Source organism: Harpia harpyja, chromosome 4 (genome assembly GCF_026419915.1).
Source record: "Harpia harpyja isolate bHarHar1 chromosome 4, bHarHar1 primary haplotype, whole genome shotgun sequence".
In the NCBI taxonomy this organism is placed as follows: Eukaryota; Metazoa; Chordata; class Aves; order Accipitriformes; family Accipitridae; genus Harpia; species Harpia harpyja.
The window spans coordinates 72,205,982-72,327,877 of record NC_068943.1 but is presented as its reverse complement, the minus strand read 5'-3'; the positions used below and the strand labels follow the sequence as shown (position 1 = coordinate 72,327,877).

Here is a 121,896-nt window from a genome sequence, read left to right as displayed (position 1 = left end):
CGGAGCCGTGCCGCCCCGCCCCGCCCCGCGGCTGTCCCCGCCCCCCGCCGGTTTGGGCTCGGCCCTCCCGGCGGCGGGGCCGGCTGCGCCGCTCTGCCATGAGAGGCTTTAAACGGCAGGTGCGGGGGAGCGAGGCACACGCGCAACCGGCGGCTGCTGCGGCCCGGCGGTAGCGGCGGGCGCCTTTCGGCTCGGCTCGGCGGGAGCCGCGGCGGAGCGGAGCGGAGCAGAGCAGAGCATAGCATGTCGGTGGCGACCGGGGGCAGCGAGGCGGCGGCAGCGGGCGGCGGCGGCGGGAACCGCGTTTTCTTCCAGAGCCCCCCCCGCGGCGGCGGCGGCGGCTCCTCTGGCGGCGCCTCCCGGGAGGACCCGGTGTCGGCGGCGGCGGCGGTGGTGCAGGTCCAGCAGCGGCGTCACCAGCAAGGGAAAGTGACGGTGAAATACGATCGGAAGGAGCTGCGGAAGCGGCTGGTGCTGGAGGAGTGGATCGTGGAGCAGCTGGGGCAGCTCTACGGATGCGAGGTGCGGGGCCGGGGCCGGGGTGGCGGGGTCCCCCGGGGCGGCCGCCGCAGTGCCCCCGCCCGCCGCTGCCGCCCTCGCCCCCCCCCCCCCCCCCGGCATCTTCCTCCTCCCGCCCCGAGTCGCGTTTCGGCTGCGGGCAGGGGAGAGCTGTCACCGCCACCTCCAAATGACATTCCCGGCCCGCTGCCCCCTCTCCTGCCGCCGCCCCGCGCCTCTGCGGTGCCCCGCGGGGGGGGGAAGGTGTCCCCTGTCCCGCGGGGAAGGCGGGAAGGTGTTTCCTACCACCCCCCCCCCCCCCCCGCGAGGTGAACGGGAAGGGACCGCCCGTTGGGGACAGGCGGCGGCTGCCACACGGCCGTGCACGGAGCGGCCCCTCTCCCGGGGGGGCGGGGGCCGGCGGCTGCGGCAGGTCCGGGGGTACCGGGCGGCGCCGGGTTCCCGCGGCCGTGCGCCCCGGGGCGATGTTCGGCCGGGGGCCGCTGTCCCTGCAGACTTCCAGGGCAGGGCGGGCCGGGGCGCGGAGGCGCCCTCCCCGGGCCGGGGGGGTCGGTCCCCGTTAGAAGGGAGCCCGCCGGTGTGCTGCGGGGGGAGGGGGGGGGGGGAGCTGCGCAGGGGCGGCTGTTGTGGAGGAAGGGCGCCGGTGCGGGTACGGTCCCCGCGAGCCCATGGAGCGGGGTAGGTACCAGCCAGGAAATTTCAGTGAGCAGTTAGAAGGTCACTAGGATGAGGATAGAAAATACTGGGCAGGGGGGTACCTAGTTTGTAGATGCAAAACCTGTTTTTCTGTTGCTCTGGGCAAAAAGCGAGTGTTGCCAGAATGAATTTTCTTCTGTAGAGGACAAGTGAGCAGGAGGATTTTTCAGGATTATTCAGAGGAATAGTAACAACATGTTGTCTTCCATATAGAGATGAGAATGTCGTATGTAAAGGAAGTACCAGTACTTGGTTTTGTCAAAGCTTCCTCAGAAATGTACACCTTCTAGTGCCCAGGGGGTCCTACCTCCCTGCCACCTTGAGTATTTACTGTTACAAAGGATCAAAATGTTAAGTCTAAACTGCAGTTTGCACATACTTTTCCCATCAGTAGTCTAATTCACTTTTATTAGAGACTTTTGAAGTGAGATTTGTTGAAGCCAAACGTGAATTTTGCAGCTAGCATCTCTGGAGCCAACATCTCACCCCAGGGCTCCCGGGTATCCCAGAGCTAGGAAGGCAAGAGTTTGACAGTCCCTGAGGTGTGGATGTCTCAAGTGGATGTGAGGGCCTAAATAACCAGGCTTGAATATCTAGCACATACATACTACGAATGTTTAAAGAAACTTCCTTTCATCTCAAAACCAGTTTATCAGCAAATTTGTCAGAAGGACTTGCCCTCATAAAAAAATGTGCATGTGACAAGTTAAACCTTAACTATTCACATCCATGAACTAAGGGAAGGAAAGATATGAATGGAAACTGGTTAAAAATAAGCCGTTGTTAGTCTTCCATCTTGGTGTGACTTGCTTCTCCAACCTCATGATTTGTTAGGCCATGTAGCCTGTAGCCTGCAAGGATTTCTCTGAGGTCAGAAGTACTTGCAGCTGTTTGCATGAACTGATGATTTTGTGTCTGCATGAGCTGATAATGCACTGAGTAGCAGGCCTACTGGATCTATTGCCTCTGGTTTGACTCTCGTTGTTCAAAACCACCAGACCTGTTTGGGCTCTGTGCTGTGTGCTTTTGACATACAGGCATAGTTTTTCTGTGTGTAAGAAAGGGTGTGATACACGGGCCCAAACCAAGGTCCAGAGGAATTATTGCTGCTCTTCACAGTATTCAAATAACTGGCTTGCTGGAGGAAAAAAAAAAAAAATCTTTCATTCTTATTTTGGTTGCCACCTCTGACTGAAATAGGAGGCCTGCTTTAGAAGGAGGGCTCCCCATTAAAGTGGGCACCATATGTGGCTGCATTAAAACTGTTTTGACGATTTGGTTTCTAAGGTGACTTTTAGGGGAAAAGATGGTTTGACACAACAGATGAAAATGTTTTTAGATTGAAGGTTGAGGGCAAAATGTTTAAGTCTTCTTCTGCTCTTTCCTGTTATGCATGAACTCTACCCAGTGTCAGCACGGATGACAGTAGTGAAAAGGTCAAGCAATTAATGTGCTATCAGAATAAAGTTGAAGATGCATGATGAGTGTAGTGATTAAAGACAGTAGCCATTTAATGCAAGATGCTTTGCTTGAATCTGCTTGAATTACTCTTAGGCTTACAGATGTAGCTCTGGGCTGAAAATCACCTATGCAGACAGTTAAAAACCCTGTCTGAAGGCAGGTTGGGGTGGGGGGAGGTGGGAATTGCTCGCTTTAACTCCTGCGGAAGATCTACCATAACTTCCTGATGTGATGACGCTTAAGTTCTGAAACCGAGATCTTCCAGAATGTCAGAAATAGCCATCAAATTGCTAATCCTGGAAGAGCTACCCAGTGTCAGTGTTCCGTTGCTATTCTGATTCGGAGCTCTGTTTCTAAGGAGTAGTGCACTCCATTCCTCGGAAGAGCAGAAATAAGTAGAGGGTGCTTGCAGCGCGGTGCACTGAAAGTCTGCAAGAACACCTGGGTGTCTCTTTGTGGGACTGCGTACATGTAGTGCCTGCTCTCTATTTCCATTTAAATAATGTTTTCTATTAAATTATGCTGAGATTCATTAGTAAGTGGATACTTGCAGAAAGACTCCCTTTATTCAAAGCTAAACATGTATTCATTGTCTCTCAAGTACTTGCAAGTTAAGTCAGCTATAAGCCTGTCTTGGCTTGGTGAAAAAGTTTAGGAGACAAGGTTGAGAAATAAGGAGACAGGTTTGTTTCTGTTCTTTTTCTAGTGGATCTTGTCTTTAGTGGTACAGTTTTAGTTTTAAAAATTGGACAGGATAATGGAGTTGGGGGGAAGTAGTTTAGAAGGAGTTCTTTGAGACTATTTTTGACGTTGACCATGGATCCGTGATACAAAGATCAGCTTTAGAAGGGTTACTTCCACATGATGCGGACTTGAGGGATAAAAACCGGCCTGAATGGTAAAGGGTTACCTAGGTAGAAAAATTTAGCAGGGCCAGAGACTCTTAAGCAAGATTTGTTTGGCACCAAAACCTGTCAGGCTAATGTACTCAGGTCAAGTGCTTCAGGTGAGTGTCAGTCTGGCTGTTTGCTCCTGGAGCTGCTTCATTAAAAAAAAAAAGTTTTATAACTTGTTTGTTCTGGTTTCTACAAATGCTGAAACCGAGGTTGTGGTCACAGATTAGTATATTGAAAATGGAGTGCCTTAATTGCAGGGCTTGAACTGACTGCACTGTTGACCTTTACTAGGTATCTTGTTTCTAAAAATAGTTTCTCAACAGATGCTTCATGTTTTGGGCTCAGTCCATTATTGGTTAAGAATTGCTAAATAATGCTGCACAGAACAACTTACATCATCACTATTTATTCCCTAATGGTTTGCAACTTGTAGTTCAGCATGAAAGTGATGACAATCTAGTTTTCCAGTTGTATGATCTATGTTGTGTGCACCTGCCAAACTTGTACAAATTTATAAATGGAGAAGAAAAAAGGGCCACTGGATTTGTCCCCAGAAACCATTCAACTTTGCAGGTGAATTAGTGTGCTCAGGGGTCCTGTCTACCCAGAATTACAGCATTTGCTATAAATGGCAGAATGCTGGAATGAGCGCATTGAGGGCACGCAGATTTTGCACAGCATTAGTAAACAATGAAGATTTTGCTTGTGCTATAGGTTTGTTGCTGAGTGTTTTTTAATCTAGAGGCTTGCATGTACAAATCAAATGAGCCCTTAGATTTTCCACTCTAGAAGTTGAATATAAGACTTGCCTGCTAATATGAGGTAGAGCTGAGTTTAGCTGGATAATCAACTATTTTATTAGAGTATGTCTCCTCATGTACGGAAATCAGTGCTTGGCAAAGGATATGATGTTGGTCTGGAAGTAGTAGGGAATTATGTCCAAGCTTACCCCTTTTCTACTCCAGGGCAAAATACCCTGGAATTCTGTTTAAAAATTCAGCGTACAAGAAAATATAGCTGGAAGAGCTGCCCATAAAAGCCCCTCAAGCCTTTCCTTTAAGAGTACAAAGCCATGCTGGACTGAGAATTGTCATATGTAAGATTCTCTTCCACCTCCTGATATGGGTACTGCAATGACGAGAGTGGCATGAAGCTCTGCAATGGATAAGGGATTTCATGTTGGCAGGGCCAATCTGTGACTGTTAGTTTAAAAAAAAAAAAAAAGTACTGGTGGGGTATGGGAGGGAAGGGAGCAATTTAACTTGGTCTTGCATGGATTGAGCTCCCTTCCCCTGGGTCCTCTGTGACTGCAGTGCTGGAGAACACCCTCTTTGGCTGTCTTCCTGAAGCTGCTGGGATGTGCTAACAGTGACAGCTTGTCCCTCATATAGCATCAGAGAGTCTGTCGGTCTGTACCCGCTTCAATTTGAACTGGTTGGTGCTAGACAGGAGAAGACAAAAAGAAGGCCCTTATCTAGGCTGGAGAGAGTAAGTAAAAGTGAAAACTTCCTAGCCTTCCCTTTCCTCTCCTGCTACACAAATGTTTTGGCCACAGTGGAAAAACTAGTGGCAAGGTGTGAAAGGTGGACTGAGGGTTGTAGGGAAGGTGAGTTGTCTGTCTTGTGTCAGGCTTTCTGAAAAGGATGGATTTTTGCAAGAGGGATTCTAGTCACTTAACCTTGAGCTCTGAACAAATTAGTTGCCTTGACTATATTTTCAGAACATTTTTTCAATACTGAATCTACTTGCAGACTGATGGGTATTGGTGGTCTACCAAGAGCAGTGCTGCATATGCTGAATAACTGGATGGCTGTACAGGGTATCAGTTCGTTTGTGCATTTGCATCCAAATGGGCACATCCTGTGATTTGATGGACTCAGTTGTGGCTGTTTCTCTCCCTTCTATTTGGGACTGTATTTATATGGGGCACTGACCTTCTGCACAGTATGGACCATCTTCTCCAGCCCACTCACTCATGGGTCAGTGGCTCTGCACACCCCACAGATCCTGTGTGTCTGAGGCAGTTGACGTGGTTACCAGTGATCTCTTTTGCTTTGGATTTGGAAGAATGCCAAATAAAATGGTGCAAGGACTTCAGGGCCAAACACTTCCCCCCACACCCAAACATGCCATCCTTTCCAAAACAGCCTGGTCAGCATGCTGCTAAGGCTGCCATGTAGTGATGTGGACCTGATGGTATGATCAGGTACTACTTATTCCTCAGGCTATGGTGAGGTAATGTTTGAAATTTGTTATTCCTTTCTCAGAAAGGCGTTTGGTAAGGAAATCCACTGAATAAAACGCTACAGCAGCAAACATTTGCTGACTGACTGACTCTTTCAGTAGACTTCTAACTTGGACTAAGATCTCACAAATGGTAATTGTGTGTGGACTCCTTTCTAAACGGATCAAAAGTGGAGAGAGACTGAGAGGGGTCTCTGAATTAGAGTGTCACTCCTTGAAAGGATGCAAGTCAGTAGGAAGCGTAATAAAGGATTTCTTCAGGAAATCGAGTATTACAGTCTAGATTCATTGGACATAGGCAACACTGGTGTAGCAAAGGCTTCTTATATCATGTGGCAACCACAGAAAGGCATTTGAATCCCAAGAGTAGAAAGTAGGAAGCCCGAAATGGCCTATAAAATGCATGTAGCTGTAAAACAACCCTTGTAAAATGCATGCTGCTGCTTTCAGAGAAGGAATGGGCTTAAGTACCTGTGAGGGTGCCAAGCACCTGACGGCGATGAGGCCAGAGCCTTTTGTCCCTAAATGTGCTGCTTAAACTCTGACCTTAGGTTCTAAAGACCCTAATGTAGTAGGAAATGTACCACCATTCAGGTACTTTCCTTCTTCTTACATGCAAAATTTGCGCTACATCTCAAAGGAATTCAGGAAAATTATTTTTCTACTACTTGAACTTTGTATAGTCTGGATGTCATTTCTGCATTGGTCATGGTCCATTGTTTTATCTTAAGTAGCAGCAATATTCTTGACTTCTAATTTAGAAGCTTCGCAACATAAATCTTTATCTTCCATCAGCTATTCTGTAGTGAATCTTTTGTCCTTTCCCTCTCCGTTCAAGATTCAACTGGTCTTTTTGAAGCAGTAGGTGTGGTTGTTTTATAGCAGAGAAATAATTGATTGCTTACATCACTTAAATTTTTATAATTGTACTTGTTATAAACAGTAGCTTCCAACCGTTGTGGCTACAAATGCTCTGCTGCCTTTAGGCAAATTGCTTTATATAGTCAGTGCTTGATTATCCAGGGTAACAAGGGTGGGGAGTGGGGAGGGGGTGGAAGAGAGAACATGGATACAATGGAAAAACCATGGATTAAGAAAAAAAATCGTCAACTATGCTGCAAATCATGCAGTGAGCATACAGCTGAAGGGGGAAGAGGGGGAATCGGTCATTAATCTACCCCTTTCTCCCACTCAAGTTCATCACACAATCATCTATGTTGCTTTTGGACTTGAGCTTGGATGTGTCTGTACTTGTAGCATAATTAAACTACAACATGGATGATCTATCCACAGATAGCTGAGAGCTGGTTATGTTGCACTTTGTTGAAGATGCTGGGCTGACTTGTGCACTGTTGGTCCCTTGTACCTCTGTATTCTGACAGAGTGGGATCTTTCCCGTTATTCTCATAGCTTTGCATTAGCTGATCTAATCTGTGCAAATGCCTGAAACAAAAATAACCCTGTTTAAATGAGGAAAATATGTATTTTATGGCACATCTGCCTTGTCTTAAAAGGCATAGGGAATGTTTCTAAATAGGTGCTGTATCTAAATAAAAAGATGATGTTAAAATGAAGGCTTAGTTCAAGAACAAGTAGTGTGACAGTTTAGGGTTGTCACGAGACTAAACTAATTCTCTATTGATTCATGCCTTGCAAAGGCTGGCTGAACTCCTGTTTGCATTCTCGTAGTTCTCCCTTTAGATGAGCTTATGTCTAGCCACTTAAAAGACACTGTACTTGGCCCCAGATCCAACCAAAAAAACCTGAACAATTTTGTAGTTCATAGTACTGTGCATAATGTGTGAGGCAGTTTTCTGAGAGTACAGGAGATGCTGATGAAAAAAATATGCTATCCTGTCTCTAACCTGATTCAGTCTGAATTATGGTCACCTTGTCTCTTGTCACCACAGGTGATAAAGCAGCAGCAGTAATATCAATCTGTTCTTCCAGCAGCCTTGTGTCTTACCTGCAGTACAAGAAAGCCAAGTTATCATATTTCCATTCCTTTTTTATTTCCCTTCCCTACATCTAACTCTAGAAACTTCTGTTTGACAGCACATATTGAGTAGGTTAGACGTGGCCATCCATCTGTGTCACCGCAACTTTTGGCTGCCTGTGGTAAAACACTGGCAGTTTCTTTTGCTGTCCCCCTGTGTGACATGTGGAATGATCGAAGTCAAGATTTCTAGAAGCTACTAGTGTTGGAGAAGGGGGGATAAAAATCTTAATTGTATGCAGTCCGTACAGCAGCAGTATGACTATATTTCAAAGGTAGAATAAATTTAGCCTGTTAAAGATCTTGGAAGAAGGAAACATTTGGGCAGAGGTACACACTGAAACAAATCAAATCTTCTTTGAAGTGATAAGTATTTAATTCTGAGGACCACATTTGAATAGCAGAACTGTTAATTTTTTTTTTTTTCCCCCCCTAGGGAGCATGATATCTATTCTAGGAACCAGTTCAACATGGCATCTTTAAACTATTTTTTGGGGAACATGCAGATCATGGCCCCAGAAGGCATCTTGTATCTTTTCAATCCATGTGATATTTATCAGTAGCGCATATCTAGTGGATCTAAACCTGGAGAAAAATCATAACATGTACTATAGGTCTTTAATTATTAGAATGCTGGTAGCTTAATTCAATGCAATTCTGTTCAGCATGTGGAGCAAAGCTAGTACAAAAGATAGCATTGATTTAAAGTGGCCTAATGGTAAGCTAGCTTGTGCGGTGGTGCTAGTCTACAGGTGACACTTCCAGTGGTGACTAAGATGAATTCACCTTTCTGAGTGTGCTGCCAACAAGGGGTTCGCACACTTCAGTCCTGTGTGTTGGGCTTCATAAATGCAAATGATGGCACAATCAATGCCTAATGAAAATCCTTTTATCGGACTGTCTTAATAGGATTACTTTCCAGAACACAGAATTGGGAAGGATCTCCTAGGTCACAGGGTCTGCCTTCTCATTTGCAGATAAGCTCTTTGCATTTGGTATCACTTTTTAATAGAGTAACTCAGTTATATGGTGTTTCCACATTATTTCATAGATTTAAATATACCTTTTAAACCTTTTAGACACTAGGCTCTTTCCCACCCCCTTCATAAAATATAGGAAAACATACACACAAGACCAATGCTTGCTTGGGATGGACTTGCCTGGACTTTCACTCTGGGGTGAAGTTTAAATAGATTATAAATGCACTTTACTGTCTGTCCTTACTCTGAGCGTCATCAGGCTCAAGTCATGACCACAGTAGAGGGGCGTAAGTATCAAGACAGTGATTCTGCTGTGGGTCACTTACTACCTTATAACAAAATCTGTCTTTTGAGTAGATGTCTGCAGACTCTGGGAGAAATGCGCTCACTAATATTTCATGGAATTAATTTAGCTGTACTTGGAAAATATATGATGTTAGCTGCTCAAAATCCTAACTTATTTTAGCACATGAATGATAACTTCTTTGAAGTAGATACCTAAATTAACTCTAGCATGGTACAAATGATTTGTTCTACTTTAGGTGACTGATATATAACATTTTGACACATTTACTTTAAACACAAAGAATGCCTTGAGCTTTTACAATTGGTTGCTTTACATTTTAAAAGATAATACCTGAAGCACATTACAGGTTTTTTTGTCAGAAAAGAAGTCCAGATGTTCTAGAATGAATTCTTGGGTCTTTTTGGTTCTGTTATGCTGGTAGTAATCATGCCATTCTAGGCCTACTGTCAAACTCTGTATTCCTGTTTCAGGTGCACTGAGGCAAAACTGCTTAGTCTTCTTTCTAAGAAAGTTAAAAAAACTCCCTAAATTTGGATTATGGTTGAATTCCTCCTCTTAATATTGAAAACTGAATCCTCTCTGAGTGCTGAAACTAATGTGGGGAAGAGTGCTGGTGGGAACTAGCTCACTGGCAGCCAGAAGCACCTTGGCTCTTACTTCAGCTGTTACTGTAGTAGTAGTTTACTAGTCTATGTAGCTAAAGATTTAATTGACTTGCTTATAGGTGTCCAGCTGCTATTTGTTTATCAAAACCAAATTCTTGCACAGAAGATTTGCTTTAGTGTCTTGAAGTAATTCTGATAACCAAAGAATGCATTTCTATGAGGAAGCAAGATATCAATCCTTTACTTTATTAATCTGGAGGCTGTCTTGTCTCGGGTTGCCTGCAATGGAGGCTTCCGGGACTTCTTTTTTAAAAGCAAACACCTAAACAACCTTTCCCCTTTGTGTTCTTTTTCAGTAGGTCTCTGAACAATTTTTCCTGTTTGGGTTTTTTTTTTTAAGTTTATATCAGATTTCACCTTAAAATATGTAATGACTACATTTGATATTCAAATTGTTGGCTCTTATTCTGAGTTAGTAGTTTGCAGTGCATTGGATGTAGCAAGTAGGAGGAGGCAGGACTGTGTGCCGAAATACCTTTTTGGGAATCTGACAGTGAGAAGAAGCACTTGAATCAAAGAGGGGTCCATACAGTCTTTAGCTCCCTTCTCCCAGGGTTTGTTGTCCGTGGTGGGATAGTCACAGCAGATTATCCCACTTCCTAGATCTGGAGCTGTTTGAATTAATTTTAAAGATCCCTCAGGCACTCTTCACTCCCTGGGCAAGTCCCCAGACTGCAAGGTAGAAGTGGTGTCTCTTGCCTCTGGGAAAAAGGAGTGTCTGCTTTAAAGCGTGTTAGAACTCCTGCTGATATTTCTTGACACCAGTGGACCAGGGCCAAAACTGACTGCCAGTCTCTGGCCTGTCTGCTGCTCAAAATTAGTGTCTTGGGTGGAGGGAGAGGTCCAGCAGTCATCACTGTGTAGAGCATACCGCTATGCCCAGGCACCACTTGAAGGAATGACTTGCTACAAACCATGAGAAGCTCTTAACATCTCTTACAGACTAAATTTCTTCAAGAAAATTATGTTGCTCCTAGATTCTGTGGGATGCAAGAGCCCTTGTTTTGGTACCACTGAATAAAACATTCCTCCTGGCCTCAGAAGGCAGACTTGTCTCCAATGTCAAATCTGACAGGACCTAATACTTCTGACTAAAGAAATACTGACATTTGAAAACTGTCTCTTATTCCAACCAATAACACTTTAATTGGCTGGTAAGACAAAAATGTGGTGAGAACCATGAGTGTGTTTGTTGCTTGATGTACCCATACTGTATGACTTTTATTGCAGAAGTCAATTTACACACAGCTTCTCAGCGTAGAGAAAATCAATACTGGAGACTAACAGATTATTTTTATGGGGCTGCTGAAGCTGAGGTAAGGAGAGCCATTTAGAGGCCTCATCTTGCTTGCTTTTTCCTTGTATTCTTTCAAGCGATCTGATGGAGTAATTAATCCTTGAAGTGCCCCAAGAGGCAAACCTACTTAATTGCACTGGTGTTTAGCCTAATTTCCCATAGTGCAGAGGACCTGGTGTTGATCCTGCTTGGTCGAAATGTTTTCTTAAATTGTATTCCTTGTGTCTTTTTCACCTCCACTCTTAAAAGAAGGCAGTCAATCTGTCAAATTTGACCTAGTGTGGAGTGGTGCCAGTCATCAGGGGTCACACTAGGAGAGAGTGTGGCACCACCATGGTGTGAATGAAGGAGAAAACTGATGAATCTCAGGGCTCCTCTAAAGTGCTAGGCCAGCACTTGGGAAACTTAAGCTAGTGTTGTATGAGTTTTATTCCTTTCTGAAAGGAAAATGGATCTTTCCAGAGGCTAGAAAGTCTGTTCCAAGCACGGCACGTGCTTTCCAAGCAAAGCTGTATTAGTGTGGAAATGCAAGGATGAGGTGAGGTAGCCTGTAATGGTAGAAAACCTGCATGTTCCTCCTGTGTTGTCTAGCTGTGGAGCTTGGAGCACACTCAAACTTTGCTTCCATGTAGCGCAGCTTGCTCTCACAAGCACTTTTTCTCTTAGACAAGAAGTCCTTTCTTCAGCTTCTCTGGCTCACCATTGTTCTCCATGTGGTGCAACAATACAGTATGGGCTTAGCTGTTACCAAACTATTGCATTTTTCCCATACGCAGAATTATGTACAAATTGCAGAGAAGCAGTCAACTGGGCTTCTGTTATTTGGAGGTGGAGAGTGACCTGCTACTGTGAATCAGGCAGAGGGAGGGATGTCCTGTGACTGCAATGTGGAAAGTCATTCCACTGGCATAATCCTCAAAGTACCACTATTTAGAAAGCTCCTGATGGCTTAACTTCCTGTGCTTCTCAAGGATGACTATGTAACAGTGATTTAGAGTACAACATGTATTTGCTCATACCAAACTATTTCTGCCCTCTGTGAAAGTGGATGATGACAAAAACCATGATGCGTCCTTCCTATCTGCTTTGGAGTGTTTTGTTTAACAGAAGTGACAATGAACATAGACTTAGCAAGTCCTATTTATATATCAAGAACACAAGGCATTTGCTTTGGAGACAGCACTTGATTCTTAACAAATGTCTTGCTGAGATTGGATCCGTGTCATGGTTGTGGTTAGGAAGTGCTGAATGCTTCTCTCTTCCTCTGCTCAGTGTAGTTTGTGATCGATGCCTCTTCTTCATTTAGCAATTTTACATTCTAGTGATTCCTTTAGACTTCTGTAGAGATGCACAAATTAGACAACAATTCCTTAACCAGCATGTTATGGGTGTTTTTGGATAAGCTGAAGTTGTTTTGACAGTTCAGTTATGAAAACAGTAAAATACCAATGTTAGTACTAAAGAAGGCTAAATGAAGTCTAAACCTGACTGTGACTGAATGTCAGTTCCTTCTCTATGCTTACTAACGACACTGCAGTTGCAGAGTGCAATATTCTTTCTCTGCATAATGAGCAGAAGTGTTTTGTTTTTTTTTTTCTTAAATTAACCTTATGGGTGAATGGAATGCCTGATGTGATGTATTATTATTGGCAGTTTTTTGAGGGGAAATGGGTATTTTGGTGTCCTAAAGTATTTTCACTATAGTCACATCTTCCCAGCAATTGATTTTATTCTGTGTTGTGATAAAGACAATAGAGAGCTGCGGCCATTGTAACAGAGGATTGACTTTGATAATAAAAGTTATGGGCACCATGAGGTGTAGAGTTCTCAAAATTCAGAATCTCATGGCATTTGGTCTTGTATTTCTTGTGGTGCTTGTTTTCCATAATTGAGTAGCAATGGCATGAATCCCAGAGAACTTGCTGCTCCACCTTGTGTCTTGCCCACACCTCCACCTGCTGGCTACATCCCTGCTTTTACTGCCTGTGGCTCTTGGGTAATTTACTCTTAGGATACATACCACAAGGATGCATCTCCTGCCTTGAGAACTGCTCTGAAATTTAAGTGCTTGAGAGGATGGAGTGGTTGGGAACTCTTTTGGCAACCCTTGTCCTAGAAAGTGCAAAGGTTGCAGTTTTTGATAGGGCTCTGAGGAGATGGGGATTTTCCCACCCTTCCTCCACCTACTTCTCCACTGCCAGCAAGTGGGGATGAAGTTCTGTGCCAGCAAGTTCTGTGCTGTCCAGAACACCATGTCTTTGACTAGTGGAGAACAAATACTCCTCTCTCCTTTAGAGCTTGCTGCTGTCCATCTCTAATAGGTGGTAGAAGGATATCCACTGCTTCTCAACCAACGCTAAGTGTTGGGTTATCAGAGGCAGGTAGGAAAAGATTGGAGAAGTGAAGGAGAAAATGGAAAGTTGGGTGGACCTGGAGAGGCAGAAGTAAGGTAGAGATGGTAGAATGCATATAGAAAACATATGGTAGGCTGCCTGCCTTGTCTTTGTTTTTCCATGTTACTTTTTTCACTAGAGTGTACTTCTGATCCAGGTATGTGGGTATATGTCTCCTTGCCTAAACTCTGCTGGCTTGCTTCTAGCAGCAGGAGTATGGGCAATAGAAGGTGCCGATTTGATAAATATAAGTAATTATTCAGTAGCCTTTCTTCCTGTGCCCCCAAGTCCCTGATCCAGCTTGTCCCCTTCTGTCTTTCTCAAGACTCACAGAAATCTTCACTGTAGTAGTGGAAGAGAACTTCAGAAGTTGGGGGTTGCAGAGACAATGAGATTGACAGTTTGTTATAAGTTTGCTTCTCTTGCTCTAGAGGTTGCTTTTCAGACAAGTGGGTGTTGGAATTTTGTATTTTAGGAAAGCTTGTTTGAATAATGTTTAAAGCAATGCCAGTATTGGAGAGTCCACTGAAAGTGGATTGGAAGGAAGAGTAATATGATCACTATCAACAACTGCTGGCCTTTCTACAATTAAGTGAGGATGTCTGTACTTTTAACTCTGAAGGCACATGATGTATCCAAATGCTTCTAAAGAATTTGTCCAGTGTTTTTTGTAACTTCTGTATCATATCTGGGCAAGCGTCTTCAGGTACACTTGTGCATTTGCCACCTCACTCCAAGACTATCACCAACAGGTGAAATGGTCTTTGTAAATGGCTTTTCCTCAGACTTTTCTGGGCTGACAGATGTTCAGTAAGATAAATTGTTTACGGTCATAAGGAGTTTCTCATGGAACAGGAACCACCAGGTCCAAATGTCTGAGGTACAGGCTATAGCAAAAATGAAATAATAGACCGTTTTGAGCTGATGTTCTGCACTCTGTGCCTCTTAGAGGCATGTTACAAGGCAAATTTTTAATAGAAGCAATTTTCCACTCACCGAGCCCAGCTTAACACTTAATTTTCATACTCCAGCTATGGTACAGACAGTTAGTGTTAGAAAACGATGGTCTTTCAACATTAGTCTCAAAGTGACCTGTTTACCCTGTCACATCCTGGCATCTGCTGTTATTCCAGACTACTGCTATTTTCTCATGCTTTTGACTTTTTAAAAAAATCTTTACAAAAAGGCAAAACCTGAACTATGCATGCAATTATTTCTACAGTGCTGAACAGGAGCACTAGGGATGTGCTTCTGAAACACTGCAGCAGACTGGCTGGCTATGCCTTGAAAAAGCAGGTTTCTTCCCTTCTGATTTTCACAGCTGCAGTGTTAAGCATAAAAGCAGTGAAGTTAAGAGTATGTCTGACTGTCCTCCCACACTGGCTTGTTTTTCATGTTGACTCCATCCTGTATGATTGTTTCTTTTAGCAGTCATTCAGGTTTCTGATTTTTTTTTTTTTCTTTTCAAGCAGTCAGTAGCAAATCAACATGAAGAAAGTTGCATTAAAACCTACCCTGGGAATTTTTTTGCCCCAAAAGACAAAATACATAGACGAGGTAGAAAGAAGGGAAGCCATCTGTGAGTTAAAGACTGGCTCGCAGAGGAGCTGTGCGCAGGGGTAGTTGGCTTTCAGCTCAGCTGCTGTAGATGGAGTCTTTGCTTGCTGTAGGGTAAGGAGAAGGGGAAGAATAATAGCAAGTGGAGGGTGTGTGTTATAGGAGGGGAATTAATACATGCAAAGACATGCCTGCTTGGCATTGCTCTGACTTGGTGTCTGAGATGCTGCAGGAAATAAGACATGGAGTGGAAGCTGGGGGGAAAAGGAGCATGATCTCTTCTCTCCTCTCTCCTAATTTACGAACCCTCCCCTCTCAAATCTTGTAATGCTCAGGGTGGAGCAGCAGTGATGCTGAAGCCGATTTCTGGTCAAAACGTGGCTGCAGAGCAGCGGTACTGCTGACGAGGCTGGCTGGCAGCAAAGGAAGGAAAACCCGAGCACCCTTGAGAAAGGAGGAAGGTCAGCAGCAGCCCTGTGGCTGGTTCCCCAGTGTCGGGTGGGAGCCGTTTCTTGCTTGAGCTTAGCTGGGGATGTCTCTGCCTACAAAAACAGTGTTTGGTGAGCGATCTTGCTTCTCACTGTCTGTTTTGTGCAGTGGTCTCGCAGTGCTGTGTGGGGCGTGGGGGGCTCAGGCGCAGTGTGCGGCCCTGGGCCTTGCTGCCGGTCACCCAGTGTGCTCGTGTTGCACCTGCGCCATGCAGGTTGCCTGAGCAGGGCCTGGCAGGCAGGGCCTGTCCCACCCCTCAGCCAGGAGCAGGCAGCCAGGGACACTGGGACAGCCCCAGCCCCTGGCATCTCCCTGGGGATGGGCCGAGGCCAGGCTGGGATGTGGGCTTGGCTCAGGGTGGGCAGTGGCCGGGCAGGGCTGGGGAGAGCTGGAGGCCGGCCCTGCTGTGGTGTTGCACGGGCTGATGGCCCCCAGGGCTGACGTGGGGTCCCAGGCCATGGTGGAGCTCCACGGGGCCAGGCCCCCTGGGGCCCTGGCACTCAAGTGAGTTTGGCTTCTGGGACTGGCTCGCCCGTGAGCAGAGCTTGCTTTAGGATACATTCTTATAAAAGCCTTTAGTCCTGGGTGTGTCTTAAGGCTGTTGGGGGCAACTGTGAGAAGTTTGGCCTTGTGGGGAGAGCTCCACGTCTCAAAATAGGGCTGTAATGTAGGGGTGTGAGGTATGTTAACATGTGTGTTGGAGACTGAGTGTGTCAAGCTGCGTTATCATAACCAGAGCGGTTGCATGGACCCTGTTGAGAAGGTGTGTGTAGCACCATTAATTTCGTTTTTATGTAAAGACTTATTTTTTTGAAGTGCCTTTGTTCAGCCATGAAACCTATTTAAATGTCAATTTCTGGAACAATGTTTCTTATCTTAATTTCCTCCTATCACAACAGTTTGATATGCTGAAAGATTCTGCTTGCCACAGGCTCTCAGTGCTGAGGATGAAATAGGTGTCTAAGGCAGAGTAGGGGAAGGGAAGGGAGAGGACGGGGCAGGCTAAGCCCAGAGCCTGTGAATGCTGTGTGGAGGGACTGCAGTCCTGTTGGGGACTGGGGACTGGCTGGAGGTGTTAAAAGGAGGAAAAGATGGTAAGAGCCTGAGTCCTATTTCTAATCCAGTATTCCTCCAGAAGTCAGCTGTGCAACACCCTCCTATCACTTTGTCATGGAAGTGTAGTGGCAGATAACACATGATAAAAGGAAGTACAGGAGCTGATGACTCTTCTGTTTGTATCTTCATAACATTGAGTACTGCCTGACCTGCAAAGATTGCTGCAAAGATTTATGTAGGTAAGTGAAAAAGGAATTAAACTCATTGGATAAATGTTTGGTGGGGTTTTTTTGTTGTTTTTTTTTTTTTTCAGCAATGTAAGCCAGTCTTGGCTGCTGCTGTGTTAATGCCTTAAAGGAATCTATCAGCAGGCTAATGGCAGCTTTGAAAACAGAAACTTACCCCGCTCCATCCTATTTATCTCCAAAGAGATGAATATTTCCAATCCTAATGATCCATTTAACTGCCAGTATTAAACAGACATATCAAGAAAAATTATATGCAATTAAAAAGGAAGAAGCCTGTTAATGTAACATCGAGGCTCTGCTATTTGAGAACAGTCAAGCAACTGGAAGACGGGTTTTTAAAACTGAGGTTAGTTTTAATTTGACTCTTACTCACAGAATTTTATTCTTCCCGTTTCCCAGATAAATATTTACATCGCTTTAATTCTGAAGCACAGTCAGTCTCAAGTGCTCAAAGGTTAATGAACAGAGCTTCAGAACTAAGGGCTAGCTAAGTATTTCCTCCACGTCAGAGATGGAAATAATCACTTTATGACTTGCCCAATGTCACACACATACTTCATGGTAAGATCCTACTGTAAGGTTGTTGAACTCATTCATCTGGTATAATTGCAGGACTACCTTCATTCACTATCTGTAATTCCTGTTTCCTAAATGTGGAGCTCTTCACTCTTTTTGAGAACACACATCCTTGTGAATTGTAAACTTCTGTAAGCCCTGGGTAGCAGTCTTGTAGTGTATGAATGAGTTTGGTGTTCAGTTGGCATGTTTCTTCTGTGCACAAGTGGTGTATGTAAAACACAGCCAGATGCAGCCCAGATGGACTAACCTGGGCTCCCAGGCCCGGTGCACTCATAAGCTGCTTGGATCACTGTGTACCTAGGCACTTCAGTCCCATATGTCCGTTGCTAGGACTGCTGGTGTCTTATTCCCATAGCTTTTTTGCTGCAGTAAACTGAGCTGCTCTGTGTTTCCCAGTGAATTGTGGGAGCTTGTCTGCCCTTGGGGCATGTTTTGAGGGGGAAGGGAGGAAGATATTGTGGGAAAGCATCAAATGACTAAAATTGCTTTAGGGCTATAATCAAAGGACTATAATCATCAAAAGGTGGAAGAGTACCAGCCCACAAGTAAACAACAGTGGGGCTTTTGCCTGTAGCTCCAAATAGGCCGGGGCGGCTGGGAGTGGAATGCTGAGTGCATGGTGGACTACTCATGTGGGTAGGAGCTCATTAGGAACAAAGCATGAGTAAAGGCCAAAGCTGACTTGCTGTAAAACAAAGTGTTAAAAGAAGGCCAGAGTAATTTCTTATGAATAAAAAAAAAAAGTCAAACAAGTCAAATACCATTGCCTTGGCTGCTAGGGCAATGTGAAGATGCTTTGATGTAAAACTTTGGCCCAGTGCTCAAAACAACTCTTATCACCTGAGCCAGATTGCCAGGTTGAATGTGTATATAACATAAGCCACGGAGCTGTGCTTACCAAGTGATGAGTAATTTTTGACTGCAACTTTCATTTACCCTCACTTGTTCCTCTGTATATTTGGAATCTTCCTTGTAGATTGGAAGCTCAACCAGCTGTTACTTCTCCTTTGGCTCCATCTGAAGTATTTCAGGATTTCACATGAATATTCCCTATTTGAGTGCATACATCCTGGATTCTCATAAATTATAAAAAGTAGTTCTTTTCTCTGTGTGTACTTTTTCTTTATTTAAGAGCAACACCACGTAGGAACTTAAAAATTAACCTGCTTCCCTTACTGTCTTTGCATAAGTAGTCATCCAGAGCTACATCTGAAACCACAGGAGGAAATGAGTTCTGGTCTGCGTAGAAACAAGGTGAAACTGATGTCCTAATTTTTCTAATTAAGTATATAATTTTTTAATCCCTTTATATTGGAAAATGGTGTTGCAAGTTTGTGTATTTTGGTTTTGAATATTTTCGTGTTACAAAGTGTCCTATGACTTGGCATGTCTTTATTCAGTGGTAGATGCCAAAGGCATTATATGAAGGTTCTTCAGCATTTTTAAAGTGGAATACAACTAAAAGTATTCTTGGCACAGCTCATCTCCTACTTGTAGCTGTAGGTAATGGGGATTTTAAACAAAGGAATACTCGATATGTTTGATTTTAGTGAGTGGCAATGGATTCTGCCACCTTCTTTTAACTCTCTATTCCATCGGCCAGTTAAAAAGCTTGGGTTAGAGTCTTTCCTGGTCATAAAATGCTCCCTGGATGCCTGTGTTCTGCTGTGCTTAAATGACCAGGCAATGGCTGCTGCACCTGTTCCATATTCAGTAGATTTTATCCTGTGAATTCTTGTTATGGAAGGTAGCACTGCTTATTATGAATGTAGGATTTATTAGGGTCCTGACTCCTGTACTTGGAACCATGTGTGCAGAACTGGACCCTTTGTGCTTTATCTAAGCTGCCTGCCTGTGGGAGGAATATGGGTACAGTGTCCTTTACATGTACCTTCTACAAGCTGTGAAGATGGGTTTGAGGGGGTTGCTCCATCTTCTTTTTTCCAAACCATCTGGGTTTGGAAGAATTCGAGGAGGATTAAAAGTAGCTATTTGGTAGCTTTGGGCAATAATGAGAATGTGGGGTCCTCAAACAGTGTCCAGATGTAGCTACTTCAGAAACATCTTGACATTTTTCTCTTCTTTAGTTTCAGAAAACAGTTCTTCCTGCCCCAATCCTTTGTTGTCTTTGAGCCAGCAGCTAGAGACCTCTTAAATGGCCCAAGCTGTCCAAGACCTCTGTCACAGGAAGGAGTCAGACATTTCTGAAGCTGTTGCTCTGACAGTGAAGTTCAGTAAATGGGGGCATGCAGGGGTGGAAAGTGTGTTTGCTGCTGTTCATGCCGAATTTGTAATGTCTGACCACATGCTCATTCTGGAGAAATCCTGAAAGTGGTGAGGTGAACTTTAAACTCTGCTTTCACTGGTCATTTGAATGAATAAGGCGGCTAGCACCAAGTGAAGGCTGGTGGGAAGGAGCTGATGATACCACCTTGTACTGACTGGTATGACCCTATGCCAGCCAGTGCCTCGTCTGAGCTAGGTTTAGAATGTTTTGGCTTGATCTGCTGGAGCAAAGCTTGCCTTTGGAGGCTGCATATGTGTGCAGCCCAGCTCCCCTTAGTTGAAGGAAAAAGTCTATCCAGGAGGTTGGATTCAGGCCAATTACTGCATGAGAATTCTCATGCTGCTCCTGTATTTTGGCATGCTCGGTCTCCCTGACCAGCTCTTGGAAAAGCACTAATGTTTCTTTAGCATTTGAGGGTGTCAGACTACTCATCCAAACTTTTAATTTGAAACTGGGTATTCTATTATTAGCTGTAGCCTGAAGTGATTTTCAGAATCCACCTGTCACTTTGATTATGCTGACTCTTTCCTTGTTTTGTTTCCTTGCTCATTGATAAGAGAAAATACTAAAGAAATGTGCATCTCTTGCAGCTTGTGGCTAATGTGGTATGCTAACATGTTTTAGAATGCCTAAAAAGGGAGTTTTAAAGAAATCTGATAATGTAGGTTGGACAAAGAATGATCGTGTACAGTTGTGATGCTGCATGGGGAGTCCTCTAAAGCTCAGGCTTTTAACTTGGTATAAAAAGAGGTTTTGGGGCTACCTGAGCACTGATTTACCGCTACCAATTTTAAAAGGGTCCTCTTCTACTGCAGTAAGTCTTCTGAGCTGGTGCTACAAGGTACTTAAAAGCTGAGCAGGTTATTTTTATGGGCATAAACACTTTTTCCAAGCTCAGAACAGCTTGCCGAACCCGTTCAAATACAAATCCTGAAAGCTGCTTCTCTGGCCAATACCAGTTTGGACTCCCACTAGAACAGGGTTAGTTGTATTTTAAAGGCACCAAGTGTATTTGTTTCCATTATTAAGCTAAAATGGCAAGCTAAAAGTCGCAGAAAATCCGTGTGTGTGTCTTCTGCCATGCTAACTCTTACAATACTAGCTTGAAATTGGCCAGAGGGATAATGATATCATAGCATGATGATAACTGTAGAATTTAGCTGCCGATTTTCACAAAACTTAGAGACCCCCTGAGTATCTTCACTGAAAGGAAGATCTTCATCCTTTATTAGATGGTAGTGAATCCACACAGGTAAGCTAGCATAGCTTCCTGTATATTCTTAATAAGGGAAGAGCTGTATTTGGGCACCTGAGAATCAAGACATGAATTACAGGAAACCCATGCTTCCTTAGCTCTGGTGCTCCCTAACCCATGTCATTGTTTCTGCTCTGTGTAAGAACAGGCATGAGGAATTCAACAACAGATGTGTTACATAGACCTCTCTCAAGTAGCTCCTATGTTGGTCTCTGACAGACCAGACAAATCTGCTAGCAGATCATAGTGCCATATTTTTTTTTTTTTTTAGTTTATGGGATTCAATGTTCACTTTAAAGTGGATGTTGTCTTAAAGAAAATTACCTCTTAGTAACAAGTCAGACTCTGATGTAAAACTTATTTTCAAGCTACTAGTCATCCCCTGAATCTACTTTGTTGATGTGCCATTTCATTAGCAAAGGGAGTCATTGCTCTTTTTTGTGCTACAGTGTAAAGTAACAAAACAACAAAACAACCCACTTCAAAATATCCCCCCAGACCCCAGTGGCCCTGTGTGTTACCCTGGGAACTCTTGTTCCATCTACAAGAAGTCTTGTGGAAGTCAGCTGTTTTGGGATGTGTTGGATGTAGTTTGTGCTGAAAACTATTTTGATGACTGAAATCTTTTAAAGTGGGAAACAACAGAAATGAGACAGAAGCAGCATGGAGCTTCCTCTCTTATCTTTTTTTCCCAGGGAGGGAAAGGGAGTGCCTGACTTTGATCTTATTCCCTTCCTTTCACCTGCTTCTGCGTGCATGTTCATGCAGTTTCATGTCTGAAGACTTGATTATCGTCTCTGGTGTTCCTGGAATATCTCCCATTTGAGAAAATATGTAGATGGAAATAGAAACAGGCCTGTGAGAATCTGGAGGAGCAAAGATTATAGGAGTCTTCCTCATGAACATGTTTGTGTCCAGGCTGTTCTCTACAAGGGCCTCAAATCTTAGGCTTTGGATGTTTCTAAGAAAAGTAGCCAGTTTAAAAATAACTTGTTTAACACAATATTATACTTTGAATTCAAAGTTCCCTTGGACTGGCTGATCTGTATTAAATATGGACTAGCACACAACTGGTACTTAAAAAATGCACAGGAGTGCTTCTGGATGCCTTCTAATGGCTTTGGTTCTGTACTGTGGCTGTGAGGTCAGACTCAATGGGGTTTCTGTTTGCAGAAAGTTTGTGATTTACTTATGGCTATCACTTTGTCCCTAGAATGGAAATAGGCTGCTAAAGGTATTTGGTTTGTATGCAGGTGTTTTGCAAGACCTGGGTCATCTGAGAAGGAGCTCCACTGAAGGACTTTATTTTGGATTCCTTGGAGTTAGTTCCTTATCTATGTCCTATAGGATAATGACGTTACGTTTCTTATACATACTTCACTGCCACCCAAAGACTCTGAATTTGAATGTATATGCTAAGTACAGCATGTCAGTGAGAATGCTGCTGTCCTTTACATATGCCATTTTATTTTAAATTGTAATGTTTAACTGTTTGAAATTTTCTTCTCCTGCGTTTCCAATCCTATCTTTGATTTCAAAGGTGGAATAATGTGAGAAGAATGCAAAACAGTCAGCTCTCTGACTAAGGTCTACTAATGAGAAAAAGCTAAATTATGTTTAAGAACTGGAGCAGAAAGGATGATCAGACTGTATTACTTCCTTTTTTTTGGTATCTGGAAGTAGAAAATAATTTTCTACAGAAAAGACTACTGTACTATATTGAGTAAATTAATTAAAATCTGTCCAAGTTAAATGTTTAACTTGAGGCAGGCTAGGGTTTGTTTGGCTCTTTTTGGCACTGAAATTAACATTTGTTGGGTGGTCAAAGTAGCCAGCTGGTAGTGCCCATCTGTAGAACTTTTGATGGGTTTCATTTGATCTGGTAGTAAAAAGTTAAGTCTTAAAATACAGTGTAACAGATGGAAAAATGAAATTACATTAATTGTGATTTGTAACATGCCTCTTTTGGCAAAGCAGTATGAGTAACGCAATCAGCCAGACTTTAAGACAGTCTGTCCTTAGTCTCATGTCCTGACTCAACCTTTACCAAGGTACACTGGTTAACTTTTATCAATATCTGAAGAAGGGCACTGGCTCCAGCTGTAGGTTAGGATAATGCTGTATATTGCCTTCAGAATCAAAAATAGCAGCAGTGAACTTGAGCTACTCCCATAACAGGAGCATACAGGTCTTCCATGCAGGTATGAGAGATACCATTAGTAAGATTCATCTACTGTGAGACAGACCTCTATGCTGTAATTGCTTGATGCTCCCTTTATAGTCTCCTGTTGTTTACTGTAGATGGGTGGTAGACATAGCCAGGTGAGAGAAATCCCAACTTGTGAGTCCTGGGCCTTGGTAGCTTTGCTTTAAGATGTTGCCCAACACAAATGATTTTGATCAGATGAAGGTCTCATTCTGGAAGATGGCTGCTCTTGAGTTAGGTATGTCTGTTTACATACTAAGCAGCTTCATGTGTATGAATTTTGGTTGTCATGTGATCAATGTGTTTGAAAGCAGGGAAGATGAAGAAAGGAGAAGGCTAACCTCCAAGTGCTTCCAAGATGCAAGAGTGGAAGGAAAGTAAAACTCAGAAGAATGAGTAGCTGAAGTGTGAATCCAGGTGAATTCTTTGAATGGTTTCTTGAAAGTCTGCCAGAGGATAGAAACTAGCTAGTGTTGTCCAGAAGGAGGAAACCCATGCTGTTACAGCCTCACCTGATGCTTGCTCAAGCTGGTGTGGCTCCTTGCTGTAAATATATTGTATTGTCTGAGTTCAAGATACAGAAATTTTGAGCCCATATTACACAAATCATGAGTTAATTTAGACAAAGTTGATCTCTCTTGACTCCTTAATTACACTTGCCAACAGCTTCTGAATGATGCCAGCAAACTTATGATTAAAATTACTTTGGCAGCTGTTGCAGGAGCTTTTGCAAGACCAAGCAACTAAGATTAGAGCCCTGCTGTGATAGGTGCTTAGTTGCAAACACACATGAGATGTAGTACTGCCTGAAAAATGTGGTACTGAGGTGTCTAGTGATGGTGACTGTAATGCACCCAAGTGAGCTGGTGTAGGATCCATCCAAAAGCTGTTTGTAGTCTAAAGCTCTCATCTGAGGTGGCTGGCCTCAAAGTAGCGTGCTAAAAATGAGGGTCATCTTGGACCCTGAAAAGGCTCTGGGTGGCAGAATGTTTAACTGATAATATTTTGCATGTGAACACAAAGGTGGCTTTCTAGAAGGACACTTCAAGAACTTGCCTTTCATGAGTTTGCAGAGACAGGGGCATCAGCTCACTGGATGCCTTCTCAAGACGCCCTAGTAAAGTTTGCAGTTTGTCTGTTAAGGGAGACTTTCAATTACTGTAAATATAAATGATAAAATGCAGTAAGAAATGGCATCATCAAACCAACTTCTAGCTACAGTATTTTTGTGACACTATTCCATGTGTTCTGTGGCCTGAAAGACACGTTTAAGCTTCTAGCCTCTCCTCATGGGGTTTATAGAGAACTGGGCCCAAAACTTTTAAATCCTAAGCAAACTTTAGCTGCTTTAGCTAGATGTGCCTTTTGCTTTAGCACTATGTCTTGTGCTTAGCCATTATATGGCTGGGGAGCAGTACACATAGGTGTTGCCTGGGTTCCTTATGGCCCTGGGAGCAAAACATGCTTGCATTGTCATAGTCAATATGATACCCTACGTAAGTGTGACTGAAGCCTATGGATGTAGATGCATGAGCCTTTGAGTAGTCAAAGTTTTCCTTAAAATATGATAAAATTTCACTTTTACTTTGTGCTAAGCAAACACGTTCGTTATTTGGTTGGCTCTGTTTGAGATGTTGGTCTGTTGTACTAGAGACTAATAAAAGTTAGTTGTTCTTGGTCTCCTGGTGTAGAGGTGCAGCTGCTTTTGTTTGGGAAAGCAGAACTTCCCATCTTCTTGAGGTAAACTGCAACATACTTTGCTTGGGCACTGTAGAAATACCAGTCTCTTTATTTGATGCTTCATTTCAGAAGAGCTCTGTGGAGGCCTAGGGCTGCATGTGTGTCATGTTTTGCTGGACGAGCTTGCTGCAGCTGGGATTAGGGCTGTCATAACAGTGCTCTGCTCTAAAACTGCATGGTGTGCTTTTCCTCAGGGGAAACACAGAAGTTAAACTGTACCACCTGAAGGCCTTGAAGTAAAGCCTGTTGTCATGGGAGGTTGTAGGGGAGGCAGAGGCATGTTTTTGTCAAGATGAACACTTGTCTCCGGAGTTGCCTCAGAACAAGGCCCCTACATGAATGTCTCTTGGTGAGTAGACAGAGGGGCCACCGTAGCAGGAAGAGGTGAGCTTTAGTAGAACAAAGCAAGGTGTAGCTGTGTGCCCTGCCAGAAACCTTGTCTAACATGGCAAAACTCGTGCTGTTTGCTGAACTAGACTTCAATTCTGCTTGGTTATTTGTTCAGAGCGTCTGTCTTTTGTTGTGAGGATCAAAGTACTATCTGGAGGTACGTGTGAGGTAAAGTGTCTGAGATTGTTTCAGAGTTTAAGTGTGACAACAACTGTTTTGGTGAAGAGCAGAAAGTATTTTGAAATTTGACTTCTTACAGATTGATCCTTTTAAGTGAAACTTAAGCTGTGCTGGTTTCCCTGTTTGGAATTCAAAAGCTGAGGAGTTAATATTTGACTTGAATCCTAGCTCTCCTGACTTAAGTGCTACACTTTTTTATTATTTTTTTTAAGATGCAAACCAGCTGATTTCCCAGGTCAGTGGTTTCTTAGTGTAGTGCAGATGATACTGGCTATTCTCACATTTTTGTGCCTTTTAATGAACTTGAGCATCTCTTAGCACGGGGCCTGGTGTGCTCTAAACTTCAGGATTGGAGCCTTGGGAAAGTTATTAGTTTAACCTTGATTTTTTTTGATGCCAGCCTATCTAGGAGGAGGAACTGAACTGAGGCTGCTGAGACTTAGCTTAATTTTGGAACTAGCAGAGAGCTGGTTTGTGTCTTTTCATAATAGCTGGCCCTGACAGTTTAACAGAGCTTATTGACCATCTGCTTTGTCTAGTTTGCCACATGGCAGAGTAACAACTAAGCCAAAATACTGGCTGCACAGTGTATTAATTGACTTGCTTGTGAACACTATCAAGATACTAAATTGATTGATATTGTACATTTAACTTGAAGAGTTTTGTCCTTTCCTTTGCTGCAGTTGCTGGATATTGAGCCAAAGAACCTAAGATAGGTGGTGAGAAAGGAGCTGTTCAACTGTACATTGGAGTCTCTATTTGTCTCCTTGCCCTCTGTCTTCTGTCACCCATTCTCAACAGATGGGACCTGGAGTATATTACATTCTTGTTCCCCTGCTGCTACTTCTGACTGCTGTTCTTCGCCTCTCACAAAGCTGGCAAAAGCAACAGCTGTTTCATAACTTCTCTGTTTGAAGGGAGAAACATAGCAAGGGGGAACAGACTGAAAGACTAGTCATCTTGCTTGCAGAGGACTAGAGAGAAATGTTGGTTTTGTCTCTTTCAAGAACCAGTATCTCTTTTGAGAACAGATTCTTGTTCTTCAGTGCTTGTGTTCCTGGAAATACAGTGCGTCTTTCTCCAAGGTGAGAGCAGAAATTGAGAGCTTTAAGCAAATAGCATTGGTTATGTCTGCATATCTCTAGCTGGAGGAACCTGACTCTGGGCTGCCTGTTAGTGTGACTAATTCTGCTCAAAGGCACAGCCCCCTGGGAAAGCAGTTTTTAAATCCAGACTGTGCTGGTGGCAGAGACATATAACATGTTCTCTGAAAGGGATGTGGCAAGACTTTGGCAATATCCAACAATTGTCTGCTTGATCAAGGGACATGCTGTAGGTAGCATCTCTGCAGCTAGAAGCTGAATCCTGTTGAGCTTGTTATAATGAACAGATGGCTTGTTAATATGCTCTGCTGTGCTACGGCAAGCTGTGCTTCTTCAAGGCCTTGCTACCTATACTTTCATCGCAGAAATCTGCGTACAGATTTTTTCTTCTGGTAACTTTCTGTAACAACAGGTAACTGTTCATACATATGTGTATGTAGGTGCATATTTGTGGTCTATTAACATGCTTCTGAAGGGTTAGTGTGTATATATATGTATATACTGTGTATATAGTGTGCTGTTGGATGGTGTAACATGAAATAGTATTGCAGTTCAGTAGAACATCAATCTGAATGAAGCTACTGTTTGGCTATATTTTTAATATACCTAAACTGCTGGAAATGCTTTGCATAGTAGGTAAATAACTTCAGGAGAAAACTGAAAGACTGCTGTACTCATTTGGGTTCTGTCTGAAAAGCTGTTTCTAGCTGGCTGTAGACAAAGCCCGTGTTTAACACCTCCTTGTTTTGGCCTCTGGAAACTCAATGCTAACCAGAAGTGTTGCTCTGGTTGTGTTCTGGACTTCAAGAGTTGCAGAGGATTTCTGATTTACATCGAAGTGCTTTAGATCCCAGGTAGTCCTGGTGTGTGCTGTCCTACAGAATCAGGAAACTATTTAAGAAATGAGATCTTGACTATGCATGCAAGTTCTCTCCTTTCTGCAAAGCTTTGGTTTTCCTGATAATTGAAGGTGGCTCCTTCCGGCATTTAAGGGATACTTGAGAAAATTACACTCCCCTTAAAATCTTCTTCCCTTCCCCACCTTTTTTTTTTGCCTACTGTGTTAATTAGCATACTTAAGAGTAGTCTATCACTCTTCTGTTAACTTGAAAATGTGAGGATTATAGCCCTTCTGCTGGGGCTCCAACCCAGTAATGAAGGGCTAGGCTTGATACAGCTTTTAAAAAATAGTCCTTTCCCAGAGCTGTATTTCAGTCACAGGAAACAGTTTAAGCAGCTGTTTTCTTTAGCACGTACATAGGAGTTGTGCTGCTAAGAAAGGGACAAAAAAATTAGTGTTCATCCTTCAGCAGCCTGTTGGGGTTCTTTCCCTTCAGTTCAGCCCAATTGCAATTTCTCTGTTGTTGATATTGCCAGTCGTAAGTTCATCTCATGTAAGGGCCCTCATCAGTCCTGGACTTGCTCTGTTTGCCTGCATCATCTTTCAGCTACAGTGATTTGTGAGGGCTAGCAGCTGTTCCATAAGCATGTAGAATTTTTACAGTTGTGCTGGAAAATATTGCCTGTTTGTGTATCTGAGGAGCAGAGGGACACGTCAGCATTTTGGCCCCATTCTGTTTTGGGCTTGTTAACACTGTCATGGTCATGTAGCCCACCACGTTATTTTCATTATCCAATGTGAAAAGGTCTGCCACATGTTTGCTGCTGGCAAGATAGCATGTCCTGGAAGATGATGGGCTCCTTAGCATTTAAAAAGTAAAGTTGTTAGTAAATTAGATGCTTCAGAATGACTTTGGTTTTTTTTACTTTGATACCAAGTCAAAACAACAAATATTTTGTCTGATGTTATACTTTTTTTTCTTCAGTATGCCTTAAATGACTCTTCAGGCTATGGTTATGAAGCCACAAAGCTTTTATTCATTTAAAAAAAAAATCCATATAATCCATAACTCTTAATTCTACTGGAATGCCACTGGGAAGAGAAACACACATTTTTCTTCAGCCTGTGACCATTTCAACAATGCAGATGATTAGAGATTGCTGACAAGTCCTGACTTTGCATGTTTGCGTGTCTGTGAAAAATGGAGGAAAATATTTTAACATGTATTTATGACATCTGCTTAAGAAAGATAAATCTTGAAGTTGAAGCAGGAGAAGGAGAGCAAATTTTAGGCTGACCACAGCAAAGTGAGGATTCAGTTGGAAAAGTGCACTGTTTAAGGATCCTGGGAGAGGAAGTGGGAGGTCCTGATACTGCAGGCTACCTTGGAAGGCAGTTAGGCTGGTATCTATTCTTAAAACAGTTGTTGCAGATCATCTGCAGACTCTGTCAAATGATACTTTTTCAGTTTGCATTTTCCAGATGGCAACACCATTTATAAGGTTAGCTGGTTGTTTAGAGTGCAATCCTTTGGCAGTGAACAAAAGTTCGCCTCTCTTGGGATAGGTAAACATGCCTGTAGGGATGTAGGGGGCTTCATAGTGAAATGGGTAGAAGAATGCGGGAGGAGTTGGGACTCAGAAGGGTTTGCCAGAAGCTTTTCTTTTAGTGGTGCTTTGGACTTCTTTGCAATGAACTCTTCTCTTGCATCCAGTGCTCTGGTTGCAAGGATATGCTCTTAATGTGGAACTATAGTGCTGCCTTACAACCTGTTCTTCAGAGACTCTCAGGAAAGAGTGAATGTGTATACTTGAAACTAAATGAATGGGAAGACACTTTTGCCAGACTACTTAGAGCTTTGAAATGGAGGTATCCTAAAATGAAGGCTAAAGCCTAAATTCTTTTCAAATATGCTACATTTGGATATAATAAAAGAATTTTGGAAAAAAGAATGGGCTAAAACTTGCTGACAATTAGATGTTAACTAAAACGGGATGAGATGGCATACAGGACCTGTGAACCCGTATGTCAGGTAGTGAAATGGTGCTTTTGCAACTGTGAAGGAGGTGTGATGCTGCAAGACAGAAATGCTGGTTAACAAACCAGCTGGGAAGACACCACCTCAATGCAAGAAAGAACTGAATGCTTCCATTGAAAATCACCATTTTGAAAGGAATTAATATGCCCATACTAATGGCAGAGAATATAGTCTGAACTTGATGTTCAGCTTTCACCTTCCAGCACTTACTTGTTTGCTCTATCTTCTATGGATACAAACTTCTCAGATGAGACATTTATTAAATATTCAAGTGGTAGAGAAATGGAGCTTTCCTTGTATATTTCTTACTGGCTTGTACTATTTTGTCTGTAGGGAAAGGTTGAGGAAAGATGCCTTTTTCTAACTTCACAGCTGTGTCTGCATTGACATCATGGTGACTTTTCCTGGTAGACTAGGCAAGGATTTCCCAGCCAGGAGAGGAAAGCACAAAGAGGTATTCTGCCTATTCAGGAGAAGTGGCCATGTTTCTGTTGTACTGGGCAGCTGGATCAGTGTCATAGTTAAAGCCATCTGATTTTTAAGGGCAGTCACAATTTTTCTGAAGTTATTAAATACCCATATGGTAAAATAAGCGTAAATAACAAGTTGTATCTGACTCTCAACTTCCATTTCCCAAATGAACCAATGGAAGTATTAAAATGAATGATGGGGCCACGAACCAAGCAAGGCTTGCCAAACTGTGTTTTTTGGCTGGCATCAGATTCCTAGAAGCTGTTCTGTTCCAAGTCAGAGCCTAATTTGGTTTCGCACTGTTGGATGCTTTATGGCAGGAGATCTGAGCAAGTGCTTCCTAAACAGCTGCTCATAGAAGAACTACTGTGTATGGACAGACCAGAGTCAGCACTGCAAGTGTGTGACCCCTGACTAGTGTTTCAGTCACCCATTCAAGCAACAGATAAATACCGAACTAAAAATAGCAAGTCCAGAGCCCAGGATAAGTATTTTCAGTCACCTATATAACAGCCTCTTTTGAAACCTTGTTAAAACACAGGGTACCAAGAAATTAATTTGCTAAAAAAACCCAAACCTGAGTAGTGTGTGTATGCATTTTTTTTTTTTACTTTTTACAAAAGCCCATTTAGCAGCTAATAAGAGGAAAAGTTACTCCTGTTGATTCTTTGCAAATTACTTCCTTAGCTCTCATAATTAAAAAGAAAAAAGCTGAGAGGAAGAAAAATTCTTGAACAGAAGTGGGGAGAAGAAAAGTAAAAGGATCTGTTATTTATCTTTATTGGTTGAGGCGCCTGCACAAGCCTCCAGTGCTGTTTATGGAGTTGAAGCCTGCATCTGTACATACAGTTACCTCCCTGCTGCTGATGGGAGAATGCAGCCAGTGAAATGTGGCAGCCAGCCCATGCTGGCTCTGAGGGTGTCTAAGTAAAATGGCACAGCCTCCTGAAAGAGCACAGAAAGTCTTCCTTCCAGCTGAGAAAACTTGACAGGTGTGTTGGTGACCAACAGTAGGCAGCGTGTCTGCTAGGCAAGCCCAGCCTCAACTGAGTTGGCAGGGTTTGAAGTGCAATAAAACTCCAGTTTAGCTCTCGTAACACATTATTCTTTCAATAGCAGCTTTGTGGCCCTGCTAGCAAGCAGAACAGGGAACTGTGGAAAGAGAGGACCAAAGTTTCCTCTTCTGCAGAGACGGTTTTAGAGCATTTGACTGAGGTCACTGTGGCATTCTCACATGGTCTATATAAAAACAGAGGTGTCTCTGACAGTCGTGGTCACATTGATGCAGAAGTATACAGTGAATTTTAATGGCTGGTTAGCCTTTACTGATTAAAGAGATCTCCTGACCTCCATTTAAATATCCTGTTGCCATCACTCTTGTGTGTAGGTAGGCCAGAATCTACATTGAAACAGCTCATGGAAGTTTTGATGCTTTGTCTGTTACAAGCTACTAATGTTATAAAGTGCTAGCTTCAAGTAAATATGTCAACGGGTCTTCAACTACTTGCTCTTTTGTTGGATGCGAAGTGGTACCATGTTTTATTCCAAGCCTTGTGTTGGCATAACCATGTGGCACTAAGGCAGGTTAGATGTGATGTGCGGTATCTGTCTGTGGTGCAGCAGAACACAGTAGCAGGAGAGTGGTTCAGATTTTCTATTGCTCCAATTCCAAAAACCTTTAGTTGCATAGCCTCTATATATTGAGTTGTCCTCTGAAATTGGCCCTGCCTCCCTTTCCCTGAGTAACTTCACTTTAGTGAATGGTTTGGCAGTACTTCTACCTGTCTTACTGTGCTTTAACTTAACCTTCCCTTTCCCTTCTTCCAGCTGACTTTTGACACAGTTGGCTGTCTTACTTTTCCCCCACCCCTTAAATGGGGTAATATGTCATATGTGCTAACCATGTTCTGATGTAGGACCTAAGCAGCTGACTTAAATTCAGTGTTTGGGCAGCCTGTAGCTGTAAGGAGTTTGTCCAGAGGAAATCATGGTCTGTTGCCATTGTCTTTCTGCTCTCTAGCCTTCTAATTGAAGGAAAGGCAAAACTGCAGTGGCATCTGCAAAGACAGCAGCTGCCTCTGTGTTGAGTGTCAATGCAGGCAGACTTGTGTTCTGGGGGCAGGGGGGTGAAGATATTCAGGGAAGCTGGGTGGGGACCAATGCTCTGGATGTGGAGGTCCTTTCCCTATCCTCTTTCACAAAGGCTTGCCCATAAAGGGAGCTTTCACAGGAATTGCATTGAAGGATGATGTTCTTATCTCTGCCCGTAACCCTGATCCCTCCATGCTGACAGAGGTACCCCAACTGAAGTAAGGGCACAACAGAGTTGCTTCTTTCTGTATCACCGTAGTGCCGGGATTGTGCTGTTGCTATTTTGGTGGACTTGTGTGCTATTTTATAATAAAAATTCAGGCTGCGTATACTGCTTTAGAGGGGCTGACTCTTTGAATGGAACTTGTAATTGGAATAGCATCTGTCCACTTCATCTGCTCTACAGTCACTTGAGAGCCAAGAGAAGAGGCTGATCTGTGGCAGTGCCAGCTTGAAACAAACAACAACGGTTTACAGTGACTGAGGGAAGAGAAAGAGCCAGCTTGGGTAATGAGATGGAAGAACTTGGCTTGAGTGGGTGCTCCTCCCTTGCTTATTGAAAATATCAGTTGTTGTTAATTTCTTTAATGAGGTTCATAACTAGAATTTTAAGTGTTTTGTGTCCTGTATAGTCATTGCCCTGTTAGTGTATTTTTCATTTCTATTTGAATTCTGAAGCTACAGCTGTACCTAACTCCTGGCACATACATGGACATTAAGATGCCCATATACTTAAGTGATTCCCAGAAGTTGTTTTAAATTTGTTTTGCACTATGTTTTTTCTTTATAATTGTTTCTAAATAAGGAAGTTTGAGCTGTTCTTGGTATTGATAAGCAACACTAACATACAGGGTTACTGTCCCAGTTTGCCTAGGGTAATATACAGGGATTGTCCTGCTTGACACCATTCTCTCCTGAATTCCTTCCTCCCTCCCACCACCCAAAACCAAACCCCCAAACCTGTGACCTTTGTGATTATATGCTTTCCAGGCAGCTTGTAAGAGTACCAGCTGACAAGTTATGTTGTCAGATAATGTAACTCACAGAGGAAGCATGTCCCTGTTGTTTGACTGCATCCCTTTAAAATTTAAAAATCTTTAAACTTGTCATTGTGGAGGCTGGTTAAATCCAAACTTTGGGTCCCTCCCTTGCCTGTAAGGGACATATTGCTCAAACTGGTCTGTTACCTGTATAACAGGAAATGATAATGGAGATGGTGGTGGGTATGGAGGAGGCTAAGCTACTTAGAGGCTGCCCTTATGCTTCAGCTGTGTGCCTCTTCCTCTGTGAATGTTTTGGCTAACTTTACCCCCTTTCATAGCCTTCAAAAAGGAGTAAGTGATTCTGAATATTTACAACCAGCCATTAAGGAGACATTCTCACAGGATCCCTCTTCTCTGTCTGGTTTTTGCATTTTGGCCAAGGAAACTATTTGCTTCAGATGTACCATGGGCTAGTGTCTTTTTAACTAGGGCTAACTTTAGGACATCTTACCAAGCCTATAAAAAGGAACTGTATTTTTCACCAGAATGCTTGTAAATGGCTTATATGAAATGTGAGTAAAAGCCCTTCAGACCCCTAGTCTCATTTTCCCTTTGACTCCCTATTGCTGTCTATTGGAGAGCGTACCCTAGTTCGTTCATGTAGACGAGTGTGTTAGATCAACAGGTTATTGTCACCTTGTGACAGTATGGTTTTGCAGCCCTATGTGCTTTTTTCAAATATTTGCAGTTGACAATACTGTGAAAGCTATGTAGTTCTTCACCAGAAATAGTGAATGAGCTGTTGATCTAAAGCTAAAGAAGGAGCTTCAGTCTCCTCTCTTTTTTTCCTTGCTCATTGGTGGTCAAGAGTGAGCTCCCTGCTCTTTGAAGCTTCAGGTTGCAGGACTCATGTTTTCACAAGTGACTTGTTCACCAGCTGCTTAAAGTGATGTGTATGGACATCCTGATATATTAAAGGTATGTCTTATACAGAAAGTACTAGCCTGGAAACTCCAAAGGGATCTAGTCACTGTCATATCCTCCACCCAGTCAGTATTGTCCTTGCAGCCTTTACTGACTTAATTTAAATAAGGTTATTTCTGCAAATCTGTCTCTTTTGAAGTGGATGTGTTAGAAGAGTGTGTTTGCTTGTGCTGGGATAAGGGGAGGAAGGAGAAGGAAGAATTCCTAACCACATTGTTTCAGTGAAGGCTGGCTAGGTGGTGGGATGGGCATGCTCTTCCAATTGTCCAAGGAACATGGTGGTATCCTTTTTTTAACATGTAATCCTGTGCTTTTTCTCATAGTGTGTCTCTGGTTGGGGGCAGCACACACCTAAGTTGCATACTGACATGGACCTGGGATGCTGTTAAGTTACACTTTAGACCTGGGAGCTTGAGAGTGCTCCCTGTTCCCTGGGTTCAGACATGAATCTCCAACAGGTCTCCTCTTTGGGATTTCCTTGGAGTAAGATGTGTTCTTCCTAATACAAGCTTCAGGCTATTTGCCCACTTACCTACTAATCAACATAGGGTGAATTGGTAGATGCAGACAGGCTTTAGCTAGCTCTTTCTTCTCTGAGCCAGGTGGATGTGGGTAAGCTTTGGTCTGGAAATCTGATTGCTGTGTTAATAAACTATGGCACCTGAATGTAAATGCTCTGCCAACAGTGTTTATTCTCTTGGTCTGAAAGCTGCACTAATGCAGCTATAGTTTCTTGACCGTGCAGCTTGTGCACACTGGCTGAGTAAGCTAAGGTCCAGCTGTACCTGCCTGTGTAGACGCTATCGTGTGTGTGTCTGTCTGTCTTTCTCATCTAGCTTAATAACCTTTCCCCGCAGCTTTGTTACATCCTCTTTATTGCCAGGCACTGATGATTCCTAGGTAAGCTCCTCCTCTGCTTCACAGCAAGGTGTGTATTCTCCCATGCAGAGCCCCATAAGCATTCTTCTTAGCATTACCCTTGATTTAACAACTGGAAAACACACTTTAAAAATGTTAAACTTGTCCAAATTGAAATTATCTGAGCTGAAGAGATTCGCAGTAGGTGCCTGCCTCAGCTGGAGTATCTTGGAAAGGCTTTTAGGTAAGAGTTAGTTATTTCTGATGCTGAAACTAAAATCAGGAGGAAAAAAAGTGGTTTTTCTGCATTGCATGAGGACTTTCAACAGCTTAGTTGAAACACTAGTATGTCTGATCTTGGGAATTTAGGAGGGAGCGGACTTGCTTTGTGTCAGAGATGCCTGTGGCCAGTTTATGAAAGTGTTCTCAATTTAATCAAGCATCTTCCCTCCTCTTTCACTTGTGCTTGTCATGTGCCCAAACTTGTTAAAGTTTGGCAATAAGCTCAAAGATTGTCTTATGTGAACAAGCTTCCTCTATAGGGAACTAGGAGGGGCTGGGCTCTTGTTGTTGTTCTTGGCAGGGAGCCCTGGTCACAGTCCTCAGGGGCTGAGAGTTGCTGCTTTCTCTGCTTGCAGTGGTCCTTCCTCTGGCCCTCAGCTGAGGAGAAAGGACATGTAGGAGCAGAGGAGGTAGGATTTTGCAGGAACCAAGCTGTGAGTAAAAGCTGAGGACTAAATTTTTAAGGAGGAGCCAGAGAGAAGTGGGTACTTGAGGGCAGAAGTTAGACTGCTGTTCTGCAGACCTGAGAACTGAATCTAGGTCTCAAGACTCTTCCATGCTCTACCAGCAACTTCAGGGGCCCTTGCTGTGTTTGTAAAGTATTACCACCCTCTAGTGGTGTGTGTGCAAGGCTATGGGCACAGTCCCTTGCTAGCTCCAGTGGTGAGGGTAGATCAGATCTAGACCATATAGATAAAACACTGTGTCCTTGACTTTTATCCAGCCACTCATACCATGCTATAGATGCAGTTGGTGTTCCTGTGTGATACTGGGCAATTTGCGTAAGCCATTTGTTGAGAAGCGGACACTTAGTGTCCCTCCTTTCTAGGTATTTAACTGGATCCACATGAGGTCAAGGCTTTGACACACTCAGCACAGGAGAAGGTTTCTGTAAATAGCCACAGTGCTGCAGATAAATTATGATTATTCAGAAACAGTAGGATCATTGACTGAAAATGAGTGGACAAATCCGGTAACTTTGCCTTTATTGTCTCTGCACTTAATGAACAAGAGTGATGAAGAAAGGTAGACTTGGTGTTAGTGGAAGAGGCTGCTGCTCTGGTTAGAACAGCCCGGGTGTGACCCAGGCTTTTCTCCTAGTTGAAACCGAGACTGGATGGCGTGTGCTTAGGGGTGTGGAGCCTTGCACTCTGTGTTGCCTTTGAGATTTCACATTCAACTGACTGGTTGCTAATGAGATAGGTGTCTGATGGGGGAGAAAATAGGATGTAACTGCATAAGGATTGTATCATACTGGGAGCAGGATCCTAAATGTGTTCGCTGATAATCAACTGTGCAAACTAATATTCACTGTTGCATGAACCACTTCACATTGACCAACAGAAATGGGAGATAATTTGGTTTTTTTGCATGTCTAACATTAGATCATCATGGCTGCTATGGCATTACTGCTGTTAATTTTTTTTAGGATTGGAGAAAACATATGGTCATTTAGTAATTGGGTTGTACTACTGAGGATTCTTGTTCCTACTGCAAGTGTCCCCAACCCTGGCACTTCTGAGTCTCTTGCTGTCTTTAATGTCATTTCCTAATATTCTGTTCCTCATGCCAATCAATAGATACTAGCAGCTTTTTTGTGTTGCAGACAGCTTTATTTTAGCTGTTTATTTTGACTCTTCACTTAACTAGAATTAGCTTTAAGTCAAGAAGAACTTTCTTTGATTCTGGTTTCATAATTTTTGATCACTTAAACTATTCTTTTTATTCTCACTTTTATCTACTTTTGCTCTGACCCATAAGTCCCCCCAAACAACTGAATGCTTTGCAATGAGGAACACTTGGGATTTTTTTAGGGCAGTGCCATCCATATCTGCAGATGAACTTGTTTAAAGCTAGCTGTATTAGATGTCCAGCAAATGCCTCTATTTATAAATAAATAAATCTTTTCATATATTAAATGGATACTTCTGAAAGAACTGGTCCTATTTTCTAGTTTGGCTTTGATCACTTATGCTGGTCATCTTCCAGGACTTTGAGAGAAGTCCCTGATTCATGCGGTCTGAAACTTTCATACATCTGAATTGTATGGTCTTTTTTCCCTCCTTTTCCTTCATCTTTCTCTTGCTGTCCTTTCAGGTTGCTTCCAAACTCACTATACAAATGATGGCTTTAACTTTTCTTGCTGCACTTAACTTCTTCTTTCTCTCCCAAACTTAAAATCTAAAGTAAAAACCAAACCAACCTGTTTCATTATTTCCCAGCTCTGTGAATGAGATGATGCACAGTGAATGGGCAGTGAGGATGAGGGATAGCACGCTAATTTTAGGGTTGGGTTTATACTGTGAAGTTATTCACAGGACAACTATTGTCCTTTAAATTGTAAACCCTCAGATAAATGTTTAATTACTAAGTACTTGTAATGATGTCAGACCTGCTGTTGCTGTGCTGGAGGTGCTGTCCTCAGGGTCAGTAGACTAGAGTGTGCAAGTGTTGTTCAGCTGGCCCTGCAAAATCCAGTCCTTTGGCTTAAGCTGCTGTAGGTGGTGGTTTCAGAGGATGTCAGACCTTTTCCCTGTCTCACTAAGGGATGTTCACCTGTTTCTGTTCCATTCGCTGTTGGGGCTGTGATCATCTCTGCCAGAGGCTAAATAGCAAACAGTTGGAGATGTTGTAATGTCTTGAACTGTTACAGCTATTTACTACTTAATGCATGTCTGTGCCCCAAAGTCTTTTGCCAGTAGCCTGCAAAGAATTCATGCAACCTAAAATAACCACAGGGCTGTCTTCCAATGCAAGTTGCATTAAATAGCATGGAAGCTAACTTTGGTGATATTTTTTGACTTTTGAATACTCAAGCAGAAATTGGCTCATGTCCTGCCTACGTCCTTAATGCAAACTGGAGAGGGTGCTTAAAAGGAGAGTGTCCATCCTCTCCTCCCCCAACTGTTTCAGTTGATGGGTGTCTGCACCCGCAAACCCCACACCTCTTATTTTAGCTTTTCTGGGGGCTGTTCCCTGTCAGCCTGCTTCTTGTGGTTTCTTACCCCCCCTGCTCCCCCCCCCCCATCATCTGCTATTTGCAACACCTTGTTTCCCTCTCACTGGAGCAGAACATGGCAGTGCTTTGGTTTTCTTGCACAGCTTCATGGCACTAACAAGGCCCTTGAAATACCATCCTTTGGCTATGCACAGCCCCTTTCAGGCTTGCCCCAGCCTAATCTGGATCTAGCTACCTAATTGTAGTAGGATCAATGACACTTAACTGACCAATAAAATCAGGCAAACAGAAGACATGACTGTTTCTTCCTTCCCTTTGTCATTACAGCTGTTGTGGAGTGGTCAAGGCCCCTGACCTAAGTGCATGTTTTTCATGCCTAACATAAAACTCTTGAGATCATGCAGGCACAGTAGTTCAGATGGGGAAAAAATGCTTTGATTATGCTTGTTCATTCAGCCAAAAATAAGAGCAAGAGTTACCTTTTGGGTCTTCCCCCTCCATTTGTGTTGTGTATCAGAGTTCAAATCTGCTGTGAAGTGAGAAGATACATTTTCTGTAAAAGATTGTGTGTAACTTAATTGAATGCCAGTATGTCAGACGCAAGGTTTCTGAAGTATTCCTAATTTATTTTTTGTTATGGCTTTCCTTCATGTAGAGGAGCTGTGTTACCTCTTAAACCAAAGCTTCAGTGATTACTGGTACAGTTGCCCTCTTGACTGATGGCAGTGTGAACCTTGAAGATGTAGGACAAAGTTGATTTGAAGAAGATACGAGTGAAGAGGGATAGAAGCGAGGATTTCTCCCACATGACTGGTACCAATCAGAGTAAAACTAACCTTTCAGGAACGCTTGGCTTCAATGAAGCGTCATCACAAAAAAGCATTATATACCTTCTAGGGAATTCCCCCTCACTGCTGCCTTTCAACATCATTTCAGTTTGCCAGAATGCCACACTGACAGGCAAGAGTTCAAAATGTGTATCTGAAAAAATATTCAGTGTGCTGAACAGCACTTCTAAGCACAGACAGATGCATAATTGGCATTTATGCAGGTCCATGGGTGCATATTTTGTTAAGTTTACAGTATCAACGGTAGCTCCAGGCTTCCTATCTTAATAGTATTTATAATGAGCTGCTTAGATAAAATGTTCAGGAGGTTTACTGTATTTAGGGAATTTCTGGTTCTTAGTGTGATATGCGAATTAGTGTAGAGTTGGGATAGGAAGCTACTAAGTAAGTGTACCACCATTATGGATTAATCCTTATTTTTTCCAATATTGATGGCTTTTACTGAATATCTTTTTGGTCTGTGGAAGACTTCTCTCCTCTTCCCCTTGTATAAATTGCTAATGAGTCTATAGCGTTGGGTTAGAAACTCCCTTATTGCCAGATTGTGTTACAGTAACTAGTATTTCTATGATTAATCTCAGCAAATGCCCGCACTTCCTTTCTGACTAAAATATGTGCTGAAGGAGTGAACCTGCTAACTGGGCAAAGGATGTGCTTTCTGTTTTTTTTATTCATCGGGTCTAACAGCCTGCACGGCTACGCTATCATGTTCCTGCACATTTTCCTTCAAAGGTGGGGAATGAGGTACTTATCCTACTTGTGTCCTCCTTCCTCACACCCAAATAAACGTTGAACAGTTAGCATTTTAGGTGGAGCTTCTGATATAGGTAGTTGTTTAGCACTTTGGTACTTAACTTTTGGTAGATTAACTCGAGCTAATTTATCTTCCTTGCTAATGTTTGGACTCTTCATTTATCCAGTAGAAGAGTAATTTTGGTGTTACCTGTGGCAGTTGCTGTTGGAGCTGTTAAATTATTTCAGAATTGTTGAAACTTTTGCAAATCTCTGGAACCACCGCATTTTTGTCAAAATGCTTCTTTAAAGGATCTTGAAAAGTGTTGGTGGTGTACAAGACAGCTGCTGCTGGGTATAGTGGTCTTGTTGCTTCATCCTGACTTTCAAATCCACTCTCCCCTTTGGACACTTTCAGGTCCTTGCTTTAATTCAGGAGGTGCCAAGGTGATGCAGCACCAGTGACCCGATCAATGACAGTGTACTTGTGGGAGAGGACAGACTCGCAGTGCCCGTGCATGGCTCGGATGGAGCAGGGGCAACGGAGGAGCTGTGTGTCTGTGGCACTGAGGCCATTGCGAGGGTGGGACTTGGTGTGGGGGAGAGGCTGAGACCAGTGTTTGCTCTATGTGCAGTGAGGAGCTGCTTTACTATTTTGAAGTGCCTTTTATGATGAGAAGATGCAAAAAATGGCCAGCAGAATATTTTTTTTGCTTAATTGTAAATGCAATAAATGGTGGTATCTGTGGATGACGAATTCTCATTAGGATTCTAGAGCTCAGGGGTCCTTCAAAATGTGTGGACTGCTGTTCTGACTCAGGGAACAGTGTGTCTGATGTGCTGGTGATGCAAAAGCAGAAGTGTATGGGTGGAGGAGGTTTAAAAAAAAATTCTCTAAAATACTGTATGCCTTAGACTTAATGTGTCACTGCAGGCACTGGAAATCTGAGCTCTTCTGATGGGGTGTGTATGTCATCCTTGAAAGACAACTTTAAGCGAGGGAGATCTTCCATAGTGTAACAAAATAAGCAGTGCAATCAAGAATGTTTTCAAAGCAATTTCGTGGCTTGCTGCAGCTTTTATCTGCTGCTTCTTCCCTGACCTCTTCTTCATCCTCTTGCTCAGTACTGTGAGAATAGTATGAGTTATGCTGCTGGGCATGGGTTAGTAACATGACTCCCAGCTGTGAGGAAAGGGTTGCTTAAGGGCTGTAACCTCCTGTGTGGCTGGGGCTTGGCCTTCTGCTGGCCTGGGAGCAAGGAATCAGGCCACTGTCCTTTACTGATTTCCTCCTTGTCTGGCTCCAGGCGGATGGGGCTGTGTACTATCACTAGGCTGCTTTTGGGCTAGCTTAAAGGATATCTCTATAGACTAAGTGGGAATTCTTGCTTTTCAGGAAGAAGAGATGCCAGATGTAGAAATTGACATTGATGACCTTCTTGATGCAGCTAATGAAGAGGAGAGAGCTCTCAAATTACAGGTAATACTATTTTCTAATTTTAAATCAGAATGTGGCTGAATTAATGCATCTGGGTCCATATCTTGTGTTTGACTGAAACCACTGTAAGCATAGAATTAGAACTGAGAGGTTCCTAGGTCCAAGTTTAGCATAATCTACTGGACTGTACAAAGGTAATCAAAATCCTTTAGGATAAAAAAATTAATGGAAGGTAGGTGATAACAGGAGTAAATAAAAGTTCAAAGAATCCAGTAATATAGGGAGAGAGATATGCTGAGACAGATTAGACTCATTCTAATTTTTACAAGTATATAAAATAAAGAACAGAAGACACATACAAATAAACAGTCATGTAGGAAAACTATGTAGCTGAGAGTCAGTTAATGATGACCAGATAGTTTCTGTGACTCACTGCAGCAGCAGCAATATACATGCGTGCACATACAGACCAGAAATCCTCCCTTGTCCTTAGGATACTGGAAATTGTTTCTCTGTCTATACTAGCTAGAAATTGGAACCCATTGAGTTATCTTGGAGTAACTTGTCTAAAAGCTTCAGGAAAGGATAATATGATCAGCAACAGAAAATAGTAGGGAAATTCAGAAGCTGTCTGCTGAAATCATACAATTCAAACCAGCTCTCTAATTCTCTGAATCCTGCTTGAGGTAGAAGTTAATGAATGGAAGAATGAGGGGTAGAAGAAAAGAAACATTGTCTTCATAGAGATTCATATATCTAAATCAAGATATAAAACCAATATGAGGGTCCCTGTTTATAATCTTTTCAGATGCACTAAAGGAAGGAAAACTGTCCCAGAGCAGTGGTTTGCCCTCAGCTCACTTCTGGGGGGTGACTAATGTGGTGGTTACATGCACCACATCTGATTTGCAAGTGCCTTTTGGCACCCTTTTCTCAGTGCCCACTGTCCAGCCACGGAGATGTGGGGCATGGCCCCAGGCTGTTTACTCAGCATTCATAAATAGCTTTGCTGCTTCTGCCTAACCTAGCTGCTGCAGCTGCCCTGCTAGGAATGCCTGACCCAGTTAACATCTGTATTTCTGCATTACAAAGACTGTGGTGCCCTCACAGAAAGCTACTTTTCACATGTGTATTCCTGGGAGAAATGTTCTAGGATTCTCCTTCTTCCCAGTTTTTCTTGGAGAGGGATTTTGTAACCTCCAACCTGGAGTAAGAAGCCATAATTTTTCTCCTGTTGCAAATCATTCTGATCCACCTAGGGAGCAAAGGTGACTTGCTATAACGCTTGGTTTTCAGTAGCATCTTCATGCAGTGATTCCTGGTTCTTGCTCCTGTTCTTTCCCCACTCTTGCCGGGTTTCATACTGTAGACTTGTTTATGTTCACTGTTATACTGTATTGGAACTGATGCTTTCATATTTTGCTTCTAGGAAACTCTTGTAGATTGCTACAAACCAACAGAGGTAAAAAGACTTTTCTTAAATACTATTTATGTGTGGAAAGTGTAGCTATATTCAAGCTAAAGTAACTTTTGTTTATACTCATGATAAAGTAAATATAGGAATATTAGTGGGCAGCTGATGGGCTTGGGGCTTTATATCCTGGGAATGTTTGTGCCTGTCACTTGACTACAGTAAGAACAGGATTGGGCCTTGTAGAGGAATTGCTGATTATTCCAGCTGAAGTATCAATATTGTCCTCTTTAATGTCCTTATTGACTTTACTGATGCTTAAAGCTGTCATGTTGCAAGAGAACTAAACACAGTTCTCATCAGATGGTTAAAACACTACTATATTTGCATGAAATATCAACTTGAGAGATGGACTTGTGCTCTTCAATGTGAAGCCATTTATCTCTGACAGTAAAATTGTTTATTCTGGGAACTGTTATGTAGATATGCAGCTGAGCTAATTGTTTCTGTGAATGGACTTGAATACAATGGTGGAATAATCTGAACTAGCAGGATTTAAAAGAACTCAACTTTCAGCTTGAATATCCATTCATGTGTCCAGTGCCAATATAGTCTACTTCTCATAGTAATGAGTGCTTACTAGGAAGAGTAAATATTGTAACAAAAACTTGGACTTTTTGTAAAAAAAAAAAAAAAAAAAAAATAGTCTTGGTTGCAGGTCAGTTTCTTCATTCAATTTGGAGTCAGTGCTTTCCCACCAGTGGCTGCTGAGCAGTATTTAATAGAGTGTGTGGCTTTAGGATTCCCCTGGTCAGGGACCTTTCAGCTGTGCATGACTAGAGGCCAGGCATTTGGTTTTTGAAACAAGGCTGCATATAGCTTGGTTCCTCTGTAACATCTGCAGCTGTAGCTACTTAAACTACTGAGACTTAAGGATAGTCGGGCTGTCAGGAAGAACCACTGGTATGGTTAAATAGACACTTCCCTGTCCATCAGGTACTTTCTTCAGGGCTCTTCCATTTTTATTGATTCCTAGGGTAGATTGGGAGAATTCTCCAGAATTGCTATTACAGTTGCTGGTACTAACTTTTTGACAGTGTAGGGGATTGACCCAGAAAGACTCGCATAATAACACTTGTATAGCTTGGTCTGTGTTGTACCTTGGTTTCTTCACAGCAGATTACACACATGGCCCATTATGGGGATGCCAGGCCAAAAAATCAAGTCTTCAGATGTCGCACTGTAGTAATGATACACTACAGATGACCCCTGTCAGCCTCCTCCAGCTGTCTCTCAGCAAGTGCTGTTGAACCTTAGTTCTTCTTCATAAGATAGGTGTGAAGACTGATATGGCATGTGGAGCCTGACATGGTTCTTGTCACAGGCTAGCAAGAGAAAGTGGGGGTCATGAGTGGGTGGGAGGAACAGGTTACCAAGAGTTTAGCAGCCACTCATGTGCTGACCTCTTATCTCCATGTTTTCTGAAGGTGGATGAGCAAAGCAGAGAATCAAATAATTACCTTTCTTCCTCCTTCATTGAACATGTAATATGAATTATTTTTCTTACCTCTGAGGCTTGACACTTAATGCAAGGACAAATTTCAGAGGTCTGATAAGGGTACATGACAGATGTTAGTGAGTTTTCCACTGGAAACCTTGGTCACAGAACTGCAGGAAATATTTGTGCCGTGCCAGTAAATTAAGTTGGCATGGCAGTTTGCAGGAAACATCCTGGACATGTGTGCTTGACTGCCCTCAAGGCACTTGGATCAAGGTGAGATTTTAATACTGAAATTGTGACTTGTCTCTTCAGCCCTCTGCTGATGGGATGGAGGCAGCTCTTTTACCTGAGCAAATATCCATCTTCCTTGACAATCTTTTGAGATAGCCAAGTTGAGAGGAGTGCTTAATCTACTCTTCTGTAAGGATAGTTGCCAAAATGGGAGTCATCTCCCAGGACTGTTTTCACAACAGCAGCTTTTCTTCATCTGTAGCATAAGCCCAGTAATACTGCATGACTGTGAACTCAGGCCACTTAAAAATAGTGACTTTGAACTTGCCATGTGTGGACAAAGAAGAGCCTTTAAGTTGGCTTAAACTTGCTATACGAGGATCCACACCTCGTCTAGAAAATCTGCAATCCTTTTGTATTTGCAGACCATTCAAAACTATTGTGGTAATTGGTTTGTGAAAGGATTTCTAGAAGATTTGTGGAAATGGATGGGAGCTGATAGAATTTCTCCTGACCAATCAAATACAGTTAATCAAGTGCACTAGGAATTTTAGCATCAAGAGTTATACAGTTTGCAAAAGGCAGTAATCCCTAACTGGGGAAAAATTTATGTAATATGATATCTCCACTATTCAGAACATAAGGAAAAATAGTACAGGCAGAAAGCTTAATAACTTGAAGCTCTTATCCCATCTGTTTAAAAAAAACCCCCCAAACAACAAACTTAAGTCAGTTTTGCTTAGTGTCTTCCACTTAGACTAAAGGTTAAGGAAAGACTGAGGGATTTTTGCATGTATTCTGGATTGACTTTTCATCTGAAGAAGCAGAGTTATCCAGGTCACTTGACAGGTGGAAGGAATTCTCAGCCTCTTTATAAATTGGCCGAAGATAGTAGCTGACAGTAACTTATGAGGAACTGCTATGAAACCTTTCTTCTAAGGGAAATATAGCTTGACTGTTGAATGTGGTCTAAAATTTTAAAAGCTTTTCTAAGGTAGCAGTTAACAGCTGTTATTTTAATTTGTATGGAAATATGCTTAATGTGGGAACCTTGTTGTAAAGAGTCAGGTAGTTTACCCAAACAGGGCAACTAAAGGTTAATGAGGAAAGTGCGCACAGTCAGTATGATTTTTGGGTGCTATTTAAGTTTACGTTAATGATCCTTAAATTAAAATCTTGATTTGCTAATCAAGATTCGTATGCAGTGTGACTGTGTCATTCAGTCATTAAAAGTTAGTTTTGTAAAATGTGCCAGAAACTAAAAATAATTTCTGGGCACAACTTGCCAACTTGGCTGTTTCTACAAATGTGACAGTTAAAAAAAACAGTGGCTAAGAGATACATCTGGTAACTAACAAACTGTAAAGTATGTGTTTTTATTGGTGTTAATCACTGCAATATGTGACTTATATTTATACTTTACATCCTTTTACTTGAGCCACAATCTCTTTGCTCCGTGTAGTTAAGTTGCAAGCGTTGAAGAGAAGTTGAGTAGCTGCCTGACTCAGGGCATAGGTTTTGGGATCTCAAATGTGGACAGTGCTTTGAGACATGATGATGGTCTTCCCACTGTGCAAAATTAAACAATGCTAGAAGTATTCTTCAGATAGCTTACACTTTCTCTGCTTCCCCTTCTCTCTTCTGTTACTATCATACCTAGTTCAAAAGCAGTACATGTCATGCAGTCTTGACATAAGACAAGGCTTGATGTGAGAGACTAGCAATTCATTTTTAGGACTACACAGGCTTAAAGGGTATGCTATCTGCAAAATCAGTGCCATAACCAAATCTTGGATTTGCACTTTTATGGTTGAAAAGGAGCAGGGAGCAGCATCCTCCTCCTGCATCACCCATGTGCCAGAGCAGCCATTGCTTCACTCAGTGCCATGTGTCACCTGTGGAAAATCTCACTCAGACCTTTGTCAAGTTGCTGCCTTGGTTCTGTCTGTGATGGAGAATCTTAATGTAGGTCACAGGGAATTTTGAGTCTCATGTTAGCAGTGAATGTAACAAAGAAATTTAAATATAATCTGTAATCTCAATGATAGGGTTTTGATACTTGACAATAGGCTCTTATTTAGAATAGGAAGACAGTTGTGGGCATGAAATCAATAAGGTTTTGTCAAGACATAGTCTTAGAATGATGCTGGCTAAATCTGTGTTATTGTATCTCTGCTATTGGTAGCAGCAAGACCACTCATTTAGACTGGGCTTTGGAGAAAATCTGAAATATTTGTGGCTGATGTGAATTAGAGCTTCCACTGGTGGGACTGCCAAAGTGATGACAGGAGAAATAATGATGAGACTCTTAAACTACTATGGGAGAGAAATCCAATGAGTGGGCAATTTTTATGTTTACTGACTCTGAAAGATACAGTTGAGCTACACAATGTCTGCAGATAACTAATCCTTGAAGAGAACTAGATAAATTAGGCTTGGGGTTTCTTTGCTGCTTTCTTTTCTCAGAAATATACAAAACTTCAGGCAAATGAACTGGAGATCTCTCCCATTTAGGCAGGATTGAATCTATCCAGACCATCTTGTTAGTATAATTCTTCACCCAGTGCAAAATGGGAGAAAAAGGAGATGAAGTTGCATCATAAAAAAGTTGTTTTGCTGGGAATTTTTAATTAATAACAATTTTCAATATGATTTCCAAAGAAACCATATTAAATTGTTGTGCATATTCTCCGGAGAATTTGGGCAGAGATTTAAGTTGCGGACTGCTCAGTTACTTCAGTGGCTGGACTATTTCAGCAGCTTTAAACACTTAATTTTGAGAAAGGTAGAGATGTATTTGCTTAACTATATGTTTCCCCAAGTTTAATTTGTAGCTGTAGCAAATGACAGGCTTGTGATGCAGCTTTTTAGAGTGGTCCAGGAACTGAGGTTTTTAAAACTAAAAACTATTTTGGGTATGTCTTCAGATAATGTATGTATTCAGTATGCGGACATGAATAGAAAGCTCAACCTTTCTGAAATGGAACCTCTAAACTTTTGAAGGATCATATGGTTTTTTGGTCCTACTATGTTATGAATTATTTCAAGTTAATGTTACTATTTGGTTTTTTTAGTGTAATTGCAAGGCAGCATATGTAGGAAACCTACTCGAAGCAATAGTAACTAAAGATGTGTCCTAAAGCCTCAGTGCAGTGTACTGCCTTACATTTGGGTGAGCCTAGGAGCTCATAGACATTTATTGCAGTTCAGCTGATGGCTGGTGAATTATTAAGCCACAGTTAACTGTAATATGTGTCCATATTACTTGAAATCAAATTGGACACTTTGTAGGGTAAAAAGTGAAGAAACATGCTTGTTTTAAAGCAATGCAGATAGAGGCGTTTCTAGAAAAACATGATACCTTGTTCATCCATTTGACCACTGAATTCAGTGAACTAAAACTGTTTATGTGCCTGCTGAGATCTGCCCTATATTTTACTACAGTGTTGGAGGGAATTAAGCTTGCACGTTTTCATTTCTGCAAGTACTCCTGAATACAACTTAGAAGTACCTATAGCAATATTTTAAGAATAGAGGGTTAAATGGTGATTTGACAAGAATATGCTGTGCTTGTTTACATGCTGCCTAATTGGAGAATAACTTAACTGCATGTCTTGATGATAGCTAAGCTTTGTGGTATGTAGTCAATGCCTTGTACAGGCCTCACTGAGAAGCTAAATTGCTGTGTATTGTCTTCCTCTGGGCACCGATGGTGCCATGGCCTCACTGAAGAGGCTGTGCCGATGGCATTGTTCAGTGAGGCTACAGAGATGCTGTACCAGTTCTTGCTAATAGAAGGCAGCTTCTGGCCCCATTCTCCCAAAGCATGTGTGCCTTGTCAGTTCCCTTCTTCCTGTACAATTGGCTTCAGGTTTGAGCCTGTGTGGAAGGGAAGGTGTTTGGCAGTAGGCTTCCCTCTTTCTTTTTATCTTTTTTTCCTCCCCATTCAGATGTCACTTTTGAGCTATCATTTAGTTGCTTCCCCAAGTAGTTGTGGGGATTGCTCTCCAGGCTGACTTTACTTTTTTACATCCAACCAGTCGGGGTCCCTCTAGGAAATAGCCTTGGGCAAACTGTCAAGGAAATCTTGATGGGTTTTTTGTTGGTTTTTTTTTTTTTTTTGACTTGGCTGCAGGGAAGTAAAGCTGTGGAGGAAAGCTGGTTTAGGATTCATTTCATGCTCTAGTAAAGCAGGGGGACTAAAGCCCCTAAATTTTTCTTTAAGAACTAGTCCTACTACATGGGTACTGTTTGTGGAAGAGAAATCTGGAGAGACAAGAGTCTAGTCTCCAGAATTAATTGGAAGACTTGAATAGGAAGTCTTGAATTCCTTGCCTGTCAAATGACCTCATTAAAACAATGAATCACACCTCCAAAGCAGAGAGGTGATTTCTTCCCCTTTCCTGAATTATCATTTCACCTTTGTTTGTCATCTTTATTTTTTTATTCTGCATTAGATGAATGCTTTTGCTGAACTGAATGCCTTTGATTCAAGGGAAGGTGTTAGAGAAGGGAGAAGACAAATGCCTAAGGCTGAGTATAGATGAGTTCAAATGAACTATAGATTTAGTCTCTGTCTCATTTTAAATTTGCCTTTAGTATTAGAAAGACGTCTTCTAGAAACAATGATTTTGTATTATAAATTAACAGGGCTCTCAATATTTGTAATAAAACTGTATTTAAAGGTGGTGGTCTTGCAGAAAATCTGTAACAAGAATTTAAACTGAGTTTGTGTACACTTTTGCTTTTTTTTTTTTTAATTTACCAAGGCCTGAAGTTCTGGTACCAGATTTTTCTTCTATTAAAAGTAGATGTGGCCTGTGTATTTCTTGCTGTAGCCCTCTAAGGAATAATTTATAAGTTCTTAGGTCTTTAGCTGAATTATTGTTAAATGTTTTCCAACTCTAAATTAAGTATTATATAAGTAGATAATCCAACCTGTGTTACAGAACTACTTTTAACAGAGATTGATACATGATCAGCTTTCAAATGCATGATGCCAAACTTTAGCATATCTCCTAGAGGGGATTTCAATAAAATGCTCTGTGTAAAATGATTTTTGTATATGAGGTTGAGATAGATGTGGATATTAAGCCTCGACTCAAATGTCCACAAGGAATAAAACTGCAATTTTTGAGTGATGTTTAAAGAAAACAAATGGGTATTACTGTCATAAAGCTGAGTTGGTTAGTTATAAAGTGAAGGCTTATTGAAGTGCTGTGAAGTCTCCTTTCCCGCCTCCAAGAGGGAAAATGCACATCTTTTCTAGAAATGCTGCCTTTCCTTGATGGGGAGCTGTGAAACAAAGGCAGAAGCACTGGAGCACAGCTGTGTTAATGACAGCTGGCTCCATATAAGTGTCAGATGCAAAATGATACTTGAATCAGAAATGTACTGAACCAATGCTGTGGTTTGCACACCCATGGGATGTACACAACAGCCCTACTGCGTTATGTAAAATGTCTGCCACATATAAAACTTTCCTTGCGTTTTACTGTTTGGTACTGCAGACCCTTATTTCAAGAAAAATAGTTCCTGGGGTAAAGCATTTTCAATTACTATTTGTACTTCTTTAAATGAATACAGCTCCCCTCTTCTGTAAGAATAGACTCAATTACCTCAGGTCTGCTTAGGGGGTTGCCCTTACAGTTTGGTTTCTTTTGGCAGCACTAAGAAGTTTCTATGTGGTGTGAAACTTGCTTGAAAACTTCAAGCAAATATCTTGTTTTGCAAAATAAGGTGCTTGCAGTACTGCTTCAGAGTATAAGGGCAGAACTCCCCGCCCTTGCTGTAATGTCATATTGAAAGGCAACTGACCCCTGGCTGCCTTTCATATCCAAGGGAAACATGCTCCAAACTCTTCCAAGTTTTGGGAGAAAATGGACAGAGAAATGGCAGAGGTGTCTCTCAAACAGGGATATCCCAAATGGGTACAGAGTATCATAGATTTCCCTGTCCACTCTGCAGATGCCCCTTCCTGTAATGTTCTTGCTTTCAACTTCTGTGAAGGAGTTGGACAGTTTCCAGCTGCAGTGTCTTGTTGCTGCCTTCATGGTGAGTGAAGGTGGTGTAGAGTATTTGTGGCTTTAACAGATGACTAATAAAGTCTTTCAAAGGGAAGAACTGAACTTCAGCCCATTCCTTCCCAAAGCTGTCTTAATCTGATGTTTTGGCATGGGAGTATAGCTTTTTATGGAAAGAGCTGCTGAAAGGCAATGCTAATTGCATTAATCCCAAGTAAAAATCTTTTAAGATCACTTTAGAGAGTTTATTTCTGTAATGATTTCACTGCAGGGCTTCATTTAAATTTGATAGTAAAAAATCCTAAAGTGTGCTTGTATGTTTCAAACAGCACCATGCCGCATTAGTTTTGAATTATCTAGCAGGTCTTTACAATGATGAAAGGATAATACAGAACCAATGCATAGTGCATTGCAAGCTGTGAATTTTTACAGTAAACCTGTCTCCCTCCTTTTTCTGACCTCTGAATGGATAAGTACTGTACTCTGACAAGTTTAGAGTAGATATTGTTGCAGTGGCTTGTGCCTATGTGGAAAAAGACAGCTTCTAGAGAATGGAGGGGGAGGATTTGGGGTCTTAACAAATCTGCTTTTCTGATCATATCTTTGGGCTACCTGTCATTCCAGATGGGAAACGCAATATTGATATACATAGATGTATTCCTGTACTGGCCTTGATCTAGTTAGTTCAGGGGTGGAAGCCAGAATATAAAAAGTTCTCGGTGAGCATTTGTAGCCCACACTGACGTGTATGCTGCTCTGCCTTTGCTGTTGTTAGTTGAAGCCACAGCTAGCATTGGTGCAACAATAACTGTGGTGCAACAGTACATGCAGTACAGTATAGATGTGCATGAACTGTCAGGGAAGGAAATTGCTCTGTTGGGGTGATACCTGCTGGGATTGTGGTCCCACCAGAGAAACATGACATATTTCTCAAGTTAAAATGCACACTTACAGAGACGTTCCTTATGCACAGTGTAGCACCTGTGACTTTTTTTGAAAGGTACTGTGTTGTCATTTAGGTGGTGACCTTGTTCACTGAAATCTTTAGCCTCAAGCATTCAGCTAGGAAGTCATGCTTTTTGTCCTTTCATAGAATCATAGAATGGTTTGGGTTGGAAGGGACCTTAAAGATCATCTAGTTCCAACCCCCCTGCCATGGGCAGGGACACCTCCCACTAGACCAGGCTGCTCAAAGCCCCATCCAGCCTGGCCTTTCACATCAACTTGACTGACTAAATCCATAATTACATTCCATGTTTATATTACTAAATCATTTAGCCAAGAACCTTTTTGTAGGTGTATACATAGTACTGTGGGTAAACATTATTGTCCTAGTGTGACAGTAAGGGGATGATCCAGCTTTTAATACATCTGCAGTTATAAGAAATTGTACACCAAAAGGATTTCAGAAAATTGTGCAACTCTCCAAGCTTCTGTTCTCCCACAATTTAAAAAGAGAAAATCTGCTGAAACTGGGGAAAATATCACTGTGAATAAAGACTTGGTCCATGAGGGTTTTTTAAATTTTTTTTTAGAATAGTGTCATTCACTGAGCTCCACAACCAGAATAAGCCAGTGGTGCTACCTCTGGCTCCTTGTTCCTGCCTTGCCTCAGACTGGCATGAGTGTTGGTGTGGGGCTGAGTGGTGAGCCTGGTCAGAGAGCTGAGCCAGCTTGGGAAAGTAGCAGAGCAAGAGGAAAAACGGCTGAGTCTTTAGCCAGATCAGCTTTCTGTTCCAGCTGAGTATGCAGCCAACCAAAATGCTAGTGCCGGCATGGAGAGTGGTGAGAGAAACACCTTTTGGCAGGAGTGCTGATTTCTGTGCAGGCTTAAACTGTGAACGTTTGCTTTGACTATTTGCATTGTATCTAGCCATAGATTTTGCTTGATTCAACAGTTGGTAGAAGGCCCTGTGTAATAAAAGCCTGAAAGATAGCTAGCAGCTGAGCCTGAGCACTCATGCAGAGGAAAAGGTAGTTGTTCACACCTCTACTGTGCAATGAGAGTATGCATATAAGGTTCCTGGAGATCAGGCTGGAGAAACTCCAGCTTAGCAATAAAAGCTTAAATAAAAATGTGTAGTTTGCTTTGATTTTTTTTTTTTAAACTCAAAATCATGGTCTTCTGGTATCATAAAAATTACTTAAATTTTCTAATCTTTTTTCCTAGGAATTTATCAAAGAGCTGCTAACTCGGATAAGAGGAATGAGGAAACTCAGTCCCCCTCAAAAGAAGAGTATATAAATAACTTGAAGCAGTAGCACTCTGTAAAAGACATGGCAAGGGAAATGGGACTTTGAATACAAGACCTTTATTAAAATAGTTGTCTTTCTCCACAACTTTTTTGATTTCATTGTTTTGACTCAAGGAATTTCTTTTGTGTGTTTAAAGGTTCTTTTTTAAGTGTCAATTTTTTTTATCAAGAATATCAACAATTTGGATGCTGCTCAACTTTCACTTGAGGATTACTGAAGCAAGTGAAGAATCCAAGAGTTAGTGATGAGGGGCAGCAAGCCTATGTGGTGAACCAGAAGATCTTGTAAATTTACAGAGCTAGGAGACTTCTCCTTGCAACTAGTTGGATAACATTTTTTTTAAGTTGGCTGTACATTTAACTCATGGATGTCAAGTTTCTTGTGCTTGTCTGTACATAAATTATGGAGTGGATTGTGAATACTGTTTCACATGGATGGAAGGAAAAGTTTGTTACAGTAAATTATTTAAATGGTGGTTATAGCAAAATTGCTACCAGAAGGTACCAATTTAGATTACTAAAATGAGTGCTGCCATTTTTCTAAATACCCTTAAAGCAGCCCAGTGAAGAATTTCATCATATCCCTTGTTTAGACTGCAGCATATGAGAATTGGGAGTTTTAAGGGCTTAATTTGTAGACTTAAAAGTTATTTGATTGACTTTGATGCTTTGCCAGATCATTTCCTCTCCACCTCATGATGTCTTGGAACTGTGCTAACCTATACTGAATAAGAGCCTGCAGTGATATCTAGAGAAATGTCCATCACCATTTAAAAGCTGCTTCACAGTGGAAGAAAGACAGTGCTACCAAAATGAATTACAAGCACTGCTCTTGCATTTAGTGATGTGGTCTTAATCGAATGCAGATTCCTCTCCTATTAAGGTAGGCAAAGAATATTATAGTTTTTGTTTATGGCTGTGCCCTGAGAAGTGGGGAGACTTCTTAACTTGGGCTCTCTTACTTGTAAAAGCAAGAACAGAAGAGAGATCCCTGCTCCCTCCTGGAAAATGTCCTAACTGAAATGTTCAATAAGCTACCATATGCTGGTAGGTGACACTAGTCAGGCATTTTATATCAAGGGTGCTCTGAACATATTTTATTTTTCAAAAGAAGTACATGTTTGTGAATTTTATGTATACTGGCAAGCTTTTTTAATGTATTTAATTTTGTAATGTTTACCGATGATTTTATTTACCAGATATTTACTCAAATAAATGGAACAACTTGTGACTTGTTACATGTACACTTTACAAGACTACTGTTGCTGAGTAAGTTGGTAAATGGACTTGCTTGTCAAAAAGAGAAGCCTGTGAGGTGGTAAGTATATGGGAACACAGCTGTATAGACCCTAATTGGCTTTTAAGGTGCCCAGTATCACTCAGCCCTTGCCCAGTATCGCTCAAACTCCTGTAACCTGGTGCACAGCTTCCCTTTTGAAAGTCTTCTGCAGATGAGGCCTTCCTTCCCTGTGCCCTGGGGGATTTAAAAAGTATGGGGGGAGGAAGCCTGGAAATTCTTTGATAAATGCTGCTGCTTCCTTTTTTCCTTCCACCAGAGGTGAGTGTAGAGGAGGGCTTGTACTGGGTGACTGTCAGTTCTCTACTGAAGGTGTGGCAGAAAGGCGTATTTCAGCAGAAGGCACCCTGCCTTTCTTCCCCTACCCTTCCCTTCCCTGTACCTCTGAATTCTCAAGAAATTCCAGCAGCTGTAAGAAAAGACTTAGTTGGTTTGCCTGCAGCATCTTAAATTTAAATCTTGTGCCTTGTTGAAGTTGCAATTCAGCTCTGGTTTCCTAAGGAGTCTTCCAGCAAAACTTTTTAAAATTGTGAAGTGAAATCTGTGCTCCAGGGAAATTGGTAAGGAGCTTGTGATTTCATCTGTTTTGGTGTTGGAATCTCCCACTATCGTTGTCAGCATTATCAGTGTGATGTCTTTGGTTCTGAAACAGGCCCATGTGAGTGACCTGTCTTGCCACAGAGATTGTCTGTCCTTGGTCTGTGCTCCTTGCAGAGGATCTGATGTAGCTAGATGTAGCTTGTTCATTACCAAGTTTGTATGAACATCACCCTTTGAAGAAGAGAGAATTACAGGAAAAGCTTCCTTAAATTCCTGAGGTAAGAGGCCTTTCGTTAAATTTTTTTTTTTTTTTCCCCACTCAGCTCTGGTGGCAGAAATCGGTGGTCTTAGTAAAGACGTCTTATTTACTAGTCTGATGTTTGACTGGGCAGGTGCTTTCACAGGCCTCTTTCTGGAAAGCCTGCTGGTTTGTAAACCACTGAGGGCCTTTTGTGAACACCAAGTTTATTATGTCCACAATGGGAAAAAAACCCGCCCAACCTTTTGATTTGAGACTTATTAGTGATGTTTAGAGTTTTGAGCTGGTGTCTGAAATGCTGTCTGCTCATGCATACTGTTCCCAGATTCAGATTTATTCATGTGCATTTAACATATGGGCTGAAACAACTGAGAGCATGCAATACACCTTTTCAACTTCTGAGGTGGTTACAGCTGCCTACTTTTTGCAGGTGGTTTTTAGAAACAATCCCAAGTCTGAATATTATAGGTTCTAGTAATTTCCACATCCACAGATGCATTTTGTGACTTCACTTATGATTTCAAACATAATTTTTTTTCTTCCTTTGATAATGGTGTGGAGAATCAGAAATGTCAAGTAATGGCAACTGTACCAGTTCTCTCACCTCCTACAGCAAAATGCTACTCAACAAATATTTTTTTTCCCTCATGTTACTTGGCTAAAAAATGCCCCCTCAACTGTGTGCATCAGACATCTGCATCTTTTGTCCTATTTGTTGTGCACTGAAGTAGCTGCAGAGAATAGTACTCTATCCCTTCTAAAACCAATTGGTTTGGTGATACACTTAGAAACAATGAAGACTGGGACAGTCCTTACTATTTTCTTGTCTTATGTGGATGGGACAGTCGCTTCTGTGAAGGGCTTCCTCTCCTCCAGCTCTACATGTTCTGTTCTCTTACAAGTGTCAGTGAGCAAAAAAAAAAAAAAAAATCTAAATAGCTTTTGTTTGCAGCTGGCCTGATTTTACTGGAGACTTACAGGGTCTCATTCTTGCTACTTTTTACTTAATGGAGATACTCTTGGCCTTGGTATAAGTGAGGGGAGAATCAACCCATTCACTTAAGATTTCATTGTGCTTTGTCTTTATACTGTGTGGGTGTTCTTGGCTCTGGGCAATATTCAAGGGGCATATCAATAGCACACTGTTACTGAAACAACTTGGAATTAAATCTTTACTTCAGGCTCTTCACTGCCTTGGCTGGACAGCTTTCATGAGAAGGGCCAAGTCTGGCTGCAATGAGAGCTTCCTCTGGGCTTTTTAAGTGGCTAATGAAAGGAACTGAAGTTCCTTCTTATAAATATGTAGAGAAGCTGAGGTTTTTGTTTTGGTTATTGAAGTGCCTCTCCCGTGTACAAAGATTGCCTGCAAGAGTGTGTCTTTCTGGGATCTGCTTCATGGCATAATTAGCCTTTGCATGTTTTACAGCAGGAGCTGACAGTGTGATGTCTTCCATGGTTGCTCCTCCAGTTGGCTTAGAAAGAGGAAGAAAGTGTTTGTAATCATATCTAGTGTGCCTTGGGAGGCTGAAGTGACAGGATAGTATATTCCTGTGGCACAGAAGAAAGGAGATGAGCCATTCTTCTGCCAGCCTTGTTTTTGCCCCTTCCCCCCATTATTGCTATAGTGTGTTTTACTCCTACAGTTGCCATTCATGCAGGGACCATCTGGGGAAAATGTGGGAGGGAAGCTTTCCCTATTATCAGAGAACATGACCAGGAAAAGCAGGAACAAAGTATCTGCCTCTTTTGTGCACTTCAAACTCTGAGACTTGGTAAGAGTCTTTAGCACTTTACCCTGGTAAGTATAATAGTGTATGTGAAATTGGAATTTCTCAGCAATCTATTTCTAGGATGTTTGCTGATTCAAGACAGCCTTAATGTGAACATGCACCTCCAGGTAAAAAAAAAAAAAAAAAAAAAATCATGTGGGCTACATCAACAGAGAGCCTGTTGCTTGGAAACTAAAAGATACAGGTCTCATTCTGAACAAACAGTTGAACTTAAAACTCCTGGTGAAGTGCTGTAACAAAAGGATTAATTGCTTCTCGGCTGCATAAGGTTTGTCATTGCCAGCATCTTGCACAGATGTTAAGCAGTTACTGAATAACTGCATGCAATGCTTTTTAAAGGATGTTGAGATTTAGGGAGTTGGAAAAGAAATCAAGTGCTGGGAAGTCTAGGAAAAAAATCACTAAGAAATTTACCTGTTACATGTTTAGCTATTAAGGAAGCTGAGAAGAGTCTTGCTTTGCTGCATTTATTTCGGTATGGGAAGAAAAAGAGATGTAAGGGTTTTCATGTATTGGAGAAAAGCTTAAGGAGGAGGAATGCCTGGAAGAATCTTGAAGTGTGGAAGAAGATAGAGCACCTTGATGGTGAGGTTCAGGAGCCCTTTGAGCCCACTACTGAGGGAGTAGGTGAGATGACCGTCTATTAGTATCCCCAAAATGAAATTGGATGCTTTTCTAGATAAAATATCATTAGATGAGTTAGTTCAGTCAAGATAATCAAAGGCTTTAAAACTCTAGACATTAGCTTCAGGTTGGTTTGGTGTAGTGTGTTTTTGTGCGTGTGTTTTGGTTTTTTTGTTGTTGTTTTTTTGGTTTTGGGGTTGTTTTTTTTTTTTTAGCATTTTGTAAAGCAGAGGAAACAAGTAGGAAACTGATTTGTATATTTGTATTGTGGCCATGTCACTACATGCTTATGTAGTGGTCGAATCAGATTGCCAGTACCAGCTACATATATACACCTCTACTACTTCTTACTTGACTTCTTTTTTTACTTTACTTCTCCTTTTTTTCTGGTAGTAAGCAAATAGTAAGTGTGAATGTAATTAAAGTTGCTATTGAAACCTAGAGAGAAATTGAAGTGAAGAAGAGAAAATGTGCCTAGAAAGTACCTAGCACTGCAAAATTTATTCTTGCCACTGTAGGATTCTGCCATCAGTGTAAATACAGAATGTTTCTGAAGTTTTGAAATTGCTATTTATAATAATCTTACCTAGTGCTGATGGGATTTTATTTGCTTTATTTTTTTAGTAGAACTAATGTCCAAATACTGAGCTATTAGCTTACATTACTTACAGACTTCTCTGTTTTCCAACAAAAATTGTCATTAGCTCTTTAAAATTAAAGAAACCGAGCTATTTGAAAACTTATTTTTTAACATGCATATGAGACTGAAGCTTCTTTTGGAGGTGCAGTTAACAGGTTTTGTTCAGCAGTAAACTCAAATGTCTTCTCTCACTGCATTTGTATTTTAGTTGAACTTTTCTTCTAAGTCTAAAGTAAAAAATATTGTGGGATAGCCCTTAGCAGAGGTTTCAGTCTGGCTAACTATAATACTGGGTTGGACTTGAAGCACATAACTAATTACCAAAAAATGTAGGAGCCGATCGACTTCAAGGACAGACTTGTCTGACCACCACTTCTAGGGGGCAGAGGGGGACAAAAGCACAAGAAGCTTTCCTACATCTGTGTCAGCAAGGCTTTGACTCTTGCCCTGGCTTTGTGGATGGGTCTGTGGCCCCTCATGTAGCCCATAGTCATATTGGGGCTTGTGGGAATTGGAGCGGTGACTACCATCAGATATATGAAGAATTTGAGCATGTAGTTCTATGACAGGATTGTGCTTATCCAGGATCAGTGTTTCCTTTCATGTTGCTTGACCTGAGGCAAAACCAGGTTGGAGTAACCTTTATTTAATATACTCATCTACAACAAAGAGGGAATCCCAGTAGGGTTAACATGTTGAAACTCCCATCCATATCTGCTGTCTCCTAGTAAGAGAAGGCCATTTGTGACAGGGGTGGCTGTGCAGAGCCTGCGGACAGGTCTCCCCAGAGCTCTGTCTGAACCTGGCTTTGGGTCAGGGCCTGCCTTTCTATTTGGTTGTGCAGCCTCTACTACTGCAGTAAGTAGCAGGAAGCCTCAAAAAGCCAATGAAAAGGCTTCAATGGATGCCTCAGACTTGTCCAGCAACCAGTATTGAGTCAGAGCTGTGTCAAGACTACAGACAGTGTGTTGTGATGGTGCCTGAGACAAAGGCACTAGAATCGACTTGGTGGACTACTGCTGTGGTAGGCTAGATAGGTAGGCTTCAGGTGTGTTCTATGAGTTGCCACCACAGAGAGGATTTCTGGGTGCTGCTTGTGGGTTGCTTTCAGTGTACCTGGATAACACTGTGGGCAGAGGGGGACAATGCACTTGCCTAATGCCTGTAGAAATGTAAAGGATCACAAGTCTTGTTTGTGACTTTGTGGTTTGACTACCACACCATACCAAAAATGGAGTTGAACTCAGCCTGTGCTAAAGTGGGCTGCCAGGCAGTTTTGTACCTAGTTCTTGCAAGTAATGATCCTCAATGAACTGTGCGTTTTCTGTTGTCTCTCCAGTCTTAATTTCAAGCCTACCAAAGCAGTAGTTACTACACCAGTTTTAGCATCCATTGCCTCCAGTACTGTCATGGTGCATTTGTCTACAGTCTGCATTCATTTTCACCATTCCTTCAAGTTTAACAGCTTGATTATTTCTCTTAAGGACCTTTTGCTATTCAGTGGAAATGGGAGTGTGTCATCTGGTGCTATTTCTGCCACAGAGGCTCTGCTGCCGATACCAAACCAATCCAAAAGACTAGAAAGGATGCTGTAAATTTTACTGTCTTCTGAATTACAGCCTCATACTGCTGGAGCTTACTCACTTTTTGCCCTATTTCTTTACTTCACTTTCCCAAATAAGTCTTCATCAATGTGTGAATGCAACTCAGCCACATACTGTAAGGAGAGAACAAAGCTCCTGGAGCTAATCACACAATTTCTCTTACTTTTGGGGGGGGGAGAAAATTGTGTCCTTGAGTTTTTTTTCCCAAATATCTGGAAGACACTCCAGTAGCATTTGCAGGGTCACAGAAATGTTCTTGTTTAGAAACCTGAGGGTGTAGTGCAAGTAACAAAAACAAGAAATAACTGGTGGCAGACACACAAACTTGCCAAATGGTGACCTTCTTTGTGTCCTTCAGAAAAAAAAAATCTGTCTCCTGAGCTCAGTGCTTGTCAGAGATTAACTTCCTTCCATCAGGCTCCACTGGGCTTTGCACTGGGTCCAGGCAGTGGCCCTGCAGAGGTGAGTACTGGTTCTTCTGAAGTAATGCAGATATAAGCACACTTGTGTAATCATGTACCAGCTAACTTGCTCAACCCTGAACCCAATGTTTGGGCTGCTAATAAGCCAGTGTGTCAGGCAGAGCATTGGTAGGTTGTGTCACCACCCTTTTCCATTTTGCAGTGGCTGTGATGTGTGTAGTCCTTTGCTGCCACTGCCAGTAAGGAATACTGCAGCTTTTCAGCCTTAAAATTAGGCAAAAGCATGTTCTTTGTTTGGGAGGGACAGGAGTTTGTCACCAACCCAAACATAAAAACTCTGCTTCTCTGATATATGTACCTAAAAAGCAAGTCTTTCAAATAGGTATAGCTCTACATATGCTATTACCAATGGACGTCTGTTTTTGAGAGAAAATGAAGCTGTTTCATGTTCTTTTATCTGGACCCATTTAATTCATGCTTCCTAAACTCCAGCTGTCCTTTTAATATACCTTTCACAGTCATCAGCAATGCTTTAACGTATTTCTTTGGGGAATTCTTCTTGTGCTGGTTTAGACTTAAAACAAGCACAAAATGATGCCATATTGGAAAAAGGCTGTGTAAGCTAAAACTTGTTTGCAAGATTCCCCTCTTTATACTTGCCTCAAAGGTATTTCTTTTTCCATATCAACAATGTACCACAGTAGTGCATGTTTTATAATGGTAAATCCTTGGAATTTTAACAGTCTACCACAAGTGCCTGCTCTTTTTTTTGTCCTCTGATGTGCCTTGATCAAGAGCTGCTACATAACATATTGTATTGATTATTTCTTCATCTATGAAGCTGTACATTCAGCTCAGCACTTAATCATTCTGAGGCTGGGTTTTCTGTCCTTGACACAAGGACAATGTGTTTAAAACTTCAAAAATTAGAAGTTTTAATGCCAGGGTTGAGTGAAGTGATAATAGTTTAACTTTTCCCCTTCTGGTTACCTTTCAAATCTGAAAATCTGAGTGCTTCCTGAAATTAGTATGACTTTTTCAGCTCTGATCTTGTTAGCTGCTTCCTATTTTATTTAGTACTTGTATTTCTTACAGTTTTTATTTATGGTTGCAGTTGGTATCTGCTCTAACAACTGTTCCCCCTCCTTCAGAATTCCTCTAGTGCTCTTATCCCTTTTGCAACAGAAATTCAAGTATGTAAAAATTATGCCACCTCTGCAGCACCAGCAAAGATAACTAGGCAGGGATTCAAGAGACATCAAATAAATCAGATTAACCTACAGTATTCCTGTGGTGTTTTTGCTGAAGTAAGTTAGGCTATCATGCCCATCCCTGAGTTTCACATTTTCTCTTGTTCATAAAAGCAGAATTTTTCCCTAGGAGAGTGGCTTTATTTTTCTAGGCAGGAAGCACCTGAAAGAAAGTGCTTAAAACTGTGGGAGTTGGTTCAAGTATCACAGGTGAGGCTCATGTATGAGTTTGGCTTTAAAAAAAAAAAAAAAAAATTTTTCTGTTCAGAGCTTTTGTATCCAACCACTGACTCTTATTAACTAGAAATTGAGGAGCAGCTGTCAAATATGCATCAGGGCTGGGAACCCAGATTAAACAGCAAGTATGGTACAGGAATATGCTGACCTTCCACTTCTTTCAAAGTTTCTTCCCTGTCTGAACCTTGCTAGTCTGAAATGCTCAAAAATCATGAGGTAAGTAATGTAGGCACTCTGAGGCTACGGAGTCCTGAATCTTTTATAATGCATATTGGATTACTTGGTTGTTTCCTGATATGCTTTCTCAGGGGCCACTTATAAGTTGTTCACTGTGTTGATGGAGGACTGAAACTTCCTTTCCCATCTCCAGCAATTTCAGGAACAGAAATTCTAGGAAGAATGCTGGGCTTGTGATAAAACATTAAGGTCAGGGACAACCAGGAAAATAACATTTGTAGATGCTGGAGCTGACCATGCTCCTGTTCTGCTGCAGTGCCCTTCTTGGTGTATCCCATGTAGCCTGTGGAGCTCCCCCTGTGCTGGTAGGACCCCAGGTCTGCTTGTGTACAGAAACCCACAAGGTAGACAAGCTAAATAAAATTAAAATATGCTGGCATCAGTTGGGTTTAGAGCAATGTAGTTTACCCTCTATCCAGTTAAATGCAGGCTACTCATTTCATTAACTACAAAGAAACCTTCCTTTAAATTGGGTTAGTGATAGGGGGCTTTCATATATCACTTCCATGTTTTGCTGCAGTACATAGGGACCCTGGTGGAAAGAACATTTCTTGGGTGGGTGCTAGAGACAAACAGCACTTTTTTTTTTTTCCTTTGGTATAAATAGTTGAGGACAGAGAGAAGCAAGCTGGTTTTTTAAAATGTGTTTAGATTGAAAGTGTGTTGCACCACAACCAATTATACTTCCAATTATACCCGCCTTTGGGGACAGGAAAAGGCTGTCAAATGCTGGGCTGTCTGCAAATCATGGAAGTCTTTGAGTTCTTCTCATTGTTAAAAGGGTCACTTACTGAGAGCAAACAACTCTAATAAATGAATGGTAGTTGATGCTCAAAATTTGGCAGAAAGTTTCAGAGCTGGGTAATGGCATTTGGGAGATGGATCCACAGCTTTCTATGCCACATGTTTGTAGGTTTGGGGGAGCAAACTAACATAACATTTTCATGATATCCTTTTTCTGTAAATGACAGATTAGGTATATGGGTCAGTTACCCACACATCTTTCCCATACAATCTGGGACTGTTACACTGCTGAGAGGAAAGACAGATAACCAGTGGTTGCTTTCTGTACAGAGCTTTGGACACGGATTATCTTATAAAAGAAGTGTATGAGTGCTGCTGGGAGTTACTCAAAATAAACTCTTACCTTATTTTCCAGTTCATGGGAACCCCCCCTGCTCCCCTTAGGGTAACACAGGGAATCAGAAGGGTTCCTGGAGAAAGGAACAGGGCTGCATGGAAGGGCAGGTGATCCTGCTTGTTTGTCATGTGTTGAGCAACTCGCAGCTGAGCAGAGGTAAGTGCTTGTAACTCATTTCCATGAGAGTGTGCAGAAGACTTGAAGTTATTTATTTAGGGATAGCAAATGAGTGAACCCTTATATTCAAAGTAAATACCACAAAATATTTTTTCCCCTATTTGTTGGCATTATTGAAACAGTATTGAGTTTTCTGCTTTGTCTGTTGTTCTGGTGCCCAGTCAGCTTGTCGCAGCCTGAGGTTTCTGTCACATCCATCCTCTTCTGACCTAAATATCTCTTGCTGTCTGCCATTTTGTTGTCTGTCTTCTGCTTTGCAGATCTTGGAGAAATGTTTTCCATAAGAGGGTATAAGACAGCACTTTTCATTAACCCACTTCCATGACAGAAACTGGCTGTCAATTCCTACTGATTGCACTATCCCTACGTGGATCATGACAGTGTACTAGCCATCACTGCTTAGGGAAAGAGAAGGGCTCCAGTGAGCACAACCTGTCTACTTGTTCCTGTTGGGACTCAGGTAAAACATTCAGATCCTCACACACTCATGCAGAGGCTGCCTAAAGTGGCATCAGCAAGTCCCACGACTGAAAGCCCAGACATGGGTACTGCTCCCTCCTTGTACATGTCTCAGATGGGCATGTCACCGGTGCTTAGTCAACAGCAGTGTCAAAAAGCAAGGAGCTGCACTTCCTCTCCTCTTCACAGAGCTCTTGACAGTCAATGTACCAAAAGCTTTGTGTACTAGACAGTCTGTTGCCAGTAGGAAAACAAACATGAATTCTCCTGCATCTAATATTAGGTCACGTTGTCAAAACAGATTGTGGTGATCCTCTCTGAAGAAGGAAAGGAAAAGTCTTTATCTCAAGTCCTGGTGCCCTTTATAGCTTTGACAGCAGAGCTTCTCTGGACAGCAGTTGTTTCCTAAACAAGATGCTGCTAGTATTTAATGGTATATCAGTATTCTTCCTTCCTTATTTCTTGATTTCTAGTTTCCTAAAGGAGTGGAGTCAGTCCTTTTAGCAGCTGACATGTCAAAAGCATCCAGGAGGAGACTGCAGGAAGCTGGCAGTGACTTGGAAAAATGAAGCAAATCTGCAGGGAGTCTCTTGGCTGATTCAGTGGCTTTCTAACATCTTTCCCTCCCAGCTGGACCTGCCTCCTGGCAGCAAAGGTCCTGTCTACGCTGAACGCATCAGAAGCAGAAGCTGCACACTGACCTCTTTAATTTCTGAGGATTAATGCCTTTTACTGTTTAAGGCAAACATGTAAATGAATGCTGAGGAGCCTTGCTTGTGTTTCTCTGTCTTTTTCTCTCCTCCATAACCTCTCACTTGCTCACTGGCAGGAGTCATAAATAATGTAGTCTTTTTAAAATACCTTTGAAAAAATTAAAATTGATGTGAACTGTATAGTATAAGATCACTTGTGAGGGGGGCTATGGCAGATGTAACAAGTGGGAATCCTGCTGAGGGACTGTTGTTGTTTGGGTATGTTTCAAAGGTTTAGATAGGATTAAGGTATTTATTATTAGTAATGGGAAAATAATATTTATTCCTCCAGAACATTAGACATACACTATTTTTTATGCCACAGAGGAATACTCTAAGGGAAAATATAGAATACCTATAGTCTAAATAGTCTAGCTTGAAGCTCGCCAGCCTAACTGAGGGTTTTCTCTTACTAACAACACACTGCTTATTCTGCTGTAAGCTTAAGGCCAATGGCTGAGACATTTGTAATTAAGTAGTGGTTTGCAGGGCCCTGATTTACCAGTGTTCCAGCATGGGGCACTTTAAAAGGACCTTTATTTAAAAAATAATGACTCTCTTCACAGTGTTTCTCACCTGGACCACTATGACTTTGAGGCTCCCAACTTACTGGCCATTCTTGAAAATCTTCTGGATATTGACAAGATGAATGAATAGTGTACACCTATTTAGGCACTGCCTGTGACTTCTTGGTGCTATAGCAGTAAATAAAAAAATAATAAAAAGCCAGGCATTATGGTTACATAAACTGCCTTTTTCTGACAGGGTAATGTTAACATCTGATTTGTATAGCAGGCAGTGGGCTTTTTTGTCCTATAAAATTAATGGGTTAAATTAAAAAAAACCCTCCCAAACCACCTTCTGTAACCCCCACAACTCTCTTTAAAATGCAGCAGGTAACATTATGTAAAATGTTTGTTTAACACTGAACACTGCTTCCTCCTTTGTCCCTAAGGTGTCTGCAGCACTTTCTGCTACTTGAAGGGGGGGAGAGGCATTTCGGTGTGTTTGCATGCCTCAGTTCAGGGCATATGAAACTCTTTGCTGCAGAGTGTGGCCTTCCTGGCGTGTGGAGCAGAGCAAGGTCATCAGCAGCAGGCTAAGGAAGGGAATAAATCAATGAACCAAGCAGAGGCAGTCACTGGTAACTAGCTATGAATAAAGAGAAGGGCTTAGGTATGCAATGTTCACAGTCAGCAAACAGAGCTTGAAATCCTCAAGCCAAATGGTGCATTTCTGAGCTCGGGGTGAGGCTTGGAAGAAGCCCGAGTTGTTATCGGATCTCAGGATGCTGTGGCCTGAGTGAAGGTCAGCTTCAGACAATGTTTGCTGACAAGTGCAATAGATGAGTTGCTGTGTGAGCTGGCTTTAATGGACTTGAATGAAATAAGAAACATTGGACCCTGAGTGTGAGACAAGGGGACCCCTTGTCTCAAGTGTTGTTAAGGGGGTTAGTGTATGAAGCCATTAACTGTTGGTTTTGTAGCCCTGCTGGTTTTGCCTGGCTGGGAGATGGCAGAAAACCTCGGAGGGGCCCTTTCTGACCCAGCTGGGAGGGAAAAGAACCGGAGTGCCTGACTACAAGGTTTCCAGCCCAGTGGGCAACTTGAAAAGAGCTCGATTCAAATGCACTATTAAAATACTACAGCTGCTCTGGGAAGGAAGTAGCATGTGTGGGGTTTCTTGGGTGCTTAATCTGTTTTTAGTTTCATGTATTGTTCTTTTTTTAAACTGGCTGCTCTGGCTACATAACACTGCCTTGGCATGCCTCCTTTCAGATGTTGCCAGCCTATGCTGGACTAAGGCTTGACCCAGCGCAGCAGAAAGGCCAAATAAAATAGTTCTGACCTGGTACAGAGCAAGCCCCACATTGCTCCTGCCGTGCTTGCCCCGTGGGGCACTCCACTATGCCTGTCCCCATGGGTCTGGTGGCTGTCTTTGCCTTCCCTTACCCACACACTGACCCCTCATGCTTTGGCAGCCTTTCTTTGCCCCACAGGGGAGGGCAGCTTGACCTGCCTCCTGCCACCGAACCCCCTCCTCCTCCCCAGGTCTCTGTTCAGCTGTAGCATCTCAGCACCGTTCAGCAGCGCGAGGAAGGCGTGCACGTCTTGGGTTGAGCTGAGGGCTGGTGCTCACAGCCAAGAGACTGTGCAGCATCACCCTGCGTGAAATTACAGGGATTTCCCAAGCTATTACTTCTGTGATGTACCTGGGTGTCGTTCTGGGGATTTCATCTGTTTGGAAGGGAGGCAGTCGCAATACAAATGAGGTTGGCTGCAATGAAGAAAAAGTGCAGTCGATAAGGGATCTTCTCAGCTCTGGAAACTGGGATTTAAGCTTGCTGTTCTGCTAGCAGCCTCCTGTGTGGCCTTAAAGTTGCTTCTGCGCATCAGCCCCCCTTGCAGTAATGGTCCAGGACTGGTTGTGTCACAGGGGTATTGTCAGGATAAATGTAGCTGAGGCAGGAAAGCATTGTGGAGACACGAGCCTCTTGACCGTCTTGGATCGAGTGCAATAAACAGGATATGTAACTCACCCACACAGTTTCACCTTGGTGAAGTAAATTGTTTTAGCATGCCTCAAAACTCTATTGATATTTTAAAGCAGAAAACAAAACCAACCCTGAAGTCCAGTGTATAGAGACAAGAAAGGTTATTTTTAACCGTGTGGGAAGTGCTGTACTTACAAGGCTAATGCTACCCACAGTGTGTGCCTTGCATTGTGCTTAACAGAAGCAGAGCCCTCTTGGGTTATGGAGCTGAAGGGGAATAGCAAGCTGGTGTGCTAATAATTCCCGTGTTACTATTTTTAAAGTTCTGCCTGTGTTGTCTGTAGTGTTGTTACCCAGCAGTGTCTCATGATGCCAGGTTACCTAAGGCAAAGTTGGTGTTTCCACTTATGGCTGTATTAATTTTCTGGCTTTTTGTTTGCTTTTTTTTTCTCCCCTCTTTTGCTTACATTATAGTCTTATGCTCTTGTATGTAAAAAAAAAAATAGTAATAATCTTGTAGCCAGAAACTTGAATTTGACAAAGCTTTTGTTGTCTGGTTCAAATACTTGGAGTTGTACTGACAGAGTCCCAGCACCCTCCAGCTGCATTTTGTGACCTTAGTTGTTGTGGGTACACAAAATGACTTCTGTGAATTTTTTTTTTTGGCTTGGTGCTTTCCTAATCGGTTTCTATGTGCAAACACCACTGAACCTGTACAGGCAAGCTGACGGGTCAAATAATTATAGGCACAAAGGTCCTTTTTTGTACGCCTGCCCCAGTCTGTGGCAGAAGCTCGCAGGGAGGCACAGTCTGCTGCTGTGGGGCTTGGTGAAGCCTCTGAACTGCTGGTGGGACTGCCTGGGAAGTCTAGCTCCCTTGCAAGGGCTCTGGCAATACATATTGACTACCGTGAGGATGCCTGTGGAAGGAGAGCTGCTGAACAAGCAAACAAGACAGTAATAAAAGCTGAAACATTTGTCAGAATTCCCCTGAAAGAAAGGGAATTTTCTGCAGGAGTGGGGAAGTTTGATCTACAGCTTGTCCTCTGCAGTAACTCTGTCTCTTACCCCTTTGACGTGCAGGGAGATGTCAGCATGTCCAATGCTGGTCAGCCTGTGGCACCAAGATAAAGCATCACTTACCCAGAGGTGGCACGACTGCCTGTCTGCCGCTGTGTTCCCAGAGTGACAAGCAGCCTTCCCAGGTGCGTGGAGCAAATAGGGAAGGGGGAGAGCTGAAGGGGACAGCTCATTTTTGGAGTCATAGGGGCAGAAGGTGTGAGAGGGAGAGGAGGGAGGTGTGAACGGGGAGGTCCTTATGTGTTGAGCTGTATCACCGCAGTCTCAGAAGCCCCTTGCTGTAGTCTCCCGTGTGCCTGCACACAGAAGTGTAATATAAAGGTTATACTAATGTGCTATTCCAGGGTTTTTTTTAAATTATTAAGACAACTGAACCTGCACAACAACAACTGAACTTGCTGTTAGATGGTACCTCATAAGACCTTTTTAAATATTTAGTACTTGCTAACAGAATGAAGCAAACAAACAAGAGTTGCTAAAGGGTTGAGGATACACTTAATTTTTAAACAGTTAAAAACAAATCAGGCAATATTTCAGAAGACAAGTGCACAAAGGCTGTTTGCCTCATACCGGGTGGTCTGCATGGCGATAGGAGACCATCTGGCTGGTCTGGATTTCTGTGTGGGGCTGACTGATCAGTTCAATGGATGGTGCTATCAGAACGACAATCCTGTAGACTCAGCTGCTCAGCAGCTCCTGGATTTATCTTTTTGGTTGGCCACCCTGGGAACCAGGCACTTTCCTTTCTAAAGATGCATCTGCTGTGGGCAAATCTCGCTGTGGTATGTCCTTGTAGACCTGAGCTGGAGCTCTCGCTCTGCCAGCTTCCCTCTATTTTCCCTTCTGCGTGGGTGGATGTTGCCAAAGCGAATGGATAGTGATCGCACTTCCTCCAGGCAAAGAAAATAGAAAACATTCCCTAGCAGCTTTCTTAATGCCTTATTCCAAAGTCCTGTTTATCTTATCAATATTCATGGTACTCTATATATTTTTCAGGGTATCTCACAGGCCAGCGGGAGACTAAGTAGGTTCAGGAAAGCACTGTTCTCATTAGGGATTGCGAAGCAACCGAACAACTTGCCCAAGATCATGCAGAAAGCACAGGGCAGGGTCTTTGCCTCCGAGCTTGCTGGATTTATTGTTCTCCCTGGCTGCTGACACAGGAGCTCGGCACGGTGTCCCTCCGGCTGTCGCCGGTGGCATCCAGAAACAGCGAGGGGCAGATGTCCGCGCCGCTTTACAGCAGCTGGGTGGGAGGAGCAAGTATGACTTAAGGATCTCAATCCTCCAGGAAAGGCTGGTGACTTTTGTAGCAGGTAAAAGAGTAATCTTGGGTCCCTGCTGAGAAGAAGCAACAAACCCAACACCCAGCTCAGGCCTGGATGCAGGAGCAGATCTGCTTAGAGCATGTCCTGTCTGTCCACTGAAGCCAAGGGGCAGGAGTAGCTCTCCCAGAGCCCCAGAAGGCTGGTGGCTCTGTGGGTGGACTGAGGACATGCCTGCACGTGGGGCTGGACTGCCAAACACGGGCTGCCCAGGACAGCTGCTGGCCGTGGGGACAAGGGGTGAGGTTAGCGCAGAGGGTGAGGGAGTCAGCGGGCCCAAGGGAAATGCTGCACTTGAGCCTGGTGTCTCCCCGTGGCAGGAGGAAAGATAACGTGTGACACTGAATTGTGCTGGAATAACGTGGGTATGGATGAGAGCTTATGTCAAGCCAGAAGAGCTGTGTCTGAGAAGAAAGATGAAGATAAGAACTGATTGCGTGTGAGAGAGATGCAGGGGAGCAGCATGTCTGCAAGGTAGAGGAGGGGAAATAAAGGAAGAAGGAGCTTGAGAGGCAGGGAACAGCTTGAGGTCAAATGAGAAAAAGTGGAGCAGCATACAGGCAAGTGATATTAGATATAATAAAAATCCAAATAGAAAACTCAGCAAGGGCTAGAGAGCATAAAATGAGGTGTGGTAGGGGGAAAAGAAGATTAAGGTCATGGAAATAAAGTAAAAATGACTAGGGCTGCAGAAATAGTGGAAGAAAATACAATAACAAACAGAGCAAGTATGCACTCATTTACTTGGATAGATCAATGTTATATTTATTTGGGCAACACAAATACACTTCAGATTGCTTAAAAGGATTATACGGCTCTGGCCAGAGCATAGTGAGTGCTGGCTGTAATAGGTGACAGTAAATAATTGTAATTGGGAAGGCTAGAGTTACTAATTATTAAAATTTCCTGACCCTGCTCATTATAAGATCCTCATTTCAGTTACTTATAACTCTAAGAACCTGTGACTGGGCTGTAATTTTCCATACCAGCTGTCTGCCTCAGGCTGAATGTCTTTGAAAAACAGCATTTCAAGACAACTGGGGTGAGACTGGGAGCATGCAGGAGGTGGAAGTGGGGACAGACAATAGAAGAGGAGTATAAAAGCTCGTGTGCCTGAGGACAAAATCAAGACAAAAGCCCAACTGGAGCTAAGACTCGAGAGAGACATTAAGGGTAACAAGGAGGAATCCTGCAGGTATGCTAGCTGCTAAAAGAAATCCAGGGTAAATATGGATCTGCTCACAGATGGGGGAGGCAGCCTAGCAATGGTTGACACAGAAAAGGCTGAGGTGCTCAAGTACTTGAAAAATAGTCAAGAAGATGAAGGACCCAAACCTCTCCCAGTAGTGCCAGGCAGTATATCAAGGGGCAATGCCCATGGACTGCACCATGGGCTGTTCGGGTCGGACCTGAGGAAAAAGGAGAGTGGTGCTGCATAGGAAAAGGTACCCAGAGAACATTTGGAAGTTTTTGGGACTGAGTTAGACAAAGCTGCAAGTGACTTGATGTGGCTTTGGTGATAGCCCTGCTGTGAGTGGGGGACGGACTGCCTCCCAGCCAGCATCTCCTTCGTGCTGCGATGCAGCAATGGAAAACATTGCTGTGACTATGCTGGAAAAAGGTCTAGTGACTCTTTATTTGAGAAGTTTTAGTATCTCTATCTTAGCTCTGAGAGGAAAAAGAGGTCAGGTTTTAGGTCATGAGTAGAAGACCCAAAGCACTGTCCACCAAAGCAGTTTTTACTTTTAAGCCCATAATGATAACCCAAGTTTTTATCTTTTACAATTCCTCTGCTGTCAGGAGGCATGTGGGAAAGCCTTGGGCAAAATGTCCCATCTTCCCTGGTGTGGCAGATGTTAAAAGAAGCAAACCAGGTTTGGCGCTCAGTTGTGCTTCTCTTTTGAGTGGCAGCAGTCAGCTGCATGTCTAAATTCTGGCACGGTTTGTACATATTTTTCCCCATTTGACATCTGAATGTTTGACATGCTCAGAGATCTGATAAGGATGACAGCCTTGAAAAACACTGGAGGAAGTGACTAATTCTTTTCCCAGAGCAGGGATTAAATTGTGCCTCATGCGTAAAAATAAAGGGAAAAACAATATATTGAATAACTGCAAAGTGAAACCCAACTATTCTGTGCAGTAAATAAGGGAAGAGTCTTGTGGAAAAAAAAATGTGGTCACATCATAAAGACTGTTTAGTAAATGAAAACAACTGGCAGAAGTTATGTCTTTTTTTTTTTTTTTTTCTCCTCAGGTTTCAATCACCAGTGTAGTGCTTGGTGTCAGGCATGCAGGAAAGATCTCTGCAGCAGTCTTTTGCGCCAGGCTCTAGTTTGCCCCAAAACCAGGAGAAGAGCATCTTGCTAAAACTGGGCTGGTGTATTTGTAGATCCCCTTTTAATTTAGCAGGCACTTGAGGAATGGGTGTAGACAAACAGGCAGTGTATCTGTATATCTCCTGTCCGTGGGGCAGAAACATTGCTGATGTAGTTACAGGAATTCAGAGAAGTGGTTTCGAATGTAATATGAGAGAGACACAGAGCCCAGCCGAACAAGATGAAGATCTGACGCTTAGCACAGAGTTGCTGCCTCCCAGAATATCACTCTTGGCCATCCCACAGGAGGGAAAATCCTTATGTGGGTTTAAAGTTGGGAACCAGGGCAGGAGAAAATGTGGTGTTCTTGCAGCGGAGAAAAATCACCAGAGGAGCTCCTGGGGGTCTGTGCAGTTCAGCAGATTTATATGTGACCTGGAAAAGGGGGTCAGCAGTGAGCTGCCAAAATTTGCTGATGGCATTAAATTGTTTGTATTAGTAAGGAGCAGGACCAGCTGTGAAGACGTGTAGAAGAACCTCATAAGATTGTGTGACAGAGCAAAAAAATTACACAGGAAATTCAGTACAGGTGAATGTTAAGGGATGCACATAAGAACAAAACAATTATAACTCCACATATAAAATAATAGCCCAGATAAAAGCTGAGGGAGCAGGACAATATAATTCAGGAGCTTGATCTAGGGTTATATCAAATACCTGAAAACACTGGTTGTGATGAGTAATCTGTGATGGTTAAAAAGAACAACATATCAAATGTTAGCACTATTGACACGATGGGGAACAAAACAGAACATTGTGCCGCTGTATACTTTTTGTACTTCCTCCTTGAATTTTCTGTACAGTTCTGATCCTCTCATCTCAAACAGGTTATGGTAGACCTGGAAAAGGTTCAAAAAAGGGTAACAAGGATGATCCAAGGTGTGGTAAGCCTTTTGTACAGGAAGGAAGATGCTAGACTAGAGAAAAGGTATGTAAGGGTGGATAGGCTAGACGCTTACAAAATCATGGGAATGGTAGATAGGGACAGAACTCAGCTAATATGAGAACTGAGAGGCATCAAGTGAAGATAATCAACCCAGATTCAGAACAAACGAAAACATGGGTTTCTCTAAACAACAAGTGGCTGACCTGAAGAGCCAAGTCTTTACCACAGAATGTTGTGGGTGCCAAAAGTTCAAGGGAGACTGAATGATTAGGAGGAAGAGAGAGTCATTGGTTACTGCAAAAAGATAAACTGTCATACATATCTGGTTCAGGACAAGCCTGAGCTGGAACTAGGGAAAAGGTGGGACAGTCTTATGGAGAGAAGGATCATACAAGCTTGTCTTGTTCCTATTTTTTCCCTAGACACTTGCTTATGGTGACTGCTTAGTGAGCAGTTCCTGGGCCCAGGTGGCTGTTGGTCTGATGCAGTTGGTCTGATCTTATCTCCTGGAGAGAGCGGTTCAAGGAGCAGACGCTAGACCTGTTGCCCCTTGCCATCTCAGTAGAGTGTACGAGTTTCTCATGCAAACTGACAAACTGGTTAAAGAATTATACCAAGAAATTTTATAATTATATTTTAAATTGCTATTTTGAAATGTCTTAACTAGTTCTAAATGTTCCTGACTTATAAAAGCACATCTGCGTCAAACACTCATTTCATGACAAATCAAGCTGCATGGCCCTCATTCCCGTGTTATGTAGGCAGCAAATATGGTACTTTCACAGCAAATAATAGTTTTGGTAAAACAGCACTTTCTGCTTTGACCTTCACTAGACTGGTTTCCAAGGCTGCTTCCTGGGGGCTGGATGATGAGTCTGGACAGCCTTTTTGTCATTCCCTCGTTTGAGAGTGAGAAGGGGGAGGGCTAATAAAGCAGGGGTTTCTTTCCCCAGTGTGTTCTGTCAGTTTTCCTTTGATATGGTGTCATGGTTTAACCCCAGCCAGCAACTAAACACCACGCAGTGGGATGGGGGAGAAAATCGGGAAAAGAAGCAAAACCCGTGGGTTGAGATAAGAACGGTTTAATAGAACAGAAAAGAAGAAGCTAATAATGATAACGATAACACTAATAAAATGACAACAGCAATAATGAAAGGATTGGAATGTACAAATGATGCGCAGTGCAATTGCTCACCACCCGCTGACCGACACCCAGCCAGTCCCCCGAGCGGCGAATCCCTGCCCCCCACTTCCCCGTTCCTATACTGGATGGGACGTCCCATGGTATAGAATACCCCGTTGGCCCGTTTGGGTCAGGTGCCCTGGCTGTGTCCTGTGCCAACTTCTTGTGCCCCTCCAGCTTTCTCGCTGGCTGGGCATGAGAAGCTGAAAAATCCTTGACATTAGTCTAAACACTACTGAGCAACAACTGAAGACATCAGTGTTATCAACATTCTTCTTATACTGAACTCAAAACATAGCACTGTACCAGCTACTAGGAAGACAGTTAACTCTATCCCAGCTGAAACCAGGACATATGGAGAAGAACTTGTTCCTCTGTCAAGGGAGGCCAATTTTGCACTGTGTGAAGGAACGATATGAGCCCTCCAATAACCCCTGTGGCGGGGAACTCAACAGTCCCTACTCTAGTTAGTCTCACCCCAAAGACTGTCAGGATTTCTGTTAATTGCAGTAAGGTCAATAGAGGTGAGAACTGACCTTAGGGTGAGGTTATAGCTCAGGATGAGCTTAGAAAAGAGTGACAATCTTCAGTAAGTTTTTTGTGATGGACGTACAGCTCATGCAGGACAGCTAGAAATAGTCAGATGCAATAAGGAGTTATTGGAAGAATAGAGTTGAATAGCTGTATTGGAAGGAAGACTGGGAGGTCATTTAATCTAACCACTTGCCAAAAGCAGAGTTAACCTCAATGTCAGGTTGGTCAGGGCCTGTTTGTGATTCAGCAACTGCTTTGTGCAGTTTCTCTTTTGGTGCTCAGCCGTAAGCAAGTCCCAGTGCAGTGGTCACTATGTGGACCACTGTCTTGGTCAAGGTTGTGAAGAAGTAATGAATCTTGCAAGGTTGGATTTTTTTCTTCTTGTATCCACTCACATTACCTGCTTTCCACTGGGGTTGTGACATTGGCAGTTCATGCAAAACATTGGGATAAAAGGACAGTTAAGCTGCCTGCCTGAGCTGGGAGAGTCAGTGGCAAATACGTGCTACAAGCAGAGCATTTCTGACACTTGAGCCTGTCCTGCTGGAGAAGCGATTGGGTAAGACTGACCCCCAAGTGTACTGGATGGGGCTGAGGAAAATTAGCAGCTTTTCCTGTCCTTCAGAGCTAGTCCTTGCCCAGCTGTTGGGCGGAACAAGGACCCTGACTGGATCCCAACTGATTGTCTTGAATGTTTTCTCTGGTTGCCTTGAGAGTATCTTCCCTAAAAGACGTAACCTTTGGGCCTTGCTGTCTCCCAAAGAAGCTGATCAGTATGTGGGCTGTAGGTGAATCTTCTACTGGGTTGGAAAAGCCAGCTTTTGCCCCCTATGGGTCATTTATTATCAGCCTCCATTGCTGTTGTGGTGGCCACGGCTTCCAAGGGTAGGTTTGTCTTGGGAGTGAGCGATAGTGTATGGGGGGGGGGATCGAGTGGGTGTTCAAAGGCAGTAGACACAATTGTATCTTAACTACTTCTTTTGGCTGCTTTCTGCATGGTGTGTTGAACAGGATGAAGAAGCACAAATGAAATCCCAGTACCCTGTTTGTGATGCATCCCTTGCTAGTTCCCTAGCTCAGCCTCCTAGCCGTGTTCCTGCAGCTTCTTACTGGTGAGCCCTGGTCTTCTGGTCCTGAGTGTTAGCAGGCCAGTGAGCTTGTATGGCAAGGTCACGACTGTGGGTGACCTGTGGCTGAGGGTTGTGGCAGGACAGTGTCCTGGGGAGCTGGGCACGGGGGATAGCCTGCTGCTCCCCAGCTTTGTTCTCTGCTGTGGCTCAAACAAGAGCTCACAGGCTGGTGTTAATATCTGCAAGCTTTCTGCCACCTGCTCGCAGAATGAAAAATTAATATGCTTATGTGCTAAGTTATGCTGTACTCTAATTCCTGAAGAAAATGTTGATAAGAGTGCTTTTGAGAAAGGCTTTTTAATATCCTTTCCAAGTGACTAAAGGAATTCCAATTAGACCTTACATGCCATTTTCATTTCCCTTGTCATTGCTGTCTAATTCTGAAAAATGCTTCCATCTCTACTGCTTTCATGTATCATCTGCTCTTCTTATTTGTCCACCTGGCTATAATCCTGGTGGGTGACATGACAGCTATTTCCATGGCATGAGCATTACAAATTCTAATAATATCTTTCACTGAAGTAGCACTTTTATCCCTGGTGGAGCTGTGCAAAATGAAGTTTTATATACATACTTTCACCACTTTATAAGGCTTTCTAATCTCACATTGTGCAGCTCCTGGTTACTACATTTCATGTAACTTGGAGAAAAAAACCCCTACAATCCTCTTTTTTTTCCTTTGTACTTTTGATTAAAAAAAAAAATCTCTTTGGCTTGAAAGTAGGATTTATTTAGGTTTTGGATTGGAAACAAGGCTATTCAGCATTTAAAAATAGTAAGAATGTGTCCCTGTGTGCTAAAATAGGCTTATTTTGGTTTGTGTAACAAAAAGTAAAACCCAGTCCAACCCCTCTGAGTTTTAGCCAGTCAGCTTTGCATTTCATTACTGCTGTCCCGTGCATCTTTACTCTGAAAAGGTCAAAAATATATTTTTCTGCTGAAGCTTTTATATTAAATAATTGTTTCATCTGCCGCTGAAATACAACTGTTTTTTGAAAGGGATGTGGCCAGTGCTGAACGCTATGCTGCAACATTGCACAGTAGTTTATGGGATGCAGTGAAGGGAGTACAATGCCCAAGCGTAACAACAGCGAAGATTTGTGTGGACTGAATGTTAATGACTCAAAATGCAGTTTTGCCAAGGCACTAGGGTTAACTTCTCTCAGCATGGAGGACAACAAACAAGAGATCTTCCTGGCCAAGTGTCATGGCTTTAGTTCAGATGTGGAGGAAAGGTTGCTGCCGAACCACTAGTACTAGTTTTCTTTGCAGTACCTGCAATTTCTTTGTCCTTGCTAATGAAAAATATGTCTGTGAAATGAAGGACTGATGAAAAAACATCCAATGACTTCTTTGGGTGTTGGCTTAAGGCAAAAATTATATTTCCTAGACTTCTCTAATTTTTCTGCTTAGTGCATGAATATATGTTGTTTAAATTGGGTAACTACTGCTGCAGCCTTCTATCAAGGCTTGAGCTCATTTGTTGAAACTATTTTCTGCTACATTTGTTCTCGTACAATACAGGGCCCACCCTTGGCTGGATTCTTATTTAATTGATGTTGATCAGGAATAATTTTACAGAAGGCGAAAGACTGACACTGCAAAATAGTCTCAAGGAGAACTTAGTCTCCTTGTGCATTACTTTATTAATTATAGAACTAAGAATACAATTTGCGACAATAAAATGTGCAGTGAGTCATTGCTTCATAGCCCCATCAACTTTTCAGGGGTGGCTGTGCAATTTATGTTTTGTCCCTGGAGAACCTGTGAGCTCAGTCATGTCCAAATCAGAAGTACTTGCGTACTTAGTACATATTTAAGTTCATTTTTATTAATCTGTACTTAAGTATGGATTGCCCTGTACTCTGTGGTATTACATCATTTGAAGGAAAACTTTTACTTTTAGTTGTCCTATATTTTGCAATGTGTAGCTCTGAACATCCCATAACAGGGCTATTTCACAAGAAATGAGTACATGCTTCTTTGTAAAGACACCCACAAAAGACATCAGTGAATGATGTCTTAAACCACTGAAATGTAAAGTGAATGCTCCATGAAATTCTGGGAGAAATCCCAGCAGGACCTGTCCACTGCTCTTGCTGGTCTTGGAGCTAGACTCTGAAGAAAAAACACGTATAATAGTTTAACGGAACAGGAATTACACAATATACAAGAGTGGCACAATGTACTGTGGCACTAGACAATGTCCTTGGTCATGCAGAAGAGCATTTTAGTAGGGGGAAAAAAATCCATTTTCAAATTTATGTTGTATTGGGAAGGGACGTGCAGAAACTGTGGCTGCGTGAAAAAGCAAAGCAAATTAGATTACACGTTCTTGAGCAAGATTACCTTCTTTTGATGCTTTTGCATAGATGTTGAATGCCTCCAAAAGCACAGAAGTTGTCCTACAAAGCCCTCAATCAGTATACTGAAGGTTAAGGCTTTGAAGGACACTTAGTTATGGGTTTGGAAATAGTTATTTCTGATAATGTGTTTGCGATCCCTTATTTCATGCTTAAACCAACATATAATGCAAAAGTGACGGATCATCAAAACTCTGATGTCAAACCCCATAGCATTCTAGGATTCACCTAGAGTTTGGGGACTTTTTCCCCCTCCTTGCCTTGCTTAGAAAAGCTGATTCCTGCCAGGAGGTGTGTACCGAAAAGAAAAGGAAGTGTCAAGCCCAGAACCTCTGGCTGCTTTTTCACTGCTACTTTAATTTTCATTGCTGTTGTAGGACGTTTTGTTTTGTTTTGTTTTATTTTAAGCAGCCATGTCTAGAATAAAATTGGTCAAGATTTATATCTCTGCTCTGAAAAAAAAGCATCTTTAATTCTTCCTTGTTCTTCCTTACTTTCCTCAAAGGAAGTACCATCTATTGTATACTATAACTAGCTGTGCCAAAGCATCTCTGTGTTTCCAGTTTGAGATCCTTTCTCTGCTGTTCCAGGGCAAATCTCACATTCCTAAGGAGCTCAGTTCAGTTACCTAAACAGCAGCCATCTAGCGCTGTTTGAGTGCTTTAGGGTTTGACAGGTCTTGCAGCATTGGCAGATGTGACACGGAGTGTACCAGGGGCCCATGCCCTACAGAGGAACAGCTGGAGTGGGGTGAGATAAACATGGGTATCTTAGGGGCCTGAGGCTCCTATGTTTAGATGGGAGTACTGGACCCACCCTATCCTGGTATATCCAACTGTGCAGGTGTCAAAATGAAGACTGTATAGATTGATAAAGCTTAGGCAACTATCAGGATGCTTGCCTTGCAATTTCCATAGGCAAGAGGTCTCCCTGCCCTTCCCTCCCTGGGTAATGAACAGAGGAGAGCAAACAGGGACCTTTGTGGGGCAGTTTTGCTCTGGAAGGGAGGAGGAAGAAGAAAAAAAGGGCGTGGAGTCCTGGAAAGCAAACAAGCTTGTTGAATTTCTGGCTCATGTGAGCAGTGGGTGTCCTTTGGGGGGTGGCTGTGAGCTTTGGGGTGGGTATGTGTGTGGGTGCTGTGCCATTGGGGGCTGTGCTGGTTGGCTGCTGCTTGGGAGTGTAAGCAGGTCTGGAAAGTGGTCCCCTGGGTGTTGAAAAAGGGAGGCAGCACCTGGAGAGGGTAAAAACAGTAGCTAAGCAGCTGGGGAGTGCTGTAAGGCAGTTGATGCTGGTGAGGACTCAGTTTTGCATTTCTCAGGTTAGTGTGGCCCTTCATACTTGGTTGGGTCTATTTTGCCTGTTGCTACCTCTCTTACTCTGGGCATAGTAAGGTACAGGGAGAGTGCATTAATCAAGGGAGAGAAGCTAAATTTCTATAAGCATTCAAAGCCAAACAGACCTTCCTGCTCAAGGTGCAGGAAGAAGGCCAGAAAGAGAGTGGTGGCTTCCTGTGAGATTGCACTGGCTGCACTATGGGTGATCACCTTCTGGGGCAGGTTTTGGCAGCGTGGGGAGGCTGTGGCCTTGGGAGAGCAGCTTTCTTCTAAGTCTGGGCTGGAGCGGCTGGGAGCAATGGGGAGCTTCTTAGGTGATGTCTAACCCTGTGGAGGAGACCAGCCCTCTGGCTGGCATCACAACGTGCTCCTGTACCAAGGGTGCTCCTTCAACCCAGGAGGCCTTCAAGGCTAGGAAGAGGCAGGCGATGGAAAGGGAGACTCTAATATTTGGCAAAGTGACAACTGGATCAGTGATGTCTGACTGAACTATGTTGTAACGCGCCTGCTGTGCACAAAGGTAGGGGACCTCATGAGAGGCTTGAATTGTTCACGAGGGGTTGGTGGCAGAAGCTAGTGTTTGTCATCCCTGTTGGTACCGCCAATGGGTTCTGCGGGCTGTCTTCAGGTTGAGAGGCAGGAGACTGGTATCCCAGACCTCTGCAGCAGCACTGTCTGAAATACTGCCAGGGCCATAAATAGGGCATAGGAGGCAGGCAAAGGGCTTGCCCAGAGGAGGTGATGGGGCAGAAAGGTAGGATTAAAGCATTTTGGGAAATGAGGAAGCTACTGGGACAAGAGGGACTTGTGCAGCCTGTAAGGCTATGCCATCTACGCCATGGTTAAAATGAGGCCAGGCTGCACACCTCTGAAAAGGTTGGGAGGAAAATAAACAGTCCACTTGTAATGAACAAGAAAAATGAGACTGCCTGCGATCGCCCTTGGCCAGCGATGCTCAGTGACGAAGCTAGGGCAAAACATGCCCGTGCTTTTACAGCAGCGCTTGGTGTTTAAAAAATAGGGTGAAAGAATGAGAATTCCTGGGCTCAAATGGTAACCCTGATGGAGCAGTCATCCCAGGGACGTGGTGGGAGGAGGATAATCAGTGGGATGCAGTGTTGCCAGGCTACCAACCTTGCAGGAAGAGAAAGCAGGACATATTGGTGGGGGAGTGATGCTGTATTTGAAGGATAATGTGAAGTGTAATGGCATAAAAATGTTCCAAGGAAAAGAGGTGTGTAGTGGAACCCCTAGTCCCAAGGTGTTGTGGTAGGATCATACTGACGATCCGCTGCTTGGGACGGTGACTGATCATTGTAACGTGACCTGAAAATGTTAGGTGAGGTGAGAGGAGCTGCAGTTGTAAGACAGTACAGCAGGTAGCTGTAACGTCCCTCTATAGACTGGATGGATACCTTGCCATGTCAAGGTGTAGAGGTAAAAAATTTTGACATGCTGTTTGACTGCTTCCTAGAACAACCTCCAAGAGAAGATGCTGATCTGTGTTTTGTCCTAAGTGGTACATGAGACCTACTTCAAGAGGTAGCTGTCTCAAGATGATTAGATTTCAGCAAAAGCAAGCCAAATGAATTCAGAACATGAATATTCAATTTCAAGAAGGGAAACTCTGTAAAAACAAGGCAATTTGTCAAAAAAGAAAATAAAACAACCTTGAAAACAGTAGTTTAGGAAGTGAGAAAACTGGTGGCTTCTCAAAACTACTGTATTAGAAGTTTGGGTAAATTTTGCGTTGCAATTAAAGAAAACATAAATCCAGTAAAATCCCTTCAAGGCTTAATAGAGAAGTCGAGGCTATCACAAGGAGACGATCAATATTAAAAAATGGGAAAATTGCCCAAATGAAGAGAGCCCATAAATTGACAGACAATTAGGAGGACTAAAAAGCTTGAAGAGAGCCTTGCAAAGGATGCTTGAGCTGCTAGCGATGAGTTCTTCAAATGCATCAGAACTGGGAAGCCAGACATGGAATCAGTGGGACCACTTGCTGGCCAAAGGTGAAAGATGCTCTCAGTGCAACTGTGCACCCAGTGCATCATACCCAAGAAGCTCACTGTATTCGTGTTGGTCTTTGCTGCTGGGGAGATTCCTACACCCAACATTTTCTCCACAGCAGGAAGGTTATAGGAGCCAGATCAGGTTTGACCAAGCAGGTTAATAAGTCCCTGGGACTAGATGACATCTAGCCTGGACTTCTGAAGGATCTCCAAGGTGAAGTTACTGAACTTCTGCCTGTGCAACACATTGTTTCAAGTAGCTACTGTGGCAGCAGACTGGTGGATCACCCATGTAATTCCTACCTATGAAATGGGGCTGGGGAGGATCCAGGGATGTACAGAGCAGTGAGTCTGACTTCCACCCTTGGCCAGTTAGTGTAAGAAAGAACAAGGTCACTGGAAGTGTAAACACAGCTGGCTTGGAAAGTCTCCATCACTGCAGTGAGATCCTGCCTTGCTCTCCTGCTCAAATTTTATACATGCATCAAAGAACATGGATGAGGAAGCTCTAGTTGGCACACTGTAGCTTGGATCTTCCAGGTTCAGCATGCCAACCTAGATGGACCATTGCTCTAACCCAACAGGGCATTCCTTATGCTCTCAGACACAAGATTTAAACTGTTGTGAATCTTTGCAAACAGAATGAATTCTATGATTTAAGGCACTGTGCAAAGTGAAGAGCTGCTGTGGGTTGGTGACATGACAAGGCAGTCTTTCTCCTCATAATGCAGATAAATGTTTATTCTTCCTTTCTCCCATTTTGTCTGGACGCCAGACGGAGGAAAAACTAGATCTGATCCCTGAGAACTTACAGCTAATTTCCCCACACTGACAAATCACCAAATGTAACTTGCTTGCTGCTAAGGATTGGCAGAGATGTCCCAGCAAAAATGAACTCTCAGAATCCTTCAGAGCAGGATGTATTGTTAATGGGGGTTTAATTACCAAGACATTTGTTGAAAACAAAAGATAACAGGACACAGAGCGTTCATCCAGTTTTTACTGTGCTGGTGAACAGGGTGGCGAAAGCAACCGGGAGGGAAAGTCCTTAAAGGTTTATTTCTTACTAGTAGGAAGAGTTGAGAAGTCTATGTTGGAGAGCAATTTAAATGATGGTGATCATGAAATGACAGGCCATGGTCCTCTGGAAGAGAGGAAGAGGTGACAGGACAGTCAGGGTCCTGAACAACTAGAAAAATGACAAGTGTGATACTGAAAATTAAAAAGGGGGGAAGCAGGAAAACTATTTTTAACCAATCACTTGAATTCTCAAAAAAATTCTGGAAAAAATAGTTATGTGGTATTTTGTAGGCACCCTTGAGACAACAAAGTAAGTAGTATCCATTATGAATTTGTCAAGAACAAAGTGTGTTAAGCCAGTCTAAATTATTTTTACAAAATGGTAACACGCCTTACAGGTAGGAAGGAATCAGCAGGAGCTGGCATTTGACATTATTTCACGTGTACTTATAAGTAAGCTACAGAAAAATGGTCAAAATGAAATTGTTGTAGCGTAGGGTCAAAACTGATTGAGTACCCATTTTCTTAGGTGTTGTCAAAGGTTTGTAGTCAAAGTAAAAGAACAGATTGAGTGGGGATTTGGGTAGTATATATTGGGTTTTCTTCCTTTTAGGATCCAAAACCATTTTGATGAAGTTGCTGGGAAATAAAAGGAGACAGTTTGATAGGAACAAGAGCAAGGTATGACCCAGAGGTAGTTAATAAGTGGAAGCAGTCAATATTTGCCCTGAGGCAGTCAGTCAACATGTGCAGTAGTTGGTGCAGGGATGAGAAGGGAGGCAAGTGCCAAGGTAGCAGCCTGACAGAAGAGGGTCTGGGGCTTACAGAGAAGCACAAGCTGAACAGGATCAGCAGCTCCATGTGAAGGCGGCCAACCTTGCAGCTGGTTGGGGGAAGAAGAAGGTGAAACACCAGGACTCAACCAGATACCTGCTGCTTTTTCTGAATAGGCCAGGCCAGGGCTAGAGCTTTGCACCTCATTTTGGGCAGTAGGCTTAAAGAAAAAGGAGGACTGCCTGGGAGGATGAATGTGAAGAAGCTGTGAGAATGATCAGAGGGCTAGAAAACATCACCTGCTGGGATGAAAGAATGAGGTCGGTTAATCTGAAGCAGGGGGATGGAGGGGAGCAAGGGAGCAGTCTGAATATGTGAAAGGTTCTTACAAGGAGGAGGAGAATACAGTTATTTCCATAGTTATGGTAGCTAGGGCAAGAGGTAGTGGTTCTGGCTCTATTGGAAGTGCAGCAGAGATTATTCAAATTAGACATTAGGAAAATCTTTCTAAATGAAGTGTAGCAAAGGACTGGAATAGATTCTAGAGTAGCAGTGTTGGCGATGCTTCATCACTGGAAGTGTTTAGGACAGGTTAGCCAAATCTGTCCTGGAAAAAATAGAGGTACAAGGTGATTCTGCTGTGGGACAAAATTATTCTGAGGCTCCATTTTCTTTCTGTCCTACATTGTTCTGATTTAGTATTTTTAAACTCAAATCCTTTTCTGAACTGCTTTCCCTTCTTCTGTGCTCTATGTTGTGTTCTCTTTGTGATACTTTCTTTGAATAGTGCCACTGATTCTCTTCTGCTCATCTGTTTTACCCAATTCAAAGTCTTAGAAATTGTTTGCATGAGACTTTTATTCCTAGTCTGCAAAAACAATCTGATACTTGACTCAATAATCACTGAGGAGTACAATTGCTTTGATGAAAAGCTCAGCAAATAGTTAAGGAATTTGGAATACTTTTCAGTGTTTGTTTTCTGAATACATCTTGGCATTTTTAGGATTCTACCCTTCGTGTATTTTATTCTTCATCTCTTCTACTCCTGTTGTATTCTGTTCTCCAAAGCTGGTAAGTTTATTAGCAAGGCATTTCTTGTTTCCTGTACTTGCGCCGTCCTGTTACCTCTCTGTAGGCATACTGCTTCCCTCAGTGTTCCCTGGGCTAAGTAGTGGAGGAACCCTAAGTAACTAGTTAGTGAAGTTGGAGAGATCTTTATGTCATTGGTAACTGGGACTAACTTAGGTGCTTGCCATATTTGTGTCTGAGCAGAAGGAAAGTTAGATGGATAAAAGGCTGCTGCCTGGTCTTCTCTGTGTATTGTTTTACTCCCAAGGTAATATTTTTCCTTTGTTAACCAGCATGTGCCCACCTACCCTTCCTGTCCCTCTTATTAGGAGCCGACAGAGCAGTAAGTCAACATGTTTCTGTCTTCTGTGTGTAAGTATTGAGCTTTCCACAAGGCTTCCTGTCATGAGATAGTGTGGTGAAGCATCTGTAGCTCCTTCCGTTGCAATAACCTGAAAGTTTTGCCTGGAAAAATTGCTTCCAAATCTGTTCAGCCATTTGGTTCTGCTTACAAAAGAAGTTTTCAGCTGTGAGACACAGGGAGCTTGTGTTAGAGCCACCTGTTTAAAGTGGACTATCAAAAAGCCATAGGAGGGTGCCTCACCACTCAGATGGTGTGTTTCCAATTAAAGGATGAAATATGAGTGGGACTGCCTGTGAGCAGAAAGCACAGGCAGTTGGTACCCTGCAACAGGCAGCAAAAGCACACCCACACCTCAGCCACCGCAGCTACATTCCTGGATGGCTTGTGCAGGTGTTGCAGAGTGTGGGTGAGAAGATTTGAGACGCTGGCATCTCTGGTCACCTCAGCAGCCCTGGGGGTGGCTGAATGCAGCTGCACCTCTGTGCTGATGAAGACTGCAGAAGACAAAATAAGTTTGCTGAAGGGCCGTAGGCTTAATAAGATGAAGAGACTATAGTCCTAAAATGTTTGCTTTGCCCGTCTGTTGGGGTTTCTGGCCTCTGGAAGTGAGCAGGATATCCTTGTGAGATTTGACATAGCTTGTTTGTGAGAGCAAGTGAGGGTTAAGTCACTTCATGCTCTCTGCAGTCTCCAGTGCGGGGGTGGCAGCTCCAGGGGAGGACAAGCAGACAGCTGGGCATAGTATAGCCAGAAGCAATTTCTGAACGGCTGAAGGCCATGAAAAATTTTGCCTCTGTCCCGAATGTTAAATTCGCCAGAAAGTTGCCTGATCACTGGTAAATCCCTATGGGGCCATTGCAGACAGCCTTTGTCCTTTGGTTTGAAGTGGCTGGTCAGACTTGCCACCTTTGTCCTGGTAAGACAGCTTTTTATAAAGGTGCACCTCAGCTGGAAAGGGTTTTTTTTATTCTCTGCTCGGTCCGTTTGTTTCACAACTACACAGAATGCAGGCCAACAAAAGATTCAGCAGAGTGGCTTTGAATGGAGAAAGGGCTCTGATGTAGATATATGGTTGCATCTGTTTAGTCTTCATGCTGCAGTGGTAATGTTCATCAGGGAGTATGAACCAGCTCAGCAGATGCTGTTGTCTTGGAGAGAGCGTTAACGTTGATGCCTTCCTTATTGCTAGTTTTCATCAATGATTTCAGTAATAAAGGAGGAATCAGTGCTTACCTATTAAGATTCTGCTGTAGAGCGAAGTATGAAAGATAGATAATAGACCTTGATGGGTAATGACCTTTAGTTTCCTTAATAAATGCAAATCAAGTGTATTCCTTGCTCAAAGGCAAACTAACAGATAGCTACCAAAGGAAAGGACTCTTATCCTTGCACCCCAGGGTGTGCAGCAAACAGGTTGTAGAGAGAACATGAGCATCCAGGTTGCTGCTGATGCGAATGGGGAACCGTGGTGTGGGGCCAGGATGGGGTGAGCACATTGATTGTACCGGCAAGATGGGAACATAGAGGCCAAATTGGTACGATCTCTTCTGGAGGGAGGGGGATTTCTGAGCACCTCTTTTCCATGAGTCGGCTCTTCTGATTGTTTCTGGCTTGGGGGGGTGGGGATGGCAGTCAGAGGCAGCAGAGATTAAATTACAGCAACTTGGGATAGTGAAGTAGCATTTGACATTAATTCTGAGGCTGAAATTCTTATAGAGATCACAGCTGGCATCAAAACGTCTGAGCTTGGGGAAATGAAAATTATTTCTGTGTTGCTTAGTTCTTTGCGACAGGGAGTTTACTTCCTTACATCCTAAAAATAGACAAGACCTCCCCCCCACTTTGAACAGCATCATTTTAACATAACATATTTCCCTCCACACAACCCTGTTTCTCAAGGAATGGGTCGTCTTTTATCGATGGCATTTTAAGTTTACCATACAAGAGGCATATCAAGGCATTTTCCCTTCTAACATCCATTATTAAATATGATTTAAATTGACCTGAGAAACGATTCTGTGAGCTCTTTAGCACTGAAGCCTCCTGTTTCTCAGGTTTGGTTTGGGGTTTTTTTGGGGGGGGGGTTGGTTTTTGGGGTTTTTTTTTGAGAGGGGAAATACCCCAGGTCATTCATGTGTTATAACAAGATGTTCATTCAATGGTTTCAGGCAAGCAAGTGCCCCCATTCTGTGGTTTTGCTTTGATTAGCACCCATTACAATACTTCTGTGCATGAATGCATTATATCTTCCTTTAGCCCTTGGGAGTCTCATGCTGTTCAGGCAGTGCTGTAAGAAAGAAATGGACCTTTTTTTTCAGTGTGTGCATTGAACTAGATGGCAGTGATTTACAGCATGCTTTAGAAAAAGCAAGAAGTGGGGGGACTCTGTGGATTGCATTCATAAAACCCCTGGACTGGCACTTTGTGATGCTCTTCTGGGTGATCCATTGCAATTCCAGGCATAATCTCTTCTGCTACCGATGCCATCCTGTGTGATTTAACCAGATCTGCTCCTATGCAAGGCTTGCTTCTGTCTCTGTTAGAAAGGAACCAGGTGTCAGGGTTCAGATTTCCATCTCAAGAGAGAAGGGGGCTGGTGCAGAGTATGGGGCTCAGCCTGTGCTGTAAGGCAGAGCTCTGGGACAAGAAGCAAGCCACTGCTGGGATCCAGGAGAGATGGGGAGGGGGAGTGTGTGTGCGCGCATGTGGGTGGATGTGTAGGAAATGGAGACAGCCAGTGATTTTGTATGAGGACAGATGCATGTTCAGAACTCACTGTACATTGACCTTGAGATGCGCAGAAGAGTCTGGAGGCTTTTCCTCCAGAAGAGATAACACAGCCAAATAAAGGAACAGTATGCTTTCTGTATATATTTTATCACATTCAGACAGATGAACAGGTGAGGTGCGCTCAAAGCTCTGCAGCAGCTTCTGCCAGCTTAATCCACAAGAAATGATACAGAGCTTGTATCACCTTGTTAGCGGCCTTTAGCTTCTCCTGTTTAAGTTCCTTTATCTTACTTGTTTCTGTATTAAATGTGGTGCTGCATTTTGCAAACACGTTTTTGGCCTGTTCAGTGCATTTTTCTTGACCACAAAACCAGTACTTTAGACTTAAATATCTGCACTGAAGTAATGCGAGCTATATATCGAGTCAATGACTGCTAAATAATTGAGGCTGTAGTAGTAAGTGTGAGTTGTTCCAAATTCTGCAAGACCATCTGTATGCTGGGCTGCAAGCTGAACATAGTGCAGAATATGTTTGATAGACAATAGTATTATTAGATAAATTAAATGCTAGCAATAGGCTGTCAGCTTAATTATGGTAGCTGGCTGCTCTTAAAAAAAACAGTGAATTATTTTGGATGGAAATGTCTATGTGATAACCTTTTCTAACTTCTTGCGGTTCTTGAAGTCAGTGCTGCAGGGCAGGAAAACGCCTGTGGCAGAACCCGCTCAGATGCCTTATTTATAGGTTCCTATTAGCACTTTCTGTTTTGACATGTGGAACAACCATTGACTGGAGCCACGGGATGAGCTCCACAGCTACTGTGCCACAGGTCTCTGAGAGGGCACCTGGAGATGCTCTGCTATTCAGTTTGCTTGGCTGTTAGGTTTTTATTTTCTTTTTGTCACCCAGTTTGTATCAGATGGTCTGTGTGTGAGCATGAGGCTTAAGTGGAAAGGAAGCAAGACTTGCATGAAGCTTCCTGGAGATGGCTTGTGCTGTCTGTGGGTACTTGAAAAATATACCTGTTCAAAAGCGAGTGTGTGTTTTTTTTCATGGACCTGTGCGCTGGGATTCACCAGCTCCTACATTTAGTTGCATTCCAGTCAAATCCTCTGTCTGCTTCTGCATGGTCTCTTTCCTTACCTGCTTCAAGGACCTGAGATGGAGATTAGCTTTCTGATAGGAATAACTAGGTTCTGCAGTGAAGGCTATCAACAACAGTATGGCTAGTAGTAGAAGCGTATTACCCAAGTTATTACATTCTAAAGCAATTATTATCACTCTATTTTTAAATGATGCTTGCATAAGGTCATCTATTGGATTTCAAGACTAGAGTTAAAGCAATAGTCAACAGTCACAAAACCTGCCTGGAATAGGGTGCTGCACCCTGTGGGGTGGGAAAGGCACTAGAGGCTCCTTCAGGCAAAGCTCTGCCAAGTCTGCTTGGGGAGAAACCCTGTGCTGGCTGCTGGACTGGCCGTGCAACTACGGGACCAGGCTTTTTCCCCTGCTAAACATTCCTGACAAAATTTCTTCACTGACAGTGAGCTATGCGGTCTGTCCCAAACAGCTCTGAATGAAACCTCTCTGCCTTTGCCTCCTCTTCACCCCTTTTGCCCGTTTATGTGAAAACATTGGGTTCCTATGGCATTGGATTTCTCCCTCCTTGACTAACATTAGTTACTATGGGAACTGCTAATGGGAGCAAAATCGGTGCTTTCCTCAAATACAATATGAAGTCATTTCAAATGTTATGTTCGTGTTATCTGAATATCTAGGCTCCTGAAGAATAGATATATGTGAGGATTGTTGTGTGAACAGCTTGTAAACACGAAGTATGCCGAGTGTTGTTCTTGCCTTCAGTATATCTGACTGGCATCATAAAAATTGTTCTAGTACTTCTGTTTCTACATGCTGTGTGCCCTATAGTAGAGGAGTTTCTATACGAAATCACATTTTACCTCAGATTCAAATACTTGTAAAATGCATATATATTGCTTAATTAGCTGTGACTGGCATTTTTAGGGTCCTACTAAGTTTCAAAGAGATTTGGTCAACTGAACCTCCTCAAACATCATAGTATTTTAAGAAAGTTTCTCCCATCATGAACTGAAAACAGCCCACTATTAGACATCTCCTTTCCCCTCCTAAGACCAATGACTTGTTTTGACCTGCAGCGAGGCAAGAGACAGACTCCCAATGCATCCTTTGAATGTGGTGCCAACTGCTTTTATGTGGAAGACACTCACTGAACAGCACCAGGCAGCCATTTGGAAATCTGAAATGACTTTTTTTTTTTTAAGTAGAAGTTGCAGATGATTGAAAGAGTTTTCAAGTGTGAAATTTCCACTTTTGATCAGTGCATAAGGTTTTCTTCCCAGGCGGCTGTTTTACTGTAGAGGGCAAATAAATAGAGTGAAGAAACTACTAGGACAAGTTTTCAGAACAGCCCAGCATTGAAGTCTTGGTATTTGGCTGGGACTGCTGGTAACGCTCCTAAGGACTCTGGCTTCCAGGTAGCCACCAGCTGGGTCACCCCTTGTGATGTGCTGAAGAGGAGTGGATGCAGCTCTGCCGCTTGCCACCTGCCTCCTGCAGACATCTGCCACGCTGCCATGAAGCATGGTTGAGTACCACCCTCTGTCTTTGGTGCCAAGTTTGTTCAGGTTCAGGCATTAATTTTGAATATGGTACAGGTTTGGTGCATGCAGAGGGATTTGAAGAGGAAAAGGGGCACATTTTGAAGTATTCTGGTTCAACCTTCAGCTTGCTCTTGGGATGCCTTAGATGTGGGTTTCTGGTCTAAGTTCAGCAAATGCTACTTACATGGCTAAAAAAAATCCCCCCCCCCCCCAACATCTCCCAGAAAATACACACAGAGAAAGGGGGGTGGAGTGAAGGAATTTGTACAAAAAGCTTTTTTCCCCCAGTACAATACCTATATAAAAAATGTGGTTTGGAGCTCTGTTCTTTTCCAGCCAAGCAGAAAATGTATGTAAGCTTTACCTGCTCAGCCTTGTTTCAGTTCTACGTAGGATTTCTTCCAGCTGACCTTTCCCAAGTTGGCATTTAGGTTTTAGGAGGGGTTTTATATCTCCTGTCCTGGTGTCTGGGCCAAAGAGCATGGCATTGAGTGAGCGGCTGCGTGGTGTTTAGTTGCTGGCTGGGGTTAAACCACGACATCTCCTTAAATCCCTCACCTTTATCCTGCCTCCTTTGGTCACTTGTATCATATGGAGATGGTTAAGCCAACAGGGAGAGATTTTTCCTCCTCAGACTAATGCAGAAGGAAGAGTTGGAAGTCATGCAAAATGCTGTTGCCCAGTTTGAAATTAGTGAAGACAAGGCCCCACAGGCCAGACTGAGGCAGGGAATGATGACTACCTTGAAGGCTAGGAGATGGGCAGGCTTTCCAGGTGGAAAACCCTGTTCTCAGTCTGCCTGCTTTTTCATGGGGCCTGGCAGCTGAGGTTGCAGCATTACTGCTGTGGCTGTCTTTACTAGGGCCTCTCAGTGTTTTGGTGACTGCAGAGATCCAGATCTTCAGGTATAAAAGCCTGCTCTGTTTATGCAGAGTGAGTGTAGCCTAGACCTTGTATCTCATTTTCTACTAATAAAAAGAAATCTGGCTTTTGTGATAGCTAACCCAAATCACTGTTGTATTATACACAGAATCATAGACTGGTTTGGGTTGGAAGGCACCTTAAATATTGCCTAGTTCCAACCCCCCTGCCATGGGCAGGGACACCTCCCACTAGACCAGGCTGCTCAAAGCCCCATCCAGCCTGGCCTTGAACACTGCCATGGATGGGGCATCCACAGCCTCTCTGGGCAACCTGTTCCACCACCTCACTGCCCTCACAGTGAAGAACTTCCTTACACCTAATCTAAATCTACCCTCTTTCAGTTTAAAGCCATCACCCCTTGTCCTATCACTACATGTCCTGGTAAAAAGTCCCTCCCCATCTTTCCTGTAGGCCCCCTTTGGGTACTGGCAGACTGCTGTAAGGTATCCCTGGAGCCTTCTCTTCTCCAGGCTGAACAACCCCAATTCTTTCAGCCTGTCTTCATAGGAGAGGTGCTCCAGCCCTCTGATCATCTTTGTGGCCCTCCTCTGGACTCACTCCAACAGGTCCATGCCCTTCTTATGTTGGGGCCCCCAGAGCTGAATGCAGTACTCCAGGTGGGGTCTCACGAGAGCAGAGTAGAGGGGCAGAGTCACCTCCCTCGACCTGCCGGTTGCACTACTTTTGATGCAGACAGGGATATGGCTGGCTTTCTGGGCTGCAAACGCACATTGCCGGGTCATGTTGAACTTCTCATCAATGCCACCAGCTTGGTGTCATTGGCAAACTTACTAAGGGTGCACTCAGTCCCACTGTCCATGTTGCTGACAAAGATGTTAAACGGTGCTGGTCCCAGTACTGACCCCTAAGGAATGCCATGTATGCAATTCCCTTTCCCCAATCCTTTGGTGAATGTTTCCAACTGCAGTTCAGCACGGGGAATTTTCACATCCAAAGGAAGTCATCCCAAAGCACTAAAACCTTGAAGAAATATTTCATTTGCCCCTTGTAGAGTAGGAAGAGAAAAGGTGCTCTCTGGGGGGGTTTTCTCAGTGTGGGTGGCAATGGAGCATATTCTGAGCCAAGAGCACTTCTATGACCCCAATTTTGCCCAAATGTAGCTAGTTTGAAGAGCTCTTTCAAAAGAACTGAGAGAGATGTTTGTGGGTTTTGTTGTTTGTTTTGTTTTGTTTTGTTTTTTTAATTGTATCTAATGCAGAGAAACTTCCTGTTGCCTGCCTCTGGTATTGATACAAAGCTCTGCTAAGGTTTTCTAAATGTACAGTCTTTCACTTTTTATATATTGAATACTTTGCTTCACTGAACTGCAGATAAGATGAATGGGGAACTGCTGGCTAAGAAAAGGCTCTCACAATGTGTTTTAGACCTCTATGTCCCTGAGCACTTGATCTATTGATGGGTTTTATAATGCTGTTATCCTGCTGATCTAGTTGCAGGATTTTACCTCATGCTGCAGAGCGCCTGCAGAAGAAAAGAGGGAGGAAGGAGTAGTGGTGACCCAGTTTTTTCTCGTGTGTGCGCACACGGTATGTCCTGGATGCCCTCCAAGTCATTTTGGTGGACAGTGTTCTTCACGCTGGGGCTGGTCTCAAAGTTTGTTACTCCTACTGATGTCCATGAGGAGAAAGCAGAAGGAGAGAGTGGATGGTATGCTCTGTGTTTGAAGCATATCCCAAAAAATTGTATTTGGAAATGTCTATAGCTGTAGCCTTTGTACTACCTTGTAGTAGCTGAAGCTGGGTTTCCAGCACCGTTTTAGGAACATCCTCAGACATGTCTCTTGAGGCTTAATGCCCCTTGGTGGGAGCTGTGCAGAGTAAGGGAGAGAATCAATTTTAACAGTCCTCTTTCTTTAAAGAATATGTGGTGGTTAACCCTCAAAATCCTCATGCTGGAACTGCATTTAGCTGCTTCCAAATGCTTTCTTAAAGCATAAGCTTAATATTTGCTTGGAGGGAAACCAGAGATATTTTTAACTGGAAGAGACCAGGCTGCAGGGAAAGGGGCATTTAGGCCGGGACTATGAGCACTTGGTGCTACTTCTTCCAGCACCCCTGAAGGGAATAGAAGGCAAGTTACTTGCCTTATGCTTGTCCGATTGCAGCAACACAGTACCAGTAATAACCCCATTACCTCCTAGAGTTCTCCCAGCCTAAATATTTCTTTAAAAGAGAGACCTACAGGGCCACATTCCAAGTAATGTACCACTTCTCATTAGATATACACCCATATGGATCATTTACATTTCAGGCACTCTTATACATTTCTATTATATGCTATTCTTCATTAAACAACTGAGAGAAAAATCCAGAACTTTAACTGCTAGCGTGATATGCAAAATCTGTACAAATAATGAATGTTTTGGTCTTCAGAAAAATCTGGCCTCATTTCACAGGCAGGGGCTATACTGAGTCTGACCCTACTGTGCAACATGTGTGGAAAGTTACACATGACTGGCCCAAAGTAAAATCCTGTTCAGGTTCATGGCAATCTTGCCATTGATGCCAGTGGGGACAAAGTTGCAGGGCTGAGGTGTAGCTTTCAACATCTGTTAAAATTATTGAGGTGGTGGTTTTTCTTTTTTTTTTTTGTCAGTTATAAAATGCAGTTGATACCTACCCAATGCCTTCAACAAGTTTTCACAGCTGGCATGTGAGTACATGTATATCAATTCTTTCTGGTAACTGGCTGGCTGCCAAAATCGCTGAATACAGCTACAGCCCTGTTTGAATTTAAACACACATCTCGACTCCTCTGAGATGCTGCTAAATAAGTCACGAGCAATTGCAATAGTCAAACTGGTATTTATCCACGCTCTTGAAAGCAGTGCTTGGATTTCTTCAAGACTTCCCAGCACTCTGCTTGTGGGTTTTCTGTAGGGCTTCTTGGTGAAATGTTTTTGCAGGGGGCAGAAAATCTCTACACAGTATAATTCTGAGGTAGTGCTGTGAGACACAAGTATCTTTGCAAAACATTTTCTAGTAGGAGCCCTGCTTTGGTTGCAAAGCTGCACTTCATTGTTTTGGTTTTTTTACTGCCATAGTAAATTGATGTTATCTGGACTTAAGGTAGATGGCCAACAAGAGAGACTTATCGGGGGGTCATTGGCCTTCCCTTCAGCAGCAGTTGCCTGGGACATCCAGCTTTAGTGGGTCAGGACATGGGAGGAATGATATCAACTGCCTGACTGGTGGCTCTGCATTTTAGACAGAAATACTTGCAATCAGAGGGGGAGGATCACTAGGATAAGTATCCGCCATTGGCATTACCTTTGCATGTAGTAGCTTGCCTTATTCCAGGCAACATGGATATATTGTTGCACAAAACCAGATGTTTGTGAATATATTTCAAAGTTGATGCTTGCCAATATACATGTTCCTTTCTGATGTAGACAACAGCTTTTGAAATTAAAAAGACAGCTGAATGAGCTTTTCTTGTAAGTCGGGCATTTTTTAGCTCCCTTCCATAGGGCTTCCCTAGTTTCTAATTGAATGCATATTCAGCTAGAGCAAGAAAACACCTCGTTTCTTTGTGGCTATTTATTATGGCTATCTATTTTCAAGCAACTTAAAACAGCTGAAAATTACCAAGCCTGCTTAAGGGCATTTTGCTCTTTTGTCAAATTTGGTTGAATTTGGCCTGTGGGTTTAAGAAACCCCTAGCACATAAGCACTCACACACAGATTGTGATTGCACTAGCTGTGTTTCCACAAAAAATTGGGCTAAGAAGGTCAAACTGTGTTTAGCCCTGAGGTCAAACATCACAGATTGGAAAATGAGCCTCTGTTCTTGGTTTAGTTCTAAATGAAAAATATTTGTTTCTAACTTCTAACAATTGCTAGCACTGCAGTGTTTCCCTGCTTTATTTAAGAATTTCTGCAATTAGAAGAAAATGAATAATGCAAAAATGGATTTGCAAATTAATGGGCTGACTTTATGGTGCTAAAAATGAGGCTGCATTATGAATTATTCATGTATACCTGAATGAACACTAACTTTTCTTAAAATGTTTGTGAGGTCCAGAAGATTCAGAGTTTCTTACCTTACCAAAATAGTCTTGTTTGGTAGTCAAAAATAACAACAGCAAAATCACATGAGAATAAAAGAAAAAAAACCAACAGATGAAATAGGTTATATGAGTCACAGTCATTAAATATGTAGACACACAATGATCTGTTTTAAATACAAACTAAATTTGAAGAGAAAAAAATAGTCTAAATATTATACAAATCAGCATGAATGTTAGTCTTTTGTAGAAAGGAAAGGTTGTGAGATGGTGTCATGAGTTATTTGTTCAGAAACTTATGTTAGGAGATGTTTAAAAAGATTCAGCATATTTTATAAAAGGGCAGAAACCATATTCCTGACTGAAGTGGCAAAGGACTTGCCACTGAGAAATTTAAAGTAGGTTATTAAACTTGGTGAACAGGCCCCATGCTGAAGAAATATTTGCCTGAAGAGGGCGGCCAATATGAAGCGTGACAATTTTCAGGAAATTAAGGATTGTTTGGGAATAACTAAGGTGTAGAAAGGAATACCATATGACCTGTAATACATAACTATGCCATAACAAAGAGCAGAACTAGTTGAATGAAACAGCCAGGTTTGGGATTCAAGCACCCTGTGGACATCTACTCAGTACTCAGCTTCTGTAGCTCTTCACGTGGTTGTCATTGGCTGGAGGCTCCACAACCATGGCAAGACCTGGCAGGTGACATACTGAGTCTTGACTTCTATCCTTCAAATTTGAAACAGGAAATATTTTTCACCACAGGAATGTGACACATGAATGTAGATTTACTGACAGACCATCTTTATGTTTATATGTACCAGGAACACCCTGTTAATTAGTCGTCAGCCTATCCAGAGGTCCCTACCTGACGTGCTGCCCTAGTTAGTGCTCTGTTTCAGGGCTCTGGACCTGAATGGCATGGTGATACTATCTCTGTGAACTGCTGGAGGAGGCAACAGGCCTAGAAGTTTCTTCTGTTTTGCTTTGCACATGTGTGGAGGATTCTTGAGTTTATTTGTAGAGAGGAAAGTGAGCTCAAATCCTATTGTCTTTCAAATCACCCTTTAGGTTGCACCTAGTTAAAGCCAGATTAGCCTTACAGTCCTTTGGGTAGCCTCTGTGGATGGTGGGCTTGTTCAAACCAGCTTCCTGAGAAGTGGAAACCCCCCAAATTTACTATGAGTTTTCTTTCCAGTAAGTAAGTGTCCCCACCTTCAACTCATGTGATCTCTTCCTCTGGGGCAAAGTGACTCGCAGCTGCTACTGCTAGTGGTAATGAGGAGACCGTTTTGACTGATAAGCTCTTCACACTGATTTGATGCTGGGATAAAGAGCGCAGACAACTCTCAGGGTGCAGACTAAAAATGTGCTTCACTCAAGCTTCTTTCTTCATGCTGATAAAGGGAAAGGAAAAAGAAAAGGTGTGGTGTTAAATGCTGTTCTACTTTCAGGTTCTATATTTTAAATACTGGCTGGATGGCCGAGCCCAGAGGGTTGTGGTGAATGGGGTGAAATCCCGTTGGCGGCGGGTCACAAGTGGTGTTTCCCAGAGCTTGGTGTTGGGCCCTGTTCTATTTAATATCTTTATTGATGATTTGGATGAGGGGATTGAGTGCACGCTCAGCAAGTTTGCAGACGACACCAAGTTGGGAGGCAGGGTCGATCTGCTTGAGGGTAGGGAGGCTCTACAGAGAGATCTGGACAGGCTGGATCGATGGACTGAGGCCAATCGTATGAAGTTTAACAAGGCCAAGTGCCAGGTCCTGCACTTCGGTCACGGCAACCCCATGCAGCGCTACAGGCTTGGGGAAGAGTGGCTGGAAAGCTGCCCGGCAGAGAAAGACCTGGGGGTGCTGGTTGACAGCTGGCTGAATATGAGCCAGCAGTGTGCCCAGGTGGCCAAGAAGGCCAATCGCATCCTGGCCTGTATCAGGAACAGTGTGGCCAGCAGGAGCAGGGAGGTGGTTGTTCCCCTGTACTCGGCGCTGGTGAGGCCACACCTCGAGTACTGTGTTCCGTTTTGGGCCCCTCACTACAGGAAAGACATTGAGGTGCTGGAACGTGTTCAGAGGTGGGCAACCAAGTTGGTGAGGGGCCTGGAGCACAAGTCTTATGAGGAGCGGCTGAGGGATCTGGGGTTGTTCAGTCTAGAAAAGAGGAGGCTGAGGGGAGACCTTATCGCTCTCTACAACTACCTGAAAGGGGGTTGTAGTGAGGTGGGTGTTGGTCTCTTCTGTCAGGTGTCTGGAGATAGGACAAGAGGAAATGGCCTCCAGTTGAGGCAAGGGAGATTTAGGTTAGATATTAGGAAAAATTTTTTTACTGAGAGGGTTGTCAAACATTGGAATGGGCTGCCCAGGGAAGTGGTTGAGTCACCATCCCTGGAGGTATTAAAAAAGCGAGTGGACAGGGTACTCCAGGGCATGGTTTAGGGGGCATGGTTAATGGTTGGACTCGATGATCTTGAAGGTCTTTTCCAACCGAAATGATTCTATGATTCTATGAAATACATCTTTTTGATTAGTAGCTGTCGTACTATTTCACCAGTTATCTATACAGTTATAGCACCCCAGGCTTCTGTCAGTGCTGAAGTCCCAGTTTGCCAGGTGCTGGGCAGCAGACGCCAAGTTGTTTATAGCCTAATGAAGCCAAGATACTATGAACGGACAGAGCAAACTACTGAGAAGAAAGGAGAAGCACGAATGGAGAAAGTAGCCATGGGAACAGATGTATGCTTGCAGGCCAGAAGCAAATGTAAGAGGCTTTGAATGATTTGTAGTACTTGCATACAAATACCATCTCTCTAACTTGCTTTACTCACTTTCTCCCTGGATGTCAGTATGTGGCACATTAGATGGACACTTAAGTGGAATTTTGTATAAAAGGACTTAGAGGGAGTTAAATATTATAATTTGGTTACCTCTGGGAGACTCTTTACATCTGTTTTCGCAAATGCTTATTGACAGAAGGGTGTATTCCAAGTGGAGAGAATTTGGTTGATGCCAAATTCTTGCTCTGTCAACATCCTGGGGATTTGAACATCATGCGCTGGTTGTATTTGTGGCTGGAAGGAGGGGAGAGGAGCAGTGTTAGCTCTGGACTGGGAACTGCTGAGAAAAGCAATAATTTCTAAATCAGTCTTTTTCTAAAATGCGATGGCTTTGCATTAGAGAGACTAACTCTTTCTGAAACATCTCTGTGCCTTTTTTCCCTTTTGTAATACTGACCCATTTCTGAGGCACTGGGCATGGCTTCCTCCTCTTTCTCCCCCCTATGATGTTTGTCAGTGCTTTTGCAGCCTTTGGCAGCTTCCCAGCCAGAGCAGATTCCCTGCCAACAGATTCCCCTCATGTCTCATTTTATAAAGGGCTGATTGCTTTGATGGATGATAAGGCTAAGGAGAATGAAGGAACAAGGGATTTCATTTTTTTTTTTTTTTTAAAGAAAAAAAAGCCCTCTCCCTTGCTTCCGAAAGACACATTGTAAATAGAGTCAGTCCAAACCTTGCAAGTTTTTATCATGAGGGAGCCTGTGGTGCTCTGTGTGTGATACTGGGGGTGGGAGGTGGAAACATTAAGGCAGGAAAGGTTAAGAAATTAAAAGGAAGACAAATTAAAATCTTAGGCTATGAGAGAAAAATATAGTGAGTGGAGAGAAGAGGAAAATAGTCAAGAGAGAGGACTGGAACAGAGAAGCAAAGAAGTTGGAAAGAAGAGATGGAGTGGGAGAGAGAAACAAAAATGGACTGAAAGCAGAAGAGAGAAGCTGAAGAGAAGTGCTGGAGGAAAGCAAGGCTGGTAGATATGCAGCCGTGTGTGCACACTTGATAGAGGAAGGGGGAAGAGCTAAAACAAGGCTGAAAAAAGTCATTAGAAAAGATAACAAATCTTAAAATCATGCAATAAAAGAGTGAATTCAATATGAAATGAAACACCAGCTAAGACAGGAAACGTCAAAAAAGTAGCAAAGTACTAACTCCCTCCTTTCTACACCTGCCCCCCCTGAAAAATTTACTTACAACAGTAACTCGTGGACATCTCCACAGCACCCACCTTTCCCTGCCAAATTTTCTGTGGGTTTCTGCGAGATGGTTTGCTGCTTCGTCAATGCTACTAGGGCTGGCTGGGCAGCAGCAATTAGTTTCACAGCAACTTTTGAAACCTGTTTTCATTCTGTATCAATTTGGAAACAAAATGTTTTGACTGTGTTTGAAAATTCATAATTGTCCTAACTGCATATGGTTTTATGCCAAAATTCCAGCTTTTGGCTGCAAGAGTGTATTTATCCAGTTAGGGATGAAGGAGACTCAGGTACCAGTCTTTGCTCACTGATACCATTTTGAGCTTTTAAAATTCTTTATTCATCAGAGCAGGGGTGTGCTAAACCCCTATGGGTGGGAAACTGTTTCTCTTTTCCTTTACCCCAGCTTTGATGAAATCAACAGGTTTCTGAACCTTGTTCAGTGAAACTTTTCTCTTTTTTTTTTTTTTTTCTTCAAGAATGCTCTGACTACATCTGATGATGATTTGCATGTGCCTCTCAAAATATCTGCTACAGAGAACCTGTGCTGTTTGCTGACCTCCCTTCTTATCACTCCAGCTTGTACCCTAGGAATGGAGCTGGTACCTCTCAACACTGAATTTAATATTGATGTTTAGCTCTGTGCAGATATCTGGTTGAGCCTTAAAGGCCATGATTATATCCATCTTGTGGAGATTTGCCTCAGTGCTCATAATTATTGCAGACACAGAAGGAAATACATATTTTGAATCAGTCCAGCGTTGCCTTCATTTTGTGTGTCCTGGCTGGACTCTGATGTCGGCAACTAGTTAAGTTTTGTTTACCGTAACAGTTATCTTGTTTATCAGCTATTCACATCTTAAGAACTCCAGTGCAATGTGAACATCTCCTGTCAATTGTTCTTCACATCCTCTGGCTGTATAGGGTAGAAACATAAAATGACATGTTCCCTCAATGTACATATCATTCAGCAGTATGGATGTGTCACCTCATTTCCTTGTTCATTCCAGCAAAACCACCTGTATGAGCGTGATTACTCAGGAGCATGCAAATGGCAACTTATGGGAGAGAGCTCTACAGATGTCTGGGCAGGAGCAAACCTGTCCTGTATGCTTGTGTGGAGCTCTCTTGGGTCCCAGTCTAGACTAGCTCATTACATACACTGCATTCACGTTGCCTTTTCCAGAGGCAATGTACAGCATACAGCATATTAATGGTTACTTTGTTGAGCTTTTTTTTTTTTTTTTTCCTTCAGTGGATGAGGACTGTAGGACTGTCATTAGTTCAGGGTAACTCCAAGTGTCTAGTGATAGAGGTAATTCTGCCTTCTCGACACCTTTTCCCTCTCTGCCTGCAGCTTTTGGTGGCATTCCCATCCCATTCACATCTACTGCAATAGCACAGACAAGAGCTCTCAAAATGATGCATAAAGTCTTCTCTATTTCACGGTAAATGTTCTCTCTTACTTTGATACTGCTTGTCGCATTCTCTATTTCCACACAGAGTCAGTGGCATTGCCTATCTGCCTGCTGCAGGCTGTGCTGAAGAGGTTGGTGCTGGCTCTGCTGCTTGTCTGCAGCCAGCAGGAACGGCTGTGGGCCCTGCTCCGCTGGAGATGGCTGCAGCACCAGAAGGGAGCAATTTCAGGAGAGGCATGTGGACAGGGATACACTCTGGGTGACTGGAGGCTAGCCTGGAAAAGAAGGTTTCTACAAAAGAGAGAAACGCAAGGTGTTGTCTCTCCCTCTCCAAAACTGGGTTGAAGCAAGCCTTGCTTTTAATGTACAGTGACATTCTGACTTCTTGTGCTGAATCTGGAAAAAGCTCCCATTTGGGTTTTTTTCTTGGCTACTGGTTGCAGTATCTGCTACAGTAATTAGATAATGTGTTTATACCTCAGCCTGGTTTGACTCTGTTTACCCCCTACGCCCAGGGTTTTGTCCCTGCTTTTGATGTTGATCTACCCAAGTTTACAAACCAATTTCTTTAGGATATAGAGGGGACCTTTGAGGTTTAAGAGGAATTTATCTGCTTAGCCGCCATTGACGTTTTGTGGGACACGGGCACTGACCTGGGCTCTGGGCTTTTCAAAACAAGCCCCAGGTTTCTGGTGAAGGTGGCAGGAGCTCACACTTTTACACTGGAGGGTAGGCATTCCAGCCTGTTGTCTGAACTGCATATGCATGCAAATCCTTCCCACCACTGCCTGGGTGTGGTAAGAAACGTGTCTTCTGGGATTATGCAGACTTCGATTTCAAAAGGGCTTGATGTGACCATCTAGTCTGACCTCCTATACTTCAGGCTTACTCTATAGGAGTAAGCCTGAAGGTAGTGAAAATAGTATGTGTGAGTTTAAAAGAAACCAAGAGTAAAAGTGAAATTAATTGCATTTTGCCTGTGCTTATTTTGTGGATCTTTGCGTCCTCTATCAATCAAAAAGAGATTAAACTTCCTCACTTGCTTAATACTTGGTTAAACATTATACAGTCCACTGGCTCTAGCTAAATGTGTCCTCAATTACATGGGACTTCTACTAATACAACTCAAGCAGTAGTCATTGCAGTAGATCAGACATCCCAGTAAAGTGGCCTTCAGCTGAAGTTAGGTGCAGTGTAATCATGGCCTTAAGGGCATGTGGCTTGATTGCTTACAGCTTTGCATGTTTCTTTCTATAAGTGTAATTTTTCTAAAGGAAAAATGTGTTTCTTCTTTTCTGTAGGTCCTTTCAATTAATAATAAAGGACCTCAAGTATTTCTTGAAGCCTGCTTGAGGGAATTCTATTTTTGCTGGGATTTTTAAAAGGGAAATAAATGGGAAAACAGGGAGAATTATTGTATTTTTTTCCTCTTGCTCACCAAAATCTAACCTTGTCTGAACTCAGCCATCAGAGTCTATTCAAGCATCAGGGAAGCAGAAAGTATTCAAGTTTGTGGAATAATAGCCTTAAAAAATTCAGAGTGTGCTAAATATTGGAAGATTAGCTGAATGAAATCTCCAGACCTAGAGTGGGAGAAGTGGGAACAGTAGCCAAACTTCCCGAAGGAAATGAAGCTTGTGCAGCTACTCTGTCTTTCTGGGCTGCCTATTCCTCCTCCTGCAGGTGTAATTTTTGAGCCTGCTGGTCACTTGAGCAAATCCAACAGAGGCACAGTGTTTCAAAAGACATGGAGTTGTTCCAAGTTTTGTGAAGGTGGTCGGTCAGAGGGGAGGAGCAAAGAGGCTCTGCACAAGCACAGCAGCTTCCCCGTGCAGCGTACGGGGCTCAAACACCTCGCAGCAGGTGCTGCCCTTGGTTCAGCTGCCAGAGGGGAGCAGGATGAGGTGGGTGGGTGTGGGGAGGCTCCAGGGGGTCACTGTGGCAGGGGGACCACAGGGTGGAGGTGGTGCGATGGGACCAGGAGGTCACTAGGGCTGTAGGACACCAACCAGCAGGAAACCAGCTTCGTTAATCTTGATGGGAATGGGACAACTTGTCAATGCTGCGTGAAGGAAGGGAGATGGGGAATGAATCTCTGTGCACTGATGTGGACAATTTTGATGTGCGGTTCAACACTCAGAAATGCAAAATAATTCTTCAATCCCTGTCAGCCCCTTCCCCTGGTTCCACAAATAAAGTGCATGAGGAGGGAAGAGGGCTGTTGGAGCAGAGCAGGCAGGGCTGGGAAGGCATGACCGAGACTGCACAGGGGGCACCCCGAAAAGGCCTGGGCGCTGTGGCCCTCCTGCATCTCAGTGCGATGCTCCTCAGACACTGTGCCTGCACCGTGCTGGCCCTGTGGCTGCCGCCAGGGTTGCCATCTGCTTACAGGGGCCTCCTGGTCCCACGATCGTGACCTGTAACTGCCTCAGGATTTTTTAAAATACCTTTTTTTTTTCTTTTCTTTTTTTATTTTTCTTCAGAGGAAGAAGGGGGGATGCTGCTGCTCAGCAGGGACAAGATGTCTTCCAGTTACAGCTGCTCCTGCAGAAGCTCCGCCCGGTGCGGTTTTGTTTATTATCTTCCCTGTGAAAGTTTTGAGAAGGGAACCAAAAATACCAAGTGAGCTCTGCTTTAAGGGATAAACTCTATGGTGTCTCTCCTTTTGCATCAGAAATGTGCAAATAGAAAATGACAGCTGCCTTTTCCTTTTCTTCTTTTCTTGCTGTAGTACAGTTTTTCCCCTGCCTGGCATACTGATTTGCTGGAGAATCCAGGCAGCAATTCAGTGGAAAAAATCATCAAGATTAAGTAGAAGCAGGTCTTGCTCAGCACTAGATCATGACTGGACTCCTACTACCACTTCATTTCTTTTTTTTTTTTTTTTTTTTTTCTTTCAGATCTCAAAATGCTTCTTGTGTAAAATAGTGCTGCATTTCAACAGTGTTTCTTCCTCTTTTCAACCTTTAGCCAAGGAGAATGACTGAAATAGAGCTCATAAATCATCTCTTGGGCATCTTAGAGATCTTCCTTGTCCTTATGTGTGTCACAGTTCTTTTTCAGAGCATTTTTGCATCCTTGAGACAGCATATTGCAGTGCCAGGGTTTTCCAGTTATAAGGCCTTTTTTTGTTTAAACTGAACTGTGCATAAAGCTTTATTGCTCCTGCCAAGCCTTAAAATCATCAGCAGAGTGGCCTAGAAGTTGTGAGTTAAAATTGTGCTTGTGCTCTTTTGCGTTTTTGCTCTTATTTCTGAACCTGGGAGGTGCAGCCAAGCTTGCCACTGCTATGAAGAGAGCTATGAACTTTTTAAAAATGTGCAGTTCAGACAGAATTATAAAATGATTGGGGAAGGAGCTAAGGAAAATGGCAGATTTAACACAGAACCCCAGAGGTGAGTTAATCCATAAAGATGTAGAAAGCTCATTCTAGGAGAGAGTTTAGTGCTTTTAGAAGATAACATTGGTGATGCAGAGCCTGACCCAAGGTTCACCTAGCCCAGAGTGCTGTTTCTAACAGCACCCATAGGTGAAGACCTACGGAAAAGTCTGAGCAAGACAAGTATACATAATACTCAATGCTCTCCCAGCCTTCACCTTTTTGAGCACAGAGACTTTATGGCTAGATGTGGTCCCTGGGCAGTTCCCCTCCGTGAGAATATGTCCAGCCTTCCCTTGAAGCCACAGAAACTTGTATCATCTGCAGTGCCCTTTGTCGAGGCATTCCTGCTGCCCTTCTTTTTGTTGTTTTGAACTTGGCTCCTACAAGCTTCAGTTGGTGCCCCTCTAGTGCTTGTACGGTTAGAAAAGCAGACAACCAATCTTTACCCACCCTCCCTACACTTGGTCACAGTTCTGCAGGCTTTTTTGTATACCAAAAAGTCACCTCTTTCACAGACTGCTGTGTCCTGCCTCACTGATTTGTTCCATGTACAGCAGCTTCCTCTACCTTTGATCTTCTGTCCTGCCTTTCCCTGAACATTTGCCAGTTCTGCTGTAAACCTTCTGAGGGATTTTCTTGCTCAGTCGCATATGATTCCTCTGCAATTCTTCATGGTTGGTGCTAGTCCTTACTACCCTGAATAACTTTGTATTCTTGGTAAGCTTTCTCACTTCACCCTTTTCTAAACTGCCTGCAAATACACTGAACAGCACAGGTCCCAGCACAGACCCCTCTTGAACTGTTGCTTACTTTTCATTGAGAAAATGCTGCTACTGTATTTCCCAACTGTGCCAGAACCTTCTATGGATGCTTGGTTTCTTCTAACCCTTTGGCAGACATTTTTGAAAATCAAGGCAGTCTGTGTCAACCACATCACCCTTATCCACAGGTTTGTTGATCCCTTTGCAGTTCTCCAGGGAGAGCAAGGCAGACCTTCTAATTACAAAAGCCATACTAACTCTTCCTGGTGTGATCATCCCAAGTAGATTGCACTTCTCTAGGTGCCCACTAATTTTAGTCTTTATCACATCTTCCACTAATTGTCCTGGTTCAAAGGTCAGGCTGCCTTTCCTGTATCTCTTCTGGTGCTTTTCTAAAAATTGGTGTCACTTGCACCCATAGCCATGACTGAATGTTGCAATGCATCCTGAAGCTGAAGAGACGGTCTCCAGGAGCTCAGCACCCTGCCGGTGTCCTGGCCCCTTCTCTGGCCAGTCTGTGGGGACACATCACACCGTTCTCAAGTAAAAAACTGTGTGCTTGGAGGGAAGGGCTTTACAGGCACATTGTGCAGCATCTTTTTTCTTAAAGCGTAGAGAGGGAATGTAGGCTGTGTGCTCACATGGGAGGGGAGGTGTTCAGTCCCTACTGAAGTCTGTCTCTGCCTCTCTCCCCTGCATGTGCTGTGGGCGTAGTGGTATTTTCCTAGCTCACAGGGTTAGATAAATACACTGCAAACAGTGAGGACCTTATTTACTACTGGAACTGGTGCCATAGTGGAGCCAAAAATAGGTGGGAGAGTGTACATACAGCACCAGTGAAGCATCGCTAACCTTGTTTGATGGAGCGAGGGCTAACATGCAGGGAATGTGTTGTGGGGAGGGAGCTGGAAAGCCCTGGCTGAACACAGGAGGGTTGGCCTCTCCTCACTGAAGAGGAAAAGGCGCCGGTTTCCCTTGAGAAAACATTGCCTTAGGCAGTGCTTTTCAAACAGGGTGATTTTTTGTCTGACTTGACCCCTTGTATGTGAACTTTTGGGCCCTGCTTAGGACCGTAAGCCCGTACCTTCAGACATGTCGGTGATCAGAAGGAAGATCTTCGTGGTCTGGATGTGAAACTGGGGTGGCAGAAAGGTCCAGGCCTTGTGAAACGCAGGCCAGCAGGCCTCGGCTGTCACAGGGGTGCATGCTGGCTGCAAGTCTGTAAGGAGTAGTTAAAACTGGCTGGAGTACAGTTATTCCTTACGTTGAACTACACCTCTAATTTAAACTTCCACAGGGAACTTACTTTTGGCAGGTAGTGATTTGCAGAAAAAAAAGAATTGTTTTACTCAGTATTGTGAAAGATATCACAGACTGTCTGAGGTACGTGGAAGTGTGCGCCCTTGCCTACTGCGTGGAGTGTGCATTAGTCCAGTCACATCTAACAGAGGCATTTGCATGAATAATTAACTGCCATTTCCTGCAAATCAAATTACTTTGAATTAGAATTTAAAATGACTTTACAATTACTGAACCATACTTGTTAGTGAGAGAGTGAGCAATGTTTTTGCTGTGCTGCATTTAGAAAGGGGCAGAGACTCTTAACTCTTTCAAGAGAGCAATTATTTCTGAAATGCATATTCTGAGACGCACAGTGTGTGCTGGGATCCTAACCTTATTTGCTTTACACTGCTAACTACCACTGGAGCTGGTGACACTACCCTCACAAGTGAGATTAATTTGCTTCTTAAACTTTATGAGTAGAAGAACATAAAATGTCCTATATTAGTGTCACATTTCAATGACAGTTGTATAGGCTTCTGTGCAGAGTTGGGTTTTGTTTTTAAAGTATCCAGTGAGGTTGTTCAGGGCTTTTCATGGTAGGCTGTACAACTGTATGTGCAACTGTGCATATAACTGTAAATGAAGATGTCCCTATTATCACTTATACAATCTGTTTAAATTGCCAATGGGAATGTTCCACTTATAGAGAATTGTATTTCCTAAAATTGTTCTTGGAAAACTTACAGACCCGGAATTTCCTCCTGTCTTGTGTCAGAGGATGATCAGAGAGATTGTCTGTCTTTCTATCTACCTGAAACAACCAAATAATAAAAGGGATTATATGAAAGTGATGAAGCTAGGACATCATATTTTAAAGTTATGCTATGGGGACTTTGGCTGGTATTCCACATCAATGCATTGAAGAAAATAAGTGCCTTTATGTTTCTTAGTTCCTGCAAACCAGATCTTGCATGTAACTTTAATGACTTCCTAGCTATCTAGCATGATTTCACAGAGTTAAAGCCTTACTATGAATGTCTGCTTGAACAACACAGTGCCCTGTTAACTGTTAATAGGAGTCAATGAATCCTGATTGATTCAGCAACCAGGGAATATTTGATGTTCAAGATCATAAAATAGTATGAGAACAGACATTAATTTTACTGTCTGCTGCCTAGAAAAGGAATGGATTTAGTTAAAAGGAATAAGAAAAGAACAACTTGTTTTTCTGTATTATATAAAAACATAATGACATTGTGTAGCTAACTTGAACTGACAAGGGCAATGAAATGTAAGGTTAAGATTCTTACTACCTTTAATCTTGCTGTGCCTGGAAGTAGTGCAATACACTAAGCAATAATACTATGGAAATAATGAGACCAATATAATTGTAAACTAGGGGACTGGAAAAAGGAGAGCGTGACACATTTCTTGTCAGATTTATTGGCAGAATGTTAGAATAATCCCTCCTGAAACCAATAGAGGTCCCCAAATTAACAGCCACAAGAGAATTTGTCTTAAGTTTGCCTCATCTCACCCCAAATGTCACTGTTAATTTACCCTATCAAGTTACAGGATGGGTTTAACGGGGGACTGATGACAGGAGAGGCATTTCATTAGTGCTGTCTTCCTTCTTTTGCTCAGAGGAGGTCTCCTGCCAGACGATGCAGCCCTGGGGAGCCTGCAGTGCTTCCTGGAGGGCATCCATGATACGAGTGGTGACTGCTGAAGGTGAGCTCCTCTGCTAGTACCCAGACAGCTCAGGTTAGGATTTCACTGACTCTTATGTCCTAATTGGAAGGGAAGGCAATATTTGTGCTGTTAAAGAGTGCTGTATTTGGATGTGTGATGGAGGCTGAAAAGGAAAATGTGTTATGGAGTTGGATAGCAGAGAATAAAAGGAGAGGGGAGAAGCGGGGGTTTGAAGCAAGAGGAAGATGGAGAAGCAGGATAGCATGGGGGGACGAGCAGATGAGCAGGCAGTAAATGAGCAGAGCTGCTTGCTGCCAAGCAGCTCTCAGAAGATGACACTGGGGAAGAGAAACTTGTCTCTGGGAGGCCTGAACTTACTGCCTTCCCCGGGGCTATGACTGCTGTTGTCAGCTTGTGTCAGCATGTTGTCAGTGTATCCCCAGGAGGATTTGATACAAGTGTAATGAACAGTGTGGAAAAGAAACCTTTTCTTATGCCACCTACTAGCACAAGAAGCTCATCAACGAAAGGGTCATGGTAATTCAAGCCTTTACCTTCTGAAGGGAAGACTGACATATTTTCAGAGATCACAGTTATCTGCAGGAAACATTGCCACGGAAGGACCTGGTTTTGAAGGAGATGAGGATTTAGCATCATCTGAGGCATTTTGTGCCACTGTTGCCAGGATGCTGGAACAGCTGGACCATTGCTTGGATCTTTCAATCTGGTGTCTGTTCGAAGGCTCAGTTTTGCTGGAGAACTAGCTCCCTGAACCTCTAATAGGAATAGTGCTGGGCAGAAACCAGACAGGACAGTGCCGTACAATATGTTTAGACAGTTAAATGGTTAACATCAGAGCTCTTGTTGTGATTCAGTCATGCCAGTAGCATAATGCCAGCTTCTGTCCTCATCTGACACTTTTGTGCTGCTCAGAAGGAACCGCTGGGGAAATATGCTTTCACAGACTGTTAGTTGTACAACCACATCCCTCAGAGCCTTGTATAATAAGGCATCAGCTGAGGAAGGGGAAATAACCAGGTGCTGGTCATACCAGCTTTATTTTTGCTGTCAGCACGACCTCAAAGACAGCTGACACTGGGTGTGAGGTAAAGATATTCAGGGGTCACCTCAATTAACAACAGGGCTAGGACAGGGCCCCTGCCTGGTTTCATAGATAAAGCTTTGCTACTTTTTCATTTACTGAGAAGAACCTGACTAAAATGAGCAACTGGGTTCTTAAGCTACAAAAAAATCTCCCGGCAAACCACTAAAGCAGGATCCTCTGTGTGTGTGTGTGTACCTGATGGCAAAGCATGTTACACGATGACAGACTACCTCACAGGTAGCAGGGGCAGGGGAAATCCGTAGCACAGAGAAAGCAGTATGTAGGTCCTAATTATTTTTTTAGTTTTGGAGTGAAATCACGCTGAAAAGCAAACAGTTGCAGTCAATATTGAAAAATGAGCTTATGTATCTTTTTGGACGCAGAAGATGCTCCAGCATTGATTAACTCTAATGGACTGCAGTGCACTGATTGCAAGGTAAGATATGATTGATCAATGGTGGGAAGACACTCGGTCTTGGGGCAGCACCTTGGCAATCTTTAAAAGAGCGTCAGCCATACATGCAGAGCATTCCCAAACTGAACTTAATGTGCAGTAAACAGGGACGCTGTTGTTGCTGGAAGATAATCTGGGAGCATCAGGGAGGGCAGCAGCCTGTTCTGTCACTATATCGGCGACATGGCAAGGTGAGGGCAAGGATGCTGGCAGAATGCCTGGATCTCTGAGTTTACTCAGTCATGGTGCGCATCATATTTTTTTTAGAAATACCCATTCATAAATTTTTAAGTAAAATAACCTCTGTGGAGTCTGAGCTTCCTCTTCCTCGTACCAGTGGCTACAGAAATAATATATCTCTGGTGGGGCAACATGAGATCCTCCAGATCATTCAGATAACACTGATCATTATTTCCCTTTGTGAACTTTTCCTCTGGTGTCAAGGACCATGTTCCTATTTTAGAAGAAATGAGACAATATTTTTTCAGTCAGAAAATGCATCTTTTCAAATGGCTGTCATGGCCTGAGCTTTTATATTGTTTTAATGAGACAACAAAGGGAAGAATTTCACAGCGGGATGCAGAGTGGATTTTGCCTATGTAATTAGTCTGAGCTTTTCAAAGAATTTAGATCCCCCAAATCCTAAGGAAAAACTTCAAGCCGAGCCCATTTCCAAGCTCTGTATGCTTAAATCAGATCTAAGCCCACTGGAGAAACCACATGTAAAGTCCACTGGCTGGTAGAGTAGCAAACCTCGAACAGTTTAATTGTGCCACATAATTGTGTTTTTCAGTCAGTCCACTGATACCCAGTTTCATTTCAGGGAGTGACTGACTGTAAGGAAGTGTTAGCTGAGTAAAGTGAATTGTTTGAACAGTGTTGGGATTTTGAACTAAGTGTGATTGTGAGAAATGCTGCCTTTTTGCAGACCAGCCAGGGAAAGCTGCAGCTTCTTTCTCTAGGAGGAAAGACGGTAAATGTTAATCACCCCTTGGCAACCTGTCAAGTGGGGGACTGCAACCTGAGAGGAGCAATTTGCTGATTAGCTGATGTGACAGGTTATGAAATAAATATTTACACACAGGGTAAAAGTAACAGTAGAGTTGGGCAAGAGATCTGTATCTCCTGAAGTCTGAGGTCAGTGATTTGGGGGGGGGGGGGAAGAAATGTTTTCCTTTCTGGCCTTAGGGAAAAGGATGAAAATATCTTTGTCAGATTTGCTGTGGTGGTCCTTTAAATTCTGTGTGTGCTTGGGATTGCTCTTTAAAAGGGTGACTTGACATGGGAAGGAGATCTGTAATCCTGGGTCACTTGGCACGTGGCTTTCCAGCCTCAGGGCCCCTGTGGAGCATGCCGACCTGACCATCCACCTATCCCACCCTCACTGGACACCAAGACATTTCACATTATCAGACACTCTAAAAATGTCTCCCACAGTGTCTGATGCCTCTGTGGTTTACCTGAGAGCTGGGTCAGCGTATGTGCTGATCTGGACTCTGTATGCATGAGCATGGCCATTTTCACTTCCCAGCTTCCCTTTGCAAGCAACAAATGTTGGAGCAAGGCAGAGGGAAATACTGGAACAGCATCATCCTTGATGCAGCCAAACCAGAGTCACAGTGACAATTAATGCCTGGCCACTGATGCTACTGATCAGAAGGGAGGAAGGGTTTTGCTTGGAGGCATTTCCAGGGGCTGCAAAGGCTGTTTAGGGAGAGCAAAGAAGGGGAGGTGCTCGCTGTTAGGCTGGGCAAGGAGGCTGTGTGGCCAATCCACTGTCCAAGCAATACTGTAGACAGCAAGGTAGCCCCTGTGAAGGAGAGAAGCTGGAGGGTGATTGGAGCTAGGGATGGGCAGACCCACCCCATGGAAGAGAGGAGGCTGTGGATGCCCTTGGTGGTAAGGACAGGGCTTCAGCCTTGTGATGGATTCCCTCAGGAGGCTGGAAGATGAAATTCATTCAAAGCATGTAGAGAAGGAGAAGGAAAAAAAAAAAACCAAACACAAACCAACCCCCCCAACCCACCCCCCAAAACCATACCCTTTGAACATTGCTGCTTATGATTACATAGGTATTCAAGGCTTCCTTCACATTCATAGCTAGAAACTGTTTTCCTAGATGAAGTTTTCAGAGGCTCAGATGTAATCAGCTAAGAAACTCTTCAAATAAGCTAGCCGTGTTTTGATTTGGTGCAAATAAGAAGTGAAGTAATATGAATAGCTATTCCAGGAATAGCTGAGGCTTTGAAATGCTGATTTTAAATGCTGCATGCTGCTGTTCAGCTGTCCTGTCATAACAGTATGGAATGAAAGACAATTTCCCTCTCTGTAAGCACACACAAAACAGTATATTAGCAATTGGAAATAAAAATCCACCTCTGAAAAGTGGGGTTTTAAATTTTTTTCTTTTTTTTAACCTTTTGTTTTATTTTTTAATTCTTTTTTTTCCTCTGTATTTCTTCTTTGCATCAAAAAGACAATAGCAATGCTTCTTAAATCAACTACAAAGGATATCCAGTTACCATTTCTCTACTGCTGTTACCTGACTTCACATCATGATTTGAAAAGTCTTATCATATGGGGCACTGCTATAAATTCACTGTAAACACTCATTCTCCTGCACTGCGAACTGATGGGGAAGAGAGATCAGACATGATGCCTGTGCTGCAATCAGAAGCCCAGGCAGAGCACATATAGGCTCTGTGTACTTGGGGATGAAGGCTGGAGAGCTGCAGCTGCAGGGGTGCTGGCATGGAGAGCTGCTTGAGTACTTGCCTAAGGTCATGGGTAGGCTGGTACCCATGCCTTTGGCACCATGATAACTATGTAGCTCTGATAATGGAGCTGGTTCAGGTCTACCTATACACATACTTTGGCCCCACACCTTGGGCCGTGTGGACATACAGAATCTGCCTTTTGAATTTCTGTCTCTGCCTTTTGCCCTTGCCATCCCCTCTTTGGCCCGACATGCAGAGAATTAATTTGCTGTGATATTTTACCTGAAAGAGGCTACTCTCAGCTTGCTGGCTATTGGGAGGGGGCCACTGCTACCCCTCCTTCCTCTTCCCTAAACACCCCTTCTCTGAAGAGGTTATACCAGCCTCTATTAGGCTGTGCTCTCCCACCTACCATGTGGCTATTCAGAAATGGCCTTTTATTTTTTTCTTACTTTTCCCCATGGGCTTGTATCAAAGGTAACTCACAGAATAAAACAGAATTTAACATAGCCTATTATGAGTCTATGCCTAAAAGTGATTATGGAAAAATAATATTTTGTCTTTATGTATCCCCATAGCTGGGGCAAATAACTTTCAAGGTCTGTGTTATCTGCAGACCCTTGGTGGTTTTTCATGTAAGTTCGGTGATGTTTTCAGGATGTCTGTTTAGAAAGCTAAAAGTTTTAGTGAGTTCCCGAAAACTCACCCATGCAGCTTTACTTCAATGAGTAGCACTGTTAACGTCTACCAGACTCCTGCCATGGGTAAATGCAGTCCTACATGTTCATGGTGGTAACATTGGTACAGCAGTAGCAAATTGCTCCTTCTGGTATGAATCTGAGGGTAAATTAGTCTCTGGGTTAAAATTTAAGTTATTTTCTCAAATCAGAAAAATTTTTAGGACTGGTATTGTCCGATTGAGCATGAGTAATGGTTTATCTGGTACCACAGATCCTAATAAATGGGTTATTCTATTTAGAAAGATATTAATGAATCATGTTGTCTATTGCTAGGTTATTTCTTCTGCCCTGTAATATATAAATACAGGGAGCTTGCAACTGAAGTGCGGTATACTGAGGACAAATGGAAAGAATTACTCTATTGCATTGTGCGTTGTTGTCTCGTGCTTTCTTTGCTATGGGATGTAATTGTATTACCCACTGTACTGTTAGATTTCAAAAGGCTAGTTCATAAGCAGTAATAACATTTGTGGCAATCTGAGCTAAGTTAATGAAAAAGATAATCAAATCTAATGCTACAGGGCAAGAGATCTGATATCTCTAGGGGTCACAAAGAGATCGTACAGCTGACTCGGGGGAAGACAAGGAGCGGTTGTATGTGTGGAGCGCAGAAGAGGCAAGATATGGCAGAAAAGTGAGGGTCACCTTGCTCAGAAGCACTGCGGGCTGGTCACTGGCAGAGGCAGGAGTGTATGTGCTAGATGTATCACAGATGAAGATGCTTATCAAGCTAAAGGTATTTTTAGTAATGCCAATACCTGATGATGTATACGTTTCAGCTGATCCCAGACATTTGTCTCTATGTGTTGACTGGGAAACTGGATTAAGTAGTTCATGTGTGCTTCTGCCTTGCCCGTAGCAGACATATACTGAGTTGGGGGCTGATCATAGATGGCATTGGAATAGCCTTTTTTTTTTTTTTCAGTAAACACCAACTCCAGTCTGAAACTCACTTCTGTCCCTGATGCCAATGTAATATTTAATTGCATCTCTAGACAATACCCAGTAGTGACTTTTTCCTGCTTCTAACTGTAAACACAGCAAGTTTTCTGTGTGGACACTTTCACCACCACATATTGGTATATCACTTGAGGGTCCTGACAGTGGCTTATGCCCTGACAAGCAGCAGAAATAGTGCACGTGTTCCTGTAGGTGTGTAACTGATAATGTTCAGCAAGAGACATGTGCAATGGTAACTGTAGTCAGCACCCAAAAATGTGTTTTCTCTCACAGACTTGTGCTATATTTACTGCAATTACCTCCTTCATCCTACTCTGCCCTTTTGTACATTCCTTATTAGCATTCTTGTTTTTCTACTACTGCTCTCCTTTACACAGATCTGCTTTTGACTAGAGTAAGAATTCTTATACTAAGTCCTAGCCATCTGAGGCCATCTAGTGCTATAGCCTGTGTCATGCCTGTACATGGCCAAGGGTAGATGATTGGGAAAAATGAGAATGCTCAGGACTGCATGAAAGGGTCCCTCCTTCCATATATCTTCCCAAGTCTCAGACTTCCTACATTAGGTGTTTTAACTACCATACGGTACATTTGAGAATTTATCCTATCTAAATAGATGTACTGAATCCCCTTTTGAATGTCTAGACATTATTGGTTTCCTATAGCATCCAGTAAGAAGTCTTAAGAGTTCTTCAATAAAGTACTGTTAGAAAAACATAGGAAAGACTGTTGGGGCTGATGGTTTTGGTTCTGCCTAGCCATTCACAGTCTCTTTCCCTTCTACCTCTGTGTGTTTATGTAGCTCAGATTCACCCTATACAGATAATATTTTCATTGATAATTTATGCATTTGGAGGCTCTCCTATCATTTACATCTTTTGCGTAACTCTTCTGTTAGACCCCATATGCATGTAAGAACTCATCAGTAGACTTGCTTCAGCCTAGCCATGAGACAATCACATAGTAATGCCATAAGACTCCTCCAAGCAGGATGAGAGGAATATGCTGAGGTCATGGGGATGATGGGAAGAACCAGTGGGGAATATCCAAAGCAGAAATTGAGCTGCATAACTTAGAGCTCACAGCTGGGTGCTGAAAGGCAGGTTTGGTTCCATGCAGTGCATCTACAGTAGGATGGTAAAACTGGAGAGGTAATAAGTTGATCCCACTGCATGGTACCATCTAGACCTGTCCTTGTAGCCTATAAATGTCACTTGCTCATCACACATTTTTGCTTTGAGAAAAATAAAGGGCTATATTTGATACCTGAGTACATTTTTTTTCTTCTTCACAACAACAACAATTACACACAGAATTTAATGGAAAATATTAAAGAAAGAACTTTTGTCCAAAAGCTTTTTAGTATGATGGTCTGTATCTTTTAAGAGTGTTTACTTGGATTTCATGCAGTAATTCTTGAATACTTTGGTGTTCTCAATACCTGTATTTCTATCAAAATTTTCTAGCTTCTTTCCACATCTGTCAGAAAAAGCTTCATTAATTCCTAGGAGTAAGGTTATTTGTAATGTTTCTCCTGACTTTTTTGAAACTCAAAAACCCAGCTGCTAGGCTTTAGGGCTTACAGTAGAACAGAAGAAGTAATGGTAATAATGTGCTTGAACTTGTCATGATAATAATAATTACATTTCTATAAAGCTTGGATTGAAATAAATCCAACAGAAAAACTGATTAAAATCTACCATACAAAAGCTGACTGCTTCCACCCACCCCTTCCCACAGTTCCTCAGAGCATCACTGTGTTTATATTTTGAATGTCTACAGTATGGAGTTATTGAAACTAAATCAGGTTTTAATAAAACAAGGGATTTCTGAGGGACTGAAGTTCAAGCTAACAATGCAGAATATACAACACCAAATATAGATTTTGCTTAAGTTAATACCAAAGGGACTTTTATTTAGCTTGCTTGCTTTCTCTGCTCTACAAGAGAAAAATTAATATCTCATCATCTCTAAGAAAGTCAAAGTTATTCCAGGAGAGTGAGAGATTACAAAGTTCCCAGCATTGCAAATAGAGGTAGTTATTTTAAACAATAGCATTCAACTTTCTATATTGCCTCTCTTGCTCTTTCAGCACAGACCTATCTCTCCGCAGGATGGATTCTCAGCTGCAAAGCATCCAGATCCTAATTTATGTGTAGGTGAATATTCAAGGTTAACAAGAATATATTCCCTGTGGGAGAAACAGTCAGTGCCATTTAGACCGCATTTCTTTTTCCTTCCTTGCCATAGAGTAGGTTGTTGAAAATGTGTCTGATGAAACCGTGGGTTCCTGTTCTACTCACATGAACAAATTTAATGTTTCTATTTGGGATTAGGTGAAGTATCTCCCCCCATGACTGGATGGCCAGCAGGCAGGACAAATACATTTAAATATCTGCTCTAAATCAAGGAGAGAGAGGATAAATTTAACTCTTTTTCCCACAATATAATTGTTGTTCTTTCTATTCCTGTACAGTGTATGGGTTTTGGGGCTTTTTTTACACACAGCCCAAGATCAATGACCCAAGCAGGTGTCCCAGGTCACAACTTGACTGGAGAGTAGGGAAGAGAAGATTCATGGCTCGGGTTTTCAAGCAGGTTGCCCTCTTAGCCAGAGGTAGGTGCCTGTCTATTGCCAGCTTTATTGGATTAGAGTAGAAACCTAAGCACAAATTTTACATGTCCTCTTTATTTCACCTCTCATGGGTTTATGCAGGCACTTGGCTGGTTCTGAGGGTACCCTTCTTACACAGATCCCATACATTGCCTGGAAGGACCCAGGACCTGTGGGGACCCGGGCACTGTGTGTTGGAGTAGGTTGTGCTGCAACAGCAGTGAAGTATTTATTCTGTATCTGAGCTGGGCAGCTGAGAAAGCCCAGCCTGGGTACAAGTTGTGAGGCAGTTTAATTTTGCCTCTAAGCACATCTAGACAATATGGGCACAGCTGAGCAATTTGCTTGGCCTTGCCCCTTTTAACACAAGGAGCTTGTATTAAAAGCAGATACCTGACTGGATCGTTAGCCAGACTATCATAGTGCGTGGCCACATATTCCTCTTCCTGTCCAGCAACCTGGTCATTAATCTGTGCTTCCCGACACACAGACCCTTCCTCAAGGCAGCCGGCAGTGTTCACTGAAGCATGGGAAGGTAGGGAGCCTTTGGAGTGGCAGTGTCAAATGGGACCAGTAAGGGTGTGCCCAGCGCTGCAAAACCAGTGGGGTGAGAGATGCGAGTGGCTAGGGTATGGACAGAGAACTTGTCAGGATGAAACCCCTGCATACCCCAATGACTTCTACCTTCCCTGTGTGCCCTGGTTTCCACATTAAGGAAACAGTGGGTGCCCTAGGCAGGACCTGCAATGCCCCCCAGTATGTGCCAGTTGCAGTGTGACATGCCAGGGCCCTGGGAGACATCATCTCCTGCAATGGTTACAGCCACGACTGCTCCCACTTACCTCGGGTGGCCTTATCCAAAATGCAGATTAACTTGCCATGGATACAGAGACTTCAGAGCTGGCCCTTTGCAGTATGAGATAAGGTTTGGCAGGGCTGGTGCTTAGCTGGCGCTAAAAAGGGCTGATGGGTGCTGGTGACTGCATACAGTCAGTACCCCCGTATCCTGCTCTCCAGCACGCCCCTCAGCACCCACTGCCATCTGGCATTTCATTATCCTGTATGTCCCAACAGTCCTAGATACAGACATTTTTTCAGTGCTGCTGTGCTGATTCAGTTCCTAAGCAGTGGACTGAGGTAAAAAATTGGTTAAGCATTTAGACATTGACTATTCTTAGATTAGACCAGGATCCTATCACTTTTTAATCTTTCCTTTGATAAGATACCTGAATCACAGTTTTAAAATTCACTGCAGCATAGATATTCAGCCCTCAAATATTTCTTACATTGATTCCCTAAATTATTCTTTTTTCTTCCCCCAGAATATCCAGGATGAATACAGGGTTCTGTGAATCATCTCATTCATGCTTCATATGGAGGTAATGCTGCCACTTATCTGTTTTATTGACCTGTTTACATAGCCAAGGGTGCTGCTGCAAGCTGATATTCAATTGGTGATATTCTGATTTCCTGGGATACATGCAATATGACTAATTTTATGAGTTAAACATTGAAGGGATGCCATCAGTTTTTAAAAGTCACATTCCCACTTCACTCTTTCTCATAATAATTGTTACAAGCAATATTACAGAGATCACCATAACAACAAAAATAAGGGGGAGGTGGGGAGAGTGTTTTGCCTTAGTCTGGAGTTTTGAAAGATCTTTTGGGTTTTTTTAATTTTGCACTGGACAGAATTTATGCGTTTGTATATGGTCAGTGCCTCTACTTGCTGTTTGTAAGTAGTTTCTTCCCAGAAAATATATAAACCTGGGTCTGCCTAACAGCATCACAGATGAGATTGTGGGGGCGGTGGCTGAAAAGTAGAACTGGTATAGGGTTGAGGACTGAACCTTGGGTCCACCCCTTTCTGCTTACTGCCGTTCTGCTCTTCCCTTTTCATCCTCTCCTCTCCTTTTCGGGAGAAACTACTGAACTTAGAAGGAAGGCTTCACATTTCCATAGTCATGGCACTCTTTTCTTCCCTAACCCCAGTCTTTATAGCTATTACCTGTGTTTTGATTGGGGTAATACTGAAGAAGACTAATGGAGAGAAGGAAAAACATGAAACTAAAAGCAAGCCTCTATCTCGTCCGTGGGTTGATGAAGATTTAAAAGATGGCACTGACCACCACTTAGAGGAAGAAGGTAAGAAAAATCTTATCCGCTGAGCACTTTTGTTGTTTGAATTTTATCTGCTGACACGAATAAAGGAGATGCGATCTTCTGGAGTTCTCCACAGTGATAGCAATGCATAGTGCTACACTGCCGCTGTGCCCTGGAAGGAGGCTGTCCTCATGTCATGTCATGTCATTCTTGGTGTAAATCTCTATTTTCCCCAGATCCCACAGGTCAGAGTGCAAAAAGAAAATGCATTTTCACAGACTCCTGTCTGTCCCTCTGCACAGCAGACCTCAGACCTAGGAGGGACTCTGTTGGCAATGTAGGGAAAGAAAGGAGATACTGCTGAAGTCCCCCCAGCCTCTTCCCAGGCCTCATTAGTGTGAGCAAAGGGAAGACCTGAGCAAAGAGTTTCTATCTGCAAGCTGATTTTGTAGACATCTCATCCCACTTTACCATCTAGTGCTGCATATTTGGTCTCAGCACCCCCAGAAATGTTGGAAATGGGTTTATTACAGTTATTACAAAAGTTCTCCATTTGTGACTTCTGAGAACGTCCATGAGAGCTTGAGCTGGAGTAGCACTGGGATCATTTGGGAGCTATGTTGATCAAGTAAGAACAAAATGTGGTGATGGTATTAATCTGTTCACACAACTGCATATTTGAACCTGTACAAAATGCCTCTTTTTTTTTAGTAGTGATTTCTACTGCATCTACAGTAGTGACACACAGACAAAAGTCTGAGCACAAAATACGCCCTTCCTTCTTTTTGTTTCCTGATTATCCTCCATAAGCTCCCTTTATTTCCTTATAAAATAAAAACCTACACATTTCTGTTCCTATGAAGTTTTTAAACGTGCGGCTAATAGATTTTTTTTTTTTCTCAAGCTGGTTTCAAAGGCTTTTTGTGTGGTTTTTTTGTCCCATAATGACACATTCCCTGAGTCTGCTTCTAGGAATCTTGAAACTTATATTGTTTTTCTGTACATATACCTGTTTCTAAGAACCATTATTTCTCTTTACTTCGCAGTGTTCGGTGTACTTTGAGTTAGTGTTGTGTATCAGTTTCCAGAAATAGCTGATAGTTGGAACATTTTGAACCACGTTGACTATTACCCAAATACACAAAATTTCTTTAAAAATTAGTTTATATGTTGTATCCTCCTTTGTTCAATGCAAAATAGATTCCGTATAAAATTATCCCCTATTTACTTTGTCATTAGTGGCTTACTAGTTCAGTTAAATTGCTGCAAATTAAAATTCCTGTGGGTAGTTCAAGTTATAATCTATGAATTATCAGTGACATCTTTGATTACAGTTGTTTCTATCAGTTTAAAAGTTTAGTTCCTCTAAATAAACAAACCTATTGGCTCTTAACAAGGAGCCTTACTGCCACAGCTGCATATATAAAATGTTATTCTTTTATGTCTTAGTTGTTTTCCCTTTTATTCAGGTGCTAAATCCAAAATTATATTAGTTTAAAATTTCTTACAAAAAATTGACAGGTATATAGACACGTTTGTGCTGTTGCTAAAAGGAGATTTATTTATTTTTAAATAAAACCTCTCTCAATGTACCATGTCATCTGACATCAAATTAGGTTTTCTTGCTATGTTGCTTTTAACAGCAAATAATCATCTTTCCCTTAATGGTGTGTGATTTGAAGCAACATCTTTGCAAAACAGGCATGTCTTTTATCTCTAGAAAAATTAAAATAATTGCATCATGCTTAGAGAAGTTTTTCTTCAGCAGGGGAAAGCCCAGCCTAAGTGAGAAGATAATATGGCCACCTTGGTAAGGATCTGCTACTCTGCTAATGCTATAATTAAGAATCAACACATATTCACCCTGTTTTCAGTGTTAAAATTTTCACTGACTGCACTAGATGCTGAAATGGAAACATGGATGTAGACAGAGATTTTCTTAATAGTAAAGAATACTTTACCTGCTGTGTAAATTCTGCTGCTTTACTAGTGTATCTTACTTTATCAGAAAAGCTCATTTGTACTTAAGTGGCTCAAGCTGGCTTGTGTTTAAAGTTCCTCTGAAGAGAATTTGAATGAGGTGAGATGAAACATTTTTAAGGCTTTGTCTAAAGCTAGAGTCCAGGGCTGCCATAGGTGAACAAGCTGAATTTTGAACAGCCCCTGATAGGAAGGGCAGCTGAAGACCAAGTCTTTCGATATGCATCCGTGACCAAAGGGAGGGTGCTTTGCCAAGAGAGTGAAGCACTCTGTAAGAAAAGCACTGAACTTGGGTGACATCAGCCCCATGAACATTCCCTGAAGTGGCACCAGCAGGGATGTTTCCCCTGAGCGGGACATACCTTGGAGCAGCAAAGCCTTCAGAGTAATTAGCTGAACTGCTTGGGCAGACTCAGTAGGGTCACTTATTAGCAGTGAAGGGTAGAAGGGGGAGGGCCAAGTGCTCCCAAGCTTGTCTGTGTTATGCTTTCGGTAGCTGAAGAGAAGGATGTTTCTCAGAGCAGCCAGAAACCCAGTTCTTTGGTTAAGTGGAAAGCATTCACTCAGTCCATTTGTTTAATGCCTTAACTGGCAGTACTTCAGATTTGTTTGCATTCCCATCTGTCCTGTAACTTTTTCCTTAATTTATGAGATCCAGAATGAGAGACTGTTGTGCTGTGGATTGGCAAGAATGGTCTGTATGTGTGTGTATCTGGCCATGTCTTGCATTAGGTCACGTGTGATTAGATACAGATGAAAAAGATGTTTCTTCAGCCTTGTCTTGAATTATGAGTCACAAGGGGTCTCTTCTAGTGGTGGGCATCTCATCCTAAAGTGGTGGTACCTCGTCTCCCACTGCTTCAGGTTTACACAATTAGATGTGGACTATTACAAAGACAAATTCAGCCTTTAGCCCAGGGAGCTTATTGTATATTGGTCACTTTCTTGGTCATACGTTCAGATCAATACAGTTGATGGATATGGTAAATACAGACCCAGTTTACAGTGGTGTGGAGGATGAGGTTGAAATTTATTTGTATCCTTGTTACCCTGGGGATCAGTTGCAGAGATCAATAGCCAAGGCATTTTATTACTACATATTAATCGTGGGGACTTTGGTGATGTACTCTACTTAAGGCCCAAATGTTCCATCTCTTCTGAAAATGCACTGCTCTTTGCTTGTGATACTTCTTATAACAGACCTCTCTGACTTAGAAATATTTCTCCACTCCCCAAGTTCAAAGGCTTCCCATATCTTTTAATATTACTACTGACATGAATCAGGCAGTAGCAGTTTAATTTTCCAATTCAGTGACAGTTCATGCTTTGTGTCATTTAGGAGCACAGGACTTACACAGACATGATGCATCATTGTGTTTATCTCCCCGCTGCTGCAGACACCTCCAGCCTTTGTCATCAGCTGAATGAACATGAAAACTGGCCTTTTTTGTCCCTACTTCTTTAACCTTGCTGGAAAGCTATTCCAGAACTTCGTGCTATGGGTTAAAAATCCTCCTCTGCCTGCCTGCCCGCCCAAACTTACTTAATACTATACCCATTTTTCCTGTTCCATCTTCTTGTTAGCTTAAAGGATGCTTCTCCAGCCCTTGTGTATACCCTCCTGTGGTTTACAGGCAGCAATCAGATTACCTCTCAGCTTTCCTTTTACTAGGTAAACCAGCAAATCTTCTCTTTATAAAACAGCCACTCCATTTCTCTGAAGATCTTAAGAAACCTTCTGCAACTATATTCCAGTTTGAGGTAATTTTCACAGTATTTTGATGCTGGCTTCTTTCTTCCAGGGTCTGCCTCTCCCACTTGATACTTCTTTTGCTTAAGATCCCTGACCAGCTCTTGAGGTTTCCAGGATCAGCCTGCTAACCACTATTTATAACCCACTAGTAAGGCACTCCATCTCTTTTAGTTCCCTATTAGCCACACAGTTCAGGATTGGATTCACTACTGGGATTCCTGTAGTGGCAGATTATGTAGCAGTCTGCCATTAATCAAGCAAAAAAAGAGAAGGTCAGTTGCCCAGCATTTTAAGTCCAAAGATGTGAAAGCTTTCTTTATATACATTAAATTGTTCTCCTATGTATTGTGCCTTTACACTGGAAAAGAGGATTGGAGAGGAATTCTATGCTTAGGAAGCAATTCCTTAGAGAAGAAACTGAAAGAGTTGGTTTGGAAAGCAAACACATTGGTCTAGACTGAGGTTACAAGTAAGGTTTCTCAAGGATGGGTTTCAGGACCAATTGTTAATATTTTCTAGTGGTCTTTGCATAAAACCAAGGAGTGTACAAGTGAAATTTCTTAATGACATACAACTGGGACCCAACGACACAGGGAAGTGTCAGTGTCAGTAAAATAAGTGGCCAACAGAAATGAAATGACAAGTCGTTGTTCTTAGTGTGAGTTTATGTTATTAGGAACTCATGGTAAGAATTTTTGCTACAAACTGAGGCAA

At 42.7% G+C, this 121,896-nt stretch overlaps 2 protein-coding genes across 3 annotated transcripts in view; both read left to right on the top strand.

Annotated features, from left to right (window-relative positions):
- The first annotated feature begins 237 nt into the window (after positions 1 to 237).
- Positions 238 to 53,734, top strand: PPP1R14C (protein phosphatase 1 regulatory inhibitor subunit 14C). Of its 2 annotated transcripts, XM_052784739.1 has the most exons (4): positions 238 to 522; positions 41,028 to 41,111; positions 42,499 to 42,531; positions 52,406 to 53,734. In XM_052784739.1, the coding sequence occupies exons 1-4, from the start codon at positions 244 to 246 to the stop codon at positions 52,478 to 52,480; spliced, it is 471 nt and encodes a 156-aa protein (XP_052640699.1). In that variant the 5' UTR covers positions 238 to 243; the 3' UTR covers positions 52,481 to 53,734. The 2 variants fall into 2 exon arrangements, with proteins under 2 accessions (XP_052640699.1, XP_052640700.1); XM_052784740.1 differs by lacking the exon at positions 42,499 to 42,531.
- Positions 53,735 to 117,216: 63,482 nt separating this feature from the next.
- The window catches only part of IYD (iodotyrosine deiodinase), a 16,423-nt gene continuing 11,743 nt past the window's right edge, over positions 117,217 to 121,896 (top strand). The window contains exon 1 of the mRNA XM_052784737.1: positions 117,217 to 117,491. Coding sequence (XP_052640697.1) covers positions 117,311 to 117,491 — 181 coding nt within the window. The 5' untranslated portion in view covers positions 117,217 to 117,310. The remainder of the gene's footprint in view (positions 117,492 to 121,896) is intronic.

Coding starts and splice junctions, on each gene's coding strand:
- PPP1R14C (XM_052784739.1), top strand. CDS start 244: ATGTCGGTGGCGACCGGGGGCAGCGAGGCGGCGGCAGCGGGCGGCGGC. Junction 523..41,027: donor GGCAGCTCTACGGATGCGAG/GTGCGGGGCCGG, acceptor CTTGCTTTTCAG/GAAGAAGAGATGCCAGATGT. Junction 42,532..52,405: donor ATTGCTACAAACCAACAGAG/GTAAAAAGACTT, acceptor CTTTTTTCCTAG/GAATTTATCAAAGAGCTGCT.